General features: G+C 45.2%; 2 protein-coding genes across 3 annotated transcripts; both read left to right on the forward strand.

Annotated features, from left to right (window-relative positions):
• The first annotated feature begins 11,920 nt into the window (after window positions 1-11,920).
• Window positions 11,921-75,991, forward strand: LOC309384040 (calcium/calmodulin-dependent protein kinase type IV-like). The gene is made up of 11 exons (XM_081937199.1): window positions 11,921-12,917; window positions 36,137-36,215; window positions 41,770-41,832; window positions 49,258-49,316; window positions 51,128-51,200; window positions 59,635-59,725; window positions 60,389-60,463; window positions 62,729-62,804; window positions 67,116-67,242; window positions 68,030-68,182; window positions 71,583-75,991. Exons 1-11 carry the CDS (start codon window positions 12,817-12,819, stop codon window positions 71,877-71,879), a joined length of 1,194 nt encoding a protein of 397 aa, XP_081793325.1. The 5' UTR covers window positions 11,921-12,816; the 3' UTR covers window positions 71,880-75,991.
• A 1,319-nt stretch (window positions 75,992-77,310) lies between these two features.
• PWWP3A (PWWP domain containing 3A, DNA repair factor) lies at window positions 77,311-118,315 on the forward strand. 2 transcript variants are annotated; one of them, XM_081958804.1, is made up of 14 exons: window positions 77,311-77,530; window positions 82,212-82,325; window positions 84,758-84,846; window positions 85,615-85,685; window positions 93,472-94,362; window positions 98,683-98,799; window positions 101,718-101,788; window positions 103,246-103,325; window positions 106,988-107,048; window positions 107,568-107,643; window positions 111,006-111,056; window positions 111,951-112,381; window positions 113,060-113,148; window positions 116,813-118,315. In XM_081958804.1, the coding sequence occupies exons 2-14, from the start codon at window positions 82,266-82,268 to the stop codon at window positions 116,886-116,888; spliced, it is 2,163 nt and encodes a 720-aa protein (XP_081814930.1). In that variant the 5' UTR covers window positions 77,311-77,530; window positions 82,212-82,265; the 3' UTR covers window positions 116,889-118,315. The 2 variants fall into 2 exon arrangements, with proteins under 2 accessions (XP_081814930.1, XP_081814929.1); XM_081958803.1 differs by having other exon boundaries at window positions 77,312-77,530; window positions 98,680-98,799.
• Window positions 118,316-121,934: the final 3,619 nt, after the last annotated feature.

The raw sequence follows: 121,934 nt of genomic DNA on the forward strand, positions 1-121,934 counted from the left end.
CCTGCGAACCAAGCTCGGAACAAGAAAGCACGCACGAAGCAGAGCAACCCCCAGGCAACGCAACCGAGCAGTCTCCGGAACGCCCTAGAAACAAGGGCACGAAACTTCCCGAACGTGGAACGGGAAAAGCATCCGATCCGGAAACCATTTCTGACCAACCAGAACCACGACGTTCCTCCCGAGTAAGGCAACCCCCAACATACCTAAAAGACTATGTTACCTACCGCAACGTTCCGTCTAGGAGGGGAGGGGTGTTAGATATTAGCATATATCGAGGCAAGTCTCCCCTCTGGTCCGCTGCTACAGCGGGAAACAGGTATCGTTCTGATTGGTCGAGGGGCGTACCCGATCCCTATAAAAGGGGAACCCTCCGACCACAGAGCAAGCTGGATCACTACTACTACTAATAAAGAGCTGTTAAGTCACTTCGTGTCCGCAGTCTGTCTCTCGTTGCCCAGATCTAACACTTATAATACAAATAAATAATTTAGATCCGTGTTTCTTGATTTTGGCAACTTTCAGATGTATAGACTTCAACTCCCAGAATTCCTCAGCCTGGGGAATTCTGGGGGTTGAAGTCCACACATCTGAAAGTGACCAAAACTGAGAAACACACTCTAGTCTTCATGGGCTTTCAGGAAACCTTCTTTAGTTGCTAAATCCTATTTAGTCTCTCCTTTCAAAAAGCCCTAATCATGGCCGGCTATCATGAGGGGACTCTTCCATTATGCTTTGATCAGAGGTGAGTTCCAGCAGGCACTATTGTCAGTCCGCCCGTGTATGCACTTCGTGCGCGCATGTGCAGTGCAATTACAATTATTCTGCACATGCACAGAACTGAAAAACAATGATGGAGCTGCCACCCCCTGAAAAACCAATACAATACAATACAATAGCAGAGTTGGAAGGGACCTTAGAGGTCTTCTAGTCCAACCCCCTGCCAGTTCAGGGGTGTGGCAGGCCTGGGTGACTACCAGTTCCAGACACCCAGGCCGCCAAGCCACTTACTGTTTGGCCGAGCCGATCCAAACCAGTAGGAACCCACCACTGGTTTTGATATAATTTCCTTGCTATGTATAAAAATAACTTTGACTTTACTTCTTAGTCCCCTTAAAGTAATGGTAGGTCCTTTTTTGAACCAGAGTACCTTTGAATTCTGAGAGAATGTGATGGGCACACTCACAAAATGGCTGCCACATACTCATCTGTTTACAAAATGGCTACACGAAACATCCACACAACAGAAAACTAAACTAAACAGAGAAGTTCTTAAAGTTCTTACTTTCCAAACGGGACCAAGAAAGCACCACAAAGAAATCTAATAGAGCTGTGTTTTCCCTTGTTTTGCATTATATATCAATATATTCTTAACTTGTTTTATTAATTTCCTATCTACCTAACATCAATCTACCCATCAATCCATTCATCTATCCCCGCTACTCCACCTGTCTACCAAACCATTCATCCATTTATGTATCCACCAGTGGTGGGTTTCAAAATTTTTTAGAACCTCTTCTGTGGGTGTGGCTTGCTTTGTGGGAGTGGCTTGCTGGCCATGTGACTGAGTGGGAGTGGCTTGCCAGCCATGTGACTGGGTGGGCGTGGCCAACTTGTAAAATGTGGTGAAACTCACTTAACAACGATCTTGCTTAGCAACCAAAATGTTGGCTTAGAAACTCTGGCATTTGAAGCACACAAGTCTTAAAGCTGTCAAGTTACAAGACCCTCGCACCCCTAACCCTTAGGAAAAAAACCCAGGGCTGTTCAAACTTGACAGCTTTAAGGCTTGTGGACTTCAACTCCCAGAATTCCTCCTGCAGTCATGTTGGCTCAGGAACTCTGGCATTGAAGTGTGCAAGTCTTAAAGCTGTCAAGTTACAAGACCCTTGCACCCCTAACTCTTTAGAAAAAAAAAACCAGGGGTGTTCAAACTTGACAGCTTTAAGACCTTAAGGTTTAGATAGGACTCTTAGAGGCAGGCGGAGCGATTGGTGAGCCAGCCAATCAGTGAGTGGTGGGCGGGGCAAGCGTGGTGCAGATGGTCGGGGGGAGAGAGCTGGAACCGGTTCTAAATGGCACGGTAGATTTGTGGAACCTCTTCTATAGAAGAGGTTAGAACTGGCAGGAACCCACCCTTGATATCCACCCACTATCCACCGACCCATCCATCCCTCTGTCCATCTATCTGTCTATCTACCTATTCATCAATCTGCCCATTCTCTCAACATTCATCCATGTCAGGCGAGGAATGACATAGAGCAGTGCGGGGCAACCTTTTCGGCGACCGCATGCCAGAAACCGGAAGAGTCGCCCGGCGTGCATATGCGCGCTGGGAAGATGATCTTCTGATTTCTGGCACACTCATGCGCACCGGCCACCTGGTCTTCCTGTTTCTGGCATGCATGTGTGCACAAAGAGCAAATGGGGGTGCACATGCGCATCCCGGAAACTGGAAGAGAAGCCACCCAGCACGTGTATGCATACCGGGTGGCTACTCTTCTGGTTTCTGATGCTCTGTGCATGTGAAAGCCAGCTGGCCGACACGCCAGAACCCAGAAGAGCAACGAACAACGGCTTGTGTGCCCGGAGAAATGGCTCTGTGTGTCACTTCCGGCACGCGTGCCATAGGTTCGCCATCAGAGACATAGAGCCATCCAGCCAATGTTCAGGTCTTTATTTGCTTAGACAAATAATAGAAAACAGACAAACTCTCCCTATTCTCCCCCTAGTGAATATAGAGTCTATGGAGAAGCTATTCTTTTTCCTCTGACTTCTAGGCAGCTGCAGGCTGTGCTGTCTCTTGTCTTGACCCCTTTCTGGATTGTGCTCCCTCCTTCCTAGGAATTTGCTGCTTCACTGTAGTCCATGTACACCAGCTCTGCCTCTATAACAGGCCTGTCAAACCTGTGGCCCACGGGACGGATGCATCATGCGCTAGCAATGCCCACGCCAGGTTTAACAAAGGGGGGGGGAGTCGTGATACGTCACATGATGACGCCGTGACAATGTGAGTTTGACACCCCTGTTCTATAGGCAGCATCTCTTTTTCTCTCTCTTTCCCCTCCCCTCTCTCATCTATATCTATCTATCTATCTATCTATCTATCTATCTATCTATCTATCATCTATCTATCAAATCTATCATCTATCTATCTATCTATCATCTATCTATCATCTATCTATCTATCTCTATAATCTACCTATCTCTTCACCCATCAGTCCATCCATCTATTAATCCATCCAGTATGGCCCATCCTCCCCCCCTCCCCCCTCCCCTACCTACCTACATCTATCTACCTATCTACCTACCTACCTTTCTATCTATCTATCTATCTATCTATCTATCTATCTATCATCTATCATCCATCATCTATCTATCTTCACCCGTCAAAGCATCCATTCATCAAGCTGCCCATCCTCTCCATCCATCCACCCATCCTCTACATTATTCACTCACTTGTCTGTCCATTAATTAATCCATCTCCTTCCTATCTATCTCTATGTATCTATCTATCTATCATCTATCTATCTATCTATCTATCTATCTATCTATCTATCTATCTATCTATCTATCATCTATCTATCTATCTATCTATCTATCATCTATCTATCTATCTATCTATCTATCTATCATCTATCTATCATCTATCTATCATCTCATTATTCATCCATCTTTACACTCATCTGTCCATACATTCATCAATCGGCCCCCATCCTCTCTCTATTTCTGCCTGTCCATCCATCCCTTCATCCCTCCATCCTTCAGCAATCCCATCTTCTCACATCATCAATCCACCAATCCTCTCTCCATCGGTCTGTCTGTTTGTCTCTTATCTAGTCACCCATCTCTTCATCCATCTGTCTTTCCATCCATCCATCCAATTTTCTTCCTTCTCATACCCCCTCACCCAGCTATTTGAAAGCCATACTGGACAAGGCTGGGATTTCCAAGGTTTTCATTGAAGCCGAGATTCCATGTTTAGACCAAAGCTCTTTTGACTTGGCTTGCTGTCTCATTTTTCCAGACCTGAAATCAGATTCATACTGTATGTACGCCCATTTGAGAATGTTTAAAAACTTCATAGAAAAATGAATTTTGCATTTTTCTTAATAGCAGAGAGGAGAAAAATGAGACAATTTGACAATGGAACAGTCTGATTATCCTTCATAATGTGTCAATCCAAGGGTTTCTGGGGTGGGGGGAGGTCATTCCTGCAGTTTCAGAAGTTTATTCACCAGAATAGGAAATGGTTCACAATCCGATATCTTAGTCCCATTTCTCTGGCTGGATCGCCCCATTTTGCATAACCTGATTTCAGAGATGCAGTATTGTTCACTGCTTCCCCCAGTGAATACATTTTTGCGCAAGTATTTTATTTATTCATGTATATCCCGCCTTTGTTATGTTTATAAATAATTCAAGGCAGTGAACATAACTAATACTCTTTCTCCTCCAATTTTCCCCACAACAACAGCCCTGCGAGGTGGGTTGGGCTGAAAGAGAGGGATTGGATTGAAGTCACCCAGCCATCTTTCACGCCTAAGGCGGGACTAGAGCTCACAGAATCCTGGTGATTGGATCGAAGTCACGCAGCCATCTTTCACGCCTAAGGCGGGACTAGAACTCACAGAATCCTGGTGATTGGATCGAAGCCACCCAGCCATCTTTCATGCCTAAGGCGGGACTAGAACTCACAGAATCCTAGTGATTGGATCGAAGTCAACCAGCCATCTTTCACGCCTAAGGTGGGACTAGAACTCACAGAATCCTGGTGATTGAATCGAAGTCACCCAGCCATCTTTCACGCCTAAGGCGGGACTAGAACTCACAGAATCCTGGTGATTGGATCGAAGTCACCCAGCCATCTTTCACGCCTAAGGCGGGACTAGAACTCACAGAATCCTGGTGATTGGATCGAAGTCACCCAGCCATCTTTCACGCCTAAGGCGGGACTAGAACTCACAGAATCCTGGTGATTGGATCGAAGCCACCCAGCCATCTTTCACGCCTAAGGCGGGACTAGAACTCACAGAATCCTGGTGATTGGATCGAAGCCACCTAGCCATCTTTCACGCCTAAAGCGGGACTAGAACGCACAGTCTCCTTTTCAGCCACCTATTTTTTTGAACCCACCTCCCCCATAAAGGAAATGTCCTCTTGATGCCTTTTGTCTATGTATTTTAAAAAATGGCATTTTCTTCAAAGGAAGCCTCCTTTCTCGGCCATGTCTCCAGGACGTTGCTTTTGGGTCATTCCCAGCCCAGGAGTAGAAACAGACTGATGTTATACTAGATATCCTTCCACCAAAATTATATTTTCCTCCTTACGCTGACACCTGGAAAGGGCAACCTCAAAGGGTTTTATAAACTTTAGAGTTTATAGTAAACAGGGCCCTCTCAGGGAAGGGGCAATCTGAAAAGTCCAGGTGATGGCTACCATTGGCATCTTGACTTTTCAGACCTTCATTGGGGGTGCCTTTTTGTCCAGCAGGAGCCAGTGACCTGGGACTGACTCTGAACAGGGTCAGATAAGCAGTACAGGAGGGGGTGGGTATTTAATGGCAACTTGGAGCAGAAAACTTTGCAATGTCAGCACCTGTGAAATTGCCCATCTCCAGGTCTCTCTTGCAGCATCAAAGAGTCAGAAGAGTCGGAAGGGACCCTGGAGGTCTTCTAGTCAAACCCCCTGCTCAAGCAGGAGACGCTATACCCGTGATGGCGAACCTATGGCACGCGTGCCACAAGTGGCACGCGGAGCATTTGTCAGGGCACGCGAGGCGCTGGCCAGCTGAGTTCACCTTTTTAAAAGCTATTTTTTGCCCTCCCCAGGCTCCAGAGGCTTTATAGGAGCCTGGGGAGGGCGAAAAGAGCCTCCCCCGCCCCCCCGGAGGCTTCAGGGACCGTCCGGAGGCTTCCCTGACGCCTTCAGAGCGCTTAAAACCACCCTCCGAGCAAACCGGAAGTGACTTCCGGTTTGGTCGGAGGGTGGTTTTAAGCACTCCGAAGGCTTCAGGGAAGCCTCCGGACGGTCCCTGAAGCCTCCGGAGGGCCTCCGGGGGGGTCAGGGGAGGCTCTTTTCGCCCTCCCCAGGCTCCTATAAAGCCCCTGGAGCCTGGGGAGGGCAAAAAAAATGTAAAATGGGGGGGGGTCGCGCGTTGTGCGCACATGCGCACTGGGGGGGGGTCGCGCATTGCATTATGGGTGCGGCACACCCGCACTCGACCCCTCTGTGCTCCAGTTCAATGGCTGACTAATCTCTTCTTAAAAACATCCACTGATGGAGCACCCATAACTTCCGGAGGCAACTTCTGTTCCACTAATTAATTGTTCTAACTGTCAGGAAGTTTCTCCTCAGTTCTAGGTTGGTTCACTCTTTGATTAGTTTTTATCCATTACTTCCTATTCTATTATTCTATTCTATTCTATTCTATTCTATTCTATTCTATTCTACTCTACTCTACTCTACTCTACTCTACTCTATTCTCATCCCATCCCATCCCATTCTATTTTCTCTATTCTGTACTATTCTATTCCCATCCTATCCCATCCTATTCCTATTCTATTCTATCCCATCCCATCCCATCCCATTCTATTTTCTCTCTTCTAGTCTACTCTACTCTACCTTGATGACGGGTTTATTAACCCAGAGAGGTGGAGGAAGCGGAAATTAAGGGGATTTTTAATCAATTGTTTTTTAACAGTTTTAAGGGGTTCCAGGGCAGGGGGGAGGGTGAATCAGGCCAGGAGTGAAAGTAGAGCCAGGCGAATAGGTGTGGTCGGGAGGGGAGGGAGCGGAGTGGGGGAGGAGAGGGAAAATAGCATTCCAGCACAGGGCTCTGTCATACCAATGGTCGTGGGGAGGGGTGGGTGCGAGGACAGACTAAGAACTTGCAGTCGGTTGGGAGACCGTGGCTGTTGGTCATACCCGGTCGCCTGTACCGCACGCTAGGTGGCCAGGATCTACAGAGCCAGGGCCTGAGGCTGATGTTATGCAATGCGAGGTCCGTTGTCAACAAGGCCCCCCTCATTAATGATCTGATTTTGGAGGGGGAGCCGGACCTCGCAGGAATAACGGAGACCTGGTTAGGCCACGAGGGAGGTGTACCCCTCATGGAAATGTGCCCACCAGGCTATCGAGCATTCCACCAGCCACGGGCCCAGGGTAGGGGCGGTGGGGTAGCGGTGATTATCCGGGAAGACTTGGAGCCCAGAGAGTTCACTGTGCCACAGATATCCGGGTGTGAGTCTCTTGTCGTGAGATGGGGCCCAGGGAGACAGTTGGGCCTGCTGATTGTATACCTGGCTCCTCGCTATACATCAGCGGCCCTGCCTGAACTCCTCGAGCTGATCGCAGCGATGGCGGTTGAGACCCCCAAACTTTTAGTGATGGGGGATTTCAACCTGCCATCGATGGGAGAAGCATCCAAGGTGGTTCGGGAGTTCATGGCTTCCATGACAGCCATGGACCTGACTCAATTAATTCAGGGTCCCACGCACGAGGGAGGCCACACGCTGGATCTTGTTTTTGTCTCTGGCCAGTGGACGAGTGATCTGGGAATAGGGGACTTAGCTATTATTCCCCTGTCATGGTCAGACCACTCACTTCTCCGACTTGACTTCCCTGGTGCTACCCACCGCTGCGGGGAGGCGGAACCGGAATATCCTAGATCAGGGGTGGCGAACACGCGGCTCGCGAGCCGCATGCGGCTCCCGGCCAAAATAAATGAGGCTCTTTGCCTCTTATCATTATTTAGTATACTGTGGCTCGGATCGCGCGCTCCCTTTCGGAAGCTGGGGAGGTCCTTTGCAGGCAGCTAGAACGGGCTGCCTGCAAAGGACTTCCCCAGACTTGCTTTGAGGAGCACGGGGCGACTGAGGCTAGTTGTGAAGCCCCAAAGCCCCCACCGCCACCGGAAGAACTGCTGCCTCCTCCTCCTCCTCCTCCTCCTCTAACAGGCAGCACTGCCGGATTTGCTGCCCGGCGCTGCGGCTGAGATGAAGCCGCCAAAGCTCCAGCCGGCATCTCCGCGCGTGGCAGCGCTGAGCTCAGGAGCAAATCTGGTGATTCTGTTGGAGGAGGAGGAGGAGGAGGTAGCAGCAGTTATTCTGGTGGCAACTCGTACTCGTCGGCATCTTCAGCAGAAGCCCTGCCCACAATGAAGAAAGCAAAGATGGAGCAGATCCACGCAGATGACGTCGCTGCAACATGACTGGAGGAGGAATTCTGGGAGTTGAAGTCCACAAGTGTTAAAGCTGTCAGGTTTGAAGACCCCTGGGGGTTTTTTTCCCTAAAGGGTTAGGGGTGCAAGGGTCTTGTAACTTGACAGCTTTAAGAGTTGCGTGCTTCAAATGCCAGAGTTTCTGAGCCAACATTTTGGTTGCTAAGCAGGAGCGTTGTTAAGTGATACTGATATTATATAACACTTTGAATTAAGCGGGTACCTTGAAGAAACATAACTTTGAGTTTCAAATAATACTGATTTCGTTGTTGTCTTAGGTGACATCTGTGAAAAAAATTCGGGTGCTCAGGCATGAAAATGTGCCGCTCAAACACTATACTTTTCTGCTCACATCGAAAAAAAATTAGAGGGAACATTGCTTCCGGGTCTGTTTTGGCAGGTCACTGCGTGGTGTGGCTCTCTGACTCTCACAGTTTAAAATTTTGGCTCTTTTTGTCAAACTTGTTCGCCACCCCTGTCCTAGATGGTTCCGCCCCAGGCGCCTGATGGAACCGGTTAGGTTCCAGACGGAGCTTGGGCCACCTCCTGTAGACCTGACCCGCCCCCGGATAGAGGACCTGGTAGCCGCATGGAATAATGCGGCCGCCGGGGCCTTAGACCGGGTGGCGCCTTTGCGGCCTCTCCTGCGGCAACGAACCACCCTGGCCCCTTGGTTTACCGAGGAGCTAAGGGTGATGAAACGCCACAAGAGACGCCTAGAGAGCCGATGGAGATCCTCCCGTTCCGAACTTGACCGAACACAGGTACGAACCTATTTAAGGACATACCTTGTGGCATTAAGAGCGGCCAAACGTCGACATTGTGCCGCTCTTATTGCGTCTGCAGATAACCGCCCTGCCGCCCTGTTTCAGGTGACCCGCTCCCTTCTGTCGCAGAGGCCGCGGGAAGCCCCTTTACAGGGCAGGGCAGAGGAATTTGGGAAATATCTGCAGGATAAAATCGCTCAAATCCGGAGGGAATGGGTCCCCTAAAGTGGGCTAGGGGGGACGCCCGAGGCGAGTCTTGAGAGACCATTCTGGGAGGAGTTTGACTCGGTTGCCATCGAGGATTTGGACAGGTTGCGTGGGCGACTACGAGCTACCACATGTTCATTGGACCTGTGTCCCTCCTGGCTTGTACTGGCATCCTGGGAGGTTACACGAGACTGGCTCCTGGGACTAGTGAACGCTTCATTGGGCGAGGGGTCCTTACCAGCCGCCTTGAAAGAGGCGGTTGTGAGACCCTTACTCAAGAAGCCTTCCCTGGACCCAACGGAGCTAGCCAATTATCGTCCTGTCTCCAACCTTCCCTTTTTAGCGAAGGTTGTAGAGAGTGTGGTGGCCCAACAGTTCCCACGTCACCTGGAGGAAAATGATTATCTAGACCCGCGCCAGTCCAGCTTCCGACCCAGGCACAGCACAGAGACGGCCTTGGTCGCGTTGGTAGATGATCTCTGGAGGGCCAGGGATAGGGGTTGTTCCTCTATCCTGGTCCTATTAGATCTCTCAGCGGCTTTTGATACCATCGACCATGGTATCCTACTGCACCGGCTGGAGGGGCTGGGGGTAAGGGGCACCGTTTTATGGTGGTTCTGCTCCTACCTCTCCGGCCGGACGCAACGCGTGTTGCCAGGGGAGCAGAGGTCGACCCTGAGGCCTCTCACTTGTGGGGTGCCGCAGGGGTCGGTCCTCTCGCCTCTCTTGTTCAACACATATATGAAGCCACTGGGTGAGATCATTCGTGGTTTTGGGGTGGGATATCATCTGTACGCTGATGATACGCAGCTGTACATCTCCACCCCGAACCACCCCAACGAGGCCGTCGAAATGATGTCCCGGTGTTTGGAAGCCGTATGGGTCTGGATGGGTGACAACAGACTCAAGCTCAACCCCTCCAAGACGGAGTGGCTGTGGCTTCCGGCCCCCCAGTTCAACCAGCTGATTCCATCCCTGGCCATTGGGGGCAAGCAACTGGCCCCCATGGAGCGGGCGCGCAATTTGGGCGTCCTCCTGGATGCCCGGCTGTCCATGGATGACCATGTGGCAGCCGTGGCGAGGGGGGCGTTCCACCAGGTTCGCCTGGTGCACCAAATGCGCCCCCTATTGGACCGGGATGCCCTACGCACAGTCACTCATACGCTGGTGACGTCCCGCCTAGACTACTGCAATGCTCTCTACATGGGGCTTCCCTTGAGATGCACTCGAAGACTACAGTTGGTCCAGAATGCGGCCGCACGGGTGATTATGGGGAGTACCAGATACTCCCATATAACACCTCTCCTGCGCGAGCTGCATTGGCTCCCTGTGGTCTATCGGGTGCGTTTCAAGGTGTTGATCACCATCTTCAAAGCGCTCCATGGCACAGGACCTAGCTACCTGTGGGATCGCATCCTGCCCCATACATCCCTATGACCAATTCGCTCTCACAGAGAGGGACTTCTCCGGGTGCCGTCCACTAAGCAGTGCCAAAGGGCGGCGCCCAGGAGTAGGGCCTTCTCTGTGATGGGCCCAGCCCTCTGGGATGACCTCCCCCTCGACATTAGGATTACCACCGACCTCCGCTCCTTCCGTACAAAACTCAAGACCCACCTTTTTCAACTAGCAGGCCTGGCTCAACCATAGTTCCATTTTAATCCTCCTGGCAATCTTTTAAACTTGTAATTTTATATTGGGGTATTTTAATTCTTAATTTTATTATTACTATTTCTATGTACTGTAATGATTGTTGTGTGATTTTTATACCTCCTCCGTGTAATGTTTAATTGTATAATATATGCTTTTTTATTTATTGTACGCCGCCCCGAGTCCCTTCGTGGAGAGGGAGCGGCTAACAAATTGAATAAATAAATAAATAAAAATAAATACTACTCTACTCTACTCTACTCTATTCTCATCCCATCCCATCCCATTCTATTTTCTCTATTCTATTCTATTCTATTCTAATCTATTCTATTCCCATCCCATCCTATTCCTTTTCCTATTTCTATTCCTATTCTATTCTATCCCATCCCATCCCATCCCATCCCATTCTATTTTCTCTATTCTATTCTATTCTATCCCATCCCATCCCTATTCCTATTCTATTCCTATCCCATCCCATCCCATCCCATCCCTATTCCTATTCTATTCCTATTCTATTCTATTCTATTCCATCCCATTCCATCCCATCCTATTCTAATCCCATCCCATCCCATCCCATCCCATCCCACCCTACCCTATTCCTATTCTATTCTATTCTATTCTATTCTATTCTATTCTATTCTATCCCTATCCCTATCCCTATCCCTATCCCTATTCCTATGCTATCCTATCCTATCCCATCTCATTCTATTCTGCCTTCGGGCGCTTTGAAGAATAGATTGAACATCCCCACCCCCACCCCTCTTCTGTGTGACAGCCCCTCAAATATTGTAACACTGCTATCATATCTCTCTCTCACACACACACACAAACACAAGACACGAGTCCCCAGTCCTCCTTTTCGTTAAAATAACTACTCGAGCCATTCAGTCCTGTACTCCATTCCTGCCGCCGGTCCATAGCGCTTGAAATTCAAAGCAGGATCCGTTAGGGGGCAGGAGAGAGTTGGGTTTGCCAGGCGGAGCAGAAAAGCCACCCTTCCCTCCATAGAGGTCATGGGATCTTCCCTCGGTCGGGCGTGGTGCTGCCTGCAGCGCCAGAGCATCCCCCGGCAGCAGAACGGAGGAGCCTCCCGGGGGAAAAAGATTCTCAGCTGTGTCCGGGGAAACTTCTTTTGACGGCCCAGCCTTCCTTGCCTCTGGGCCCCGCATCTGCATCTGCCGATCATCCTTCTGATCCAGAGATCTACCACCGTCCCTTTAAAGGATTACTCTTGCAGCCGAGCGATCAGAATCCTCCGAGTGGAGCTGACGATTCCCAACTTCTCATCACTCCAAGGACTGAAAGAGGGAAAGAAGGAAGGAAGGAAGGAAGGAAGGAAGGAAGGAAGGAAGGAAGGAGAGAGAGAGAACAGGAGGAGAGATTTTTCTGTCTGGGGCAATCCTCCCTTGGAATAACTCCCATCCTCCCACCAAGTGTGCTGGGAAAGGCAGTGGATTATGGCTCTACAGAAGCAGGGGGAAAGTTGACCTACCCTGCAGGGTTGGTTTTCCAAGGCAGCCCCAAGTATCAAAAAGGAGGAGGGAGGGAGGAAGCTATTTGCTGAGAAATAAATTTTTAAAAAGATAGGTAAAGGTCTTGAGAGGGAGCGGTGCCATCTTCACCTGCAAGGACTAATCCTGAGGATTTTTAGAAATCCACTTTTTAAGGAGGCTAAAGAGACACTAAGGCTTTGAAGATGCCAGCATCTCCAGCGTGAAGCTGCCGATGGATCTGCAACCGCCGTGTATTCTGGCAGAAGAAAATTTGGACATGCGGTTGTGAATCCTCCTGGATAGTCCACGAAATTGCTTCTCCAAAGCTCTCCCCGCCCCGCCCCCTTCTCTCTCCATCTCTCTTTTTTTTAATTTCTCCATCTGCAATGTGATCAGAGGAGGAGGAAGAAGAAGAAGAGGTGGAGTGGTGGGGGAGAAAGAAAGGACAATAAAACACAAGCAGAGCCACCTTCTGTGTTCCAGGATGCTCACTTCAAAACCTCTGGAGGAGGAATATTGGATTGAAGGATCCCAGAGACAGTCGGCTTTGCAGGATTTCTATCTGATGGGACCGGAGCTGGGCAGGTGAGGCCGGGCATTTGAATCTCTTTGGTACCTTGTGATGGCTGCAGGAGGTTTTACAAAGTGGAAAAAAAAGGAGGGTCATGGAAGCCCCGAATAAATGATCTTCTAAAACAACTGTGATTTTTTTCCCCCTGCTCAAGAAAAGAAAAAGAGAGGCATAGGATCACCTCCGTCTCTCTCTATAGCTTCCACCTGCAGAGTTCAACTCTAAATTATATTTCCTGGAAACATATACAGGTAGTCCTTGACTTATGATCACAATTGAGCCTCACATCGCTGTTGTTAAGCGAGACAGTTAAATGAGTTTGCTCACTGTACAGCCTTTCAGGCACTGTTGTTGTGAATTGCTGCCGTTCAGCTAGTAACAGGGTTGTTGAGTGATCTGGCTTCCCCATTGACTTGGTCAGAAGTTTACAAATGTTGGTCACATAACCCCAGGCCATTGCAACCGTCATAAATATGAGCCAGTTGCCAGGCGTTCCAATTTTGTTCTCGTGACCACATAGGGAGGCTGCAAGGGTTGTGAAAATATGAAAAGCGGTCGTAAGTCACTTTTCCCCCCCAGTGCTGTGGCTAAATTTGAATGGTCACGGAATGGTCCTAAGTCAAGAACTACCTACGCTGTACTGCTAGCAATGGCAGGTGGAGTTGTGCTGAGGCAGCCCCCATGCAAAAGAAATACAATTTTAAATATTTTTGAAATATGTGCAGCTGCTTGGGTTTATGCTTCTTTGCTTATTTTTGTTCTGCTACTTCCAAAATTAAACTTGTCCGCTTCAGGCAGGGGAAACTACCCTATTTTTCAGATTATAAGACTCACCTTTCCCCCCCCCCCAAGGGTGAAAATCTGGGTGCGTTTTATACACTGAATACAGCATTTTTGGCCTCCCGAAACCCCGCCCCGCGCATCCTGTTTTTCGCAAAAATGGACGGGCAGAGGGTTTGGGAGGCCCGCAGAATGCTCGTGGGGGCCAGGGAGGGCAAAACCCTTTTAAAAAAAATTTACCTCTTCAAAATCTTGGTGCGTCTTATAGACTGAAAAATACGGTAATCTGAAATTTCAGGGAGGCAGAGTTCTACAAATGTTGGCGATGAATTAATCCTCATTAACCTTGAAAAATCATGACTTGATTATCATCTTCAAGGAGGTAGAAGAATGTGAGGGGGGGGGGAAATATCAAAAAGTCAACATAGCAGCTACAACCTGAAGCCCCACCCCTTCTTTTATATACATCAATTTAGTTTCATTTAATTTCAATTAAAATTAAGCTCAGCTACAAGGACAATGATTACTCTCCGTGGATTTCAAATACTTCCTTTTGGACATCCCCTTAAAAATTGCAACAGCAGGGAAAGCTTTGGGGTTCATCCCCATAGTTGGGGAAGAGAGCAGTGGTCCGTTGAAATCTCACATTAAATCCCCAATCTCAACCCTGGGCAGATAGATAAAACATTTAAGAGGATGACGCTCTTTGCCATGTTCAAGTAAGCGGAAGGGTCACATATAAAAGCGGGCGGAGCTTCAGTTGCAGCCACCATCTTGACTTTTTTGACCATTCTTTGCAGACGCTCCTGGGCAGAGGGCAAATGTGCATGCAGCAAAGCTGGCTGGGGTATTCTGGGAGTTGAAGTCCATCCATCTTCAACTGGCGAAGGTTGAGAGTCGCTAATACTCTTGATTGCCCTCTGGGGTATTCTGGGAGTTGAAGTCCACCCATCTTCAACTGGCGAAGGTTGAGAGTCGCTAATACTCTTGATTGCCCTCTGGGGTATTCTGGGAGTTGAAGTCCACCCATCTTCAATTGGCTAAGGTTGAGAGTCGCTAATACTCTTGATTGCCCTCTGGGGTATTCTGGGAGTTGAAGTCCACACATCTCAAAATGGCTTTACAATGCTCCCATAGGTAAGGTGCTTACCATATTTTGTTATTTCACAAAGAAATAATTGAATTAATTACCCCAAATCCTGCATGCAAGGAGGATGTCTCTTCAATGTATGAGAGTGGGCAATTAATTTTCCCAAGGAGCCACATGAGAAATGGAAACTGTAGTACAGGGCCAACCCAAGAGGTCTGTGAAGGTGCCTATACATGCATGGATGCACATATGTACATTAAAAAAAAAGTTGCTTTCAAATTCACACGGATTGGACAGGAACAGCCAAAGGGCTGGATGTAACCCAGGGGCTGTAAAATGCCCACTTCTGCTTCAGTGTGTGGCTTGATATTTGAAATGATCTAACCTTTACTTCTTCATGCATGTGATGCTGCATGGGTTTTTACATTCTAACACCCTAGTCAAGCCGTTTGCAGCCGGAGAAAATCCCGAGAATTCAAGGCCATGCAATGGGGGAACCTTCCGAAGGTGCAGACTGTTTTCCCAAAACAAAAAAGTTTGTGCGGGGTAGCTGGACAATGGACCAAGGGTGGCCCAAATGGCAGAAAAGGGGAAGTGAATGATGCTGTTTTACACGCGAAAATCTCAGAGCTAGCTTTGCTTCTTCTGTGCCCTGCATGGATCGATCAATAAAGTTATACTTTTGTTACAAATTCTTTTGCTGCATATGCCAATGGGACAGTTGACAAGGGTGCCCATCCATGAAAATATAATATTTGGAGCTGTTTGGCTGTTCTGAGCTGCCCCATCCCCACCCACCTGCTCCCACAGCTGGACATGGATTTCAATGAAGGAAAGGGAGTGGGTGCAACATGCAATTGCTGTAAGATGGTGTGCAAAGAAAGGAACTGATTTCTCAGGGCCATTGAGTTTGGAAAAGGCCCTGAGGCTGTATCGGTCTGCACGCTCAGGGCTCTTTGTGATATATTAGGAATTCTGCAAACTTGGGAAAAGATAGAATAGCTCCTTCTTCTTGTGCCATATCCGTCATCGGACGTTGGCAATCATATTGGCAATCCTATTTTTATCAACAGCCGCATGAAAAAGTGCTGCTGAGTTTTGTCCAAACCTGTCCCTTAGATTTTGAAGCCACAATGTTCTTCTTCTACCTGGACCTCATTTGCCTTCAATCTCTCCCTAGAGCTGTGATGGCTAACCCGTGGCACATGTGGCACAGGTGGCACATAGAGCCCTCTCTGCAGGCATGCGAGCCATTACCCCAGCTCAGATCTACCGTGCATGTGCCAGCCAGCTGATTTAAAGCGCTCCATGGCAGAGGACCTAGTTATCTGCAGGATCGCATCCTACCACATACGTCCCTGCGACCTATCCGCTCACACAGGGAGGGGCTCCTCCTGGTGCCGTCTGCTAGGCAATGCCAGCGGGCGACACCTAGGAGTAGATCCTTCTCTGTGATGGGCCCAACCCTCTGGAATGACCTCCCCCCAGACATTCGAACTACCACCGACCTCCGTTCCTTCCGGCAAAAGTTAAAGACTCACCTATTTCAATCAGCTGGCCTGGCACTTTCTTAGTTTTACCTCCCAGGGATTTATTTTATTTTAGGGTTTGGGGTTTTAATTGTGATGTTTTTAGGTATTTATTTCTTAGTACAGCCTATCTCCCCCTCCAAATGTATTTTAAATGTAGCTTAAATGTATTTAATTATTATGACTGGTTTTATTGTATTGACTGTACACCGCCCCGAGTCCCTTTTTGGGAGAGGGGCGGTCTAAAAATCTAAGAAATAAATAAATAAATAAAATAAATTTTTGGATCTCTGCCATGCATGCACAGGGGGCATGTGAGAGATGCAAGTGCACACGCAGGGGGCACGGAGAGGCAGGCCTCCTTCCCCCACCCCCACCCCACAGCCCATTTTTGCTCCCAGGAGGGCTTCAGGGAGGCCTATTAATCCCAAAACGGGTGCCGGGGTGTGTGTGTCACATGTCCATGCGTGGGGGGAAGGCAGGGGAGCACATGCACATTTTGATCATGTGACCATGGGGATGATGCAATGGTCACGCAAGGATTAGTTAGGTGTAAGTCACTTTGTAAGCATTACATAACAATACTAATATTTCACACGATCTTGATCACATCCCCCTGTTGATGCAGCTTAGGACTGCATTAGCCTTTTTGGCAGCTGCAGCACTCTGCTGGCTCCTATTTAAATGGTTGTCCACTAGGACTCCAAGATCCCTCCTCACAGTTATTTATTTTATTTATTTATTTATTTGATTTGTTAGCCACTCCCTCTCCACAAAGGGACTCGGGGCGGCGTACAATAAATAAAAGCACATATATATAATTAAACATTTCACATGGAGGAGGTATAAAATCAGGTAACAACCATTACAATACATAAAATAATAATAATGAGATTAAGAATTAAAATACCCCAGTTTAAAATTACAAGTTTAAAAAGACTGTCAGGAGGAATTAAGATGGAACTATGATTGAGCCAGGCCAGATAGTTGAAAAAGGTGGGTCTTGAGCTTTGAACGGAAGGAGCGGAGGTCGGTGGTAATCCTAATGTCGAGGGGGAGGTCATTCCAAAGGGCTGGGCCCATCACAGAGAAGGCCCTACTCCTGGGCGCCGCCCTCTGGCATTGTTTAGTGGACGGCACCTGGAGAAGTCCCTCTCTGTGAGAGCGAATTGGTCGTAGGGATGTATGGGGCAGGATGCGATCCCGCAAGTAGCTAGGTCCTGTGCCATGGAGCGCTTTGAAGATGGTGATCAAAACCTTGAAACGCACACGATAGGCCACAGGAAGCCAATGCAGCTCGCACAGGAGAGGTGTTATATGGGAGTATCTAGTACTCCCCATAATCACCCGCGCGGCCGCATTCTGGACCAACTGTAGTCTTCGAGTGCATCTCTAGGGAAGCCCCATGTAGAGAGCATTGCAGTAGTCCAGGCGGGACGTCACCAGCGCATGGGTGACTGTGCGTAAGGCATCCCGGTCCAATAGGGGGCGCAATTGGCGCACCAGGCGAACCTGGTGGAACGCCCCCCTTGCCACGGCTGCTCCATGGTCATCCATGGACAGCCGGGCATCCAGGAGGACGCCCAAATCGCGCGCCCGCTCCATGGGGGCCAGTCGCTCGCCCCCAATGGCCAGAGATGGAAGCAACTGGTTGAACCGGGGGGCCAGAAGCCACAGCCACTCCGTCTTGGAGGGATTGAGTTTGAGTCTGTTGTCACCCATCCAGACCCGTACGGCTTCCAAACACCAGGACATCATTTCGACGGCCTTGTTGGGGTGGTTCGGGGTGGAGATGTACAGCTGCGTATCATCAGCCTACAGATGATATCCCACCCCAAAACCACGAATGATCTCACCCAGCGGCTTCATATATGTGTTGAACAGGAGAGGCGAGAGGACTGACCCCTGCGGCACCCCACAAGTGAGGGGGCTCAGGGTCGACCTCTGCTCCCCTGCCAACACACGTTGCATCCGGCCGGAGAGGTAGGAGCAGAACCACCGTAGAACGGTGCCCCTTACCCCCAGCCCCTCCAGCCGGTGCAAAAGGATACCATGGTCGATGGTATCAAAAGCCGCTGAGAGATCTAATAGGACCAGGATAGAGGCACAACCCCTATCTCTGGCCCTCCAGAGATCATCTACCAACGCGACCAAGGTCGTCTCCGTGCTGTGCCCGGGTCGGAAGCCGGACTGGCGCGGGTCTAGATAATCATTTTCCTCCAGGTGACGTGGGAACTGTTGGGCCACCACACTCTCTACAACCTTCGCTAAAAAGGGAAGGTTGGAGACAGGACGATAATTGGCTAGCTCCATTGGGTCCAGGGAAGGCTTCTTGAGTAAGGATCTCACAACCGCCTCTTTCAAGGCGGCCGGTAAAGACCCCTCGCCCAACGAAGCGTTCACTAGTCCCAGGAGCCAGTCACGTGTAACCTCCCAGGATGCCAGTACAAGCCAGGAGGGACACGGGTCCAATGAACATGTGGTAGGTCGTAGTCGCCCGCGTAACCCGTCCAAATCCTCGATGGCAACCGAGTCAAACTCGGTTACTACTATTGAGCCAGGTACCACCTAATCTGTACCTGTGGACTCACTTAGGACTCTTGCTAGGGGACTGAGATATGAGCAACCATAGCAACCAACCTGAGAGGCCTTTGATAAAAGTAGACCATAACCTACTACTTGATAAGATAGAAAAATGTGGGCCGGACAGCATCACCACGTAACTGGCTGACCAACCGCACTCAACGTGTAGTCCTCAATGGAACTGCATCTACATGGAGGGAAGTATGCAGTGGGGTACCCCAAGGCTCTGTCTTAGGCCCACTACTCTTCAATATCTTGGACTTCAGTAAGGCTTTTGATAAGGTAGACCATAATCTACTACTAGATAAAGTAGAAGAATGTGGGTTAGACAGCATCACCACCAGATGGATTCGTAACTGGCTGACCAACCGCACTCAACGTGTAGTCCTCAATGGAACTGCATCTACATGGAAGGAAGTAGCCATTTGTCTGGAACGGTATAGGGTTTCCTGCCTAGGCAGGGGGTTGGACTAGAAGACCTCCAAGGTCCCTTCCAACTCTACTATTGTATTGTATTGTATTATCTTCATCAATCACTTAGATGAGATGATAGCTGGAGAACCGATCAGATTTGCAGACGACGCCAAGCTGGCAGGAATCGTCAACACTCCAGAAGACAGGCTTAAGATACAGAAGGATCTTGACAGACTTGAACGTTGGGCACTATCTAACAAAATGAAATTAAATGGGGAAAAAGTAAGGTTCAGTGGGAAATCCGGTTCTGATCACTACCATATAAAATAGATGTTGAAGCTCTAGAAAGAGTGCAGAGAAGAGCAACAAAGATGATTAGGGGACTGGAGGCTAAAACATATGAAGAACGGTTGCAGGAACTGGGTATGTCTAGTTTAATAGAAAGAAGGACTAGGGGAGACATGACAGCAGTCTCCCAATATCTCAGGGGTTGCCACAAAGAAGAGGGAGTCAAACTATTCTCCAAGGCACCTGAGGGTAAAACAAGAAGCAATGGGTGGAAACTAATCAAGGAGAAAAGCAACTTCCAATACAATAGCAGAGTTGGAAGGGACCTTGGAGGTCTTCTTGTCCAACCCCCTGCCTAGGCAGGAAACCCTATACCGTTTCAGACAAATAGCTATCCAACATCTTCTTAAAGACTTCCAGTGTTGGGACATTCACAACTTCTGGAGGCAACTTCTGTTCCACTGATTAATTGTTCTAACTGTCAGGAAATTTCTCCTCAGTTCTAAGTTGCTTCTCTCCTTGATTAGTTTCCACCCATTGCTTCTTGTTCTACCCTCAGGTGCCTTGGAGAATAGTTTGACTCCCTCTTCTTTGTGGCAACCCCTGAGATATTGGAACACTGCTATCATGTCTGCCCTAGTCCTTCTTTCTCTTAAGCTAAACATACCCAGTTCCTGCAACCGTTCTTCATATGTTTTAGTCTCCAGTCCCCTAATCCTCTTTGTTGCTCTTCTCTGCACTCTTTCTAGAGTCTCCACATCTTTTTTACATCGTGGCGACCAGAACTGAATGCAGTATTCCAAGTGTGGCCTTATCAAGGCATTATAAAGTGGCACATTCATAACTTCTACCTCCTGGCAGATATATTTTAACTGGTATTTTAGGGGAACTGTTTTTAAATTTAACTTATGGGGTATTTTTTAAGGGTTTTTTAAAACTATATTTTAGATACTTTACTTAGATGTACAGTTCTTCTTTTAACCTCCTCCATAACTATTTAACTATTTAACTATTTAATTATTTAATTATTCATGTTATGTATTTTTATGTATGAACTGTACACCGCCCCGAGTCCCTTCTGGGAGAGGGGGCAGTCTATAAGTGCAAATAAAGTAAAGTAAAGTAAAGTATTAACTCTTCACGTGATCTTGATTCTATCCCTCTGTTGATGCAGCCTAGGAGTGTGTTGGCTTTTTTGGCAGCTGCTGCACACGGCTGGCTCCTATTTAAATGGTTGTCCACTAGGACTCCAAGATCCCTTTCACAGTTACTACTACTGAGCAAGGTACCACCTATACTGTACCTGTGCATTCCATTTTTCTTGCCTAAATGTAGAACCTTACTCTTTTCACCATTGAATTTCATTTTATTAGATAGTGCCCAATGTTCAAGTTTGTCAAGATCCTTCTGTATCTTAAGCCTGTCTTCTGGAGTGTTGGCTATTCCTGCCAGCTTGGTGTCAGGAATAGCCAACTTAGAACTAAAAAAAATTGTAAGGTGAGAACAATCAACCAATGGAAAAGCTTGCCTTCAGAAGTTGTGGATGATCCATCAGTGGAGACTTTCAGAAAGAGACTGGGCACCCATTTGTTTGAAATGGTGTAGGGCTGTGATGGCGAACCTATGGCATGTGTACAACAGGTGGCACATGGAGCCATATTTGCTGGTACACCAGACGCCAGCTGATTTTTTGCCCTTCTGGAGGGCCGGGGGAGGCCGTCTGCGCCCTCCCCAGGCTTCAGAAAAGCCTCCGCAGGCTGGGGAGGGCAAAAAACGGCCCCAACGGGCCAACCAGAAGGTCGGAAACGATCCGTTCCACGCTTGCCATAGGTGGCGCATGGAACCACTTGTCAGGGCACGCAAGGCGATGCCCTGTGAGCTGGCCAGCGCGAATGTGCACGCTGGCCAGCTGACTTCGGCCTTCTTTGAGGCCGTTTTTCACTCTCCGGAGGCTTCCTTGAAGCCTCCAAAGAGCGAAAAAAAAAACCCTACAGGCAAACCGGAAATTCAGGAATGGACTTTCAGTTTGCTCTTGGGACCGTTTTTTGCCCTCCCGAGCCTTCAGGGAAGCCTCCTGAAGGCCCCCGAAGGCTCCGGAGGTTGAAAATCGGCCCTACGGGGAACCCAAAAGTTTGGGAATTGTGACTTCCAGTTTGTCCATAGGGATGATTTTCGTACTCTGGAGCCTTCAGGGGCCTTCAGGAGGCTTCCCTGAAGGCTCTGGAGGGCAAAAACCAGCCATAAGAGCAAACCGGAAGTGACTTTTTTGCCCTCTGGAGGCTTCCGGGAGCTCCTGAGGCCTCCAGAGGGTGTCCGGGGGCGGGGAGGCTATTTTCGCCCTCCCCAGGCTCCTAGAAAGCTTCTGGAGCCTGGGGAAGGCGAAAAAACTGTGGCAAAAGTGTGTGGGGGTGTCGCTGATTGCGTGCATGCACGTGCGCTTGGAGGGGTGCGCACATAAGCATTATGGGTGTGGCACGCTGACGCACGACCCCACTGTACTGCCCCCCTTTTGGCACGGCAGCCAAAAAAGGTTTGCCATCACTGTTTTAGGAGATTAGATAACCATTTTCTGGAATGGTACAGGGTCTTCTGCTTCAGCAGCGGGTTAGACTAGAAGACCTCCAAGGTCCCTTCCAACTCTATTACTATTCTATATTCTATGGTGTTTCTTTCCAGCAAAGGATTATCGCCTTGTGAGTGAAACCTCAGGCCAATTTGTGGACCAGGCTTATCCCTTAGATCAGGGGTGTCCAAACTTGGGAACTTTAAGACTTGTGGACTTCAACTCCCAGAATTCCCCAGCCAGCATGGCTGGCTGGGGAATTCTTGGAGTTGAAGTCCACAAGTCTTAAAGTTCCCAAGTTTGGACACCCCTGCCTTAGATTAACAAAATACCCTTGGCGGTGGCATCTGTCTTTCTGTTTTGGGCCAACTCTCTCCCTCTCTCAGCCTCATTCCTGCCTCTTGCTAAGCCATGAAAATCAGTGTATGTTTCTTATTTAGCACCCTTCCCACGACTTTGTCCTTCTTCTAGTCTAATGAAAGATATCCAGGGTCTCCATGTCCTCAACGGAGCCTTCTGGGTTTTGCAGAAGTTTTCTAGCCGTCTTACGTCAAAAGGAAAATGAAATCAAATCCAGCAATGATTTCCATAAATGGATCCATTCCCCCCCCCCTCATATGTTATCTCAACAAAACAATGAGCAGGATGGGGATGGGGTGGTGGCAGTGAATTTCTCGAGGGGGGGAGGTATCTAATTTTGCATTCCCCTCTGATCCAGATAGGGCTGCCTTTAATGAAATTTGGAGGATGCAAAGGTAAAAAAACACCAACTATTCTTAGCAGGCAAAAACAGAACACATGTAGCTGCTGTTCCATAAGGCTGCTATTTTGGTCTCCCTGTGGGGGTTTGTTTGAAGGTGCTGCCAAAAAATCCTGTTCTTAGAATAAAGTGGCTAATCCCCCCCCCCTTCCCCCCAATCCTCTGATCTGGTTTCGCTGCTTCTAACACTGGAAATCAAAAAGAATAAATCAAGTCCCCCAGAATCTGCAGATAGAGCGGAAGATGAAGTGGGGAAAAAAAAAAAAACGGGGAATAGAATTCCCAGAATTCCCCATCCGGGATGGACATCTCCTTTGACTGGGTCAGCTAGGAATTCTGGGAGATGTAGTTTCAACACACCGTAGAAAAAGGAAGTTGGGAAGTTAAGAAATTTGCTGAGGAACAGATTTAGGGTCACGAACCCTAAAAGTATTGACTGGGGGCTAGCACTGGGGTTTCTCCCCACCAAACGCTTCATGGTTTAATGAAGGTGTTAAAAAACCATTATAAAGAATAGTTGTTCGAATTGGGTGTGTCTATTCTAATGAAAAGAAGGACTAGGGATGGCATGATAGCAGTCTCCCAATATCTCAGGAGTTGCCACAAAGAAGAGGGGAGGGGGTCAAGCTATTCTCCAAAGCACCTGAGGGCAGGACAAGAAGCAATGGGTGGAAACTAATCAAGGAGAGAAGCAACCTAGAAATAAGGAGAAATTTCCTAACAGTGAGAACAATTAATCAGTGGAACAGCTTGCCTCCAGAACTTGTGAATGCTCCAACTCTGGAAGTCTTTAAGAAGATGTCTGAAATGGTATAAGGTTTTCTGCCTGGGCAAGGGGTTGGATTAGAAGACCTCCAAGGTCCCTTCCAACTGTTCTCTTCTCTTCCTATTCGTATTTTAAACCTAGTCTATCTAGCCTTAACTTAATAATATCAAAATCAGAATCAGAATTGGTTAGTACTTGGGTAGAAGACCACTAAGTAATCATGGAATTGTTAGCTTGGCTAGAAAATTTAAAAACAGAAACTGGAAAACAATGGGAATCCACTTCTATACCACAGCCAAGAAAATGGCATGGCCTAAAACAGTGTACCTCAATCCTGGCAACTTTTAAGAAGGGTGAACTTCAGCTCCCAGAATTCCCCCGTCAGCAAGGCTGGCTGAGGAATTCTGGAAGATGATTCACAGATCTTTACATTTGCTAAGGAGGAGAAAGCACTGGGCTAGGAAGTCACCAGGAATTAAGTGCACCTTTAAGGAGGTGAGATTGATCCCAACCTTATCGTCGGAAAGTAACCATCCCAGTGGGGTGGAGGGTTCAAGAAAGGAATTAGCCTGGGCTCACTACGTAAACATAAAAGGGTTAGATCTCAGGCCCCTTTCAATACTTTAGAACAGGGGGGTCCCCAACAGTGCTGGGCCACACCGGGCTGTGGAAATGGTGGGTGAGTGCACATGTGCATGGACAGGCGTGCAAAGCTCCATTTGTGAAAGCAGCATGCACAAGCACAAGCCATCCTCTCTCCATTCCCCTTATCCCCGCTGCCACTGATCCACCAAGCCGGAAAAATTGCAGATTGCTTGCAATAGAGCCTTATCTGGTTGTTTCCTGGCAAAGTTGCCGGTCTGTGGAGATCCTTCTGTAACCGGCAAGAGAACAATAAAGTAGTTAATTTGGTCTGGTTGTTTGCACCCAATATCTATTGATCTTCTGGAAGAGCCTGGAAACCGGGTTTTTCACCGGCCCTGGTGGGGTTCCCATGGAAATACAGGTAGTCCTCGGCTGATGACCGCAATTCAGCCCCAAATTTCTGTTGTTAGGTAAGAGGTTTGTTGAGTGGGTTTTGTCCCATTTTGCGACCTTCCTTGCCCCAGTTGTTAAGTGAATCACTGCAGTGGATATTTTAGTAAGCCGGTTGTTAAGTGAATCCGGGTTCCCCCTTGACTTTGCTTGCTTGAAGTTCGCAAAAGGTGATCACATGACCTTGGGACATTGCAACCGTCGTAAATATGAACCAGTTGCCAAGCGTTTGAATTTTGATCCCATGACCACGGAGATACTGCAAAGGTCGTAAGTGTGAAAAACGGTCATAAGTCATTTTTTTCAGTACGGTGGTTAACTTTTGTTTTTTTACTTTCAAGTTTTTTTTATTTTTTTACAAATATATCGAATCAGTGGGTGAACAGTGTGGTACCTGGGTGTCATACATTCTAATGCAAGTAAAACTGATAAAAGTTCATCATAATTATTACATTCAATCAGCTTATATTTTTCTAATAATAATACATGTTTATATTAGATTGCAATATATCGTTATTCAATTATTCCATGTTTTCTCTTGTTCTTACTTTTATTTTATTGTATTCTATTTGTATAAAAATGTACACACTAATATTCCCCCTTTTCTTATTTCTATCACTAAGTCTGGCTTTAGTCCTGACACCCTTAATTAAAAGGCTTTTTCTTTCTATTCCGTTGTAACTTTTTTTTTATTAAAAGTTTTTTATTTTTCCCTTTCAGATTTATTCATAGATATACATTCGTATAATTGCTATTTACCTTTAGTCTGTTCATCATTCAGTCTCTATAGTCATTTATACACATATGTATATAATACGGTACAGTTTGGGTCACTTTCTTGCCACCCCATGCCTCCATCTTATTTTGCAACAACCTTACTCCTTCCATCTTCTCAATCTCCCTTCTCTGCTTTCTTCTTTCCTCCTCTCCTTCCTCCTTTCTTCCTCCCCTCTCTTTCCCCTCTCCTCCTCCATTCTCCTCTTTCTTACCCTCTCTCCTAATTAACCCTTACTTTCTCTGCTTTACCCTTTCTTCTTTTCCCTCCTCATCTCCCCTCTTTTCCGTTGTTGCCCTTATTTATTTTCTCTGATGGGTTCTCGGGGTGGCGTTTCAGCAATCCCAACTTTATATTTTCATACGTATAATTTTCTCTGTTTACATTTCATTTCTAATATTCGTTCCACTTATGTCATTTTCCCACTTGTATATTTACATTTTAATATTTTGTTGTAACGTTGAACGGTCACTATAGGTAGTCCTCAACTTACGACTATAATGGTGCCTGCCCATCATGGTTGTAAGTCGCAATTTTTTTGCAGTGGTTATTAAGCAAGCACCCCAGTTGTTCAGCAAACTGATGGTTCAGCATGAGCCAGTTTTGCCAAAAACATAAAGTAATTGTTCGTTTTCAGCAAAACCGCTATAAAACGTAGTTATGTGACTACGGGGGGAGTGTAGCTGTTGTAACTTAAGAACTGGGTTGTGAGTACTCCCAGAAAACCCAGTTGTAACTCTGTTGGGTTGCTAAGCCTTGTCATAAGTTGAAGACCACCTGTATGGATCCTGTGAGAGGGCTGTATTGATGGTGAGGTTCTGACTGAATACACTCTCCAGTTCTTTCTTTGCTTCTTGGTTTTCTATTTATAGTTTTTAATTGTTTTGATGGCTTGGTTCTCATTGTTTTAATTGTTTTTGTGTTATTTTAAATGTGTGCGCCACCCAGAGGCACATCAGGGAGATAGGCAGCTATATAAATCCATAATGAAGATTTCTTTACAGATTTGATTTACACCCTGCTTTCAATCCCAGTCAGTGAAAGCGCCCAGCTAGCCAGTCCTAGCTAATCTCAGAAAAACAGAACTGAGTCAGATCTGATCAGTTGGTGGGGAAAAAAACAGCAGAATAAAGTGGTAAGATTCACGTTGAGCAAACACATCCCCCGTGCGTGCAAGAGCCAAGCGCCGTTTACCTGTTGCCAAGAAAACTCAACTTTATCTCTGCTAAATTGCCAAGAGCCCCCCTTTGAATTGAGGGACTCTTTCAAACAGAGTAAAAATACACCTATGAGGGGGTGTGGTAGAAGGTAGAAACTTCTGAAATTTGGAATTCTCATTTACCTGATCCTATTTCTGAAGCAGAAGAGATGGGTTGTAAATGGGTTGCACCGGAGGGCAGGACAAGAAGCAATGGGTGGAAACTAATCAAGGAGAGAAGCAACCTGGAACTGAGGAGAAATTTCCTGACAGTGAGAACAATGAATCAGTGGAACAACTTGCCTCCAGAAATTGTGAATGCTCCAACACTGGAAGTTTTAAAGAAGATTTTGTATAACCATTTAAGTGAAGTGGTGTAGGATTTCCTGCCTAAGCAGGGGGTTGGACTAGAAGACCTCCAAGGTCCCTTCCAAATCTGTTGTTCTATTCCAGCGATGGCGAACCTTTTTTGGCTCGCGTGCCACAAGTGGGGGGAGGGCAGGGGGGTCATATGCGGGCGTGCCGCACCCATAATGCAACGCGCGACCCCCCCAGTGTGCATGCGCGCACAACGTGCGACCCCCCCCATTTTTAGATGCTTTTTTCGCCCTCCCCAGGCTCCAGGGGCTTTATAGGAGCCTGGGTAGGGCAAAAAGAGCCTCCCCCGCCTCCCCGGAGGCCCTCCGGAGGCTTCAGGGACCGTCCGGAGGCTTCCCTGAAGCCTTCGGAACGCTTAAATCCACCTCGGAGTGTGGTTTTAAGCGCTACGAAGGCGTCAGGGAAGCCTCCGGACGGTCCCTGAAGCCTCCGGGGAGGGCGGGGGGGCTCTTTTCGCCCTCCCCAGGCTCCTATAAAGCCTCTGGAGCCTGGGGAGGGCGAAAAATAGCTTTTAAAAAGGTGAACTCAGCTGGCCAGTGTGCGCATGCGCGCTGGCCAGCTGACAGGGCAGCGCTTAAGGGGCCCTGACAAATGGCTCCACGTGCCACTTGTGGCACGCGTGCCATAGGTTCGCCATCACTATTCTTATTTCAACAACCGTAGCAATAGCAGTAGCACTTAGGCTTATATTTGTAGTTCTATAACTGTCTGGTTTGGTCCAGCAACCAAACAGGACAGGTTCAAATTTCAATGGATGGTTAAGACTGCAGGAAAAAAAACAATGGTAATTAGCCTGCCTTCCATTGAGAAATTGCAAGGGTCAGAAGGAGAGCTGAGTAAATATCTACACACCCCTTACATTCTGGACATAAGCTGTTTCAACTTGTCCCCTGCTACAGGACATTGCTTGCCAAAACAACTAGACCCAGGGACAGTTTTCCCCTTGGTGTCATCCCTCTGCTGAACACCTAATTCCCACAGTACTCTCTTATGTCTAAGTGTATTTACCCATGTGGTATGGCTGTAATTTTACAACACAATACAATAGCAGAGTTGAAGGGACCTTGGAGGTCTTCTAGTCCAACCCCCTGCCTAGGCAGGAAACCCTATACCGTTTCAGACAAATAGCTATTCAAAATCTTCTTAAAGACTTCCAGTGTTGGGGCATTCACAACTTCTGGAGGCAACTTCTGTTCCACTGATTAATTGTTCTAACTGTCAGGAAATTTCTCCTTCTCTCCTTGATTAGTTTCCACCCATTGCTTCTTGTTCTACCCTCAAGTGCCTTGACTCCCTCTTCTTTGTGGCAACCCCTGAGATATTGGAAGACTGCTATCATAATAATAATAATAATAATAATAATAATAATAATAATAATAATAATAATAATAGTAATAAATATTTATTTCTTAGCCGCACCCTCTCCCCAAGGACTCGGGGCGGTGTACAATAAAAACATATGAAATACATATCTAGACACGACATACATATAACAAAGACGTATACCAAGACGTGTACAAGGAGGAGGTGGGCTGGTGAATAAAAACAATTAAAATCACAAAGTTTAAAAACCCCTAAATAAATGACTAAAATTAAATTACCCAAATAAAAAACCCGTCAGGAGCGATATAGTTAAATCATATTTAAGCCAGGCCAGCTACTTGGAATAGGTGGGTCTTGAGCTTTACACGGAAGGAGCGGAGGTCAGAGGTATTCCTAATGTCCGGAGGGAGGTCATTCCACAGGGCTGGGCCCGCCACAGAGAAGGCTCTATTCCTAGGTGCCGCCCCCCGACACTGTCTGGTGGACGGCACCTGGAGGAGGCCCTCTCTGTGCGAGCGGATTGGTCGCAGGGATGTATGGGGCAGAATACGATCCCGCAAGTAACTAGGTCCTGAGCCATGGAGCGCTTTAAAGATCGTTATCAGAACCTTGAAATGCACCCGATAGACCACAGGAAGCCAGTGCAGCTCGCGCAGGAACGGTGTCACATAGGAGTACCTAGTACTCCCCATAATTACCCGCGCGGCTGCGTTCTGGACCAACTGTAGCCTCCGGGTGCATTTCAAGGGAAGCCCCGTGTAGAGAGCGTTACAGTAATCCAAGCGAGACGTCACCAGCGCATGAGTGACTGTGCGTAAGGCGTCCCGGTGCAGTAGGGGGCGCAATTGGCGCACCAGGCGAACCTGGTGGAACGCCCCCCTTGCCACGGCTGTCACATGGTCATCCATGGACAGCCGGGCATCCAGGAGGACGCCCAAATTGCGCGCCCGCTCCACGGGGGCAAGTTGAATGCCCCCGATGGCCAACGATGGAATTAATTGGCTGAACCGGGGAGCCGGTACCCACAGCCACTCCGTCTTGGAGGGGTTGAGCTTGAGTCGGTTGTCATCCATCTAGACCCGTACGGCTTCCACACACCGGGACATCACTTCGACGGCCTCGTTGGGGTGGTTCGGGGTGGAAATGTACAGCTGAGTATCATCAGCGTACAGATGATATCCCACCCCGAAACCACGGATGATCTCACCCAGCGGCTTCATATATGTGTTGAACAGGAGTGGCGAGAGGACCGACCCCTGTGGTACCCCACAAGTAAGGGGACGTAGGGTCGACCTCTCCTCCCCTGCCAACACACGTTGAGTCCGGCCAGAAAGATAGGAGTCGAACCACCGCAAAACGGTGCCCCGGACCCCCAACCCCTCCAGCCGGCGCAACAGGATACCATGGTCGATGGTATCAAAAGCCGCCGAGAGGTCTAATAGGACCAGGATAGAGGAACAACCCCTATCTCTGGCCCTCCAGAGATCATCCACCAACGCGACCAAGGCCGTCTCCGTGCTGTGACCGGGGCGGAAGCCGGACTGGCGCGGGTCTAGATAATCATTTTCCTCCAGATGTCGTGGAAACTGGTAAGCCACCACACTCTCTACAACCTTCGCCAAAAAGGGAAGGTTGGAGACAGGACGATAATTGGCCAGCTCCAAAGGGTCCAGGGAAGGCTTCTTGAGCAAGGGTCTCACCACCGCCTCTTTCAAGGCGGCCGGGAGAGACCCCTCGCTCAACGAAGCGTTCACTAGGCCCAGGAGCCAGTCTCGTGTAACCTCCCAGGATGCCAGTACAAGCCAGGAGGGGCACGGGTCCAATAAACATGTGGTGGGTCGCAGTCGTCCACGCATTCTGTCCAAATCCTCAATGGCAACCAAGTCAAACTCCTCCCAGATCGGTTCCTCAAGACTCGCCACGGACGTCTCCATTGGACCACTGACAGGGACCCAATCCTTCCGGATTTGAGCGATTTTATCCTGCAGATATTTCCCAAATTCATCTGCCCTGCCCTGTAGAGGGGCTTCCCGTGGCCTCTGAAACAAGAGGGAGCGGGACACCCGAAACAGGGTGGCAGGGCGGTTCTCTGCGGATGCAATGAGAGTGGCACAATATTGACGTTTGGCCACTCTCAATGCCACAAGGTACGTCCTTAAATGGGCTCGTGCCTGTGCTCGATCAAATTCGGAACGGGAGGATCTCCAACGACTCTCTAGGCGTCTCTTGCGGCATTTCATCACCCTTAGCTCCTCGGTAAACCAAGGGGCCAGGGTGGATCGTTGCCGCCGGAGAGGCCACAAAGGCGCCACCCGGTTCAAGGCCCCGGTAGTCGCATTATTCTACGCGACCACCAGGTCCTCTACCCGGGGGCGGGTCAAGGTTACAGAAGGTGGCCCAAGCTCCGTCTGGAACCTATCTGGTTCCATCAGGCGCCTGGGGCGGAACCATTTAGTGCTTTCCGGTTCCGCCTCCCCGCAGCGGGAGGTAGCACCAGGGAAGTCAAGACGAAGGAGTGAGTGATCTGACCATGACAGGGGAGTGATGGTTAAGTCCCCTCCTCCCAGATCACTCAACCACTGGCCAGAGACAAAGACAAGGTCCAGGGTGTGTCCTCCCACGTGTGTCGGGCCCTGAATCAATTGAGTCAGGTCCATGGCTGTCATGGAAGCCATGAACTCCCGAACCCCCTCTGATGCTTCTCCCATCGATGGCAGGTTAAAATCCCCCATCACTAAAAGTTTGGGGGTCTCAACCGCCACCGATGCGATCAGCTCGAGGAGTTCAGGCAGGGCCGCTGATGTATAGCGAGGAGCCAGGTATACTATCAGCAGGCCCAACTGTCTCCCAGGGCCCCATTTCACAACAAGGGATTCACATCCGGACGTCTGTGGCACAGTAGACTCCCTCGGCTCTAAATCCTCCCGAATAATTGCTGCTACCCCACCGCCCCTTCCCTGGGCCCGGGGCTGGTGAAATGCTCGGTAGCCTGGTGGGCACATTTCCACGAGGGGAAGACCTCCCTCGTGGCCCAACCAGGTCTCCGTTATTCCCGCGAGGTCCGGCTCCCCCTCTAAAATTAGATCGTGGATGAGGGGGGCCTTGTTAACAACGGACCTCGCATTGCATAACAACAGCCTCAGGCCCTGGGTCTGTAACTCTTGACCACCATGTCTCCCCTAGTCCTTCTTTCTATTAAACTAGACATACCCAGTTCCTGCAACCGTTCTTCCTATGTTTTAGTCTCCAGTCCCCTAATCCTCTTTGTTGCTCTTCTCTGCACTCTTTCTAGTCTCCACATCTTTTTTACATCGTGGCGACCAAATTTTATTATTGTCCTTCTCATTGTCTCTACTACCTCCTTTTATTGGTATCATTCTTAGGATTATTATTACTCTATTGTTTGGCATGTGCCCCGAGACCTTCCGCACCGGAGACAAATAGCTTGTGGGTCTAATCACACTTGGCCAAATAAAGTACAGGTCACCCTTGACTGACGACCACAATTTCTGTGGCTAAGGTGAAACATTTGTTAAGTGAATGTTGACCTTTCTTACCACAGTTGTTAAGTGAATCGCTGCAATTGTTAGTCATAATAGCGGTAGCACTTAGACTTATATACCGCTTCATCAGTGGTGGGTTTCGGCTCCCCTTGCAACCGGTACGCTGCAACGGGAGCCGGGCATCGCACAGGCACCGTACGCTGCGCACGCATGCGCAAACGGCCCGTTTCCTACAAATACAGATAAGGAACAAGGACGGGTGGGCAGACCCTCCAAAGCACCCTTCCAGTACGGTGGCTTCTGGCAGGCACCAGTGCACACGTACCGGGGCGTACCGCCTGCAATCCACCACTGCGCTTCATGGTGCCTTACAGCCCTCTCTAATCGGTTTACAGAGTCAGCATATTGCCATTTGCTCACCTATACTAACCATTTCTGACTCTGCTTTTGATGTTACTAAGTTAAGGCTAGATAGACTCAGTCCGTGATGGTGAACCTATGCCACGCGTGCCACAGGTGGCATGTGGAGCCCTCTCTGCAGGCATGTGAGCTGTTGCCTCAGCTTAGTTCCACCACACGTCCATGCGCCTCCCGCCGGCCAGCTGATTTTTGGGTCTTTGCGGCATACGCATGGGGTGGGCACGGTGCATCTGGGAGACGTGCGCACATGCGTGAGGGGGGCACAGGGGTCATGTGCGCATGTGTGAGGGGTAGGGGGAGCGTGGGGGGCAGCGGTGCACCTCTGTGCCCTGTTTTTGGTCCCGGGAGGCTTCAGGGAGGCCTACTAGGCCCAAAACGGTCCACCGGGAGGGAGGGTGTGGCACGCCCTCCCCTTGCAGCCCTTTTTTGTCCGAGGAGGTTGCAACGAGGTCTGCTAGGCCCAAAATGGTCCACGGGGGGGCACGTCCTCCCCTTGCACCCATTTTTTGTCCCAGGAGGCTTCGGGGAGGCCTACTAGGCCCAAAACGGTCCACGGTGGGGTGGGGTGGCACGCCCTCCCCTTGCACCGCTTTTTTGTCCCAGGAGGTTGCAGGGAGGCCTACTAGGCCCAAAACAGGGCATGGGGGGGGGGAGTCTCACGCGCATGCACAGGGAGGTGGGGCGCACGGGTGTGTGTGCCATGTGCGCATTGCATAATGGGTGTGGGCACGCGATGACAAAAAGGTTAGTCATCACAAGGTTAGGTTTTAATACCTGCACTAAATCATAAAGAGTTTTGGTGGGGAGAAATCCCAGTCCCAGCCCCAGTCAATAGTTTTAGAGTTCATTTCCCTAAACCTGTTCCTCAGCAACAATCTCATATCACTCATAGTCCTCATATTACTGATCTCAGAAGGATGGAAGGCTGAATCAACCTTGAGCTGGTCAGGATCGAACTGGTGGCAGTGAGCAGAGCTTGCCTGCAATGCTTCATTCTCACCACTGCGCCACCACAGCTCATGCGATCCCCTTTTGCAACCTTCGGACAAGCAAAATCGGTGGGGAAGCCAGAGAGTCATTAACGTATAAAGCAGGGGTGTCCAAACTTGGGTACTTTAAGACTTGTGGACTTCAACTCCCAGAATTCCCCAGCCAGCATGGCTGGCTGGGGAATTCTGGGAGTTGAAGTCCACAAGTCTTAAAGTACCCAAGTTTGGACACCCCTGGTATAAAGTGTTGTACTAACTTAACAACTGCAGTGATTCCCTTAACAGCTGCGGCAAGGAAAGTCGTCAAAATGAGGCAAACCTCACTTAACAAGTGTCTCGCTTAGCTACAGAAATTTGGAGCTCAGCTGTGGTCGTACGTCAAGGACTACCAATGTGAAAATGTTTTAAAACTACTCCAATTGCACCATTTTCTGTTGAAGTGGAGTAAAGCCGGGGAGGGGGAGGAGACCCACTAACACGAGGCAGAAATGGCTTCTGACTGCTTCATGTACTGCATCCTGCTGGGACCGGCATTAAAGGCAACTTTGCTCCACAAATATGAAAGATATTTTGGGGGCCTCTGAGAGTTTTTTCCATCAGGTCAACCTGGATATCCCATCTGGGATCTCTCTTGTCTGTGTAGATATAAATTTACCAGGTTTATTTCTCTGGGAACTGCTGTACTTGACAGAGGTTACAGCCCTGTAGTAGTAGCTCCTTTGGTCTTGAAAGCTGCGTAACCGTTTAAAGCTCTTGAGCGTTTCAATTTTAATTAGAAGAGTTTTACCAAAGGAAGCCAGAGGGGGGAAAAATCCTTCAGCGGTGAAAGAGGAGGGGGACTTTATCCTTCTGTACTGCCGGATGCTTGGATCTAGCAAACACCATTTAGGTACACAATTAATATGGCTTTCTGTGCCCTGAAGCTGTGCAGCCGTTTGGATTTGATCTCCAAAAAGTGCTTTAAAATGCCCAAATCTGACTCGGCCTCGGCATAAAAACCCAAAGTAATTGGTTTTCCAGGCGAAAACTCAGAGTCCTCTTAGCAAGATTTATTAAAAAGAAACAGGATTCTAAGAATTCCAGGGACAGATTTATTTCCCGTCAACAAGCAATATACACGGAAGTCCTTGACATACCACCGATCTCTTAGTGACGGTTCAAAGCTACACCAGCATTGAGAAAAGTGACTTATGACTGCTTTTCACACTGACCACTGTGGCAGCATCCCTGTGGTGACAGCTGCAGTGATTCACTTAATAACGGTGGCAAGAAACATCGTAACTGCACTGGCACACTACTGTTTCAGCACTGAGTGCCGAAAAGGTTTGCCAACACTGTCCTATACCGTTTCAGACAAATGGCTATCCAACATCTTCTTAATGACTTCCAGTGTTGGGGCATTCACAACTTCTGGAGGCAAGCTGTTCCACTGGTTAATTGTTCTAACTGTCAGGAAATTTCTCATTTAGTTCTAGGTTGCTTCTCTCCTTGATTAGTTTCCACCCATTGCTTCTTGTCCTGCCTTTGGGTGCTTTGCAGAATAGTTTGACTCCCTCTTCTTTGTGGCAACCTTTGAGATATTGGAAGACTACCATCATGTCTCCCCTGGTCCTTCTTTTCATTAAACTAGACCAGTGTTGGGGAACCTTTTCGGCACCAAGTGCCGGAAACCGTAAGAGCAGCTGCCCGGTGCGCATGTGCGCACTGGAAAGATGATCTTCCGCTTTCCTGGTCATCCGTTTTCTGGCTCGCATGCACATATGAAGACCAGGCGCACCAGTGGTGGGTTACGATCGCGTACCATTCCAGTACGGTGCTCCGAAGGGCCCGCCTGCCGTCCTTACCTGTATCTGAGCTCTTCGGTGCTTCCGCACACACGCACGGAGCGTACGGCACCTGCACGATGCTCCGCTGAGCAGCTGGAGCGTTGCAGACGGTAAGTACGCATGTACGAGCTGCACACATCTGTATGCATGCACTGCACACATCTGTATGCATGCACTGCACACATCTGTGTGCGTGATGTGAGCATTCATGTGATGGACGCCGGGCCCATACCAGTTGCACCAGGATCCCGAACCCACAGCTGATGCTCACCGGAAACCAGAAGATCATCTTCCCGGCGCCCGGCACACATTCCGGTTTCCCGCACGTACATGCACACTGGCCAGCTGGTCTTTGTGCACGCATGTTCACCAGAAACTGGAAGACCAGGTGGCCGGTGCACATCATGCACCAGAAACTGGAAGATCATCTTTCTGACATGCAGCTGCACACTGGGCGGTGGCTCTTCCAGTCTCCAGCGCTCCCGCATGCATGAAGACTAGGTGGCTGGTGCGCTGGAACCCAAAAAAGCAACAAGTGACAGCCCGCGTGCCCGGAGAGATGGCTCTGTGTGCCACTTCTGGCCCGCCTTCCATAGGTTCGCCATCACAGAACTAGACGTACCTGCAAGATTCCTGCAACCGTTCCTCATAGCTCTTTTCTGCAATCTTTCCAGATTCTTTGAAGTTCTCTTTCCTTGGTGTCCTCAGCTCATGCTGATTTTGCTTAAGGGTTGATCCAGGGCTGAAGGAGACACCTTTACTTCTGATTGAAGGATGGTTAGAAGGTCCAACACAGCAACCGTGAAGGACTCAGAAAAAGCCAAGCCAAAAACAGACAAAAGATTGGGTGCACCAAATTCAGATACTAAAAATGCACAATTATGATGGATCTGTGATTTGGGAAGCGATAGGTTATTATTAATCAGTCATAATATTTCGTGTGTTTGTGTACATGTGTGTGTGATTCCATTCTCAGTTTTGGGAACAATACTTCTGATCCTTGTCTGTTTTAGGGGGGCCACCTCTGTGGTTTATAGCTGCGAAGAGAAAGGATCTCAGGTCCAGTATGCTGCCAAAATATTGAAGAAAACGGTAAGTGTAAATCTCTTATTTTCATCACACACATTTTTTACTAGCTTTGTTTGCTGTCGTAATATGTGTCTGTGTGCGTGAGCGTGTGTGTGTGTTCCAGCATAACTCTGGAACGCCTCGAGCAATTTCAACCAAACTTGGTACACAGATGACTTACTCTCTGGGAATAAATACTGTGGGGATAAGACACCCCTAACACCCCTTTGGGTGTGGGTGTGTTCCAGCATAACTCTGGAACGCCTGGCCTGCTGAAATGAAAAGGAATGGATGATGTCTGTGGTGTCAAATCACAGTACTTTTGACAGTGATGGTGTGCATTAGTGTGATAATGTTAGGATATAGCCTGTTGTGCCTTAAGATGGCGTCTACTGTACAGCACAGTGGAGTTGCCATGGTAATAACGGCTTCACAGTACTCCACAAGGGGGCTCCAACGTAATACAGAATTAAATAAATGCCCGGGCAATAAATACTCGGCTAGTTTGTACTAAGCCAAGGCAGCGTAAAGGGTGCTCCCTTCTCCTATTTTCCCCATAATCGCTACCATATGAGGTGGACTGACCCAACATCCTCCAGCCATTTTCATGCCAGAGGCGGGACTAGAACTCTCCTTTTCTGGTGATTGGCCCAAAATCACCTACCTGGTTTTCATGCCTAAGGCGGGACTAGAACTCACTGTTCCCTGGTGATTGGTCGAGGGTCAGCCAGCTGGTTTTCATGTCGAATATGAGACTAGAATTCACAGTCTCCTTGTGATTGGCCCAAAGTCACCCTGTGGGCTTTCATACCTAAGGTGGGACTAGAACTTCCAGTCTCCTGACTTCTAGCCTGCTTTTCTGTGTTCCTCACAAAATATCCTAGGGGAGAATATGAAAAACAAAGGACAATGGATTGTTTTCTGCAGTGAGGGAGAATCAATCTGTCAAGAAATTAGCATAGCATTGTAAAAATAGTGGAAACTGCTCCAGATTAGTTTAGAGCAGTTTACTCTGCATGGCAATACAGGTAGTCCTCAACTTATGACCACAATTGGGGTCAGAAATCCAGTTGTAAGTCATTGCAGTCATAAGTTGAGGTAACTGTGTGACCAGATCTGGTTTTTTTTGCCATTTTTCACAGTGGTCGTTAAATGAACCAATACCGACTGATAAAGGAGAATATTTGCAGCTCAGGATTGAAATGTGGGATGCTTGATCCGTTTTTTGTGCAAGAAACCAGCAAAAATGTCACAAATTGTGGTCAAGCAGCTAAGGGACTTTGCAACTGGTTGTTGTGACCCACCAGCGGCCAGAAGAGCTGGCAGCAGAGTCAGACAGTGAGGAGGTTGGGAAGGACCGTGGGCCATTGCTGGAGGCTGGGGAAGGCTGGGAGAAGGGCTCTGTGTCGGAGGCAGAGATGGGGCCAAGGCCATCTGGCAGTTCTCAGTTGCCTTTGGAGCGATACAGCAGTGGGGCAGAGGAACAGCTGGAGCCTGTTCCCAGTGTGCGCATGCGCAGAAGAAAAGAACAGCTCAGAAATCAGGGTCGATTTGGGAGCAAAGCCACAGGTGAATGGCCCCTCCCATAGGGAATAAAAGAGGAGCGAAAGGGGAGTGGGCTTTATAGGAAACAATTTGTTCATTCATTATCATGCCTTGGTAAGGCCACAGATAGAATACTGCATTCAGTTCTGGTCGCCACGATGTAAAAAAGATGTGGAGACTATAGAAAGAGTGCAGAGAAGAGCAACAAAGATGATTAGGGAACTGGAGACTAAAACATATGAAGAACGGTTGCAGGAACTGGGTATGTTTAGCTTAAGAGAAAGGAGGACTAGGGGAGACATGATAGCAGTCTTCCGATATCTCAGGAGTTGCCACAAAGAAGAGGGAGTCAAGCTATTCTCCAAGGCACCTGAGGGTAGAACAAGAAGCAATGGGTGGAAACTAATCAAGGAGAGAAGCAACTTAGAACTGAGGAGAAATTTCCTGACAGTTAGAACAATTAACCAGTGGAACAGAAGTTGCCTCCAGAAGTTGTGAATGCCCCAACACTGGAAGTCTTTAAGAAGATGTTGGATCACTATTTTTCTGAAACGGTATAGGATTTCCTGCCTAGGCAGGGGGTTGGACTAGAAGACCTCCAAGGTCCCTTCCAACTCTACTATTGTATTATTGTATTATTGTATTATTGTATTCGTTTCAGGAGTGTGAAGATCTGTCCCTGAATCTCAGAGACTCTGTGCCAAGTCTTTCCTTGCCCTGTACTTTGTTTGGAAAATATTTACATGGCAGCTTTCCAAGCTAGATAAGGCCTTTGCCGAATGTGCATTGGAGGAATTCACATTCGTTTAATAAAAGGGGTTTTCTCGGGACCAGGAATCTGCTTCATGCTTTTTGGGGAAGACTACGTCAGAACACTAGTGACAAAGGCAAAGCAGTTACCAAGTGCCCAAAAGTGGTCTCATTATTTCAGAGGGGGTGTGTGTGACATTTTACAATGGCTGGAAGTGTTGTTCAGGCCATTCCGAGACCATCGTAATTCATTCCGAGTGGTTGTAAAGTAACCGCTCTCAAATCAAGGACCACCTGTAACTCTCAGCAACATCTATAGGTAGAAAGGATCAAAGCGCCACCCCTTTTGTGTAGCCCAGAACAGATAAGACAGTGGATGTGATGTCATAATCCAAACCCCACCCCTTTTATGGGCTAGGTTTGGATTGCAATGCTGCATCCGCCATCTTGTCTGTCATGATTCCCCACCCATGGGACCCTGCTTGCTCCCCCAGTATTTTCCAATAAAAGATTCTGCTCCTCTGACTGGCTATACAATACAATACAATAGCAGAGTTGTAAGGGGCCTTGGAGGTCTTCTAGTCCAACCCCCTGCCTAGGCAGGAAACCCTATACGGTTTCAGACAAAGATTTCAGATTCAGGCTACCTGATCATTTTTAAAGCAGAGATACTAGTTCAGATTTTCTCAGCCTTGGCAATTTTCAAATGTGTGGACTTCAACTCCCAGAATTCCCCAGGCAGCTGGCTGGAGAATTCTGGGAGTTGAAGTCTTCACATCTGTCATAGTTAAGAAACACTGTACTAAAGACTGGATTTCTATTACTGTATTCTCGTGGATAAGCCCATCAGTAGATAAACTGAATTACAAAATCATTATCAAAATCACAACCAAATTTAATTTTCATTTACCTTAGATTCTCTGACAGCAGCAGAATTGTTCATCTTCTCCACTCTAGTAATAATTTTTTGTTTGAAAATTGCATCATACGCAAACTGTTAGCAATTTCCAGACATGGCAATTACCTATCTCCCAGAAATGCATTCAGCGAAAGATGGGAAACTGTAAACATTTATATCATCCTTAAAGCCTATGATTTTAAAAAAAAACAACTGAGCCCTAGTCCATAGATAAGTCAAAGTCACTTTTTAAAGTACATATATACATTCATGCCTACATACGTACATATATTTTATGCATATATACATACATACACACACATTTTATTACAGTACATTACAATAATAACAATAACAATATAATAGTAGTAGTAGTAGTAATAATAACAATAACAACAACAACAATAGTAATAATAATAATGGCACTTGGTACCATGTCCAAGAAATTTATAAGATACATCGACAAATTGCAACTTCCTGCAATAACACCAGCGGAACTGCAAAAAACTGCGCTACTCAAAACATCGTACATTTTAAGAAGGTACCTGGTTGATACCTAGGACTCTGGCAGCAAACCGTATCAACCATTAGCACCAGTCACTGGTATTTGTGATGCATTTTTGAATGTTCAGTTGACTGAGTTTCATGTTTAATGAGTAAAGTATATAATAATAATAATAATAATAATAATAATAATAATAATAATAATAATAATAATAATAATAATAATAATAATAATAATAATAATAATAATAATACAATAATGATAATACAGTAGTAATAATTTATTAAATGTATACGCCCAATTCTCAATGACTCTAAGGAGTTTACAATTGTTAAACGATTTAATAACAAAGAACAATGCAAAGGACACAAAATAGAATTCATAACCACACAATCACAACCATCATTTTGACTCTTAGACACAGACATACACCCCACTACAGATGCCCCGGGGCTCTGTGTAAGTTCCCCAAGATACTCTGGTTTCAAATGTCATTTTAAAACAACCAAATCTTATTATACTAAGTTAATGAGCACAAGAGAAGTACACGTTTATAACATTAACAATATTCCGTTAATGGAATAACTTCAAACACAGTACTTAAAAAAAAAAGATTAAAAGAGCCTGGCAGATTATATTCGAAAGAATAATTGCCCAAATGTTGTTTATATTGCTGAAAAATCTTCTTCCTTGCCCTCTTACTAGAAAGAGAAGTAAATCTGTAAATCATTTTTAGATATGTATTTCTTCTTCCAATGTTTGTAGGTGACTCAGCCAACCTTTTGGCTTCCAAAATCTGGAGTTCTCAGTATCTTATTAAATTACAAATAATGGAAATATAGTACTATAGAAAATCACAGACGTGACCTTGGAAAATGTACATGATAGCGGTACATGATTTAATCCCAGGACAGAAATAGAACATTAGAAAAAAATTTTAAGTGACTCTGCCTTAACCTTGTAAAAGAAGAAAAGGAAGGGGAAATCCTGCCAGGTTTCCAAGATTCTGTTATGACCAACAGTCCTCATTTAACAACCGATCACTTAATGGCTGTTTGAAATTACAACGGATTTGGAAAAGGTGCTTTATGGCCACTAAAGTACTTCTGACTTTTGCAAAATGTTGCGCGCGCACACAGCTGCAGTCACATGATCACAATTGGGTCACACAACTTGTTCACACTTACAATCAATTGGCAAGCGCCATGTGATCACTATTTGCAATCTTCTCTCCTGGTTTCCCCAAAAGGTCAGTGGGGAAGCCAGCGGGAAAGGTTGCAAGCTGATGGTGTCTGTCAAGAGGACTCCCTCTCATCTTTGGGGGCTGGCTGGAAGTGGTCCCTGCCTATCCATGCCTCCTTGGATCTCAGCAGCTGAAATCCAAGCAGGCAAGAAGCTCAAAATCCCTCTTGAGAGCTGAATGGAAGGATGCAGAGAAATTTCTTATCAGCTCCTTAGGAGCTGAAGATTTGGCAACACAAGAAAACAAGAGCCAAGGACTTAATAGCCGACCATCAACACTCCAATCGACAAATGAAAAGCCACACACAACCAGGCATCAGGTACATACTATGCATAAAATAACCCACATTCCCTGAAGAATGGGCTCCAGCACGAGTCTGCGAGCTCAGAAGACTAAACCCAAAGGTGCTTTTTCTCTGGAGGCAACTGGACTTCCTTGTTTTTTTCTTTTGAAGACATTTCGCTTCTCATCCAAGAAACTTCTTCAGCTCTGACAGGATGGTGGGGAATGGAAGTGAAATGGGGCAAAACTCACTTAACCATTGTCTCACATAGCGACATAAATTTTGGGCTGAATTATGATCGCAAGTTGAGGGCCACCTGTATAGCAACGTTATTGTTATTGCTTTTCTTTGCAGATCGACAAGAAAATTGTCAGAACTGAAATTGGAGTTTTGCTGAGGCTCTCCCATCCCAATATTGTAAGTAACTGATCTCTGTAGTAGTTAAAATGGTTAGCTTACATCTCTAGTCTTATTTGGTTTGTTTTCATGACAAGCTGAGGGTCTCCCCCCCCCCCCCCATCTACTGATTTCCTGTTGCCGAGGGTCCAAAATACAGTCACGTGACTGTTGGAAAGTCCAGTTGTGAGAACTTTGAATCTGGGTTGTAAGTAAGCCTGGGGAAGTCCGTCACAATTCTGAATGGTCAGTAAGCTGTAGTGGCTTCATTCTTTCCTCACAGGGAGCTGCTTCAGCAAGTGTCTCTTTGGGTTCCTTTTAGATAACCTTTCTTATCATGTTTTACTCTGAGCACATTAAAAATGAAATTCCGTTGTCTGCTCTCAAAAATGTATACATACATAGCACATGCTATATACAATGGTGGGTTGCCAATTCTTTTACTACCGGTTCTGACACGCACGCACGCCGCTTCTGCACATGTGCGGAAGCGTCCGGGTGGTTGGGTGGAGCTCCCGCCACCACCACTACTACCAGTTCGGCCGATCTGGGCCTAACCAGGAGCAACCCACCTCTGGCTATATACCAGTGGTGGGTTTCAAAAATTTTTAGAACCTCTTCTGTAAGTGTGGCCTACTTTGTGGGAGTGGCTTGCCAGCCATGCGACCGGGTAGGAGTGGCTTGTCAGACATGTGACTGGGTGGGAGTGGTTTGCCAGTCATGTGACTGGGTGGGCGTGGCCAACTTGCAAAATGTGGTGAAACTCACTTAACAACATTCATGCTTAGCAACCAAAATGTTGGCTCAGACACTCTGGCATTTGAACCACGCAAGTCTTAAAGCTGTCAAGTTACAAGACCCTTGCACCCCTAACCCTTTAGGGAAAAACCTCAGGGGTGTTCAAACTTGACAGCTTTAAGACTTGTGGACTTCAACTCCCAGAATTCCTCCTGCAGTCATGTTGGCTCAGGAACTCTGGCATTCAAGTGTGCAAGTCTTAAAGCTGTCAAGTTATAAGACCCTCGCACCCCTAACCCTTTAGGAAAAAACCTCAGGGGTGTTCAAACTTGACAGCTTTAAGACTTGTGGACTTCAACTCCCAGAATTCCTCCTCTTGCTCTTCATCTTGATGATGTGAAGACGGGCGGCGGGAGGGAGCTGGAACCGGTTCTAAACGGCACTGTAGATTTGTGGAACCTCTTCTATAGAAGAGGTTGGAACTGGCAGGAACCCACCCCTGCTGTATACATACATACATACATACATATATACTGTACCTATAGATCCATACATATAAATACATACGTACGGTACACACACACACACACACACACACACACACCACTTTTACATCTCTTCCAGCTCTAAAATATTCCTCTTCAGTCCAGGAGACCATAATCTTCCTATGTTAAGGCTTAATTAAATCGGCATTTCTATCATCAATTCCGTTCTTCATGATTCCGAACATGGTGTCCTTTTTAATACATTGTAAGCTGCCCAGAGTCATAAGACAGCGAGATGGGCAGCAAATAAATTTAATCAATAAATGAATGATAGCTGTTGCACTCTGGATTTTCATTGAGATGTCCAGTATGACACCAAGATCATGATCAGTCTGTCTGTCTGCCTGCTGTCTGCCTGTCTGTCTCTGTCTGTCTGTCTACCTATCATCTAGTTAGCTATCATCGATTCTATCTATCCATCATCGATTCTATGTGTCTGTCTGTCTATCTATCTTCCATCCACATATTAATGTATCATCAGATAGATCCGTCCTCTATCTCTCTAACAATCATTTATCTTCTATCATCTTTTTATCCATCCGTCTCTCTATCCCTTTATCTCTCTCTCTCCCCCTCTTCCTTGGCAAAATGATTGATTCTGTGCAGGGCCCCTGAGAATATACCAAACAGTACGAATTTCTTTCTCCTAGTACATCGTTACCGATCTGCCGTAGTTTCTTGCACGAACAATAAAATCTCACCTTTTCCTTGTTTTCTTTTGTTTTTTTTTAAATCAAGGTTGTTTTTTCTCCTCTGTACAAATTTCTTTGTTTGTTCAAAGTTCCATAAAAAGAGAGAGAGGGAGAAGATGAGAAATTTCATTTCATTGTTTACCCTCGCGACGTGTAACTTTCCCTTCTGCTGCCAAGCGTTCGGCTGATAGGAAGTGATAACAGGATTGCAAACTTTTGAAGTTAATAAGAAAAAGATTGCAGAGCCATGTATTAGAAGGAAGCATTAAGCCTCTTCCTGGTGTGACTGTTATTGTAGGATCACTGAACGTAGCACCCTGAGCTGGGGAAGTAATGATTAAAGTGGTATGAAATTCACAGTGTCACTAACATCTTAAGAAACTATTATGGAACAATTTTCTGGGAGGGAGGAAGGTTTAGCTAGAAAGAGAAAATTTGAAGGGCGGTTGCAAATATTTCCCTCTCCCCTAATAGGCTCTGGGTTTTAGCTTCATTGTATTGTCATAAAGAATACAAAAAGCTGTGATTTCAGGTTGCCTTGACAGCTGGGAATCTTTCAATAATCTTGTGATTTACTTCCTTTGTGCTAAGCCTAAGCCTCAAAATAATTAAACCTTTTGACATCTGTTTGGTATATTTAGATCAAATATAATATTCGTGTGTATTTATAATGAATATAAAAAATTATGATATATTTGCTGGCTAAAAACCCATCAAAATTGCTTCCAGGCAACATTTTTTAAAAATGGTTTATGCCTTTCCATTGATTTTTGAGTTGCAGTTATGCGTTGTGTATAATGCTTCCTATAAGATGTGCGTATGGCTGTTGGTTTCAGTTGTACTGTGTGTTTTTTTTCTCATTATCTATATACTGTATGCCAGTGATGGGGAACCTTTTAGGCACAGAGTGCCCAAACTAAAAGGCACACCCATGGGCATGCACACACACACACTAGAGTGCTGGAAACCTGACAACCAGCTGGCTGGTGTGCATGTGCGCCTTCGAAACCTGATGACCAACTGGCTGAGCTGGGGTGACGACACGTGCCCACAGAGAAGGCTCTGCATGCCACATCTTGCACGTGTGCCATAGGTTCGCCATCATGGCTGTATATAAAAGCTAAATATCACTCATTCATCACGAAATCTCCAGAACCGTAAAGCCTACAAAGTTGACATTTGACACGTATGTTCCTCTTGGCTTCTAGCTGCACGCTAAGAAAGGATTCTTCGAAATGACCATCAGATCACTAGTATTTATTATACAGTAATTAACACGCTGTGATGCTAAGGAGTTCTACTCCCCCTCCCCACCTGAAAAGAACTCTGTTCCAACTGCCAGTTGCCTTATATTAGCACGCTCTGATGCTAAGAAATTGGATATTCTACTCCCCCTCCCCACCTGAAAAGAACTCTGTTCCAACTGCCAGTTGCCTCACATTCCGTTATCTCAGTTCAAACTGGCAGAAGTTCCACTCCTTCACTCAGGAGCGGTCTGGGGCTCCTTACAGTACTAAATGTCGGTACCTCACCAAAATGTTTACACCTTCCACTTACAAAACTGTTTCCGAACTCAAGGCAGCAGGAGCGATATTCTCTTATGTGTTTCAATTACCGACCACCACTGAGCCAATGGATTGAACCGGACTGCACCGGATTTCTCCTGCATCGCCCAATCACATAGTTTCGCCGCGAAGCATGGGTATCCAGCTAGTACAGTATGTTGCTCTTTCCTACCAACACCTTGCAATGATCCACAGCTGATGCTTTGATTGATGGATTACAGACAGACCTCGACTTAACAACTATAATTCGACCCGCAATTTCTTTTGCTAAGCAAGACAGTGAGTTCTGCCCCATTATATGGCCATTTTCCCCACAGTTGTTAAGTGAATCATTGCAGTTCTTAAGTGAATCAGATGGTCATTAAACGCATTCGACTTCCCGCATTGACTTTGCTTATTGGAAGCCGGCTGGAAAGGTTACAAAGGGTGACCCTGAAAAAATGCAACTGTCATAAATACAGGCCAGTTCTCAAATGCCTTAATTTTGGTCACATGACCGTGGGGATGCTGTAATGGTCACAGGTCATTATTTTGAGTGCTGTTGTAATTTTGAATGGTCACTGAGCCCTACCCCCAAAATAAGATCATCAGCCAGACGGACGCAGTTAGTACCGTATTTCCCCGAAAATAAGACCTAAGCAGAAAATAAGCCCTAATGCATCTTTTGGAGCAAAAAATATATAAGACCCATCTTATTTACATGGAAAATTGGTAGGTTGAGGACTGTCAGTGGGAGGAGGCGTTAGAAAGTTGATTATTGGGTTTGGGCCGTTACCACCGGTGGAACCAAAAGGCCACCCAGGAACAACAAGGACTAGCCCTCAAGTTGGTGTCAACTCTTAGCATCCACAGGGATACAATACAATACAATAGCAGAGTTGGAAGGGACCTTGGAGGTCTTCTAGTCCAACCCCCTGCCTAGGCAGGAAACCCTATACCGTTTCAGACAGATGGCTATCCAACATCTTCTTAAAGACTTCCAGTGTTGGGGCATTCACAACTTCTGGAGGCAAGCTGTTCCTTCTAACTGTCAGGAAATTTCTCCTCAGTTCTAAGTTGCTTCCCTCCTTGATTAGTTTCCACCCATTGCTTCTTGTTCTACCCTCAGGTGCCTTGGAGAATAGTTTGACTCCCTCTTCTTTGTGGCAACCCCTGAGATATTGGAAGACTGCTATCATGTCTCCCCTAGTCCTTCTTTCTATTAAATTAGACATACCCAGTTCCTGCAACCGTTCTTCATATGTTTTAGTCTCTAGTCCCCTAATCCTCTTTGTTGCTCTTCTCTGCACTCTTTCTAGAATCTCCACATCTTTTCTACATCGTGGCAACCAAAACTGAATGCAGTATTCCAAGGACTAGGGGAGACATGATAGCAGTGTTCCAATATCTCAGGGGTTGCCACAAAGAAGAGGGAGTCAAACTATTCTCCAAGGCACCTGAGGGTAGAACAAGAAGCAATGGGTGGAAACTAATCAAGGAGAGAAGCAACTTAGAACTGAGGAGAAACTTCCTGACAGTTAGAACAATTAATCAGTGGAACAGTTTCCTCCAGAAGTTGTGAATGCCCCAACACTGGAAGTCTTTAAGAAGATGTTGGATAGCCATTTGTCTGAAACGGTATAGGGTTTCCTGCCTAGGCAGGGGGTTGGACTAGAAGACCTCCAAGGTCCCTTCCAACTCTGCTATTGTATTGTATTGTATTGTATTGTATTGTATTGTATTGTATTTCCATTCCCATTCCCATTCCCATTCCATTCCATCCAGTGGTGGGATTCAGCCAGTTCACAACACTTTCTTGCAGTGTCTCTGACACACCATTGTTCCAGGTCAGAGCAAAGATTCCACCGAACATTTAAGCAGTTCAGGTTATGTAAACTGGCTTAAAGATTGTTAATAGTTAGGGTTGTTTCAGCCGTTCCGCCTTTATTGCCCCGGCTATCAGCAGGTAATTAGCTTTCGTTTTCTGTAGGTTTTCAACTATAAATCAACGCCATTTTGAATCCTTTGTTCTAAGCCCACGCCTCTCGAACTCAGCAGTAGTGTTCTTTTTAAAGAGATTTCTTTTTTTTTTTTTTTTTTCTTCCCCCAATTAAAACTTAAAATACTTGCAAAAGTCTTGCTTCCTTCTTGGGATGTTAAGATGTTAAGATGTTAAGGCTGTTCCCGGCGACTGGTTCTGCTTTTTTAGCAGAGGTTATCAAAAAGGCAGGAGAATACAACAACTGCGAAGGGGGGCAAACCTCGTCAGACTCCGGACTCCGGAGGGTACACAAGGGCTCAACCCAGCAGCTGAATCTCTCCCTCATAAATTCCAAGAATTTACGAGTGTCCGAGGTGTTAAAGATCGTAAAAAAACACCTCTAACTGTCTCTTGATCTGACAGGCTAAAAAAAAGCCTGCCATCGGCACCGGGAACAAACCGGAAGCTTAAATGTCAAGAAGCAATGGGTGGAAACTCATCAAGGAGAGAAGCAACTTAGAACTGGGGAGAAATTTCCTGACAGTTAGAACAATTAATCAGTGGAACAGAAGTTGCCTCCAGAAGTTGTGAATGCCCCAACACTGGAAGTCTTTAAGAAGATGTTGGATAGCCATCTGTCTGTAACGGTATAGGGTTTCCTGCCTAGGCAGGGGGTTGGACTAGAAGACCTCCAAGGTCCCTTCCAACTCTACTATTGTATTATTGTATTATAACTTCTGAAGGCTGCTTCTGTTCCTTTGGTTGATTGTTCTCACTGTCAGAAAATTCCTCCTTATTTCTAAGTTGAATCTCTGCTCTTGGTTCAATCTGGGTTTAGCCGGTTGTGGGAACCCAACCGAAAGCCCTAGCCTCTTTCCCCAGGCAGGCCTGACCGAACTAGCCGATGGCCGGTTCAAGCAGTTGCAAAGGGAAATGAGAGATTCCAGCATTGTCTGTGTTTTCAAATAGCTTGCAGCTTAACCTACAACTTAGAGTCCTTCTTGGAAAATAAATACGCTGGGTGGCCCTGACCCATTGGGACGGGGAATTAATCATGATGTTTGAGAAGGGCATTGCAAGCCAGGCATGAAATGAAAATATGAAATGGATGGCAGCAAGAGGAATAGAATTAGCCGGTGATGTGGAGGGGGGGGGGGGAGAAGCCAAGTCACGGAGTAATTCTATAAGAAGCCAGATAAATTTCCATGAATCTCTAGTCATTAGTAGAGATTAAGAGTAACTAGCAATAGCAATCACTAGGATATATGTAAAGAAAGAAATGTAGCTGATTTTGAAAAGCTAATCGGGATGAAACCTAGTTAATTATGGATAGGAGACCACCAGGAAATCAGGGCTCTAGGGAATTTGAAAAAAAATGTCCTGCAAAGCAGATGTTTCCCCTCTCTTCCAAATAAGTTCCCCCCCCCTGTTTTCTGTGAATATTTAATAGGGGGAAAGGGAGGGGAAGGCGGCATAAAAAATCAAGACACAAAGCCCCCATCCCCTTTTTAAATGTGTGACGCCGTTAGCCCTTTGAGGTAGTCCAGACAAGAAGCACAACAATGAATATCAACTCTACCTTTATTGTAAGGTTATCGTAATAGAATTTTGCAAATCTAAAAATATTTCTCCCTTCCTTTCCTTTTACTTTCCAAAATAAAACTAGGGGGGGGGGGTCCTTCTGGGAAGCTTTCCAAGCCTTCCCTCTATCTGTGGGCTGAGATACCCTTGCTTATTTTGGTTGTCTAGGCTGCAGGTCTTTCTTCTCTTTCCCAATGCCTTTTCCTTCTGTCTCCCAATGCCTTTTGCTCCCAGGACTTCCCCTTTTGTCTCCCAAGATTGTCCTTCTGCCTCCCAAGCCTTTTCTTTCTGCCCCTAAGACCTTCCCTTTTGTCTCCGAAAGCCTTTTCCTTCTGCCCCTAAGACCTTCCCTTCTATTTCCCAAGGTTTTCCTTCCGTTTACCAAGGCCTTTTCCTTACGACTACAAAAGGTGACTTCCAAATGGTCAGAATCCGAATCAGAATAGAACTGGAAGGGACCTTGGAGGTCTTCTAGTCCAACCCCCTGCTCAGGCAGGAAAACCTATACCGTTTCAGACAGATGGCTATCCAACATCTTCTTAAAGACTTCCAGTGTTGGAGCATTCACAACTTCTGGAGGCAAGCTGTTCCACTGGTTAATTGTTCTAAGTGTCAGGAATTTTTTTTCTTAGTTCTAGTTTCCTCCCATTGCTTCTTGTTCTACCCTCAGGTGCTTTGGAGAATAGCTTGACTCCCTCTTCTTTGTGGCAGCCCCTGAGATATCGGAAGACTGCTATCATGCCTCCCGTAATCCTTCTTTACCTTAGATTATCATTAGACATACCCAATTCCAGCAACTGTTCTTTATAAGTTTTAGCTTTGTTGCTCTTCTCTGCACTCTTTCTACAGTCTCAACATCTTTTTTTACATCATGGCAACCTGGGGTGGGTTCCTGCCGGCATTACCACCAGTTCGGCGTGCAAAAATGCGCCTGTGAGCATTTGCACCTTAAAAGATCTGTGCACGCGCACAACATTAGAAAAGGGGGGGAAAGTACATTTTTCCAGTGAAGATTGTTCTGCTCGTGTGCAGAACAGAAAATCAAGATGGCGGCACTGAGCATAGAACGCGTGTCCGGCCGAGTTACTACCTACTCGGCCGAACTGGGCCAAACCAGTAGGAACCCAACTCTGATGGTGACCAAAACTGGATCCCCCCTTCCCTTCTGCCTCCCAAGGTTTTCCCTTCCATCTCCCAAGGCCTATGGAGAATCTCCCTCATACAGGAAGAATAAGAACTAAAGAGGATCACTTCTTTCAAAACGACGTTTATCTGCATTTTTTTAATATAAAAAAAGACATTTGAATTGAACAGATTGCTCTATTAAACTATGCAGTCCTGGGACGGAGGACTAGGGAGGAGGCAATGTGTGAATAGTTGCCTAGCAACCCCTGCAGCGTTCTCCCTTTTGCATCCACCAGGAAGAGGAATGTGCTGGTTGCCTAGCAACCTGCCATTCCTGCCTCTCTGCTGCAAAGTGTCCCCCCACACACACACATACATTAAAGCAGCAGAAAAGAAACTAGTACACCCACAGGCTTATTTATTTTTAAGCATTTTCCCCCCTCAAAGCTGATTTACAAACTGGCAATCAGGCTGGCTGTGCAGGCTGAAGGCACATATAGTGTGTGTGTGTGTGTGTGTGTGTGTGTGTGTATTTGTGTTACAACCCCTGGTATGCCCAAATATGGGAGGGAGCTCACTACTCCCCCTTTCTGTCCTTCGGTTCATTACAGAAGACCATGCAGGCAGAAAACCATATTTTTTTTATTTTTAGCGTTGCCTTTTTATATTTGTGTTGTATTTACAATACAATACAATACAATAGTAGAGTTGGAAGGGACCTTGGAGGTCTTCTAGTCCAACCCCCTGCCTAGGCAGGAAACCCTAGACCGTTTCAGACAAATAGCTATCCAACATCTTCTTAAAGACTTCCAGTGTTGGGGCATTCACAACTTCTGGAGGCAAGCTGTTCCACTGATTAATTGTTCTAACTGTCAGGAAATTTCTCCTCAGTTCTAAGTTGCTTCTCTCCTTGATTAGTTTCCACCCATTGCTTCTTGTTCTACCCTCAGGTGCTTTGGAGAATAGTTTGACTCCCTCTTCTATTTGTGCTGATAAATAAATAAAGGGAGACTAGTATAGATCTATTTCAAGCTATTTAGCTCTCATCAGCTAGCCATACCCTTACTGGGATTATATATATATAATCTGCATGCTATTTCTTCTCTGCAGGATTGTGGAGAGGGGATTTTACAGCGAGAGGGATGCAGCCCACGTGGTGAAACAAATCCTGGAAGCTGTCTCCGTAAGCCATTCGAACATTTCCTTCCTTTTTTCCTGGATTCCGTGTCCTTGCCTCTGTTTTGGAGGGCAGAATTTTGGTTGCCAAGGGAACGGAAATATAAATTTTGCCACCTTTCAAAGGCACCTTTTCTGTTCACTGGAATTTCGTAGGCAGGCACACAATCGAGGTCTCTGCGCTTTTCATAGATCTATGCAAGAGTGCCTCTCTGATGGTGGGAGGTTTGTGGGTGTGCTTCAGTTTTTGAAGTTGTGACTTCATTTTTATCAGTGTTCAATTAATGTTATCTTTGAAACCTCCCCTTGTCAGAGCTCTGAAATAAGCAACTTATGGGCACCAGCAGCTTCCCTACGTTGGTAGTAATAATAATAAATAGTGGACATTGTAATAAAGTTCAAAGCTCAAAGCTTTTATTGTCATTGTACCCCATGTATACAACGAAATTGGTGTAGCCTCTACTGGTGGAGTCCATGCAAGAATACAAGACAACATGTATAATGTAAAGAATAATCCTTATACAAGTAGTTGGGGGGGGGGGGGGACAACTAGTCATACATTTCAATATGTACATCATATTCTGTGCAACATGTATATTACTTTATGTATATTACACTAGCTGGGGTGCATATTACACTAGCTGGGGATAGCAGAATAGGGGAGAAAAAGCTGGAGAAAATCACAAAATATAAAAACTTGCTAAGAAAAGTATAACAACCGGGGAAAAAGAAAACAAAAAGTCCCCAAAATAATTGGTGCCGAAAGATAGGGAGAGATACAGAGAAAAAAGAAGTAAAGATGAAAAAGGCAGCTGAGAGTCCTCTACATCAGTGTTTTTCAGCCTCGGTAATTTTAAGATGTGTGGACTTCAACTCCCAGAATTCCCCACCAGAGGAATTCTGGGAGTTGAAGTCCACACATCTAAAAATTGCTGAGGTTAAGAATTGCTCTTCTACACGAGGTAGAATACAATTTACAAGAATCCTCATCTGCGAGGGTTAGGGATGGTGAAAATCATCTGTTTATCCAACTGTCCTCTACTCAAAATATCTAAAATCTATTGACATTCTGTTGGCACAGTATATATACTAATGTGCACAATATTTTTATTGCGGTTGCACAGGGCAGATTGAGAGAGTAGGATCTCAGAATGCGGGGGATGAATATTTTCTCCCCTCGGTCCCTGACAACCAGCTGTCCCTTCAATAAAACTAGAAATGCAGAATAAATTTCCCACCAAATCGAGAATCCCTCTTCTGGCAGGTCCTGGAATTTTCTCTGACCCCCATTACAAGTGATCCTCCAACCACTCATTTAGTGATTGTTCAAAGTTACAAGGGCTCTGGAAAAAAAGTGATTTTTGACTTTGTCTCATAAAGTAACCGCGCTCTGTGATGGACATATGACCACAGAAATGTCTTTGGACAGCGATGGCTTTGAAAAGGAGATGAGCACTGCCCCCTAAAGTCCACGACGACTAGCGGAGCAAAATCCGCAGGGACACTTCCTCACACTTATGACCGTGGCTGCATCCCCACAGTCAAATGATCAAAATTTGGGTGCTTGGCAACCAGCATGCATTTATGATGATTGCAGCATCCTGGGGTTGCCATTTCTGACCTTCCCAGCCAGCTTCTGAAAGGTAAAATTAATGGGAAAAGCTGGATTCGCTTAATGACCTCATCATTCACTTAATAGCTTCAGGGATGTGCTTGACAACTGTGGCAAAAAAAGATCATAACAATTGGACACAATTTACTTAATAACCACCTTGCTTTACTGATTAATTTGATAGATTTTTATAGAAATGGCTAGTTTATATTATCATGAAAAAACAAAAAAGTTGTGGTTTGATGTTAATACTTTATTTTACCGCAACAGAGGGAGTCGGAAGTCGACACTTCTTTTTCTCAACCCTTCCTCACTTCTCTTCCCCCCACACCCTGTTTTGTACTTCGTATCTTATCTTATAACTCAATAAAACGTTAAATGGAATAACCACTCTGCTCAGTAAAGGAAATTCTCATCCCAATTGTGCTTGTAAATAGAGGGCTCTCTGAACAGTTTTGCTCCGTGTTAAAGCTAGCGCACCCAATCTAGGAGAATACTGTATAATTTCCCCTAGGATTTGGCTGCAACCGAGTGCTGTCTTGGAAAATTACTACGGGTGATTTCCAATTTAGTTTGCCCCCAGCACACACACCCAGTCGATCTCTACGTTCAGATCACAGCGAGCGCATGCGCTCTCAGTTCAGTGAGCCAAAATAGAGCTTGAGGGTTATTTATAAAACATCGACAAAAGATTTTTTTTAAAAAAATTAACTGGCAAAAGATAAAATGCAGGCAAATCAGTGAGCGTGAGAGAGAGATGAACAAGAACTGACCTCAAAATAAATTGAAATTTCCTGAGCCAGTGGTAATAGTCCTGGGGGTAATTAATGTGGAGAGTAATGGATTGGCCTATGGCTATTTCAGCCCTAACTCTGTACCGTACATCGCTGCAGTAGAATCGAGATGGAAAGTAGGACATCAGGTGATCCTTTCTCTATTTTGCACCATCAAAGAAAATATTTGACGGACGGCAGTGACAGACCCAATGTGCCACAGGCAAACTCTTTCTAGGCTAAAGAACAGATGAGGGAGAAATTGGAACAGAAAAGAAGTACTAGGACAGATTCAAAATCACACTCCACCACTTATTACAAAGTTACAACGGCACTGAAAAAAGGGGGGAGGGAGGGTTGGAGGGTGGGAAGGGGAAGGGGTAATACTTGTAAAACTTATTTAAACTTTTAATTTTAAAAAAAAGTGAGTTATAAAAGTGAGCTTTTCACACTTTACGACCGTTGCAGCATCCCCCCTGGTCACATGATCAAATTTCAAATGCTTGGCGAGGGGTTCATATTTATGAAGGTTGCAGTGTCCCTAGGTCATGTGATCACCTTTTGCGACCTTCTGACAAGCAAAGTCAGTAGGGAATCCAGATTCACTTAACAATCATCTTACTAATTTAATAAATGCAGTGATTCACTTAACAACTGTGGCACGAAAAATCTTAAAAGGGGGCAAATTGAGTGAACAAATGTTTCACTTAGGGCTCAATCGTGGTCGTAACTTGAAGATTACCTGTAGTCCTTCAGTTATGACCAGGTGCTTAGTGACTGCTTGATATTATAACAGATCATTGCAACTTATAGTTCTGATGGCCAGGGCCCCACCTCCACAGTCTCATGACCAACTATTCTGCATTTATAGCCCACAATCAAATGACCACCATTTGCAATGTACTTGCCAGACACAGGCATTTGCTACTGATTTTTGACAAAAACACCAGTGGACAATGGGCTTGCTTAACGACTGCAGCGTTTGCTTTACAAGTGCTGCAAACAAAGTTGTAAAATCATGTTGGTGATATGGGTGAGCCATTTTCCAACCGTCATGATTTATGACCCTAATGGGCAGCCTCTATTACAGTCATAAATCAAAGGTTAACTGTACAGTGTTGTTTAAGTTTAATTACAACAAGTAGTCCTCAACTTAGAACCACAGTTTAACCCAAAATTTCTTTTTTTCGCATGTAGTTTTTTATTTTATTTTCCAGTAATAAACATACATCAGGGGTGTCCAAACTTGGCAACTTTAAGACTTGTGGACTTCAACTCCCAGAATTCCCCCAGCCAGCAGGCTGGGGGAATTCTGGGAGTTGAAGTCCACAAGTCTTAAAGTTGCCAAGTTTGGACACCCCTGACATACATAATTTGTGGATGTTGCATTGACAGGGTCAAATCTTTTTTGGACAACATTAACAATAATAATACAAATAGTATGTGAAATTCTTATCTTCCAACTTTGACAATATTTATCTCATTTCATATTTCTTTTACATTTCCCCATTCATTCATTTAAACATAAATAACATTTATTTGCGCCCTATTTGTTGGGCAGCCTCCATTACAGTCATAAATCAAAGGTTACCTGTACGGTGTTGTTTAAGTCTAATTACAACAAGTAGTCCTCGATTTACAACCACAGTTTAGCCCAAAATTTCTGTTGCTAATCGAGACAGTCGTCGAGTGAGTTTTGCCCCCTTTTACATCTTTTCTTGCCATGGTTGTTAAGCGAATTGCTCGGTTGTTAAGTTAGTAACATGGTTGTTAAGTGAATCTGGCTTCCCCAGTGACTCTGCGTGTGAGAAGGTTGCAAAAGGTGATCACTGCAACTGACAGAAATACCTGCCAGTTGCCAGGCATTTAAATTTTGATCAGGCGACCATGGGGATGCTGCAACAGTTGTGAGTGGGAAAAGCCATTTTTTTCAGTGATGTAACTTTGAATGGTCACTAAACGAATGGTTGAAAGTCGAGGACTATCTCTAAGTTGTTTAACTTGACAAACGGATTAACCAACCAAGTTTATAGCTTGTTCACCCTGTGTGTAAAAGTACTTGAGCTTTTTGAATGTGGAAGCTGCCAGCCACGGAGGTTGGAAGCAGTGGTGGGTTTCAAAATTTTTTAGAACCTCTTCCGTAGGTGTGGCCTGCTTTGTGGGAGCGGATTGCCAGCCATGTGACTGGGTGGGAGTGGCTTGCCAGCCATGTGACTGGGTGGGCGGGGCAAACTTGTAAAATGTGGTGAAACTCACTTATAACAAAGCTCTTGCTTAGCAACCAAAATGTTGGCTCAGGAACTCTGGCATTGAAGTGTGCAAGTCTTAAAGCTGTCAAGTTACAAGACCCTCGCACCCCTAACTCTTTAGAAAAAAAAACCCAGGGGTGTTCAAACTTGACAGCTTTAAGACTTGTGGACTTCAACTCCCAGAATTCCTCCTCCGGTCATGTTGGCTCAGGAACTCTGGCATTGAAGTGTGCAAGTCTTAAAGCTGTCAAGTTACAAGACCCTTGCACCCCTAACCCTTTAGAAAAAAACCCCCAGGGGTGTTCAAACTTGACAGCTTTAAGACTTGTGGACTTCAACTCCCAGGATTCCTCCTCCAGTCATGTTGGTTCAGGAACTCTGGCATTGAAGCGTGCAAGTCTTAAAGCTGTCAAGTTGCAAGACCCTCGCACCCCTAACCCTTTAGAAAAAAAAACCCAGGGATGTTCAAACTTGACAGCTTTAAGACTTTAAGGTTTAGATAGGACTCTTAGATGTGGGTGGGGCGATTGGTGAACCAGCCAATCAGTGAACGGCAGGCGGGGCAAGTGTGGCGCGGACGGGCAGGGGGAGCTGGAACCCGTTTTAAACGGCACCGTAGATTTGTGGAACCTCTTCTATAGAAGTGGTTAGAACTGGCAGGAACCCACCGCTGGTTGAAGGGAATAATTTACAAGCGGGGAGAAGGTGGCTGGTTTCACCTTGCAAATCATACATTAATCTTGGTTTGCAGTGACACCCCCTTAAGGGACGTTCTTACTCGCTCTTAACAGTGTAATTCTATTCGGCACGAGTTTCATAAATAACATTCCCGAATCCTTTGAAATGCAGAGTTCCATATTTGGTATTCAGCCCCCACCCCCCCGGCCCCTGAGGAATTGTTCCCCGAAGAGAAGCTGGCTTAAAAAACAGGACAAGCAGGGAAAGAAATGGCGGCGTGTACTTGGGATTAAGCTCTTTCCTGCAGTCTAAATTTCAGCACGGCATAACAGAACCAGAAGAAATCTATAACTCTTGGAGGGAATATTAGTAGGCCACTGTTTCTCGGGACTAAAGGTCAGGGAAGATGGTTTCCTAGGCAACCAGAGGTATTAAAATATGAGAGGAATTCATATACAAAAGTGGTCCATTTGTGCAAAATGGAGAATTTGGTTCCATCACTTTGGGGTATGAAAGAAATGCTATCAAAAGGGCAGAGATCTTAACAGCTGAGTGAATGAAAAGAACAATCGGGATTTTATAATACAATAATACAATAGCAGAGTTGGAAGGGACCTTGGAGGTCTTCTAGTCCAACCCCCTGCCTAGGCAGGAAACCCTATACCGTTTCAGACAAATGGCTATCCAACATCTTCTTAAAGACTTCCAGTGTTGGAGCATTCACAACTTCTGGAGGCAACTTCTGTTCCACTGATTCATTCTTCTAACTGTCAGGAAGTTTCTCCTCAGTTCTAGGTTGCTTCTCTCCTGGATTAGTTTCCACCCATTGCTTCTTGTTCTACCCTCAGGTGCCTTGGAAAATAGTTTGACTCCCTCTTTTTTTCAATGCAGGACAGGGGTGTCCAACTTTGGCCCCTTTAAGACCTGGGGACTCCAACTCCCAGAATCCCCCAGCCAGCCAAACAACATTGTGCTTTTGCTGCGCTTAAACTTCTGAAATAATATTTATTCAGAATTATTCGGAAATAATCCAACAAAGTCTCCCTGCCATTTTTAAGCAGAAGCAGCTTCTTTGCACTTTCTGCCTATCATTGCAATAGGAGAGAATATAATTTGTTCCTATAATTTGTTCTTATGCCTATAATTGTGCTTATACTGTAATTCGTTCACAGCACGAGTGAAGAATTGCGTATCATTTGGTCAGTTTGTGGTTTCTGTGTAATCTGTGAATATACTATATATTATATGTGCCTTTATTAATGTTTTGGGAGAAAACAATAAAATAAAAAGAAATTAGCAATTGAAGTAAATATTATGCTCGGGAACACTTAGACTTTTATTTGAATATCTGAATAATTCAAAAACAAGGCTATAACTACCCTGCCCAGAATGCAAATAGAGTTGATGCAAGCTTATAAATTTAGAACAGAACTAAACAGAACATTGTCAAAGTTGGAAGGGACCTTGAAGGTCTTCTAGTCCAACCCCCTTCTCAAGCAGGAGACCCTCTATAATAAGATATCAAATAATGGTACACTAGTCTTGAAAAGCCTCAGTACAGGTAGTCCTCGAGTTACAACAGTTCATTTAGTGACCATTCAAAATTACAACAGCACTGAAAAAAGTGACTTATGGCCATTTTTCAAAGTTATAACCTTTGTAGCATCCCCATGGCCACCTGATCAAAATTCAGATGCTTGGCAACTAGTTCATATTTATGACCGTCGCAGTGTCCAGGGGTCATGTGATCCCTTTTGCGACCTTCTGACAAGCAAAGTCAATGGGGATGCCCGATTCACTTAACAACCGAGTTACTAACTTATCAACTGCAGTGATTTATTTAACAACTGTGGCAAGAACGATCGTATAACGGGACAGAAATCACAAATGTCCCCGTTAACAAACAGAAAATTTGGGCTCAAATCGTGGTCGTACGTCGAGGACTACCTGTAAAACCTTGTCAGTTTATATTGGAATGCTAGCCCTTGACTTGTGATGATTCGTTTAACAACCATTCAAAGTTATGATGGTACTGAAAAAACTCTTAGGACCAATTCTCTCACTTTACGATCATTGCAGCATCCCTGCAGTCACATGATCAAAATGTGGGCGCTTGGCAACTGACATCCATTTATGACGGCTGCAGTGGCCTAGGACCACATGATGGCCATTTGTGACCTTCCCAAAGGCTCCTGAGAAGATTAGTCAATGGGGGAAGCTGGACTCCTTTAAAGACCAAAAAAAGATAGTAAAATTGAGCAACGGCCACATTGTTTAGTGACAGATGTTCTGATCCCAAATGGAGGCCTACCTGCATTACTCTAAGTCAGGGGTGGCGAACACGCGGCTCTCGAGCCGCATGCGGCTCCCGGCCAAAATGAATGCGGCTCTTTGCCTCTTATCATTATTTTGTATACTGTGGCTCTTTGCCAAGTTTGGATTTTGTCCCTTTCGGCGCTAAACCCGGAAGTACGGTCTTGCCCCGCCCCTGGCGATGCGACGACGCTTGCCTGCGCTCCACCAGCTCGGCTGGGAACGGAGACATTTCTCTGCTCAGCAATGTCTTCAGTGGAGTGGTGGCAGCCTGGCAGGCTGAGCCTGCGTCCCTTTCAGGCGCTCCGCTCCGCTGAGGAAACGTCTCCGTTCCCAGCCGAGCTGGTGGAGCGCAGGCAAGCGTCGTCGCGTCGCCAGGGGCGGGGCAAGACCGTACTTCCGGGTTTAGCGCCGAAAGGGAGCGCGTGGTGTGGCTCTCTGACTCTCACAGTTTAAAATTTTGGCTCTTTTTGTCAAACTTGTTCGCCACCCCTGCTCTAAGTAGTCCTTGACTTACATCCACAATTGAGACCACCTATGGAACTGCTTCTAGATACAAGGCAGCCGGAGCGATATTCTCTTATATGTTTCAATCACCAACCAACCACCACCGAGCTAACAGATTGAACCGTATTTCTCCTGCATTGCCCAATCACATGGTTTCGCTGCGAAGCACAGGTAGCGAGCTAGAACATTAAATAAATAAGAAATAATTCATTGGCTTGTGTCAAAGGAATCCTTTTTGACAGCATATAGAGATAAGGGACTTTTTACTACAGAAATATTGTGTGATTTTTCTATCTTTGTCTCTTTTAGTATCTGCATTCAAATGGAGTCGTTCACCGTGACCTCAAACCAGAAAACCTTCTCTACGCAGATCTCTCCCCCGATGCTCCTCTCAAAATTGGTGTGTGTGGGATGAAGTAAACAGAAAATATTATATAGTGAAATTCTTTTAACAGACTAATGGTGCGGGAGCGGTATCCATTGTTCGCAAATATCCACTAGGTAGAAAAATGCACTATTATGGCAATTAACATCAATTGTGTGATGATGTCGGTTTGCAGGCGTTGCAAATTATGTCCTTTGCGTCAATTCACGTCATCTGACGTAAATTGATATAAAGGATATAAATCATCTTAGAAATTTGATCCAAAGCGAGAAAAAAAAAAGAATTTATTATACCTTTTGTAAGATGTTACCTAATGTGACATTTGTATAAATTTACATGGTTTGCATTATAATGTCATTATGCAGCTTGCACAAATGGCAGGATTTTGAATTTAACAGAATTTTGGGAGAAATGGGTGTTCTTTCCATCAGATTATACCTTAAATTATGGGTTGAATAATTTAACAGCACTGACACAGAACCACAATGACTTGTAACAATTTGTTTGTTGGCCGTTCAGAGTTACATCACTGAAAAAGTGACTTATGATCGCTTTTCACACTTACAACCGTTACATCATCGCCAGGGTCATGTGATCAAAATTCAGATGCTTGGCAATTGACCGATATTTATGATGAAATATTCTCTTTCACACATAACCACCTCTGTTTTCTTCCAGGTGATTTCGGTTTATCTAAAATTATGGATGAGCAAGATACGATGAAAACCGTATGTGGCACACCAGGATACTGTGGTGAGTATGTGATGGAAAGCAATGGGGAACTCTATCCAGGTTAAGGAGGTATGGGTGCAAGAGGAAGGGGAGTTCATTCATTACTCTGGGCCCTATTTCTAAGAAGAAAGTGCCCAGCTTTATAAGCAACTGGGCTCTTTAAAAAAACATCTTTTGCAGGAGTGCTATATTTGGGGTGTGAAAATCCAGATGTCCAGTAGATGGCAGCAAAATGTTAGACTTTCTCTCTCTCTACTGCTTCCTAGTGGTCATGTGAAGATTTGCAACTCAGATCTGGTGGGTTTTTTCAGATTACCAACCAGTATTATTCCACCCAAAATCTGTTTCTTGTTACTGTTCCCAAACCAGTGTGTAAACTGTAAATGATAGAAAGTGTCATCTGATTCAGGCACTATTTTATTCTATAAAGCCGTGTTTCTCAACATCAGCAATTTTAAGAAGGGTGAACTTCAACTCCCAGCCTGTTGAATTCTGAGAGTTGAAGTCCACCCATCTTAAAAGTTTCTGAGGTGGAGAAATCCTGCTATAAAGTATTTCATTTTATCTCTTGTTGCCTTTTTAACCCTGGATCGTACTTAATAATTGTTCTGTTAATTTTTTCCTAGAGGAAACCCTCTTTATCCTTTTAAAAACTAAAGCGAACCTTTCTAACCTTTAATAAGGTAGCATTCAGGGGTGGTATTTAGCCCCTTCGGACCGGTTCTCCGGAACCGTTAGTGGAAATCACCGTGGGCCCACCCCGCCTCTATGCTATTTAGGCACGTTTTCAAGCCGTGCACATCCGTGCACGCCATGCGCGCGATCAAAGCGCATGTGTGGAAGGCCGAGCGTATGTATAGACGGGGCGCGTGCAAGTGAGCGAAGCGCATGCTCACATTTGCGAACTGGTAGGGAAAGTGAGTGAATACTACACCTGGTAGCATTCCTGAATTGGGTTACCAGGTCTCTTTTTACACACAGAAAGATATGGATATTCTGCTTCCGAGACCCGTTACGGAAAGCTGGTGATAATATCCTGTTTCTTATGGAATGTTTAATTTAGCTTTAACCGCTGATGTTCTGAATATCAGCTAGCTCTCCATAGGAACTTCATTTCATAGAAGATACCTTTCCCTTCATCAGTTTGTGTGTGTGTGTGTGTTGTTGAGTCAATGTTGACTCCAACCAACCAGTAGGGCTAATCCCTTAGATTTCTTGGCAGCATTTTCAAAAGTGGTTCCCCCTTCTTCCTTCTGCTAGGGAGAGGGACTGGCCCAAAGTCACCCAGCTGTCTTCCTGCCTAAGGCAGAAGTAGAACTTGTGGTCTCCCAGTTTATGGCCTGATGCCTTAACCACTAGACCAAACTGGCTGCCTCATCTATTCACAAAGCTTAGTAACATTGAGTTCTCAAGAGCCAGGATTTATTGGTGAAGCTATTGGACCAGAAGTGGGGAAATCCAGGTTCAGGGCGGACTTTGAGCTAAGCCCACCCTCTCAGCCCAAGAGCTAAGGTGTTGAGCTAAGGATGAAAGTGGTGGACTAGTAATGGGGAGACACAGGTTCTAGGACCCACTCAGCATGGCAGCCATGGGAGCCCGTTTTTGCTGGCAGAGCGCTCAGGCCACCAGGCGCCCTCGACACAAGTGACATCAATCTGGCCACACCCCCTGGCCCCCCCCTCAACTCTGATGCGGCCCTCAATGAAATCAAGTTTGACACCCCTGCCTTAGTTAAACAAGATAATGGCTGCCTGGCCTAAAGGATCTGGCCTGCAGACATTCAGGTAACCACTAGATGGCAACACAGAGAGAGAGTTTTATGGAGCTCTACTACCATCTAGCAGTCATCCGGTTTTAGCATCCTCATTTTATCACCTGTCCATCCTGACTCAAATAAGGAGGCTTTTGGGCAGATAATTTGGGCTACAGGTATCTTTAGGCTTTATCCATTCTGTTTCAAAGGGCCATCAGGGAAGAATGGACAAATAACAGCATGCCACTCTCTTCTCTTTCCCCATGAGTTTGCAAAAGTGGAAGTGATAGCAAGTGTCAGGTTGGGAAACATCCAAAAAAATTGCCCATCATGCGTGAAGGAGTGTGAGTTTTCACCGGTTATGCTTAGGGGAATGAGCAGGGAAGAGAGTCATAGCAAGAGGGAGGGGGGTGGAAATGGAAGCCAAGATATGTCTGCCAACTTCTCTCTCTCTCTCTCCCTCCCTCTCTCTCTCTCTCTCTCTCTCTTTCTCTCTCAATTCTCTCTTTTGTTTATTTTTCAAATGCCTTCAGCACCTGAAATTCTCCACGGCTCACCATATGGCCCTGAAGTGGATATGTGGTCTGTAGGCGTCATAACGTACATTTTGTGAGTAATGCTAAAATACTTTGACACAAAACTCCTGTCGCTGTGAATTGCTCAATCACGCTGTTCCTTTCAAACGTGGCCCAGCAAACAAGCATGATGTGAAATGTGCCTCGTCTTATTCTGTTTTTTTCTTTTCTTTTGTTTGTTTTTTGGAGGAGGGGCTGAGTCTCACCCCCCCATAATTTTTGCTGTTCTCTGCTTTCAACTTAAAAATAAATTAGATCCTTTCAGCCACCATCTCTTTACCTCCCACTCTCTCTTGTTTATTTCTCTCTCCAAATAAAATCACAAAATTTTTCTGACTCCCCCCTCCCACACACAAACACACTCACAGGCATGCTGTATTTTTTTTTTAAATTTGCTTTCGGTGTATTATAAAAGAAAAAGGAATAGGCAAAAGTATAAATATAAGATACTGTATATTTCGGAATATAAGACACACCTTTTTTCCTCAAAAAAGAGGCTGAAAATCTGGATGCGTCTTATACATCGAATACAGCTTTTTTTTTTTCTCCTGACGCCCCGCCCCCTTCACCAAAATGGCCATGCATACCCTTATGGAGGCTTCTAGAGTGCTCCTGGGGGCTGGGCAGGGCAGAAATGAGGAAGAAATGGGCCGTTTTTGCCCCCCCCAGCAGCACTCTGCAAGCCCCCCCAAGCTCCTGGGGGCTGGGGAGGGCAGAAATGAGCAAAACATGGGCCGCTTTTTGCCCCCCCAGCCCCCAGCAGCACTCTATAAGCCTCCATAAGGCTATGCATGCCTTTTATTTGAAAAAAAGGCCCGTTTTTGCAAAAAACAGGCCATTTTGGGGAGGTTTCCAGAGTGCAAAAACATTTTTTTCTTTCGGAAAGCTCTTTAGTTAGAGTGGTTGATGAGAATTACATTGATCAAGTGCTGTGCCAGCAGAAACAAAGTTTTAGGTGCTGTAGGTTGTCAGCTATTTCCTTCTCCAACACATGGATAAAGACACCTGGAAATATCTACCTACCTACCTACTCTGTCTCTCTCCCTACCTACCTACTGTATTTCTCTCTCTCTCTCTCTCTCTCTATCCCTCTATCTACCTACCTACTCTCTCTCTCCCTACCTACCTACTGTATTTCTCTCCCTCTCCCTCTCTATTCCTTTATCTACCTACTACTTTTTTTTAAAAATTGCCTCTTCAAAACCTTGGTGCGTCTTATACTCTGAAAAATACGGTAAGTATAAAAGTATAAAAGAGCCAAGGTGGCAGAGTGGTTAGAGTGTAGTACTGCAGGCTACTTCAGCTGATTGCTAGCTGCAGTTCGGCAGTTCAAATTTCACCGACTCAAGGTTGACTCAGCCTTCCATCCTTCCGAGGTGGGTAAAATGAGGACCCAGATTGTTGGGGGCAAGAGGCTGACTCTGTAAACCGCTTAGAGAGGGCTATAACAGCACTGTAAAGTGGTATGTAAGTCTAAGTGCTATTGCTATTACTATAAGAATGTCAAAAGAGAGGTTGTTTCAAATCAAAGGTTGTTCTGGTAAAAAAAACACCCTTACTTATTCACAAAGCTTCAAAAGGAGTACAAGTAATCCTCAACTTACAACCATTTGTTTAGTGACTGTTTAAAGTTACAACAGCACTGAAAACAAGTGACGTATGATTGTTGCAGCATCTCAATTGGTCATGTGATCAGAATTCAGGCACTTGGCAACTGACATGTACTTCTGACAGTTGCAGTGTCCCCGAGTCGTGTGATCACCATTTGTAACCTTTCCAAGCGGGCTTCTGACCAGCAAAGTCAAATGGGGGAAGCCAGATTCGCTGAACGACTGCATGATTTGCTTAACACTCGGAGTCATTCACTTAACAACTGTGGCAAAAAAAAAAAGACTTTGCAAAGTGGAGCACAACTCACTGTAACCCCTGAGTTCTGAGCCACAGAAATGTTGGCTTCCATTGTGGTCATAAGTCGAGGACTAACGATACACCCAGCGGTGTAATTCTCTGAAGTCTGCTACCGGTTCGAGGAGTCTGCAACCGAGTGCACGCTTTGTGCGCAGGCGTGCCCACGCAGCACTAAAAGAAGAACATTTCAAAGCCTTCCGAGGCTAAGTTAAGTAGAACAGCCGGGAAGGGGGGGGGGGGCACGCAATATAGATTAGCTAGAAAGCAGGAAATCCAACGATTCTAGCTAATATAAATTGCGTGTCATAGCTGATCGTCGGAAATACCAGTTCACCCAAACAGGTAGCGTTTTTTTACTACCTGTTCAGGTGAATTGGTCCCAACTGGTAGCATTTCACCCCTGCTCACCACCTGCTGGCAGATTGGCAATACGATTTTATGCCATACTGTTTTTGCCAGCAGAAAGACTGATGAAGTGCCCAGAGCCGCGGAGAACATCCTCACATCATAACTGCTGCATGAGGCTAATAAATCTGTTGCTAACAGGTTTCTAGTTAAAGTGTTGTTGTTTTTTAACCTATAAAACTGTGGTTGGCTTGGTACTGAGAGTGCCCTAAGGGTCACCTCCTTCGGCTAAGAATCGATAGCTCAATAAGAACATTTCTGGAAAAATGCTGTGTAGTTCTCCAATGCCATGAGGCCAGCGGGGAATGTTTCTCAGTAATGAGAAGCTAGATTAACCTCAGCCTCATTTCGGAAGCATATTAAATCAGAGCTCTTCCAGAAGTCTTTTAAAATGTAGTTTATTGAAGGAACACCTATCTGTGTTTATGTTATTGGGAGTTATGATTTTTTTTGCAATTTGATTATCGCGGATCATTCATGTGTCTATATTTTGACTTCTACTTTGCTGGGAGTTGTTTAATCACAGTGGCATAGGCTAAAACACAAACAAACCCTTAACACTGTAAGGTGGTCCTCATTTAGTGACCATTTGAAGTTACAATGGCACTTTAAAAAGTGACTTATGACCATTTTTTTAAAAAGAAAATTATTTTATTCTGATTCAAACATCATCTTCCATTAAACAGTGTCGTCTAATACAAATATTTTGCGCAAATATTTTATACAATAACAATTAAAATTTACAGCCGTATCTGTTCTTAACTTAATACTAATAGTAATATATACCATACCTAATACGTAACAATCCTCTTCTTCACTTATTTAACTTCGTTAAAAACATTTTCTCTGTTTCACTCCTCTGCTTTTTTCCACTTTTCATATTTATTCTCTAACCATTCATAAAATAATTCCCATATGTTTTAATAATCAGATTGTTGCTTCTCTTTAATTTCAAGTGTTAACCTATTCATTTCTGCACATTCTAATATTTTCCTAATCCAGGGGTGTCCAAACTTGGGAACTTTAAGACTTGTGGACTTCAACTCCCAGAAGCATGGCTGGCTGGGGAATTCTGGGAGTTGAAGTCCACAAGTCTTAAAGTTCCCAAGTTTGGACACCCCTGTCCTAATCACATTCTCATCCATAGGGATATCTTTATTTTTTCCAAATTTTGTGCAAATGCAATCCTTACATGACCATTTTCCACAGTTGCGCCCTTTGCGGCATGATCCAAATTCAGATGCTTGGCAACTGTTTTCCACTTATGACCGTTGCCATGTCTCGAGGTCACGCGATCCCTTTTGTGCCCTTCTGGCCAGCAAAGTCAATGGGGAAGACAGGTTCACTTAACAACCGGATTACTAACTGATCAACTTAACAACCGAGGCAAGAAAATGGGGAAAACCTCATATAACAAATGTCTCATTTAACAACAGAAATGTTGGGCTCAGTTGTGGTCGTAGGTTGAGGACTACCCGTATATTTAGGGCAGGGTATGCTAAAAAAAAAGTTGGAATACTTGGAATACTGCATTCAGTTCTGGTCGCCACGATGTAAAAAAGATGTGGAGACTCTAGAAAGAGTGCAGAGAAGAGCAACAAAGAGGATTAGGGGACTGGAGACTAAAACATATGAAGGCTGCCTGACTCAGTAGCAACTCAGCATGACTAACAAATAAAAAGCAAAAGAAAATGAAATACATCAAGAAGAAGAAGAAAAAAGGAAGATAGCTAAACCCCCAGGTAACCAACTTCAGGTAACCCTCGACTTATGACCATAAATGAGGCCAGCGGTCACCAGGAGCCTTTTGAGTTATCGTCTCGTTTTAGGCATGAAAGCCAGCGGGATGACTTTGAGCCAATCACTTTCTCTCAACCTGACCCACCTCCCAGGGTTGTTGTGGTGGAGAAAATAGGAAGAGGAAGGCGCGTTGGATATGGTCACCACCTGATTTATAAAAATAATCAAGGCAGAATATAAATAAATAAATCCCCAAATTATAGGCATCTGTTTCTTCCATTTTTTTCCCTAGGCTATGTGGCTTTGAACCCTTCTTTGACCCAAGAGGAGATCAATATATGTACAGCCGAATCCTAAATTGTGACTACGAGTTTGTCTCCCCTTGGTGGGATGAAGTGTCTCTCAATGCCAAGGACCTGGTGAGTTTCTGTATTTTGAGCACTGCCCTGGCGGATGATTGGCCCCTCTCTGCATCTGCTTGTTCTGGCATCCATTAAGGAGCTCTGGTGGCACAGTGGTTAAAGTGTGCAGTATTGCAGGCTAACTCTGCCCATAACCTGGAGTTCGATCCTGATGAGGCTCAAAGTTGATTATGTTAACTCATAAAATGATGAGGAAAGGGCGGGGGGGAGCGCATTCCATGCATACCTTCGGCTAGAGTCGGATCTCAGATTACTACAACAGGCTTGTGAGGCTTGCACCTCGTTGGAGAATGTGATTTATGACACAGACTGAGGGGAGGGAAAAAACGGGGGGAAAGTTCAGCCATAATAAAAATGAGGTTAGATCTCACTGCAAAGGGGTATTGCTGAAATGGTGTTCCTAATAAACGACCGGATTTCTTTTGAAACTTGGCTCGAGGCTCATGAATTAATTGGGGCATCTTTTGGAAACCTGACAGATTCAGCCTTCCATCTTTCCAAAGCCAGTAAAATGAGGATCCTGATTGTTGGGGATAATATGTAAATAATCATCTACATCAGAGGTGGGAACTATGGCCCCTCGACAGAAGGGCTCTGGAGCAAGTGGGACAGGCCAGTCCAATGGGGTGAGATGGTTCCTGGAACTATGCCATAAAGGATATTTACATCCGTTATCATTTGTTAAATGCATTTGCCACCTATCTCACAGTGGGGCTACTCTAGGTAGGTCCCACATGATATGACACTGGAGTTGTCGCAGTACATCTCCCTCTGGCCTTTGTAGGTGCAAAAGCTGATTGTCCTGGATCCCCAGAAGAGGCTAACAGTTCATCAAGCCCTAGAGCACCCTTGGGTGACGGGCAAAGCTGCTAAATTTGCTCACATGGACAGCACCCAGAAGAAACTGCAAGAGTTTAATGCAAGGAGGAAACTAAAGGTAAGATTCTGTGTATCCTGTGCACCTGTCTGGAGGCTGGGGGCGGGGAACTAGGGGCCCAAGCTCGGTGGCAGAGGTTCAGAGTCAGGGTGCAAGGAAAGCCACCCAAAGGTAGCATAGGACAGGTACCTATGGGGGCAGGTTAAAATCCAGTACAGGTGGGCCTTGACTTATAACCATTCGATCAAAGTTATGATGGACCTACTTTGGGCTACTTACTGTACAACCGAAATTCAAAGTTCTGAGAATCACACACACACACACACACACACACACACACACACACACACACACACACACAGAGTCACATGATACTTTCAGACCCTTGGCAACACGGCCATGTTTACGGCGGTTTGCAGTGTCCCGTGGTCATGTGACTGCCTTTAAGGGCGGTTTTGTCGCAAACCAGCACTTGCTTTCAACAAAACCATGCGCATAGCCCACCATAATTGATTCGCTTAAATCAATTATGATTTGCAAAAAAAAAAAAAAAAATCTGCAAAAAAAAAGATCATAAAATCGGATCAGACATGGGACCGACCCATTTTACAACTGTCCCGACTTAACAATCATACACGATCAGAATGATGGTTCCTTTCCTTTATTCTTCCCTTTTGCAGGGAGGGTGATTTTTAAACCCGGGGGATGACTATCTCTTGTATAAATAGAGTGCCTGAAATTTCCCTTTTGTGCAGAAAACGTGAAGTGTATGATTCTTCTGAGACACAAACACCTGCCGCCAATGGCTGGCTGTGGTGGATGGGCTCTCTTGCACCTGAAGTCTTAGCAATGCCTGGCATATGTTTGTAACAGGGATCCAATTGCAGTTATTATTTCTCTTTTTCACATCTTGGTTCCATTGGCACTCGGCCACCTGGGTTTAGTATTAGAGAACAGGGTGCCGATGAGAATGAATTAATGTAATTTATTAAAATAAATGTATGCCAGCAGTCATCGGTGACCAACAGTAATTGGAACCAGGAACTCCATTGCTAAGCAGTGCAATCATAAAGCATGATACCACGTTACCCTGCCGACTTATAGTGGCAGTTCTGGCGTTCCCAGTGCTATTGTTAAGTAAATCCCATACAGACCCAGCATCCCATGGGATATGACCTTGAGGGAGGAGGGGAAGAGATGCTGTCTAGGAAACAATCAGATAAAAGAGGGGGGAACCCTCAGTTGCTTAATGGCCAGGAAAAAAAATTTAGACAGGACTCGCCCTAATTGAGCAGGCTGCTAAAAGTGACAGCAGGAGGTTTATAATTTCAGATCTGCAGGATTAATATAGCAATGCAACCTTACAATTAAGTAGAACTAGCTCACATTTCCTAGTCTGGCTTACCTGGAAGAACTGACGTCAATTTTGCAAATCTGGAAATACGAACTTCCCACAGTCACTTTTAAGTGTTTGATCCATTAGGATGGGTCCTCCCTAACTTTATTTTCCTGACCATTAAAGCCCCTTCTTGTCTGATCATTCGCTAAACAGCATCCCTTCCCCTCATGCCTCAAGATCATTCCCATGAATCCTCATTCACAGTCACACCACTGACATTTTCAACCTCCTGTTGGCTTCTTGTTCTGACCAAGGCTTCCCGAGAGCATGAAGCAAACTCCTTGTCCCGACAAAAAGCCCTTTTTATTAATTTGCTGTGAATTCTGCTCATTCACGCCCATCAAAGTCTTTCAAGGGAGGATTTAAAGTCACAGACCTTATCTTGCTTGGAGAGCTGACAGGCTGATATCTGCAAAACTTGGCAAGGAGTCAGAGAGTCACAAACCAATTAAGCCAACTAACTGTCTCCTGCAAACTCCACTCCCCTTTTGCTCCTCTTTTATTTCCTCTGGGAGGGGCCATTCATCATCCACCTGTGGCCTTACTCCCAAGTCGATTCCTGTTCTTTAGCTGTTCCCTTCATCTGGCAACTCTGCGCATGAGGACACTTGAAACAAACTCCAGTTGTTCGTGTGCCTCCCTGATGTCTGATTCCGAAGGCAGCTGATAACTGTCAGACGGCCCTGGTCCCATCTCTGCCTCCAACACAAAGCCCTCATCAGAGCCTTCCCCAGACTCCAGGACTGGTCCATGTTCCTCCCCAACCTCCTCACTGCCCGAATCTGCTGCCAGCTCCACAACACTTCTCCATTGACTTTTGTTTGTCAGAAGCTGACAGGGAAGGCTGCAGACGGTGATCACATGACTGTGGGATGCTGTGATGTCATAATTGTGACATTTGCCAAGCCAGTTGCCGAGCGTCCAAATAATGAAGATGTGACCATGAGGATGGCTGCAGTGACCACAGCTAGGAGGACCTCTTATCTCTCATTCAGCACCATCATAACTGAAGTTTAAATAGTTGCTGAATGGATGCTGAATAGTTGCTGATTGGCCTATGCAGTCCTGCATCTCATAGGGCCAATTCTGAGGGGCTAGCATAGAATTAAAATTCGGTCGAAACAACCAGTTATTTAATTATGTAATTTATATGCTGCTTTTGTTTATTTTTACAAACAACTTAAAAGTGGCAAAAATATCTAATGTGACTTCTTCCTGATATTTTCTCCACAACAACCCTGTGAGGAAGGCTGGGCTGAGAGAGAGTGGCTGGCCTAAAGTCCCCCAGCCAGCTTTCATGCCTAAGGTGGGAACTCACAGTCTCCCGGTTTCTAGCCTGGCGCCTTAACCACTAGACCAGACTACAAATAATAATAAATTTACTGTATATAAACAGGGCCAGTGAAGGAGACTAACATTCTGTTGTGGCCTGTTGGCTGCCGGCCCGTCCAGCAGCCGAATCAGAGGAGGAGGCGTGGGAGTCAGGGTCAGCATCAAGGCAACCTGAGAGCTCCAAGGTGGGAAGAGGGAATGGAGCTGGCAGAGAGAGAGAGAGAGACAGAGGCAGAGCCTGGGCCATCTGTCAGCCCACAGATGGAGAGTCAGCAGCCCCCAGGTGTGGAGGTGGCTGGTGAGGAAGAGGAGGAACAGTTGGGTCTGGTGCCTGACATGCAGATGTGCAGAAGGCAGAGGAGAGGAGAGCAGTGGAAATCCATGGGCCGATTCTTGGGAAGGAAGAGCCACCGCTGCTAGGGAAGCTCCATCCTAGCTCTGGGGATCAAAGGCAGGGGGCGAAGATGAATAGATGTGGCAGACAACTATTCGTCTTCCGGCCAGACAGATTTGTTAGCCTGCAGTCAGAGAGAAAGTTTTTGCTGGGATTGCCGGCACTCCTAATTAAAGGAATATTTGAGTTAACTTCAGAAGGCTTGTCGTGTTTGGGGAGCTGGGTGAGAACACAGTCACTGCCAATAGCATCCCTTTTACAGCTCCTTTAAAGTAATAAACATGTGCATTCAAACCAATGTCACTCTTTTGTCATGTCATGTCTAATACACACAGGCTGCCGTGAAAGCAGTGGTGGCATCCAGCCGCCTTGGCAACCACAGCCACCACGAGGGATGCAGAAATGAGCGCCATCAGGATGCTACCAAAGAGGACAGCGCAGCTCCCTCGGCAGAGAGTGGCCTCTTCCTCCAAGAAGAGAACCTTTACAAGGAGACGAAGATGGAGACTGACACAGAAGAAGCCATCACTATAAACAGCCCCTTAGCCAAGGTCGAGAAGCTGGAAGGTTTCCAGAACGAGAGTCCCGTAACCCCGGTGATGATACTTAACGGTTCCGGCTGCAACACTTAACCCTACGGCACACCAGCGCATTGCTCTTGTCACCAAACTCAGGGGGTATAGGAAGTCTTATCGCCACCTTCGATAGACCAAATTCGAACAATGACCATCAAAGGCCACCAGCCAGATTGAGAGAGCAATTCAGATGGAGGAGGAGGACCGAAAGCTAGTTGAACTTACGAGAAAGTGCTACAGAGACATGATCTTCTACAACCTGGCCTCTTCTGGTTATGTGGGATTCCTGCTCCCATCATCTTCATCCAGGGATGATGGGAGCTATGATCCAATTTTTTGGGAGAGCACCACAGTGGGGAAGGCACTAAGGATAGGCAATGCTAGGGGGGCTGAAGAGCCGTTTGTCTTGTTTTGCAGAGAAATCCATGTTCTTGAATACCCTTGGTGTGTGTGTGTGTGTGTGTGTGTACGTGCACACGTACACATGCATATAAGCATACAACAAAAAGATAAGAATATATGCATTTGTATGGGAGCCAGGTAGCTTAAAAATGTTAGATATATAAACACACACACACACATACACACACAAACACAACAAAAATTGGTGTGTATGTGTGTTTGTCTTTGTACACACAAGCATACAACAAAAGGATAAGAATGTATGCATTTGTATGGGAACCAGACAGCTTAGAAATCAGATGTGTGTGTGTTTGTGTATGTATATGTGTGTATATGTTTGTATGTGTATAAAAATTGGATGAAATACATACATATACATACATACACATATGCATACATACATATGTATGCCTGTGTAGCATATTCCAGTTTTTATTATATAAATATCCTCGGTGGCTCCCTAGAAGGCAGAACTATCAGAAGACAGCAGTTTTATTTCTTTTGTATTTGAAATCCCATAGTAATAATTCAGGGAGAAGTGCGCCGGAGGGGGGCGGGGAGAAGTTTTCTTCTATTGCAACATAAGATCCTTTTAACTGCAGGCACCATTTTTGAATCTGAGGCCTTCTACACTCGGAGTATCAGCTCTAAAGCCACTGCCATCTTTCCATTCAACGAATACCTTTGGAGCATAAGGTGCTTCTCTACCCATTCAGGGATTTTTTTCCAACTGTTTGTAAGCCAGATGGAACACATTAAGGAACAGCTGCCTCCTGATGCACCCTCCAACCAATAAATAGGTGCCGCCATTGTTGCTTCTCTAAATCATTTTCTTGCTGGCAGGCCCCAATTTTGCCTCCTTCCAAGAGCACGGAACTGCAGCAAAATGAGAGAAAAGTGATTTTTTCCCCCATACAAAATAGCTCTGGACTTGTCTCTACTCTGCAGAGTGCATTTGAACTATATGACCTTCACAGGATCAAAATTTGGTCCCACCTTTTCCGGCCACACCTTGAAGCAGGGATCTCACCAAATATCTCACCTGCGGGAGGGGGGGAGGAATGCTTCACCGCTTCCCCCAAAATAAGAATATTTTGATTCTGCCAGGGTGTGATCCAGTGTCATCCACTTTGCGTCATTATTCCAGAAAGAATGGTCCTTACTCGTCTGAACATTATGTGTATATTATGGCCCCTAGCTCTTAAAAAAGAAAATGCCCATCTTAGAGTGACTCGGCTAGTTTCTTGCCTAAAGCAGAACTAGAACTCCCAGTCTCCTGGTTCTAAGCTGATGCATCCAACTGCTATGCCACGCGGGCTCTCCACTGTAACTTTAACTCCTTAAATTAAGTCTTGCCTTGTAGACTTAATTTGTAGAGTGAGTATTTGCTGCCTTCCAATCTTTCTTGTCCAAACTTCTTCTCCAAACTCAAGATGCACATTTCTTTTTCAACTGTTCCTTACAGGCCCTATTTCTATACTTCATCCCGATTCCTTTGCCTTACACTTGATCTGGGGCTGCCACAAAGACGTGGGGCTGAACGTATTCTCCAAAGCCCCTGAAGGCAGGACAAGAAGCAACAAACTGATCAAGGAGAGAACCAACCTAGAACTGAGGAGAAATTTCCGTCTCGGTGAGAACAATTAATCAGTGGAACGTCCTGCCACCAGAAATTGTGGGTGCCTCAACACTGGAGGTTTTTAAGCAGAAATTGGACAATTATTTATCTGGAATGGCGTCAGGTTTCCTGCCAGAGCAGGGGGTTGGACTAGAAGACCCCCAAGGTCCCCTTCCAACTCTGTTATTCTCTTCCCAATTTGCTACATCCTTCTTAAAATATCTCACCCCAAAATGTACTCAAGGTTTGGACATGGTTTTTCTGACAAAAGTATGCAGGGCACCTGAGAAAGAGGGTCATCAGAAGAGTATTCATCACCTCAAAGAACTTAAAATATAAGGATCAACAATGCTGGTTTGATAGAAGCAAAAGGGCCGAAGTGATAAGTGATATTTTTGTTTGCTTGGTGTGGGGCCAAGAGCAATCGGAACCTGCCGCTTTAACTGGAAGAATTAAATTGAGCTTGAGGACACAGAAAGTTTTCTTCTCCAATGCTCTGCAGAAAACATGTATTTATTCTCCTTGCCGTTTGCTTGAACAGTTTATGGATTTGAGCAACAAACAAAACAGAACAAGATTGGTTGAGAGTCTCTGCAGTAACTACTGTGGTCATTTCCAAGCAATGTGGAATTCTGCTTTTGCAAAAGTCAGAAATGGCAGAACAAGTGGACTAGGTTATTGTCTCGCGAGACACCACAATTTTGCGAAAAGCATTTTAAAAATTGGGATGTACGTGGCAAAACACCAGGACATCAAACTTTTACTGGGGCTGATGGGGCGGCCTTCTGACTTCCTAAGAGGCACCTTGTCACACATTTGGAAGTACGTGCCTCCTACGGTCACAAGTAACCACATTAGCCCTCACAAGGCAACAAAAAAAATGTCCCCAAAACAGGCAGCTGGGGATATATAGCCCAAATGTGGAGAGGGGCTCTGGTAACAGATGATTGGCTCCAACTGCATAAGGAAGAACTTTAACAAAAAGGCGATTTGGCGTGGATGGGGAGTAGATTGTACGTGGCGATGAGCCGGCAAACTCTGGTGCTTGTAATGCAACCACGACACTTAAGACCTGTTGGGCATTTTGGATTTGTTAAAACTCCTCATCTTGTGAAACGCCCGTTGTGGCCCCTCACGAAAAGAGACATGGAGTGTTATGTGCCCCGTTTGACACTGACACTTTTTGAGAAACAGGCCGGTGTTTGTTTCACTCACCTACCCTCAGAAATAAGTGGGTTGGAAATATTCTTGTTAAATTGCAACTCATTCAGAATTAATTTGCTGGTATGAGAAACATCTATGATTTAACAGATCGGTGATGCTCCACTTTGGATGACGATTTCCTTCGGTGCAACAATACGAACTGGCAGGGAGCCATATTTTGCTTTGAACATTTCCTCAGTTTCTAATAATAAGAACTAACACAATATTTTCGATTGAAATATTGCCAGAAATTCAAGGGCTAGGCTCTAGTTCGAGTCCGTCGCTTAATGTTGGACTTAATTTCAAACATAGACACGAGGCAGCTATCCAGAACTTAGAGTGGAAAAACAGTTTCTGTTCTCCCCCCCACCCAAAAAAAAAACCAACAGCTAAAGAGAGACTGTGATGCTGCCATCAATCTTGAAATATTTATCTATGTTGTATTGCTGGGATGAACTGGAGAATCCTGGAAAACAACCTACATTTTACGATACTCAGTTACACTGTAAGCAGATAGATGTATGAATGGGAAGCTAACAATGGAAGGTGGGTAGAGAGGGGGCACCCAATTAGTGTATTGATTGAACTTGATTTATGTCCAGATTGTTAACTAGGATGCTATAAGAAATGTGATATATTGAACAAGGTAAAATATTAGATTGGCTCTAGGGAACTTTATTACAGGTAGACCTCAACTTATGACCACAATTGAGATCAGGCTGTCCTTTGCTAAGCAATGTCTTTGTTAAGTGAGCCATGCCCAATTTATAACCTTTTTTTGGCCATGGTCATTAAGTAAGTCACATGGCTATTAAGCAAATCCATCTTCCGCCATTGACTTGGCTTGTTGGAAGACCCCTGAGAAGATTGCACATGCGTGTTAAAAATAAATACATTAATCCAAGAAACTCGTTGGGATTAAAATTGTGGAAGTGATTTAAGGACACCAAGGTGGGTTTGTGTTGTGCTTTTTATTAGATAGTTTTTGTTGTTAAGTTGCTTCTTTTGGGAGTAGACATAGCTGGGAGTGTCGGGTTAACCTGGATAAAAGTGCTTCTGATCCAGTTTAGGCATCCCTCACACAAGGAGCTTCAGATCCAACTACTGCACACCAGTTCACACCTGGGTGTCTTTGTTGTGTTTAGTTTGACACCCCTGCTCTAAAGGAAGTCCCTGATTTACAACAGTTAGTTTAGTGACTGTCCAAAGTTACAACGGCACTGAAGACTTAAGCCAAAATTCTTCATTGGGAGTAAGCGCTATTCAGTATAGCTCCTTCGTATTCCTAAAGAGATAATCCTGAATTTATAACCACAATTGAGACCAGACTTTCTATTGCTAAGCAAGGCAGTTGTTAAGTGAGTCACACCTGATTTTGTGACATTTTTGCTACACTTGTTAAACAAATTACTGCTGTTATTAAATGAATCACAGTCATTAAGTGAATCTGGCTTCCCCATTGACTCAGAAGTTGGCCAAAGGTGATCACATGACCCCGGGACTCTGCAACCATCATAAATATGAGTCAGTTGCCAAGGATGAATGTTGATCATATATGACCATCAGGATGCTCCAATGGTCGTTAAGTGTGAAAATGATCACCCTTTTTTCAGTGCGGTTATAACTTCCAACGGTCACTAAATGAACTCGTTTCCTACAACTTGCAAAAATCACAGCGTGCATTGCAGCCACTCCACTTTTAACTGTGATTTCATTGTGTTGCACGGTATCCTAACCCAAAATTCGCTCTTGAGAAAAATTTAAAAAAAAGGAAAGTGGGGAAAAAAAACTTGGTAGGGCGGGAATAAAGCAGGTGTGATGGATGCAGCGTCCATTCAGGAGGCAACGCATAACCAAATGCCTTCTGTGATTGGCTGCTTTGTCTCGAGCCGCCTCCGCAAAGAGCTGTGCCTCGCGCAAAGCTCTGGAGGGCCTGCGGTCGTTAGAGAAGCGAAGGGGGGGCAAAATTGAATCCGAGATTGACGTTTCGTTTTCCATTCTGATTGGTGCTAAGGAAGGACAACCCTCAGATCGGATTGACTTGTCCCGCTCGGTTACCAAACGCGCATTGAGTCACGTGCTGCGTCTGCCGCTAGCCCCGCCCCTTGCGTTTTATCTGAGTTGCTATCGTAACTTTTGGGGGAGGGGGGAAGAGAAAGGAGGGAAATCAATCCTTCGAAGCGATTGGCCCTTGCTTTAATGAGCGGGCGGAGACTGCAGTAACAAATGAGGAAAGGGCGGAAGAATCCGGAAGTGCCCGAGCTGGAAGCCAAAGGGCGGGATACCCGCACCCAATGTGGAGCCCGAGTGAGATTCAAAGAGGCGGGGCTCCGCTAGAAAAGACGGAGGGGGCGTGGCCAGTCCCCCAGTTGTCGGCCTCAACAGTCTGGAGGAGGAGGAGGGGGCGGGGCGGATGAGGAAAGGGCGGAGCTATGCGTTGCAGTTTTCAAATGCGACCGAGGAGAAGGACGAAGCTTTGGGTGTGGTAAGTTCGAGTCCCGCTCTCCCCAATGTGGTGGTTGAGGGGAGGGGGAAAAGACGGAAGGAAAAAAAAGAAGGGATGCAGTGACTGCCCTGGGGAGGGGGCTGCTTCCATGGGTAGAGAGGAAGACTTCTTCCCCTCCCCTCCTAAATATGGCTAACCTGTGGCTATTTCCCTCTCCTGCTCCACTCCACGGGGGTGGATTGCCTTACTTCAGGTTCCCCAGCCTTCTGCAGTAACTTGGGTAGCTTCTTAGAGTGGGGGGACCCAAAAAAATGGGAGGATTGCCCCTGTGATTAAGGCAGGGATGGGGGATCTATGGCCCCTTTAAGGACTTGTGGACTTCAACTCCCAGAATTCCTGAGCCAGCCATGCTGGCTCAGGAATTCTGGGAGTTGAAGTCCACAAGTCCTTAAAGGGGCCATAGATCCCCCATCCATGGGTTAAGGGATCCCATAGCCTGCACCCACTATACATGTTAGTGCAGGTATTTCTCAGCCTGGGGAATTGTGGGAGTTGAAGTCCACACCTCTAAACGTCCCAGGTGAAGAAACACAGGTGGGTCTTCTTTCTCTCCACTTCCCCTGCTGTGGGAGGAGGGCATGGGGAGAATGAGATGTAAAAATAACAAAGTATTTGTTCAATGCATATAGCATTCCCCCTCGTCTCACACTACACACTCTTTCACCAAGTTCATGGAAACTAGTGCAGGCAGTCCTTGCTTAGTGACCACCTCAAGACAGCCGCTGTTCGCAGTTACGACAGGGATGACAAAGTGCCACCAGCCCTAAGAGCTTTGCAGGGCAGTACAGCAAAAGAAAGCAGATGTCAGATCGTAGGGATGGCCGTGATTTCACTTAGTGTTGTTGTTATTGTTGTTTGTTGCGAAGTTGTGTCCAACCCATCGCGACCCCATGGACAACGTTCCTCCAGGCCTTCCTGTCCTCTACCATCCTCTGGAGTCCATTTAAACTCACGCCTACTGCTTCAGTGACTCCATCCAGCCACCTCATTCTCTGTCGTCCCCTTCTTCTTCTTTTGCCCTCTATCTTTCCCAGCATGAGGCTCTTCTCCAGGGAGTCCTTCCTTCTCATCAGGTGGCCAAAGGATTTGAGTTTCACCTTCAGGATCTGGCCTTTTAAAGAGCAGTCAGGGTTGATCTCCTCTAGGACTGACTGGTTAAATAGCCTTGCAGTCCAAGGGAATCGCAGGAGTCTTCTCCAGCACCATCGTTCAAAGGCCTCCATTCTTTGGCACTCAGCCTTTCTTATGGTCCATCTTTCACAGCCATCCATTGCAACTGGGAAAACCACAGCCTTGACTATACACACTTTTGTTGGCAGAGTGATGTCTCTGTTTTTTCGTAAGCTGTTGAGATTTGCCCTAGCTTTCCTCCCCAGGAGCAAGCGTCTTTTAATTTCTTAGCTGCAGTCCTCGCCTACAGTAATCTTGGAGCCCAGGAAAATAAAATCCGTCACCACCCCCATTTATTTGATACATTTATATAACTGCCCGCCTCATGTATTTGTTTCTGATATAATCCTTGGTGAGGACTCCAGATGTCACTTGCTGCTTTCCAAATGGAAGAACAATATGTGTCATTAATTGGTGGGTGCTCTTCCACTTGTATTAATTAGTACACTTAGCCAGCATGAAAGTATGCAAATGTCTGTCCGTTTGGCTTTCTGAAAGTTTGTTTTAGATGTTTATCTTGCATATTTTTCATCCCTCAAGGCAAACATACCAATTCTTCCTTACCCTAGGTTTCTAGTTTTTCCTAGGAGGAAAAAAATATTAGGTATGTTTGCTACCCTGTTGTTTCTAAAAATAACAAGGGTGAGATTTTAAAAAAAATCAAAAGGGTTACATCTCTGCGTAATATCTGGGGTTCCTGTTGGGCATCTACATTTTAATCAAACCCTCTTGGTTTTCAAACCAGTCAGACTAGGTAGGCAGAATTCTGCTGGTGCTGTGGCAGTTGCAGCTGGAGTAAGTTTCTGCTGTTGGTTTAGATAGAACCGTGATGGCGAACCTATGGCACGCATTTATTATTTATTTATTTATTTCTTGGATTTCTAAACCGCCCCCTCTCCCAAAAAGGGACTCGGGGCGGTGTACAGTCAAATAAAATGCATAAAATACAATAATATAAAACAATTAAATACTAAACATTTGGATGGAGGAGATAAGACTGTACAAGAAATAAATATACTATAGAAACCCTAAAAAACATCCCCAATTAAAATACCCAAACCCAATTAAAATATATCCCCGGGAGGCAAAACTAAGAGAGTGCCAGGCCAGCTGATTGAAACAGGTGAGTCTTTAATTTTTGACGGAAGGAACGGAGGTCGGTGGTAGTTCGAATGTCGGGGGGAGGTCATTCCAGAGGGTTGGGCCCATCACAGAGAAGGACCTACTCCTAGGTGTCGCCCGCTGGCATTGCCTAGCGGACGGCACCAGGAGGAGTCCCACCCTGTGTGAGCGGATTGGTCGTAGGGACGTGTGTGGTAGGATGCGATCCTGCAGATAACTAGGTCCTATGCCATGGAGCGCTTTAAAGATGGTAATCAATACCTTGAAACGCACCCGGAAGGCCACAGGTAGCCAGTGCAGCTCGCGCAGGAGAGGTGTTACGTGGGAGTATCGTGTACTCCCCATGATAACCCGCGCGGCTGCGTTCTGAACTAGCTGAGGTGGCAGCGTTCAGCGTTCTGAACTAACCAGAGGTGGCACGCAGAGCCCTCTCGGTGGGCACATGCGCCATCGCCCTAACTCAGCCAGCTGGTCATTGAGTTTCTGGTGCCCCGGCACGTCTCTTCTGGCTTGGGCACTCTCTGCCTAAAAGGTTACAATACAATACAATACAATAGCAGAGTTGGAAGGGACCTTGGAGGTCTTTTAGTCCAACTCCCTGCCTAGGCAGGAAACCTTAGACCATATCAGACAAATGGCTATCCAACATCTTCTTAAAGACTTCCACTGTTGGGGCATTCACAACTTCTGGAGGCAAGCTGTTCCACAGATTAATTGTGCTAACTGTCAGGAAATTTCTCCTCAGTTCTAAGTTGCTTCTCTCCTTGATTAGTTTCCACCCATTGCTTCTTGTTCTACCCTCAGGTGCCTTGGAGAATAGTTTGACTCCCTCTTCTTTGTGGCAACCCCTGAGATATTGGAACACTGCTATCATGCCTCCCCTAGTCCTTCTTTCTATTAAACTAGACATACCCAGTTCCTGCAACCGTTCTTCATATGTTTTAGCCTCCAGTCCCCTCATCATCTTTGTTGCTCTTCTCTGCACTCTTTCTAGAGTCTCCACATCTTTTCTACATCGTGGTGACCAAAACTGAATGCCGTATTCCAAGTGTGGCCTTACCAAGGCTTTATAAAGTGGTATTAACACTTCACGTGATCTTGATTCTATCCCTCTGTTGATGCAGCCTAGAACTGTGTTGGCTTTTTTGGCAGCTGCTAACACAGGTTCACCATCACTGAGATAGAACTTCTATCTGGTCAAAGATCCTGCATTGCAACTTGGCCAAACATATTACAGTTAATGGGTTTGGCCCAATCCGTTTTATTCCAGTCTAACCTCCTTTGCTTCTCTGTGGTGCAGATCAAAAAGAAGGGTTAGACGTGACATCCAATACTTGAGGGGTTGTCACAGAGAAGAGAGGATCGATCCATTCTTCAAAGCACTGGAGGGCGGGACAAGAAGCATTGGGTGGAACTCCTTAAAGGAAGATCGAATCTGAAACTAATGAGAAATTTAAGAAACGAACAATTAACTCACCATAGCTAAGAAAGCCAACTGGCAAGTGGGCCAATCAGTTTCTCTCTCTCAGTCCAATAGACAGGATTACTGTTGTTAGGAAAATAGAAAGAAGAAGGTGTGTTGGCTATGTCCATCCCCAGTTATTTGTAAAAATAGTAAGGGTGGGATACAAATAAATAAAATAATGGAACAGGTTGCCTGTTGGAGTTGTTGTGTTCCATCCTTGGAGTTTTTCGAGCATAGACTGGACAACCTTTTGATCAGAATGGTATAAAGTCTGCCTTGAGCAGAAGGTTGGACTAGAAGACCTTCAAGGCCCCTTCCAACCCTGCGATTCTATGATTCTAAATATTCTAAATATTTTCTGGCATATCAGTGTGAACAAATAAATATTTTTATTAGTGGAATTCCTTGGTGTTGATCTAGAGAAAACGTAGAATAAAAATTACTCTTGATACGACCAATGATAGATATTTTATGGAATGGAGTACAGGTGGTCCGTGACGTACAACGCAGTTGAGCCAAAAAATTCTGTTGCTAAGTGACAGTTGTTCAGTGACTTTTGCTCTCTCTATTATGATTTTCCTTGCCACAGTTGTTGAGCGAATCACTGCACTTGTTAAGTTAGTAACACGGTTGTTAAGTGAATCTGGCTTCCCCGTTGACCTTGGCTTCTGAAAAGGGTGATCACATGACTCTGTGACATTGCAACTGTCATAAATATGAGACAGTTTGCCAAGCATGTGAATTTTGATCATGGGCCCACAGGGATGCTGCAACGGTCGTAAATGTGAAAAATTGTCGTAACACACTTTTTTCAGTGCCATTGTAACTTCGACAAGTCACTAAATGAACTGTTGTAAGTCGAGGGCTACCTGTACAATGATTTACTTTGTTACTGTAACCTAGGACGTCTCTGCTAGCAAGCCTTTAACCTGGATCCCCAGCTGACATCCATCAAGGATGATGAGTGAAGGAGAATATGTCTTTTGCAAGTGGAAAAAGCGGCTATGGCCAGCACAGGTATGTAATGGGCCAACCTTGATTATTTCTGATTTGGGGAAGAGACATGTCCAGTTTGGCTAAAACTACCTTACCCATTCAAACTGAGGTGGCAGTTCAACTGTATTTAGTTTTGGGTTTTGTTTGTTCTGGTTGCAAACTATATTTAACCAAAAGGAAAAGGGTCACCCTGTTATGTTAAAAGGCTTCCTCCCATTAGAAGGATGTTGTTTCAACCCATTTGTCCATAATTTGGGAGTGGTAAATAACATTGGGATGAAGGGACGTGAGCTACTTCTGCAAATCCCACAGAGTGTAATCATAGTTTGTGATAGCTTAATGCAAAGAAAAAATTCCTTTGAGTCAGACGTGATTCTTGGTGGCTTTATGGACAATCTTGGCAATCATACAAGGGGTCTGTGGCTCTGCTTTCTGGGACACGTTTTCATTCTGTCGATCAGAAAGGTTGGCAGTTTGGCGGTTTGAATCCCTAGCGCCGCCTAACGGAATCAGCTCCTGTTACTCGTCCCACCTTCTGCCAACCTAGCATTTTGAAAGCACGTAAAAAATGCAAGTAGGAAAATAGGAACCACCTTTGGTGGGAAAGTAACAGCGTTCCGTGGGCCTTCGGCGTTTAGTCATGCCGGCCACATGACCACGGAGACGTCTTCGGACAGCGCTGGCTCTTTGGCTTTGAAACGGAGATGAGCTCCATCCCCTAGAATCAGGAATGACTAGCACATATGTGCGAGGGGAACCTTTCCCTTTCCCTATATTTGTTTGGTTTTCAAGTTCAGACTACAGACTTAGAATTTCACTGTGGTCTCCAATCTCAAGAATGAACCAGACCTGACCCTGTTTAGAATTCAGCAAAGGCCAACCAGCTGTGCCACTGGCCAAGGTGGGCGGGTAATACAAGGCCACCGTGTGCGTTTATTCGATTTTTATCCTGCCTGTATTAACTTTAAGTAACCCAAAGCAGAGAATATATCTAATATTTCTTCCTCATCTTATTTTCTCCACTGCAACCCACCTCCCTCTGAAAGAGACTGGCCAAAGTCACCCAGCCAGTTTTCTTGCCTAAGGCAAGACTAGTACTTACCTCCTGGTGATTGGCTCAAAGTCACCCACCTGACTTTTGTGCCTGAAACAGGACTAGAATTCACAGTCTCCTGGCTTGTAGCCTTAAACCACTAGACCAGTGTTTCTCAAACTTGGCGACTTTAAGTCCTGTGGACTTCAACTCCCAGAATTCTGGGAGTTGAAGTCCACAGGACTTAAAGTCGCCAAGTTTGAGAAACACTGCACTAGACCAAACTTTATTGTTTGTTTTGCTCATATTGTTGCCAAGAAAATGATACACCCGGAGTCTCCTTGTGAATTTCTTTGTCTTCTACATTTTCACTCATATTGGAATGTCAGCTGTAATTCAGGGTCTGACTGAAGTATCAGATCAGGCATGAAATGCTCTGATCGTCGCTACCGGTTCGGAACCGGGAGCTCGCACCCGGCTCTTCTGCACATGCGCAGAACTTTCTGTGTATGCACAGAGCATCCATGATAATGTCTGGGCGGGTAGGCAGAGCCTGCCCCCCGCCACCACTACCTGTTCGCCTGAACTGGGGCGAACTGGCAGAATACCATCTCTGTATCACATCCTCTTCCCCACATCTTACCGTATTTTCCGGAGTATAAGACACACCTTTCCCCCCCCCCCAAAAAAGAGGGTGAAAATCTGGGTGGATCTTATAAACTGAATATAGCATCTGAAACTCCTGAAACGCTGCCCCCTTCACAAAAACGGACGTGCATAGCCTTTAGGAGGCCTGCAAAGTGCTCCTGGGGTTGGGGAGGGCAAAAACAAGCGAAAAATTGGCTGTTTTTTGCTCGGTTTCCCCCCCCCCCCCAGCACCCAAGAGCACTCAACAAGGTTCCTAAAGGCTATGCATGCCCCTTTTTTGGGGAAAAAACGGACCCATTTTCACGAAAAACGGGTCGTTTTTTGCTTCCCCCCCCCCCCCTCGAGCAATTTGCAGGCCTCTCAAATTCTCTGCATGCCCCGTTTTTCACAAAAAATGAGGCGTGCAGAGGGTTTGGGAGACCTGCAGTGTGCAAAAACTTTTTTTTTAAATTCACCTCTTCAAAATCTTGGTACGTCTTATACTCCGGTGCGTCTTATACTCCAAAAAATACGGTAATTATTTTCTCATGATGGGCTATCAATTTTAGGGTTGTTTTTTTTTCTTCCACAACTGCAAGGGAAGGGAAAATTTCTGGTCTTGAGAGTTCTGAAGAACATTTCAAACAAAAACTCAACTTCAATGTTCTGTACTGTGCATTTCTCACAATAGAAGTACGTTTTTCTTTCTCCGCTGCAGTTCTCTGGATTTTCTGTTTCTCAGAATTTGGACCTTTAAAAAAAAAAAAACCTACTTTTTCCTTCCACCTTCCAGATCTTGTCTAGAAGTCAGAGTTCCAGAGGACGTCTGCTTCCTGAGAAGCTCGGTTTCATTCGGCTCAAAATTATTGCTGAAAATAAACAGTTAAGTTTCTGAGGATTTGCAGCCTCTTACGTTGTTTTTTTTATATATCTAATTCACCAGTAGGGTTGAATTTGATTTGCAAAATAAATCCATTAAAGCCCTCAGGTTCTGGTCTCCCTTCTGTTTTTTTTTTTTAATATATATATAAACAAATTCCTTATGGGATGTAATTCGGGGTAAACAGGAATAGTCACAGCTATTTACAGGCTGGCAAAATGTTGACAAGCGATCTTAGAGTTGTAATCTTATCAAAGACAATGCTAGGTTGATTTGCTCCAGAGGTTTAGGATTAGAAGTCTAATCTATATATGTAAAAACAGCTGTGTGTGTGTGTGTGTGTTTGTGTGTTCCAGCATAATTCTGGAATGCATCGAGCAATTTCAACCAAGCTTGGTACACAGATGACTTACTCTCTGGAAAAAATTCTGTGGGGTTAAGACACCCCTAACAGCCCTCAGGGTGTGTATTCTGTTAAGATACAGCCTGTTGTGCCTTAAAATGGCTTCTACTGTACTGCCTTAAAATGTCGTTTACTGTACAGCGCAGTGGTAACAGTTTCACAGTACTCCACAAGGGGGCTCCCTCTGGTAAGGGGGAAAACCCATCATTATTGCTTTTAGTCTGGACATTTTCCCCGCTATAAATAAATACCCTGGTAATGCCGGGTTATCGGCTAGTTTATTTAAAAATATCACAGCAGTTGAACTACAGCATTCTTGACCACATAAAACCAAAAGTTTAACGCTTTCCTTTATCCCTTTTTCAAGGGTTACCATGCGTGGTGAACATATTGTGCCTCTGACCATACAAAGCATTGAAGATATCGCAGATCAATTGGGTATGTTTTTCTTTTATTTGTTCAGCCGTGACCATAAAATCCTCCATGTTGTCTGTTTTCCTAAGTCAGGGGTCGGCAACCTTAAAACACTCAAAAGAGCCACAAAAACCTTCCCCTGCCTGACTATTTCCTGAGTGGCCACAAAACTAGCATATGTAGTTGAATTAAACATTCTCTGAAACTTTTCTTTTCTTGGATTTATCCATGGTTGGCCTACCGGGGCTGAAAAGCTCAATAAATTGCGTGCCAGTGGGTGTCACACATTGGTGTTTGTGACACATATTTTGAGCAACAGGGAGCCGCAAAAGAGGGATAAAAGAGCCGCATGTGGCTTCAGAACTGCGGGTTGCTGACCCCTGTCCTAATTCGTCTGGATAATGAAGGGCTAGACTTAAGTAGATGAAGACAGGCAAACTGTTTAAAATGGTTCTCTGGATTCTATTGTGTTCTTTGCCAAAATTCTCACAATGGTTTTTGTTTCATAACACTGATTTGCAGCCGTAAAAGATCTAATTCCAAAGAAAAGGAATAAAAGGATAAGAACATACTCAGGGATAAAATTATGCCATCGTTCCTAATGGACTGGGGAAGGGGGGATATAATTTTATTTTATTTTTACTTTTTTTTTAATAAAAGTTTTTTTTTAAATTTTTCAAAACAAACACAACACATCCTTCTTTACATACTGTAGAAAGTGTATCAGTTGACTACAAAAAGACTTACATGCATCTCTTCCACAGTCAACAAACATAATTCATATTAACTCAAGTATTTTAACTCAGATATTTATACATGTTACCATCATCATACCTCCATTTTCATTTGGCTATAATTGTTTAAACGTCCTTCATCATAAAATGTACCAAGATTTAATACATAACCACATACTGGCATTTCATTTACTATTTCTAAAATCCTCCAATAACACTGAATCCTTATGTCCTATTCTAGCTAAACATCCATAATATTTAATAACAAAGTTTTCTAATCCTTCTTTCCAAATCACTGTTTACAATTTACATCCAATTTCCTTATGTTGTACCCATACCTATATATACGTTGTTATCATTATCCCTCCGGGGGGCGACGCCTAGGAGCAGAGCCTTCTCTGTGATGGGCCCAGCCCTGTGGAATGACCTCCCCCTTGACATCAGGATTACCTCCGATCTCCGCTCCTTCCATGTAAAGCTCAAGACCCACCTTTTTCAATTAGCTGGCCTGGCTCAACCATAGTTTTATCCCATTCCTCCTGACAGTCTTTTTAAATTTGTAATTTTAACTGAGGGTATTTTAATTGTTAATTTTAATTCTATTACTACTGTTGTATGCATTTAACGATTGTTACCTCCTCCTTGTACGTGTATGTGTTTGTGTGTATGTGTATATGTATTTGTATGTATATGTATATATGTATGGGTTTTTATTGTACGCCGCCCCGAGTCCTTTTGGAGAGGGAGCGGCTAACAAATTAAATTTATTCTATTCTATTCTATTCCTTTATTTAACTGTATCATAACATTTTCCCCCTAATATTCAAGACTTTACTGTATCTAACTTAGTTCTTTTTTATTAACCTTTATATATAATCCAAAAGTATTTTATTTTTACTTTTTTGTTACAGCACTTTTAATGTGTTTTTCGTTTGTTGAATTTTTTTTTAAAAAAAATTCTTTGAAAGTGTAAGAATGGATTAGACTTAAGGACAACTCCTAGATATGAAAGGTCTGGCTATTGCGAAAAATGACAGGCAGTGTTCCCCTCCCTCGAGCCGACAAACTGCTGAAGCCACACAATGCTTGCAGGAACCAGGAATTGCTATGTGTCTTTAATAGACAGCCCGTTTTCACCAGTTCCTGAAAGCATTATGTGACTTTAGCTGTTTGTTGGCTTGAGAAAGAACAATGCCATCCACCCCCTTTTTAGTAGTTGGCAGTCCATTTGTAAGTGCCAGTTCCAACCTACGTACAAATTGGAGTTAAAGACAGATTAAAAACAGATTTAGGAATAGAACTCATTCTTTCTCCAACACTGGAGGTTTTTAAGAAGAGATTGGGCAACCATTGTTCTGAAATGATACAGGATTTCTTGCCTGAGCAGGAGGTTGGACTAGAAGACCTCCAAGGTCCATTCCAACTCTGTTACTCTTAATCCCGGACACAACCTCTATACAAAAGGCAGCTTGAGAGGAAAAGAATAAATGAAGCAGGTCATGATAAACTCAGTATAGGTAGTCCTCAACATATGACCATAATAGAGCCAGGCAATCACAACGAGTCACGTCCTGATTTTATGCCTTTTTTTTTTTTACTGGATGGGAATGCCAGTTTTCAGCAAAAACGTCATAACAAACCGTCAGCTGACCGTGGGATATTAAAGACAGCCATAAATGCAGACTGGTTATCAAGCACTCAAATTGTGGTCGCATGCTCGGAGGGGGAAAATGGCCGACAGAATTTCATAATCAGGCCATAACCTCAGGGAGGTCCATCTGAACTTCAAATGATTGCTAAGTCATTGGTCATAGGTTGAGGGCTGCCTTTAAGAAAAAATAATTTAGGAAGCAAAAAAAAATAGCCTTGGTGCTTCAGGCTAAGGTGCATCATAATTCACACACACACACATCGCCGTATTGGTACAGGTAATCCTCGGTTTACAACAGTTCATTTAATGACCATTCGAATTACAGCGGCATTGAAAAAAAAATGCCTGTTTCTCACACTTACAACCATTGCAGCATCCCCATGTTTTGATCACATGTTCAAAATTCAGCTGCTTGGCAACTGAGTCATATTTATGACACCCGCAGTGTCCCGCGGTCATGTGATCACTTTTTGCGACCTTCTGACAAGGGGGAAACGCGATTCACTTAACAACCATATTACTGACTTACCTGCAGTGCTTCAGAGGTAGTATGCTACTGGTTCGGATCAGTTCACCCGAACCAATAGCGGAAACCACGGGTGGCCCCGCCTACCCGCCCCGGCTCTATGGCATCCCATTTAGCTCCTTTTTTTAGCGAAAAGCGCACATTTGCAAACCAGTAAGGAAGGTAAGTAAATACCACCCCTGCAGTGCTTCAGTTAACAACGGTGGCAAAAAAAGGTCATAAAAGGAGGCGAAAGCCACTTTATTGCCTCACTTAGCAACAAAAAATTGGGGCTCGATTGTGTTTGTAAGTGGAGGACAGCCTGTACAATTCAAGGCAATGTACTTTAATAGTCCCTCTACCTATTTTCTCACAACCAACACCTATGAGTAGACTTGGGCTGAGACTGAAGGTGTGGCCGAAAGCTAATCCTAAGCAGGAGATGAAGCTTTCTTGTTTCTCCCTCTGTTGTTTCTCTGCAGCTGGTATTTGCAAGCCTACTGGGGATTGCAAGTTGGGGGTTAATTCTGAATCTTTAGGATCAAGATTATTATGGTCTGTTGCACAGTCAGCCAGATGTTCGATCTGGATTTGGAAATTTTATCCCTCTAGCAAGTCCTTCCCAAGGACCTGAGATAGGCAGATGTTGATCTTTGATGGTGTTGCAGGATGTAAGCTATTCCAAGTAAAGCTGCCTTTTGCATTTGACCAATAAAAATGGTTGTTGTTGTTATTTTGACTCATTGCACGATCAGCCAGATGTTCAGACTGCCTTTGGCATTTGAGCCACAGATGGACATTATTATTATTATCATCAAATTAATTTGCTGCCCACCTCGTGGTTCAAGGTAACTCTAAGCTCTTGATAGGTTTGCCCCCCCCCATAAATTCATTCTACCTCTTGAATAGCCACCCACATTCTTTTATTCATTTGTATTTATTGAGAATTTTACATAAAATAAAAAATAAAGAGAGGGAAAACCAAAAAAAGAGGAAAGAAGTGCAAGAAAATACAACTAACATTATAAACTTTTTTCTCTTCCGCAGTTATTAACGAATCTATCGTATCCCTTCCCTCTTACCACTTCCAGACATCCCTTCAGCCCTTTATTTAATTATGTGTTTCAATTAATAAATCCATGTTAATTTTTTTTTTGCTTCCTTTAACAAAAAGACCATAGAATATTTCTAGTCTTTTTTTAAAAAAAACAACACTTGTTTTCTTCCCTGACCAATTTCTGTCATTTTAACAATCTGTTCCTGCGGTGTGGAAATCTCACTACTCTTCCATCTTTGTGCATTTAATAACCTTGGTGCCATTATCATACACAAAAGTAATCTTCTCTGAGTCTTTTATAATTTAGTATCCATAAATCCCAATAAAAAACCTCCAGGGTGTTCTTTTTGTTGCAATATGAATCTTTAAAATTCTTCGTACTGTTGGTGTATTTATATCCAAAGCTTGTTGGGTTTCTCACCAGTCCAGGATAAAATGTTCCTTCATGGGTTTTTTTTCTCACATTCCCAGCATTGACCGGAGGTACCTTTATACATTTTTGATACTATCCAAATTCCTGGCAGGGCCATATTTTCAGCTAGTGAATTCTTCTGGTTAATTAGGGGTCCGGTGTGCTTTCTTTTATAAGCCTTCCTGCATTCCCCCCCCCTCCACTTTAATTGATTCCGTTTCTAGGCCACCCAACTCCAAAAAGGACTCTGAGCAGCTTCACAAGATCAAAAGCAGGAAAAGAAAACCACAACGTTAAAAAGCAAGTTGTTCTGAGGGATTAATAGCAAAAAATAAAAAATAAAAATCCCTCCACATCACTTCAATATACCCAATGCTTTTCAACCCTCTCAAGTTTGACGTTTGTCTACTTCAACTCCCAGAATTCCTCAGCCAGGGTAGAAACCAGTGCAAAATTTGTCCCCATCGCCCCCCGGCCCTGTCGTACGTTCACTCCCCCTACCCCGCCAAGAGGTGAGGTGGGCCTCCACTCGCCTGGCCTTTGGGGAAGGCCGTGGAAATATGGTTCTTGCTTGAGGCGTACCAAGAAGCAGCCAGGGTGGGGCTGGTTAGTGCCCTGAAAGCCCCCCCTCCTGCCCCCCCACATTTTAATTAAATTTTCACATCTCCCCCCCCTTTTTCTTTTTAAAGGTTTTAAATATTTTATTTGTACACCACCTAGATTGCCTCAGTGAGGGGGATGGTGGATAGATAGATTAGATTAGGTAGGTAGGTAGGTAGGTAGGTAGGTAGGTAGGTAGGTAGGTAGGTAGATAGATAGATAGATAGATAGATAGATAGATAGATAGATAGATGATAGATAGATAGATAGATGATAGATAGATAGATAGATAGATGATAGATAGATACATAGATTGATAGATAGATTGATAGATAGATAGATACGTAGATAGATAGATAGATAGATAGATAGATAGATAGATAGATACGTAGATAGATACGTAGATAGATACGTAGATAGATAGATAGATACGTACAGATAGATACGTAGATAGATAGATAGATGATAGATAGATAGATAGATAGATAGATAGATAGATAGATAGATACGTAGATAGATAGATAGATAGATAGATAGATAGATAGATAGATAGATACGTAGATAGATAGATAGATACGTAGATAGATAGATAGATACGTAGATAGATAGATACGTAGATAGATAGATAGATAGATACGTAGATAGATAGATAGATAGATAGATAGATAGATAGATAGATAGATAGATAGATAGATGATAGATAGATGATAGATAGATGATAGGTAGGTAGGTAGGTAGGTAGATAGGTAGATACGTAGATAGATAGATAGATAGATAGATAGATAGATAGATAGATAGATAGATAGATAGATGATAGATAGATAGATGATAGACAGATAGATGATAGACAAACAGAGACACAGAAGAGAGACAGTCTCTCTCTCTCTCACACACACACACACACACGCAGGTTTGACAGATGACTAGGTAGGTAGGTAGGTAGGTAGACAGACAAGAGGGAGACAGACAGACGGAGGGACGGACACACAGACAGGTTTGACAGATGATTAGATAGACAGACAGACAGATAGATGGACACACAGGCAGGTTTGACAGATTAGATAGATAGATAGATAGATAGATAGATAGATAGATAGATAGATGATAGATAATGGACAGATATGCAGACAGAGAGAGTGAGAGATAGACAGACAGAGATAGATATAAAGATAGATGGATGGAGACCGACAGACAGACATGAATGGATAGATAGCGAGAGATACATAGGTAGATACAGAGAGAGGGAGAGAGAGGAGATGGATGGAGACAGAAAGACAGACATAGATAGATACATAGTTACATAGATGCTACAAGATTCAAAATGGTGACAGAAAAAAGTATTCCATAAGTTGGGATGATATAGCAGGGGATATATTTCTTCAAATACGTCTTTGTAAAATGCTCAAGCTTTTTATACGTTCCTAAAAACAGGTTTAACCAGTGGGTAAGAAGAAAACCCAAGTGAGTGCTAACTTACCCTCCAGAGGCAGGGAGTTCCACAGATTAAATATATACTCTTTCCCCTCCCCCAGTTGCTGCTCTCTGTTTCCCATTTCGGAACTTAAGGGAAAGCCTTGCAAGGGTTGGGTTAGGCCGGTGTAAAAGGAAACTATAAATTATCCTGCAGTTGACCCTAGGAAAGGTTTTATGACATTTTATATTATGTCATAAAATGTGTTATGACCACTTTTATGTCATTAACATGTTTCATAAAATTGGCAGTATTTCAATTCCATGGAGGTCATGGATTCCAGATTTCGGATTCATTCTGCAAGTTAGCCCATTTGAGGTAACTTAGTTCAAAAATTGTTGACCTACGATGCAGTGTTTTGCCCAGAGTAAAAGCTACGTGAATGAGAGTGTCAGTAGGATAGACGTTCTATAGTATAAATATAACTTTCCTTTGCACTGGCAAACAAAAAAAAAAGTGTGTGATTTGCTTTTTTGCTGTGATCTAGAACTGAGCTCACAATATCTCCCACGTTAAGCCAGTCACATTATTTAAAGCATTTTCTTTGTCCAAAATGGATTCCAAGGCAATTGTGACCCTTCCAAACCCTTCAGACATTTAGAAAAAATGGTGTGTGTGTGTGTGTATCTCTGTGTGTGTTTGTATACTATTTAATTACTTCTTTATCTAAAGCCCTCAAGGAGTGGAGAAGTCAATCGCCCTAAACATAGAAGTTCTTCTTTTGACCAACTCTTTCCTCCGTCACAGTCTGAACTCCTGGATCAGGAGTTCCAGTGTTCGGTCATTCAAACTCTGGTCATCTCTCTCCTGGACTGTTGCAACATGCTCTCCATGGGGCTACCCTTGAAGAGCACTCAGAAGCTACAACTGGCACAGAAGGCAGGCGCATGGACAGTTCTTGGAGCCTTTAAGGTGGACGATATTACACCGATGTTTCACCACCCATTCTGGCTGTCAGTTTGCTTCCAGGTGCAATTCAACGTGTTGGTTATTACCTTTAAAACCCCACATGGGAAGGGTCCAGGTTACCCGAGGAACAGTCTCACCCCAAAGGGATTGGCCTGTCCCACTTTCCTATCCTTCTACCTAGTTCTCCCAACTGACCTGGAGCCCAATGGAAGTGCATCCTTCTGATGGTGGTTAACAGCCTAAGATAAGACCTTGCTTCTCCCCATGTGCATCTTGCTCTTTCCTCCCCATCTTTGTCGATTTTAAACTAAACTTACGATCCATTGCTTTAATTTTTATCAGTTTTTACTGGTTGTACGCCAGGTAGAGTCACCTCCAGGTGTGATGAGTGGCATATAAGTTGGATAAATAATAAATACACCATCACCACCACCACCACCCTCGGCTGATCACTGTTGACTCTCTCCCCAGGTCCGAGCAGTGAAGCCCAGAAGGTGGTAGAAGAGTTAACTTATCGCCGAGCCTTGCGGGAGTTGCTGGAGATCATGAAGAAACAGGCAACCCCTAAAAGTCCTGACTCTTTTAGGCGAAGGAGTAAAGAGGCATCAACCGGGAAAGGACAGCAAGAGCAATCCTCAACGCCCCAGCAGCCCCTTTCTCCCCAAAGAAGCCCCCGTGGGACAGGCAGGGCCTTTCCAGATTCTCCAAGCAGATCACTGAGACCTTTAGAGTCGAGAACCAATAGCCTGTCTACCTGCAAACCTCCCTCCTCTGCATCGGAGAACCTTCCAGGTGTCAGGGAGCCAGCCTGGGAGACTGGCAAAGTTTTGAAAGCCCCAAAGGCAAACATTGCACATCGTCCTGCAGTGCCACCCCAACTCTCCCAGAGGTCTCCCCTGGCCTCCAAGGGGCATCGGCAAGCTGGCGGTCCATTTGGAAGGAAGCGGCCGGTGAGAACTAGCACCCCGGACTCTAATTCGCGCAAGTGCTGCCCCAGGTTCCCGCCAGCAAAGGGAAGAGACGAGGCCGCCTCAAACCTGCGGAGGAATTTGCTGGGACCCGCCCTCAACGGGTTTTCATCCCAGCCAACAAGCGCTCTCCCGGTCAAGCGAGAGAGACGGAAGCGAAAGAAGTGGCAGCAGCCCTCCAGGGGGAGCAGGCGCTCCCTGCGCTTGGAAGCCGCTTGCTCAAAGCAAGTCCTGGCCACTCAGGAACATCCCCTGGAAAGGTCACAATGCCCGAGTGGGAGAGAGCCCAGAAAACCTTCTCTGGACTGTCCTCCTTGGGAACTGAAAAAAGAGCCTGCTCCGTATACAGCTGGAGTTCCAGGAGGCTGGTTTCCAGAATTTGTGGATAAGGAAGGTAAGAGGAATGTCCACCTGCAAAAGATACGTTGGGGGAAGTTGTGAGTTTTGGGGAGACCTAGAAGTGGAGGGGGAGCAAGGGGGGGGTGAAATCCACCCGGTTCGGCTGAGCCTGTGAGCCGCGCAATCGGGGGAAGCTTTCCCCACGCTTTTTAAAGCTTTTTTTTCCCTGCCGGTTTGTGCAAATAGGCAGGGAAAAAAGGCTTTAAAAAATTGACCACCACCACCAAGTTACTGCCAAGCGCCAGGGAAATCGGGCGATCCAGGCAGTTCAAATCGGTGTAAAGATTTATTATAAGCTTAAGCCCTCTGCAAAAGAATCCGAACTACTAATAGCTCAAGCAATTTGGTGGTAAATAAGGAATTCACAGTGGGCTGCATTTGTAAGCGGGGGGAAGGGACTCATGACGTTTAACCCCCTCTGTCGGGCTCAGCCTGGACATTTCCTACAGGTGTGGCTTTTTATATAACAGGACAACAACCAGAGTTGGAAGGGACCTTAAAGGTCTTCTAGTCCAACCCCTTGCTCAAGCAACAGACACTCTACCCGTGATGGCGAACCTATGTTGCACGCAGGGCCATTTGTTAGGGCGCGCGAGGCGTTGTCATGTCAGCTCCAGCGTGCATGCGTGCAATGGCCACCTGACTTTGGCCTACTTTTGAGGCTGTTTCGCCGATTTTTTGATGCAGAGGAAAAACCGCCCCTACCGGCAAACCGGGACTTCAGGAACAGACTTCCGCTTTGCTCGTAGGGCCATTTTTCGCCCTCCGGAACGAAAAAGGCCTTCAGGAGGGCCTGGAGGGGGGGGCTGTTTTCGCCCTCCTTAGGCTCCTAAAAAGCTTCTGGAGCCTGGGGAGGGCGAAAGAAGCATGGCAAAAGTGGGGGGGTGGAGCGCTGGTCATGTGTATATGCATGCAGGGGTGTGGTGTCACACGCATAGCATTATGGGTGCGGAACGCCCGCACACGACCCCTCCCCTGCGCTCCTCCCCACTTTTGGCACGCGATCCAGAAAAGGTTCGCCATCTCTGCCCATTTCAGACAAATGGTTGTCCAATCTCTTCCTAAAAACCTCCGTACAACTTCTGGAGGCAACTTCTGTTCCACTGATTAATTGTTCTCACTGTCAGGAAATTTCTCCTCAGTTCTAAGTTGCTTCTCTCCTTGATTAGTTTCCACCCATTGCTTCTTACAATACAATACAATAGCAGAGTTGGAAAGGACCTTGGAGGTCTTCTAGCCCAACCCCCTGCCTAGGCAGGAAACCCCATACCATTTCAGACAAATGGCTATCCAACATCTTCTTAAAGACTTCCACTGTTGGGGCATTCACAACTTCTGGAGGCAAGCTGTTCCACCGATTAATTGTTCTCACTGTCAGGAAGTTTCTCCTCAGTTCTAAGTTGCTTCTCTCCTTGATTAGTTTCCACCCATTGCTTCTTGTTCTACCCTCAGGTGCCTTGGAGAATAGTTTGACTCCTTCTTCTTTGTGGCAGCCCCTGAGATATTGGAAGACTGCTATCATGTCTCCCCTAGTCCTTCTTTTCATTAAACTAGACATACCCAGTTCCTGCAACTGTTCTTCATATGTTTCAGCCTCCAGTCCCCTAATCATCTTCATTGCTCTTCTCTGCACTCTTTCCAGCATCTCTGCAGCTTTTTAATGATATGGTGACCAAACCTGGATTCAATATTCCGAATGTGGTTTTACCAAGGCCTTCTAAAGCAGTGCTAACACTTCACATAATCTTGATTCTATCTCGCTTTTCATGCAGCCTAGGACTCTGTTGGCTTTTTTGACAGCTGCCGCACCCGGCTGGCTCACGTTTGCCATGCCACGTGAACTTCCAGCCATTGGGGATTCCCAGCCATGACATTAAAAGAGAGCTATTTTGGTGTAGCGTTAAAGGCACCAGGCTAGAAACAGAGATATTGTGAATTCTGACTCACAACCCTCCCCCCCCTTAGGCACAAAGCCAGCTGGGTGACCTTGGACCAGTCACTTTCTCTCAGTCCTGGGAAGCAGATGGCAGCAAACCACTTAAAACCTTGCCAAGAAAACAGTTGGGATTTTTCCAGGCAGTCCCTGAGAACCAGACACAACTAATTAGGGGGGGGGGGGAGCACATAACTTATTTATTTATTTTTACTTTATTTATTTGCCATCAATCTTCCTTTTACAATACAATACAATAGCAGAGTTGGAAGGGACCTTGGAGGTCTTCTAGTCCAACCCCCTGCCTAGGCAGGAAACCCTATACCGTTCCAGACAAATGGCTATCCAACATCTTCATAAAGACTTCCAGTGTTGGGGCATTCACAACTTCTGGAGGCAACTTCTGTTCCACTGATTAATTGTTCTCACTGTCAGGATGTTTCTCCTCAGTTCTAGGTTGCTTCTCTCCTTGATTAGTTTCCACCCATTGCTTCTTGTTCTGTCCTCAGGTGCCTTGGAGAATAGTTTGACTCCCTCTTCTTTGTGGCAACCCCTGAGATATTGGAATACTGCTATCATGTCTCCCCTAGTCCTTCTTTCTCTTAAGCTAAACATACCCGGTTCTTCATATGTTTTAGTCTCCAGTCCCCTAATCATCTTTGCTGCTCTTCTCTGCACTCTTTCTAGAGTCTCCACATCTTTTTTACATCGTGGCGACCAGAACTGAATGCAGTATTCCAAGTGTGGCCTTACCAAGGCATTATAAAGTGGTATTAACACTTCACGTGATCTTGATTCTATCCCTCTGTTGATGCAGCCTAGGACTGTGTTGGCTTTTTTGGCAGCTGCTGCACACGGCTGGCTCCTATTTAAATGGTCCAGCTTTTGAGCGGCTTATAGCTGAATCTGATGCATGAAAAAGTCATGTGCTTTAGTATTCAAACCATAATTAGATATCATTTTATTTTATTTTATTTTTAGATAAACAATCCATTTTCCATTAACCAGGGTGTCATCCGGGTACAAATATCTTGTGCCAACATTAAAATGTACAATCTTATTCATTATTTGATCTCATCTTGGCTTAATTTCCAATACCTTAAGTATCTAATATTATAACAATCCCATTGTGATTTATTTAACTCTATTAGTTATGCTAACTATTAATACATCTCCTATACTTTAGATAACTTCTTTTACTATTAATCCTTACCCTGGTTCCCCCCAAAATAAGACCATGGCTGGCTGGGGAATTCTGGGAGTTGAAGTCCACAAGTCTTAAAGTTCCCAAGTTTGAACACCCCTGAACTAGAGCAAAACCCAGACAAGAAATGAAATGTCTGGTTTAAAAGGTAAAACTGGGTTACAGATAAGTCTTTGACTTACGACCGGTTCCTTTGCGACTGTTTGAAATTACAAAGGGTCTCCCCAGGGTTACTCACAACGTGAATTGACGTCCCAATGGCTAATCCTATTTTGAGGACTCAGGCAAGCTGCCCGAATTGACAGCCATTTGCAGTGGTCATGAGAATGTGATTTACAATGGGGTGGGGGTTTTTTGGCCAGAAACTGGTGTTTACCGTATTTTTCGGACTATAAGACGCACCGGAGTATAAGATGCACCAAGATTTTGAAGAGGCAATTTTTTATAAAAAAAGGTTTTGCCCTCCCCGGCCCCCAGGGGCACTCTGCAGGACTCCCTTGTGAAAAACAGGCATGCAGAGAGTTTGAGAGGCCTACAAAGTCCTCCTAGGGGCTGGGGAGGGGAAAAAGGAGCAAAAAACGGCCCTTTTTCGTGGAAACAGGCTGTTTTTTTTGCAAAAAACAGGGCGTGCAGAGGCTTTTGGAGGCTTGTAGAGTGTTCCTGGGGGCTGGGGAGGGCAAAAAGGAGCAAAAAACGGCCCGTTCTTTGCTCGTTTTTGCCCTCCCCAGCCCCCAAGAGCAATTTGCATGGCTCCCAAACCCTCTGCACATCCATTTTTTGCAAAAAAATGGGATGTACAGGAGCGGGGTTTCGGGAGGCCAAAAATGCTGTATTCAGTGTACTCTGATTTTCATTTTGGATGGAAAAAGGTGCGTGTTATGCTTCGAAAAATACAGTACTTCCAATATCTGGCAAAAAAAAAAAGGGGGGGGGCAATTGCAGACAATGGATTTGCTTAACGATTGACAATTACAAAATAATAAAGTCCCATGGTGATCCGCTTAATAACCAGCAATGACTTAGAGCATAATTCTGGGCTCCGTCCCAGTCATAAGCCGAGGACTGCCTGCAGGTCCTCCTTGTGCCGTATCTCCAGGCCCACCTTTGAGAGTTGTCAGTGCGATATCCAATGCTGTACATGTAAAACTGAAATGGGCACGGTGTTCCTTCATTAGCAGATCAGGCATCTGATCTTTCACTGCAGCTGAGTCCCGTAAGGAACGTGAGCCCGAGCCCAGAGTCAAAGGATGAAGAAGAAGAGGAGGAGGAATTACCCAGCATTTTCTTGCATCAAGGTAGGTGCTATTTTCCCCCTGCAGCTTTCTTACAAAATATTGTACGTCCGAATCAACGTAGTTTCCCTTAAAAATAAGCAATGGCTGAACTAAACCTTATAGTACAGCGATGGCGAACCTTTTCTGGCTCGCGTGCCATAAATGGGGGGAGCGCAGGGGGGTTGTGCGCGGACGTGCCGCACCCATAATGCAATGCGTGACACCCCCCAGTGCGCATGTGCGCATGACAGATGCGGAACCCCCCCCCCCATTTTTTGCATGCTTTTTTCGCCCTCCCCAGGCTCCCGAGGCTTTATAGGAGCCTGGGGAGAGCAAAAACAGCCTCCCCCGCCCCTCCAGAGGCTTCAGGGACCTTCAGGAGGCTTCCCTGAAGACTTCAGAGGGCAAAAAACAAGCCTACGAGCAAACCGGAAGTGACTTCTGGTTTGCTCATAGGGCCGTTTTTAGTCCTCCGGAGCCTTCAGGGAAGCCTCCTGAAGGTCCCTGAAGCCTCCGGAGGGCTTAAACCGACCCTATGAGCAAACCGGAAGTCCGTTTCTGAACTTCCACTTTGCCCATAGGGCCAGTTTTTTGCACTCCGGAGGCTTCAGGAAAGCTCCTGAAACCTTCGGGGGGGAGGGGCTCTTTTCGCCCTCCCCAGGCTCCTATAAAGCCTCTGGAGCCTGGGGAGGGCGAAAAGTGGCTTTAAAAAAGGCTGAACTCAGCTGGCCAGCGCGCACATGCGTGCTGGCCAGCTGGCAGGGCAACACTTCGCGTGTCCTGACAAATGGCTCCTCGTGCCACCTGTGGCACGTGTGCCATAGGTTCGTCATCCCGGTTATAGTACCTGGTAGGAATTATAATGTCTTGAATGTGGGGGGGGGAGGGGTGACTCTCCATGAAGTTGGTTGACCTCTGAGAAGGCCCTGCCTCTTCTGCCCACTTGTTCAGCCACAAAAATGTTGAAACCTAAGTAAAGGTGTGTGTGTGTGTGTGTGTGTGTGTGTGTGTGTGACACTTTGTCCAGTGGTATATGGTTGCCCTTATGTCTCCTTTAAGCCTCCTGTGGGCAAAATGGAACAACTCACCACAACCAATTCACAGCAGCCAACTTGTTGTGGGGCAACTCACCCGGGACAATTTGCTGTGGGACAATTTGACAATTCAGTTTCATTACTTACAATAATTTAAAAAAATTATTTTAAGTAATAAAACTGAAGTGTTGAATTTAAAAAGTTATTTTAATTTTTGTCAATCACATTCCTCCCTCCTTTGGCGTGCTTCCACCATTTCTTCAATATTGATGTAACTCTTGTCCTGCGGAGAGTTGGCTACGCCAAGTTGGCCAATGTTGAGTTGGCTGCGGAGAGTTGGCCAATGTTGAGTTGGCCACACCAAGTTGGCCAATGTTGAGTTGGCCACACCAAGTTGGCCAATGTTGAGTTGGCCGCGGCGAGTTGGCCAATGTTGAGTTGGCTGCGGCAAGTTGGCCGTGGTGAGGCATGGGCTTGTCCAGGTAGATGCCAGGATTCAAAGGCCCCAAATTTATTTTAAAAATGGAAAGCCACAATGAGGCATCATGTGTAGACGATGTGCGCACATTTTCCCCCCCTATTCGGCTTCTGCGAATGAGTGAGATCAACATGCTTATCAGAAGTCCTCCTTTCTGAAATCCTCGTGTGGATGCTTAGCTCTTCGTGTACAGCCAAGCCTCTTTTCAACCCCTTTCAGCTTTTTGTGGATTCCCCAGCAAGTATATACGTAGGTAGTCCTTGCTTAGTGACCACAGTTGAACCGGCAACACAGTCATTAAATGAAAGCATGGCTATGCTTATGATTTTACTGCAGTTTTCCTTTGTGTTATATAGCAGTGATGACCAACCTTTTTTGGCTGCCGTGCCAAAAGTGGGGGGAGCATGGGGGTCGGTGTATGGGCGTGCCACACCCATAATGCTATGCGTACGACACACACACACACCCTGCGCGCGAGACCAGCACACACACTGCTTTTGTCATTTTTTTTCCCCTCCCCAGGCTCTAGAGGCTTTCTAGGAGCCTGGGAAGGTCGAAAACAACCTCCACCCCCCCCCCTCCATCCCGGATGTCCTCTGGAGCTTCCCTGAAGGCTCCGGAGGGCGGAAAGCAGTCCTACGAGCAAACCGGAAGTACGTTCCTGAACTTACAGTTTGCCTATAGGGCCGGTTTTTCTCCGGAGGCTCCAACTGTGGCACATATGCCATAGGTTCGCCATCACGGTGTTATAGACTTGTGAAGGCTGTAAATGTGAAGATGGGACACACGGGTATTTTTCCATCATCATCGTAACTGTGAACACTCAATTAACGGAAGCAGTTGCTTAATGAGGACTACCTGTATTGAAATTTGTATTGCATTCAGAGGCATTGCCTTGTTGCCGTAGCACAGCCTTTCTCAAATGGAGTTTCATGAAACTTTGCATATCCCTGAGAGATTGCTAAAAGTCATTAGGATTTTCTTTTTTAAAAAATATGGCGGTGCATGCAGCCAGTAGCTATATTTCTAATAATGCTTACGTTCCTGGAAAACCTGAACATTATTTCAAGTGTTCCTCCAGGATAAAAGTTTGAGAAAGGGCGATCTAGCAGTGGCACCTTCCCCTAATACAGTGTTCTTGTTCTTGGCAATTTCCAGATGTTGGACTTCAGTTCCCAGAATTCCACAGCCAGCATAGCAACTGATGAGAATTCTGGGAAATGAAGTCCATACATCCAGAAGTTACTGAGGTTAAGAAACATTGCCCTAAAATAGGAACAATAAAGCTGGAAGACACATGAAGGAAAGCTCTCTATACAACTCTCGGATGTAAGGCCGAACAATAGTACAGTAGTAGTTTCACTAGGAATTCCTTGCAAGACTTTTGTTCCAATTTTAATCCTTTCTCCAAACTCTGTGTATCGTAGAGCCTTGTTGTTTTGAAGTTGGGTTGATGGTTTGGTGCAAGCTCCCAAGATATCCCTACTGGCCAGCTGTGGTAAGAGTATTGATTATTTATTTACTTATTGAAGCAATTTATATAGTTGTCCATCTTGCAGCTGTGACTCTAGGACAGGTAGTCCTCAAACTTGACAACTTTAAGACTTTTGGACTTCAACTCCCAGAATTCTGAGAGTTGAAGTCCACAAGCCTTAAAGTTTCCAAGTTTGAAGATCTCTTGCTCTAGGAAGTGCACAGAGTAACATCATGACCCCTTGAATTTACAAAGTAAATATCCAAAATAATAACGATGCAACAATTACACCCAGAATATAAAAATCTAATTAATATATAAATATTAATATATTAATTAATTAATTAATTAATTAATATATAACATATATATAAATATAAAAATTTAATTAACACCAAAAAAATGGTCAAGACAATGTCCCAAAGGTGCTTTTTCAAAATGAACTGGTCTTTGTGGGGTTTTTTAAAAAGATGTTTCCACATTTATTACATAAGATGTATGTAGGTATTCCCACTACTAAGGATATCTGGGAGTGTTTTGATAGAAGTCTCTCTGTTAAAATAGTTCAAATGTATATTTCATTATTATTTCATTATTCATTATTTGGGTAATGAAATGTGTATTCACTAGGTGACATCATCTGTACTAATAAGGCTAAAGGATAAATTGAGAGCAAATCCCATTCCTTACTAGCACTGATGATGTTACCTCGTTTGGGTAATGAAATGTCTGTAGGAAAACAACCACGCTCAGAGAGCACACCAAGGACCCCTCCCTTTTTTTCAATGCTATTGTATCCTTAAATGGTCAACCTATAATTGATTTGATTGCTTATATGCCTTGGAGTCATTTTCAACTCCTAGCAACCACAAAATAGCCACCATTCGTTCGCATCTTCCGTTTCCTGAAAGTAACATTGGGGACCTAATGATAGAAATGGGAATTGGCCAGAATCCCCCAGACGGTCATAAAGTAAGTGGACATCCATTCCCAGAATTCATTTTAGCTGAGGAATTCTAGGCGTTGAAGTCCACACCTCTTTAAATTGTTTTTAAGTTGAGAAAATTGGAGCACCTTTGATGTAGAAAGTTGTGTTTTTTTAAAAAAAAAAATCTAAATGACAATAGTAGAAGCGTTGATCTCCTTTTAATTAATTGTGCTCACGTGGGATGACCTGGCCCAGGGGTTAGGTAACGATGGCCCCTTTATTGCCTGTGGACTCCCAATTCCCAGAATTTCATGCTGGCTCAGGAATTCTGGGAGTTGAAGGGCATAGGTAATAAAGGGGGCCCTAGTTGCCCACCCCTGATCCAGCTCATAATGTGCTGCCCTCCTGATTAGCTCATAATGTGCTGCAAAGGGCCAGCTGCAGAGATGTAACAGGGCCAACCAGTCTGTGTACTTGTCCCTTTGAATAGATACGTTGATTGCAAACCTGTGACCTTCCCAGCTGCTCAGCTGTTCTGCTTGTCTCCTGGCAGGTGAAAAAGGTACATCGGAAAGCTAAGAAAGCCAATGTCGTCCTTATAGAGAAATGCATGGATGCCATGAAAACTAAGGGGTAAATCAAGCTATTTTAATTCCCTGGTGTAAAGCACCTCTCCCTTCCTTTCCTTCTGCTTTCATTTGTTGAGAAGCCCTTTTCTGGCACCTCCTACTCATGGCTGAGTTACAGGTGGTAGTGATGTATGGCCACAATTGAGCCCCAGATTTCCCACTGCTAAGCAAGACAGTGGTTAAGTGAGTCTTGCCCCATTTTACAAGCTTTCTTGCCGCAGCTGTTCAAGCTAATCACTACAGCGGTCAAGTTAGTAACCCAGTCGTTAAGTGAATCTGGCTTCCCCATTGACTTTGCTCATCAGCAGGTTACCAAAGGTGGTTACGTAACCCTAGAACATTGATGGCTCCCCTTTTTGCCATCACATGCCAAAAGTGGGGGGAGCAGGGGGGTCATGCACACACGTACCCACACCCATAATTCTATGTGCCCTCCTCCCCGCATGTGTGTGCGACTCCTCCTCCCCTGTGCTCTCTCCACTTTTGGCACATGATGGCACAGTGGACCAGTTTTTTGCCCTCCCCAGGCTCCAGACCCTTTCTGGGAGCCTGGGGAGGGCAAAAACAACTCCGCCCCCCAACACCCTCCAGAGGCCGGAATCGGCCCATTTGCCAACTTCTGGTCGGACCAGAAGGTCCGTTTTTCACTCTTTCCCCAGGCTCCAGAGCCTTTCTAGGAGCCTGGGGAGGGCGAAAATGGCCTCCCCCCTCCCCCCGAGGCCCACCGGAGGCTGAAAACAACCTGTTTCCCAACTTCTAGTGGGCCCAGAAGGCCCGAAAATCAGCTGGAGCTCCCGTGCCCACCGATATGGCTCCGCATGCCATAGGTTCACCATCCCAGCCCTAGAACAAAGTCATTAAAACAATTTGCATCACATGACCGTGGAGATGCGCAATGGTTGTAAGTGTGAAAATCAGTCTTAAGTCACCTTTTTCAATGCTGTTGTTAACTACAAATTGTCACTAAATGGATATTTGTAAGTCGAGGCCTACCTGTATTTCCTGGTCCAAAACAAGGCTCCCTGCTTCTTCTGCAGAGAAAGGTCTCTCCCCCATAGATGAGCCTAAAAGGACTCATCTGCCCATTTTGCCTGTGTAGAAATGGAGGCATAGTTTGTAGACACCATGTGAGAACCAGACTCATCCACGTTCTGGAATATTCCTGTATTTCTCCAAAAGTGAATGTGCCAAAGTCAGGTTGGTCTTCCTGGAATTAAATCCAGGATTGAGCAGGATGGGGCCTAGGAACATTCCAGGATCCTGACTTTCAGCTTCAGCACAGCCTGATTAGAAAAACAGCTGATTGTTGGTTCAGCCTTCTGACCATCAGCTGTTTCAGGCTGCAGGGATTGCCATTGCCTATTGCCACCTCCACGATCCTCGCCGCTGTGGAAAATGGGGCACGGGGAGGCAGCAATAGGCTATGGCAATCCATGCAGCATGAAACAGCTGATCGTTGGTAGGCAGATCCAACAGCTGCTTGTGCTAATCAGGCTGTGCTGAAACTGAAACTTGTTGTTTGTTGCAAGGAGGCAAATTGCTGGGAGGCAGAAGCAGAGGCAGATTTCCCCCCCCCCCTTGTTTTCCTCCCCAAAAGCTAGGTGTGTCTTACACTTCGGAGCGTCTCATACTCCGAAAAATACGGTAAATAGAACAGCAGTGAGGAGGGAGAGGAAAGAGAAGTGAGGAAAGGTAAGAAAAAAGAAAGAAAAAGAAGCATTGACTTCCTAGTCTCTCTGTTACAGTAAAATAAGGCATTAACATCAAATCACAACTTCTTGCTTTTTTGTGATAATATGAACAAGCCATTTCTATAAAGATCTATCAGTCTAATTGGCGAAACCCAAAGTCAAAGTTTCATTCTTTTTAAAAAAAAACAATAAAACTTTGTTAAAAAAAAAAAGTTTCATTCTTTTCCACATCGAGTACAAAGTTCAGAAGCGGTTTCCATTTGGAAACATAAGTACTTATGGTCAGTTTTGCCATTTCAGCCAACTCTATCAACTCCTGCAACCATTCTTCCACAGTTGGAATCGATGTGTCCTTCCATTTTTGGGCATACAATAGTCTCACTGCTGTCTGCATATTATAATAACGTTTGTTTTTTTCCTCCAGTTCTTTTTCCATTAAGCCCAAACGGAAAAGTTCTGGTTTCATTTTTACCTCCATGAATCTTCTTGACCAACTCTAACTTCTGTGTACCTCGCGGTAATATCTTGAGTGCATGAGAAATTATAGCCATCTTTTAAAAAATAATTGCGTGTGGTTTTATATCAGAAGCAAATTCTCCGTTGGGAATCTTTCTAGATCCATAAACATAGGGATATACATAGGTTTAAAACTGGGGTTGCCTATAGCGTCCTCTTGGCTACGGGTCCTGCATCCTCCCCACAGGCTGAACATCCTTACTTCAGGTTTGCAATAGATTTGAATTTGAGTGCGAGATGAGGATTTCTATCTATCTAATCCAGTGTTTCTCAAACTTGGCGACTTTAAGTCCTGTGGACTTCAACTCCCAGAATTCCCCAGCCAGCTATGCTGGCTGGGGGATTCTGGGAGTTGAAGTCCACAGGACTTAAAGTCGCCAAGTTTGAGAAACACTGATCTAATCGCTAGCAGTGATGATGTCACCTAATTTGGGCAATCAAATGTCTGCAACAAAACAACCCAAGTTCAGAGAGCACCAAGGACATCTCATTTCAATCCTGAGGTCCAAATATCCTTCCTTTTATCTATCTATCCATATCTGTCTATCCATTTATATCTATCCATTCATATCTATCCATGATGTACCATTTTATCTACATGTCTGTGTCGATATCCATCCATATCGATATCCATGCATATCTTTTACTTCCATATCCACTCATCTCTGCCCATCTCTCCCTCTCTCCTTTCTCCCTCCCAATACCTCTCTCTCCATCCATATGTAGCTATCTACCTACTTACGTATATATCTAGGTTAGGCATCTTGGAGGACTTGTTGGCATGTTAGCGTTGGCGTGTGCATTGCCACTTTTAGTTTTATCATAGATACAATAATACAATACAATAGTAGAGTTGGAAGGGACCTTGGAGGTCTTCTAGTCCAACCCCCTGCCTAGGCAGGAAACCCTATACCGTCATAGATGTCAGCCTTGCGATGTAGTCCAGAAGCGCTAGTTCTACTTCATTGTAAAGTTACAGTAAAACCGCCAACCATCATTGTGTCAAAAACGTTGGCGGTGCAGACAGGCTTGATATGACCTCAGCAACCGCTGATTGATGCTATGAGGATGCTATAAGTCCCTAGTGCTGAAAGGACCATAAAAGTTATTAAAACATAACAAATAGCTAACATAAGGCATTAATTTCCATTGGGATCACACACAAACACACACACACACCAAATTCCAGTTTACAAAGGAGAAGGAACTGAGTTTATAAATCCCAGAATTTCCCAATTGGAAGACTGTCCATGTTCTAAGCCAGTATCTCTCAACCTTGACCATCTTAAGAAATGTGGACTCAACTCCCAGAATTCCCCAGCCAGCATTCTGGACAGCAATTGCTGTCCACACTTCTTAAGATGGTCAAAGTTAAGAGACACCGGTCTGGATATCGGAGGGAGCTGAAAAAAAATCATGGGGGAGCTAAGATGTTGTCTTCTCTCCCTTCTTGTTGCAGGTTCTCTACTTCCCTCAGAAACCTAAAACACTTTGACTGCAAAGAGAAACAGACGCTGATAGTGAGTAAAGCCCTCAGGAATAAAAACGCCGCTTGTGCTCTGAGAAGCTCTCAGGAGTGTCAAACTCGATCTCATTGAGGGACACATCAGGGTTGTGTTTGACCTTGGGGAGGGGAGGGGAAGATGTCCATGTGGGCGTGGCCATGGTGGGTGTCGCCAGCTCGATGTCACTTGTGTTGGGGGCACCTGTGGTGGCCTGGGAAGTGCTGGCGGGGGGATCCACTTATGCTAGTAATTTGCTAGCACTCTGCCAGCAAAATCAGAGCTGGACAGACCCCACGTGGCCCCCTCCCCGGGCTCCATTTTTGCCTGTGATGGCCTTCTGCCAGTGAAAAGGACCTCCCGAGCGTCGTTTCCGCTGGCCGAGGCACCGCGAGCCAGTCTTTCGCTGTTTCCAGGGCGGCCCCATGGGCCAGATCTAAGCACCTGCCCATGGATCCGGCCCACGGGCCTTGAGTTTGACACCCCTGCCCTGTTCTGTAAGCGGAGTCTGTTTGCCTGACTTGTTTTCCTTCGTAGGAGAAAGCCAGGGAGAACTATAACCACGAACTCAACTGGTGCATCAGCCTGATTGCGGATTACAGAATTAGAGTAGGTAAGATGGAAAGTCCCAAGGAACTCTTTAAAGCCCATCCTAAATTTATAAATGAGGGGATCTTTTTGCAGCTTGGTCAACTTTTCCTGAATTTTGCAGCTGCAATGTTCCAACTAGCTTTACAGCCGGTCCTCGACTTACAACATTTAGTGACCGGTCATTTTTCACACCTATGACCATTGTAGCATCCTCATAGTTGGGTGATCAAAATTTGGGGGGCCTGGCAACTGACATGTATTTATGACACATAATCACTATTTAACCCTCCCAGTTGACATACAACAACCAAGGTCAATGGGGGAAACCAGATCACTTAACGACCATATGATTCACCTAACATTTGCCGTGATTTGCTTAACAACTATGGCAACAAAAGGTCGTAAAATGGGGCAAAGCTCATTTAACAACTGCCTTGCTTAGCAGTGGAAACCTTGGACTGAATTGTGGTCAGAGGTTTCTTTTGCTACCACTGCATTGTCTCCTTTAACTCTTCTTTGCAGACCTGCCTATTTGTCCTCAACTTATGACCGTAATGGAGGCTGCCCATCGAGGTCATAAACACAACACAATTTCACTTTTGTAGCAGTCATTAAGCAAATCGATGGGTCACTATAGGCATGGTTTGGCTGAAAACTGGAATTAAATGCCAGTTGGGGGCAAAGTTATCGTAAAATGCAGTTACATGACAGCAAGATGCTGCAAGCAGCGGGAAATCTGGCCTGGTTTGCGAAATGCCCAAAGTGTGGCTACATGGCTGCAGTGAGAGGATGCCATCGGAATTTTGAATCTGGGCCATAAATAACCAGGTAGGTCCATCAGAACTTGGAACAGTCACTAAGTGACTGGTCATAAATCAAGGACTATCCTATGGCAGTGGCCCCCAACCTTTTGAGCACCAGGGACCGGTTCTGTGGGGAGAGGTTTTTCCGCGGACCAGAGGGGGCGTGGTTTTGTGTGCTGCCGGCATCCCACGGATGGGGCTTCACTTGTTTGCGCGACCCAGTTTCTGGCATGCCATGGCCCAGTGCTGGTGTTTGGGGACCCCTGTCCTACGGTCCATGTTACACAGATGGAAAAACATTCAATGAAGTTTTAGAAAACGTCCGGGTCAGAAATTGTGGGATGGCTTCCCTGCCTGTACTGAAAGCCAGAGAAATCAATCGGCATTTTTTTCTACCTTCATGACAATTTTCTAGCAGATGTGGACAATTTTGGTATTCAGGACCTGAGTTTCAGATTTTTTTAAAAAAATGGTTCTTGGGTAATCGGGGGACATTTGCAAGAGGACACTGGCTCAAGTTTCTAGATGCCTTTTTTTCAGGGAGTTGTTTTTTCAGGGGATAAAGTCCATAGTCCTCAACTTACCACCACAATTGGAATCAGAATTTTTGCTGCTGAGCATGGATCGCACCTGATTTTATTCAAAAACAAATTGCCACTGTTGTTAAGTGAATCACACAATCATTAAACGAATCTGGCTCTGCCCATTGACACTGCTTGTGAGAAGCCGAATACATGCCGGTTGTCAAACACCCAACGTTTGAACACATGACCATGGGGATGCTGCAATAGTTGTAAGTGCAAGGACCGAATCATAAGTCAGGTTTTTCAGCGCTGTAGTAACTTCACACTGCCACTAAGGAAATGATTGTAAGTCAAGAACTACCTTTATCAACACTGAGCAAATAGGTTGAGACATTTTGAGTTGATAATATTAAGATTATCATTAAGATTATATATAAATGTGTGTGTGTGTGTGTGTGTGTGTATGTGTGTGTGTTCCAGCATAACTAGAACGCCTCAAGCAATTTCAATCAAACTTGATACACAGATGATTTACTCTCTGGAAAAAAATACGGTGGGGTTAAGATACTCCTAACACCCCTCAGGGTGATGGTGTTCTGTTGAGATACAGCTTGTTGTACCTTAAAATGGCTTCTACTGTACTGCCGTTCAATGGTTTCTACTGTACAGTACAGTGGAGTTGCCATGGTAACGGCTTTCTCAGTACTCCACAAGGGGGCTCCCTCTGGTAAGGGAGAAAATCCAACATTAGAAATTACGTTTGGTCCGAACATTTCCTCCCTATAAATAAATACTCGAGCAACGCTGGAATATTAACTAGTCTAATAATAAAATGATAATCCTGATTTGATTTACATTAACATTGAACTTAAGTGATATTGTCCCGCCCCGTAGTCAATCATTTTCTCTTTGGGTGATAGTAAATAAGATTATACCGGTACTCTTTCAAGGCCTATCAGGACTGCCTCTGCACATAGCCATCCATCCCCAATTTGAGCATTTTTCTTGTCCTCTTTTTCACTGGAAGTGGGGGGGAAACCCCCACAAAACTGTCTCACTTATTTTGGCCATGTCATGCGGGGAATTTCATGGGAGAAAGCAATTATGTTTGGAAGAGTTTAGCAGAAAAAGGAAACCAGGCCATCAAAGAACACCGTGGTTGTATTATACCATCAGAGTTGATACCAGCCAGAGCATAGAAGAACTCGAAGAAATAGTGCAAGATCGGAAGATGTGGAGAGACAATTCATAATTCAGCAGTTAAGGATGTGCTTTTTGGTTTGGTTTGGTTTTTTGCATTCTTAACTACAGCAGATGGCAAACTAGTTCAAGCACATGGTCATCGTAAATTGAGGCTCTCTTTCTCTTACGTTAATACCATTCTTGATTTCCAGCTGCGTAAAAAGTGATTTAACTTTTGCTCACAGTAGTGACTCACAAATTTAAACAGGTTGAACCAGATTTAAGATCTGATCCTAGAACAATTTTTGTTTCAGATGTGACTTTTTGTGTCAGACATCATGTGCAATTTTTTGCAAATTGCAATGACAATATATGTTGTGCAAGGAAAATAATATAAGCATTAAAAAAAAATAGTGCAAGATCGGAAAATATGGAGACTGTCAGGGGAAGATATTTCACCCTGAATTACATGAGGCTTTAGATCGCGGCTTTTCCAAACAGGCATATCTTCAAGGTGCGAAAAATAAAATAAAATCCCGGAAACATATTCTAATGAGAAACAAACTTTTAATACAAAAATAATAAAATAAAGAAATAAACAAATCTATCTAATTGTTACATTTTGGCAAGAGCAGTTTGTCTACCAGCTTCCTGGCAGACGGACAAAGATCAAAAAAGAAAGAAGTCTCTGGAATGTGTGATGAGCAGGCGCAGTACATCATTGCTGATAAGGGCTTATGACCTGCGCAGTAATTCATCAGTAATTATTCAGTTCAGCTAGCAAACATTTAACGCAGTGACAGAGACCTCACCTAGAATCGCCAAGAGATGGACATGACTGCAAAACAGATAACATCCTCATCTTGTCTTCTTAGGTTGTCATTCTTTTGTGGGATCCTTCCTGGAATATTATGCTGATGATATGAGTGAGTAAGCTTCATTTTGTATCTTAAGAAGCCCCATTCCTTGGAAGAGGGTGATGTACATAACAACATTAAATCAGCTTAAAGACAACAGGGCCAGCTTGGAATTCCTTTTCTTGTAAAACTGTTTTGGTGTCATCAATAATGCTCAGCCCTTCTGCACTTCCATATATTGGCATTTTTTAAACTTCTGATGCTCACCATCCTGAGAACGTTCTCGGTATGCTGTGTTACGGGTAGTCCTCAACTTATGACCGTAATTGAGCCCAGAATTACAGTTGTAAGTAGTTGCAATCATAAGTCAAGGTATCGTGTGAATGGACCCAATTTTTTTACCCCTTTTAGGGTGGCCATTAAGCAAACATTGCGGTCTTTAAATGGATGCCACAATCATTAATGGGATCGGTTTTCCCCAGTGGGAGTGTTTTTGCCGAAAACTGGCAAAAAAAAGCATCAGAAATTATTGTTACTTCACTATAGGACCTTACAAATAACCATTAAGGTGGGCAAGTTGCCAAGGGCACAAAGTGGAATCTCATAACTGCAACTGCAGGGTATATGTGTGTATGCAGCTGTCATAACTTGGAACGCCTCGTGTAATTCTGAGGTGAGGGAGTTGTCATAACTTTCAACAGTCGTTAAGTGACTGGTTATAAGTCAAGGACCACCTGTGGTTGTGCGACAGGGAGAGAAATAGGAAGTAGCAACTTTTTAGATCGGGATCTCTAAACTTGACAACTTTACAAGATTTACGGGCTTCAACTCCCAGAACTCCCCAGCCAGCCACGAATCCTGGGAGTTGAAGTCCACAAATCTTAAAGTTGCCAAGGGTTTGGAGACCCCCGTTTTAAGCGCTGACCCAACTTTGAGCAAAGACCCTGGCTTCTTTTTCCCAAGGCTCTCCGGTCCGAAAAGAATCCTTCCATACTTTATCCCAGATGAGCTGCCCTCAAGTGGAGATGTTGGACAGCAGCGGGGAGCTTCTTGCTGAGATAAACCCCCCAAAGCAAGTGAAGAAAATACTTCCTGACCGGACGCGAGCTGCCCGAGACCGAGCCAACAAGCAGATTGTAGAGTTCATCGTAAAAGCCAAAGGAGCTGACGAGCACCTCCGCTCCATCCTGAAGAGCCAGAAACGGTCACGCTGGCTGAGTAAATCCCTCAAAACACCCCGGTATTTGATCCTGGAGACCTACTTGGAAGATGATTACCAACAGGACCTTGTGCTCAATTACTTAAAGGAAGTTTATCGGGAAGTTGGAGCCAAGAAACTGCCGGTTAAAAATAGAGACATGGCCAAATTTGTCCTCGAAGTACTTTTTCCAGAAGTAAGTGAAGCGGGGGACGTGGAAGATAAGCAGAGGCTTATACTGAATCATTCCCCATGTAAAACTCGATCCCTCTGCTTGCGTTTGACCAGTTTAGCATATTGCAGTTCTCCAAGGATTCAGGTAGAAATTTATCAGAGTTTGTTGGAGAAAAATCAAATCCAGCTGGATTCATTAACTTCTTTATATACATAATAACAGATGAATAAATGTTCAATGCCAATAGTAGATTCTTTCAATGTGCTAGAAGTTAGCGGGAGAGAAGTTTAAGTTTCATCTCAGAGTTCAGAGCAGACAGAGTCGTTTCAGTTTCAATTCTCAGCACAGACTCAAATCTGTTTAAGCTCCCATTGGCTGACTTAGTTGCTATGCCTATTTATTGGCTGACCGTGTTGCCATGTCTCTCCCAGTCATGAATATTCTAACAAAATTTTTCTTAGCCATCCTCGGAGACACCAGAATTTGAATGGAGAGCTTTTTTTTTCTGCCACTAAATTGTAGCCCCTTCCTCTTCCTCCTGAACATGTTGACAAACATGGCCTCTAAATCAATGTTTCTTAGCATTGGCCTCTTTAAGAGGTGTGGAATTCAGGGAGTGGAAGTCCACACCTCTTAAAATGGCCAAGGTTGAGAAACACTGCTTTAAACTGTGCCCCTTTCTTTCTTTTTTTCCTCCAGGCCATCATTTATGCAATTTCTGCTGTGCATCAGATAGACTACAAGACAGCAGAAGAAAAATACATCAACGGACCTCCAGTGAGCAAAAGGTATCTGCTCAGACCTCCATCCCATATATAAGTCTGCCTACCTCACACAATAAGTCTGCTTACCTCACACCATAATTCTGCTTACCTCACACAATAAGTCTGCTTTACCTCACACAATAAGTCTACTTTACCTCACACAATAAGTCTGCTTACCTCACATAATAAGTCTGCTTTACCTCACACAAAAGTCTGCTTTACCTCACACAATAAGTCTGCTTTACCTCACATAGTCTCTATGTGCCTGTCACATTTTGCAGTGGCGACTTTTTTTTGCAGCTATCCCACACCTAGTACTTCTAGGCACGTTGGGATTGCAATGTGAAGATGGTTGCTAGGAATTCTGGAATTATGTCTGTGTGCTTGTGTTTGTGAATCTTCCTTCCTTCCTTCCTTCCTTCCCTCCCTCCCTCCCTCATCAAATATCTTTTTCTTTCCTTCCTTCCTTCCTCCTTCCTTCCTTCCCTGATTCTCAGCTTTGCCATCAGTTTGCCATTGCCAGCTCTTAGATCTGACATTGGTCCAAAGCTCCACAACTGTCTTTGTGCCTAAGGCAGAATTAGAACTCATGGTTTCTGGATTTCTAGCCTGTTGCCTTAACCACTAACCCAAACTGCCTCTCTTAGACATATATATTTTATGTATCTCACCCATGTCAGTAGATTCTGCACAGTTTGCATATATGAGGTGGAATGAAACATTGTCATCCTCTCACAAATCTCGGACTCACCCAGAAAATGACAGTGAAACCAAGCCTTCCTGCGAAGATTTAAAAATGGGTCCAACCATCTACCGTGTTTCCCCAAAAATATGACCTACCCCGAAAGTAAGCCCCAGCTTGATTTTTTACATGTGCACCCAATGTAACCCTTACCCCCCAAAATAAGCCCTAGTTAAGACCCTGCTGGGGGGCACAATGTGTGGCAAGGCGCACAGGTAAAAATTAAGCTAGAGTGGGGATGGGGAGGGGGGGAGTGGAGCTGCCGTATTTAGCAGGCCTCACACACTGCAACACCTCCTTGCTGGCCCGCATCTTCTGCAGCTGCTTGCCGCCGTTTGCGCGCATTGCCCCTGGCTTCCATTTTGCCATCAGACGCCTTCAGGAAAGGCCTCTGCAGCTGAGAAACGGGGTCCGGATTGACGCGTGTGGTGCCCCCCAGCCTCATTTCGCTGTCAGAGGTCCTTTGGGAAAGGCCTCTGCAGCCGCTAAAAGAGCTCTGGACCGATTATTATTGGCTGCAGAGGCATTTCCTGAAGGGCCTCTGACAGCAAAATAGAGGCCGGGGGTGATACATGCAAGCAGCGACAAGCGGCCGCAGAAGAAGTGGGCCAGCAGCGGGCTCCAGCTCAGCGGGGCTGTCGGTGCCGCCACCATGAGGTGAATCAGTAGAAGACACCCCCCCCCCCAAAAAAAAATAGGACCTGGTACCTTTTTTGGTGGCAAAAACACGGCAGGGAAGGACCAGCAGTAAACTGCTTCTTTGAAATTAAAGGATGCTGCAGCTCCCACCCAAAAAAAGTCCCTTCAAGGCAGTACACTAAAGGTAGTCCTCGACTTACAGCAGTTCATTTAATAACCGTTAAAAGTTACAACAGCGCTGAAAAAAAGTGACCTACGGCCATTTTTCATACTGAAGGACCCTTGTGACAGCCCTGTAGTCCTGTGATTAACATTCCCACGCTTAGCAACTGACTCATATTTATGGCAGTAGCCGTGTCCTGGGGTCACGCGATCCCCTTTTGCGACCTTCTGCCGAGTCAATGGGGGAAGCCGGATTCACTTCACGACCACGTTGCTGACTAGTCACTCACTTAGCAACGGTGGCGAGAAAGGTTGCAAAACGGGGCAAAACTCCATAAATGTCTCGCTTAGCAACAGAAACTTTGGGCTCAATTGTGGTTGTAGGTCATGACCACCTGTAGTCTTCCGTTAATGACAATAATCGAATCGGGAATTCTGTTGCTAAATAACGCCACTGAACGGTGCAGTGGAAGTTCTGGCTGCTGTCGTTAGGGGAGTCCTGTTGCTAGGTGCGGCATTGCCGTTGGAGACTTCCTACCAGCTACCCCATTGGCTTTGCATGGGGGAAGCCAGCAATGAAAGTCTCCAATGGCGGTCACATGATCTTGGGATGGTGTCACTGTCATAATTGCAAGCCGTTTGCTAAGCGCCCGAACCGCATTCACATAACCACAGGAACTATGTGCCAGCTGCAACTTCCTGATTCGCTGCAGTTTATAATTTTGGAGAGTAGCTGAACAAATGGCCGTTAACCGAGGACTAGCTGCATTCCCGTCAGAGGAAGGGATTTTATTGTGCATCGTTCTCCTTTCTCCACTCCTAAATCGGGACATCCTATCCTGAATATTTATCCCGAATATTGCAGCTTTTGTTTTTCTTCTCGGGCCCTTACTCAGAGTGTAGCTGTTCTCTCTTCATCATTCTTCACAATACTCAGCTATATCACACTGAGGTAATAAACTGTCATAAGACAGCTGCCCATTATTTATGGCAGGGGTGTCCAAACTTGGGAACTTTAAGACTTGTGGACTTCAACTCCCAGAATTCCCCAGCCAGCCTGGCTGGGGAATTCTGGGAGTTGAAGTCCACAAGTCTTAAAGTTCCCAAGTTTGGACACCCCTGATTTATGGCATTATACAGGTAGTCCTCAACTTACAGCAGTTCATTTAATGACCAAACCTACAACATCACTGAAAAAAGTGCGTTATGACCGTTTTTCACACTTACAACCCTTGTAGCCTCCCCATAGTCACATGATCCAAATTCAGATACTGGCAACTGATTCATATTTATGATGGTTGCAGTGTCCCGGGGTGATCATGTGATCTCCTTTTGCGACCTTCCGACGAGCAAAATCAACGGGGAAACCTTTGTTTTGCTTAACAACCGCATTACTAATTTACCAGCTGCAGTGATTCACTTAACAACTGTGGAAAGAAAAGTTGTAAAATGGGGCAGAACTTGCTTCGCTTAGCAACAAATGTTGGGCTCAATTGTGGTTGTAAGTTGAGGCCTACCTGTAATTCTGTTTCCTAAAAAAATATGTTTTGGGGCATTTCAGAAACATACTGTGAACAACAATAAAACTACAGGTAGCCTCAACTTACAATCATTTGATTAGTGATTGTTTGAAGTTACAACGGCACTGAAAAAAATTGCCTTACAACCAGTCCTCCCACTTATGACCATCGCAGCATCTCTACGGTAACTCGATCAAAATTCAAGCACTTGGCAACCAGCATGTATTTACAATAGCTGCAACGTCCTGGAGTCATGACATGATTCACATAACAACCACATGACTTGCTTAATGACTGCAGCGATTTGCTTAACAACAGTGGCAAAAGATTGAAAAGCTCTTTTATCAACCACTCTGATTAGCAACAGAAATTCTGGTCGCAATTGTGGTCATAAGCTGGGGACTTCTTGTATAACATTGTTGACAAAAGGTTCATACTAGGAAGCTCTCTGGCAGCGTAAGAAATAAAATATGAAGCTCAGCATTTACGGCTGAAGGGAAGAGAGTCGGTCTTGAGTTTTATTGTGTGAAAAGAAACTTAAGGAACAAAATCTCAGGGTTTCAGCTTCCCCGTTCCCCGTAGAGGTTTGTTTTGTTTGCTTGCAACTTTTTTTTAAATCCTTCAGGGAAAGAGAAGAATTTGAAAAAGAAATCCAAGAGGAGAAGCAAAATTTTGCCAAGAAACCGAGAAGCCATCCGTAGAAAATAAACTCTGAAGCTCTTTATCCATCCATTTATGTACTGGGTACTTGTAAGGCAGATTAAATTCCGTGGTTTTGTACAGAATATTAAATTTATTTTTTATACATATATATATAGATGTATATGAAAGAGATATCTATCAAATAGGAGAAATAGGCATGACTGCTGTCTCCTCTGTCTCCATTCATTTACAAGAAAATGAATTGTGCTTGGTCTGTCACAACAAATCTCAGCTACATAAGAAGCCGCCTCCACTTTAAAGCACATTTTAAAATTACATTAATAAGTATCAGCTCCTTATAGGCTTTGATTGTGATTTGAGCCCACCGTTGACTTTGGGCAATGTTTGAAATGCGAAGTAACATGCATTTATGTATTGCAAACTCTTCTCCCTTCTGTTCTTCAGTTATCATGGGTGGCTGAGATTCATTCAGTCTATGCTGAAGCTCAGTTATAGGGCCGGGCACACTTCCAGATTTAATTCAGACTGTGGACGAGGGCAGCCGCTCTTTATTACTCATTAAAGCCGCTGCATCCTTCTTCTTTTTTAAGCCGCCTACACAAGTCTGAAAAAGATAGGCTTCCTTTTTATGAGTTGGTTCATTAAACCAGCCACCTCCTAACGCGGCTTTTAAAGATGCCAGGTGTTTCAGGCTTGCCTAGAAGCCTAAGGGGGGGAAATGGGTTGCTTCAATGAGCAGCAGGAAGCTGCTCCGTTCAACAACTTCTGAAGCCCTTCCGCTTCGTTTTTGAAGCATGGCGAATAGCAACATAGGAAATGTTTTCCATTCAAAGGTTCTTGAGCCCAGAACGCTCAATTTTAAGTTACCAAAAAAAAAAAAAACCGTTTTGAGCGCAGAATCGCCGTTTCCGTCTTTGAGCACTTTGTTCTGACAATTTTCTGACCGCAGGAAAATCTCATTTCAAGCTTGGAGGATTGAGTGATGGCTTTTTTCTGATTTTATACGTTTTGCATAATTCCTAATTGTGAATTGTGCATTTTAAAAATGCAGTATCGTTTAAAGCAGGGTTGGGGAACGCCGGCACTTTTATGACGTGTGGAACGTCAACTCCCAGACTACCTGAGCCAATTTGCGCAGCTCAGGAATTATGGGAGTTGGAAGTTCCAGGAGTCATAAAAAGGGCCAGAGCTCCCCAGCGCTGCTTTAAACAACATTGTTGTCTAAAATCAACTGCTTTTCATTTTTATAAATCTGCTTACATCATCAACCAGGACATTCTGCAATACCACACTTATCCTACCACACAGTGTTTTGTAATTCCGGATCAATTTTGGGGGGGAAGGTGGGGGGGGGGAAGACAAATGCGGATGACATTCAATAATCTCCATTTTCATTGATTGTACTGACATTCCTTGTGACATCTGAAACTCTGCGACTTTCGTGTTTTGTAATTTTGGGGGAAAAAAATAAATAAATAAATAAATAATAGCTTGCAGTGCTTCAGATTGTAGTGTTATGTCTTCTTAAGATAAAGCCTCAAGAGTACAGATAATCTTTGACATTTAGCAACCGTTAACAACGGTACAGAAAAAAGAGACTTAACCGTTGGTCTTTGCACTTAGGACGAGGGTCCCTGATCCTCAGGCTGCAGCCCAGGGGTGGGCATCAAAAATGTTAGCAATGGGTTAGCAATCTCTGCATGGTTACTGGGTGTGTGTGGCCATGGTGGGCTTGGCCTAGTTGTCCTCCTGCACCATGGAGGGAGGGGGACATTTTCACCCTCCCCGGGCTCCGGAGCAATGTTCCCTCTTAATTTTTTTTCAATGTGAGCAGAAAAGTATAGTGTTTGAGCGGCACATTTTCATGCCTGAGCACCTGAATTTTTTTCACAGGTGTCACCTAAGACAACAACGAAATCAGTATTATTTGAAACTCAAAGTTATGTTTCTTCAAGGTACCCGCTTAATTCAAATAATATCAGTATCACTTAACAACGCTCCTGCTTAGCAACCAAAATGTTGGCTCAGGAACTCTGGCATTGAAGCACGCAAGTCTTAAAGCTGTCAAGTTACAAGATCCTTGCACCCCTAATCCTTTAGGGGAAAAAAACCCAGGGCTGTTCAAACTTGACAGCTTTAAGACTTGTGGACTTCAACTCCCAGAATTCCTCCTCCAGTCATGTTGGCTCAGGAACTCTGGCATTGAAGTGTGCAAGTCTTAAAGCTGACAAGTTACAAGACCCTTGCACCCCTAATCCTTTAGGGGGAAAAAATCCAGGGGTCTTCAAACCTGACAGCTTTAAGACTTGTGGACTTCAACTCCCAGAATTCCTCCTCCAGTCATGTTGCAGTGACGTCATCTGCGTGGATCTGCTCCATCTTTGGTTTCTTCATCATGGGCAGGGCTGCTGCTGAAGATGCCGACGAGCTGCCACCAGAATAACTGCTGCTACCGCCTCCTCCAACAGCACCACCATGTTTGCACCTGAGTTCAGCGCCGCATTACCCCTGCCCGCTCCTCCTCCTCCGTGCTTTTGAGGAGCCATGAGGCTTTTTTCCCCTCTGCTCCCCCCCCCCACCTTCCTACTGGCTCCTGCAGCCTCATGGCTCCTCAAAAGCACGGAGGAGGAGGGGGCAGGGGTAACGCGGCGCTGAGCTCAGGTGCTCCGAGGGGAGGGGAGGCGGCACTGCCACACACGGGGATGCCGGCTGGAGCTTTGCTGGCTTCAAGTCAGTCGCAGCGCCGGGCGCCAAATCCGACAGTGCTGTTGGAGGAGGAGGAGGAGGTGGCTGGCAGCAGTTCTTCCAGTGGCGGCGGGGGCTTTGGGGCTTCACAACTACCCTCAGTCACCCCGTGCTCCTCAAAGTAAGTCTGGGGAAGTCCTTTGCGGGCAGCCCGTTCTAGCTGCCTGCAAAGGACCTCCCCAGCTTCCGGAGCCTGTGGCAATAGAAATCACTGCGCGGCAGTTGAAAACTGCTGCGCGGTGTTTTCTTGCCACCTGCGCGGCCGCGCAGCCGCGCACCTTAGAGGGAACATTGCTCTGGAGGCTTTTCTCGAGCCTCCAAAAGGGCTAAAACGGCCTTCCCCGGGCTCTGGAGGCTGGAAATGATTCCAGCCTTCTGGAACTTTCAGGAGGCCCGTTTTTTGCCCTCCCCAAGCCTCCACGAGGGCCCTGTAATAATAATAATAATAATAATAATAATAATAATAATAATAATAATAATAATAATAATAATAATAATAATAAATTTTTATTTGTTAGCCGCACCCTCTCCTAAAAGGACTCGGGGCGGCGTACAATAAAAACACATAAAATATACAAATGAACAATACATATACAATAAAAATAAACACATACACATACGTACACATATACATATACATGGAGGAGGTAACAAATATATAAAATAGAATTTAAAATTGACAATTTAAAACACCCTCAATTAAATTACAAAATTTAAAAACCCGTCAGGAGCGGTAAGGTAAAACTATGGTTGAGCCAGGCCAGCTAATTGGAAGAGGTGGGTCTTGAGCTTTACACGGAAGGAGCGGAGGTCAGAGGTAGTCCTTTCCACGCATCCCAAATGGGCTGCGTGGGGACTCCTGGGGCAGGGTGGAGTGAAGGGGGCGAGGCCAGCAGGGGTGGGATTTGCATGTTCTCTGAACTGGGCAGATTCTTAGCTAAAGGTTCTCCCGAATCTGTGCGAACCTGCAGCAGCCCACCCCCACCACAGGACAATACCGGGTTGTGACCTATTCGGAATTGGGCCACGTGAATTGGGCCTGCTGGCCAAAGTGTACACACATACACACGTGTGCAGCTCAGCTTGTGCAAGCAGGAAGCCAGCAGGCGCGCATGCACGCCACTCTCTCAAGTTGAGCTGTGTCCGTGTGGACCAGCCCACCACTCGCACGGCTCAATTCCCCTCCCCTCTATCACATGATCCAAATTCATGCGCTTGGCAACAGACCTGTATTTATGACAATTGCCGCTTCCTGCGGTTATAAGTTCACCATTTGCGATCTTTCCCAGGCGGCTTCTGAACCAGCAAAATCACTGGAGGGAGCCAGGTTGGCTCAACGACCACACGATTCAATTAACAACTGCGGTTGAACTTAACCCTGGGAGAAAAGTAATAAAATCAGGTACTGTATATGACTATGACTCCTTTACCAACCACCTTGCTTGGCCACAAAAATTCTGATCCCAACGATGGTCATAAGCTGAGGACTACCTGTACCGGGACATTTTCTCTTAATAATTACTGGTGAGTTGGTTCAGGGGAGGGATTGGCTTCTGTTGTGGTGGCCTGTGGGGATGGCCTTGGAAGCAGGAGGAAGGCCCAAAGAGTAGGCATCAGTCATACTAACCCTAACTCTGAGAGAAGCCTAAACAGAGTTGAATAGTGACTCACAGCTCACACACACACACAAATAGGTTAGGCCAGGGGTCTAGCAAAGCTGGCTGGGGAATTCTGGGAGTTGAAGTCCTCCAGGCTTAACGTTGCCAAGGTTGGAGACCCCTGGGTTACACCACTCTGCCCCCAACACCAACTGAATCCAACACTGGATGAAAGGAGGGGGAGCCCCTACAACACCGTTCTACGCACTGACTAGTTCTAGAAGGAGATCACTATGGATGGTATCAAAGACCACCAAGGGGCCAAGAAGGACCAGGATGGAGCATTCCCCATCCCAGACCTGCCAAAAGTAAGTGACCGACTTGGTCTTCATACGATGACCTGGTTGGAATCCCGATCCAGGTACAGATGTTCTTCGACGTACAACAGTTTGTTTAGTGACTGAACTTAAACATCAAAGTGACCTATGACCGTTTTCCACACTTACGACCTCGTACCATCCCCATGGTCACGGGATCAAAATTCAGATGCTTGACAACTGACTTAATTATGACGGTCGCAGTGTCACCTTTTCCAACCCGACAAGCAAAGTCAAGGGGTAATGTTCTGACCTAGGCGTCTCCCAAGAGCATGAAGCCAACTCCTTGTCCCAACAAAAAACCCATTTGTCAATTTGCTGTGAATTCTGCTCATACACATCCAGCAAAGTCTTTCGAGGGAGG

This window comes from Natrix helvetica, assembly GCF_964273705.1.
Source record: "Natrix helvetica genome assembly, chromosome: 1".
Lineage (NCBI taxonomy): Eukaryota > Metazoa > Chordata > Lepidosauria > Squamata > Natricidae > Natrix > Natrix helvetica.

What these genes read in the sequence shown, in the direction of transcription:
- LOC309384040 (XM_081937199.1), top strand. Translation starts at nt 12,817, where the DNA reads ATGCTCACTTCAAAACCTCTGGAGGAGGAATATTGGATTGAAGGATCC. An exon ending in CTCTCAATGCCAAGGACCTG is followed by an intron (nt 67,243 to 68,029) that starts GTGAGTTTCTGT and finishes TGGCCTTTGTAG; the next exon opens with GTGCAAAAGCTGATTGTCCT. An exon ending in ATGCAAGGAGGAAACTAAAG is followed by an intron (nt 68,183 to 71,582) that starts GTAAGATTCTGT and finishes TAATACACACAG; the next exon opens with GCTGCCGTGAAAGCAGTGGT.
- PWWP3A (XM_081958803.1), top strand. Translation starts at nt 82,266, where the DNA reads ATGATGAGTGAAGGAGAATATGTCTTTTGCAAGTGGAAAAAGCGGCTA. An exon ending in CAGCATTTTCTTGCATCAAG is followed by an intron (nt 98,800 to 101,717) that starts GTAGGTGCTATT and finishes TGTGTATCGTAG; the next exon opens with AGCCTTGTTGTTTTGAAGTT. An exon ending in ATATTATGCTGATGATATGA is followed by an intron (nt 111,057 to 111,950) that starts GTGAGTAAGCTT and finishes CTTTTTCCCAAG; the next exon opens with GCTCTCCGGTCCGAAAAGAA.